This window comes from Zingiber officinale, chromosome 11A (genome assembly GCF_018446385.1).
Source record: "Zingiber officinale cultivar Zhangliang chromosome 11A, Zo_v1.1, whole genome shotgun sequence".
Taxonomy (NCBI): domain Eukaryota; kingdom Viridiplantae; phylum Streptophyta; class Magnoliopsida; order Zingiberales; family Zingiberaceae; genus Zingiber; species Zingiber officinale.
In genome coordinates, this window is record NC_056006.1 from 85,088,546 (window position 1) to 85,232,724 (window position 144,179).

General features: G+C 38.1%; 5 protein-coding genes and 1 pseudogene across 9 annotated transcripts; 2 read left to right on the plus strand and 4 right to left on the minus strand.

The window, feature by feature from the left end:
- Positions 1–9,828: 9,828 nt before the first annotated feature.
- Positions 9,829–20,494, plus strand: LOC122031160 (acyl-CoA-binding domain-containing protein 4-like). 4 transcript variants are annotated; one of them, XM_042590272.1, is made up of 15 exons: positions 9,829–10,048; positions 10,771–10,895; positions 11,160–11,237; positions 11,311–11,430; positions 11,520–11,586; positions 12,447–12,508; positions 12,700–12,839; positions 12,912–13,038; positions 16,783–16,897; positions 17,018–17,106; positions 18,242–18,325; positions 18,646–18,975; positions 19,059–19,118; positions 19,222–19,398; positions 20,382–20,494. In XM_042590272.1, the coding sequence occupies exons 1-14, from the start codon at positions 9,865–9,867 to the stop codon at positions 19,390–19,392; spliced, it is 1,752 nt and encodes a 583-aa protein (XP_042446206.1). In that variant the 5' UTR covers positions 9,829–9,864; the 3' UTR covers positions 19,393–19,398; positions 20,382–20,494. The 4 variants fall into 4 exon arrangements, with proteins under 4 accessions (XP_042446206.1, XP_042446205.1, XP_042446207.1 ...); XM_042590271.1 differs by having other exon boundaries at positions 20,417–20,494; XM_042590273.1 differs by having other exon boundaries at positions 20,420–20,494.
- A 1,043-nt stretch (positions 20,495–21,537) lies between these two features.
- Positions 21,538–26,383, minus strand: LOC122031747 (NAC domain-containing protein 53-like). 2 transcript variants are annotated; one of them, XM_042590868.1, is made up of 6 exons: positions 25,758–26,383; positions 25,466–25,669; positions 24,218–24,226; positions 22,592–23,272; positions 22,363–22,501; positions 21,538–22,104 (listed from the first exon to the last, which is right to left on the minus strand). In XM_042590868.1, exons 1-6 carry the CDS (start codon positions 26,223–26,225, stop codon positions 21,707–21,709), a joined length of 1,899 nt encoding a protein of 632 aa, XP_042446802.1. In that variant the 5' UTR covers positions 26,226–26,383; the 3' UTR covers positions 21,538–21,706. The 2 variants fall into 2 exon arrangements, with proteins under 2 accessions (XP_042446802.1, XP_042446803.1); XM_042590869.1 differs by lacking the exon at positions 24,218–24,226.
- A 1,334-nt stretch (positions 26,384–27,717) lies between these two features.
- On the minus strand, positions 27,718–30,380 carry LOC122032654 (annotated as a pseudogene).
- Positions 30,381–54,398: 24,018 nt separating this feature from the next.
- LOC122031901 (serine/arginine-rich splicing factor SR45a-like) lies at positions 54,399–76,296 on the minus strand. The gene is made up of 8 exons (XM_042591122.1): positions 76,147–76,296; positions 74,557–74,583; positions 74,394–74,480; positions 74,138–74,249; positions 64,919–65,068; positions 64,258–64,321; positions 54,710–54,917; positions 54,399–54,618 (listed from the first exon to the last, which is right to left on the minus strand). Exons 2-7 carry the CDS (start codon positions 74,577–74,579, stop codon positions 54,766–54,768), a joined length of 588 nt encoding a protein of 195 aa, XP_042447056.1. The 5' UTR covers positions 74,580–74,583; positions 76,147–76,296; the 3' UTR covers positions 54,399–54,618; positions 54,710–54,765.
- Positions 76,297–76,542: 246 nt separating this feature from the next.
- LOC122032925 (protein KINESIN LIGHT CHAIN-RELATED 2-like) lies at positions 76,543–78,965 on the plus strand. Its single transcript, XM_042592240.1, has 2 exons — positions 76,543–78,224; positions 78,619–78,965. The coding sequence occupies exons 1-2, from the start codon at positions 76,585–76,587 to the stop codon at positions 78,866–78,868; spliced, it is 1,890 nt and encodes a 629-aa protein (XP_042448174.1). The 5' UTR covers positions 76,543–76,584; the 3' UTR covers positions 78,869–78,965.
- Positions 78,966–79,080: 115 nt separating this feature from the next.
- Positions 79,081–87,329, minus strand: LOC122032924 (ABC transporter G family member 28-like). Its single transcript, XM_042592239.1, has 14 exons — positions 86,846–87,329; positions 86,689–86,765; positions 86,039–86,311; positions 85,047–85,110; positions 84,803–84,949; positions 84,633–84,667; positions 84,150–84,223; positions 82,965–83,830; positions 82,299–82,595; positions 81,629–82,105; positions 81,332–81,480; positions 80,022–80,311; positions 79,780–79,904; positions 79,081–79,421 (listed from the first exon to the last, which is right to left on the minus strand). Exons 1-14 carry the CDS (start codon positions 87,079–87,081, stop codon positions 79,265–79,267), a joined length of 3,267 nt encoding a protein of 1,088 aa, XP_042448173.1. The 5' UTR covers positions 87,082–87,329; the 3' UTR covers positions 79,081–79,264.
- Between the last annotated feature and the right edge of the window lie 56,850 nt (positions 87,330–144,179).

Sequence of the window (144,179 nt, forward strand, 5' to 3'; positions counted from 1 at the left end):
AGCTTTTGAAATCAGAGAAATTTGACTTAGGTTTCTAAAAGAAGACCTAATCTGTACCCTTAAGTCTAGATCACCAATTATTTGATCAATTGGATGATTTGGGTTGACTCTTATAGTTCTAGGCGGTTGATTTTCTAAAGGTTCTTCTTCTCTTCGTGATCATTGGTTCCTTCTTGATTACTATTTTCTTGAATAAATTCAATTGGTTGAGGTTGAGTTTGTTCTAGGTTTTGTTTGGATTCCTCAAATTTTACATTAGTAGTTTCTTTAATTCTTAATGTAATCTTATTATATATTCTGTACCCCCTACTGTTTAAGGAGTATCCTACAAAGATTACATCTTCTACTTTAGAGGTGAATTTTCCTAAGTGTTTTCTTGTGTTTAAGATAAAGGCTGGACACCCAAATACTTTAAAATATTTTATATTGGGTTACTTATTATAATATATTTCGAAAAAAGTTTTGTTATGTGTTTTATTTAGTGTTGTTCTATTTTGCACATAGCAGGCTGTACTGACAGCTTCTGCCCAAAAGTATTTGGGTAGATTATATTCATTCAGCATAGTTCTAGAGGCTGCAAGTAAAGTTCTATTTTTTTTTCTACTATTACATTTTGTTGGGGAGTTTTAGGACACGAAAATTTGTGATGATATCCATTTTCAAGACAAAATTTATTAAAGTTATGATTTTTAAATTCTCTCCCAATGTCACTCCTAATTCTTTTAATTTTAAGGTCTTTTTCATTTTCAACTTGTTTGCAAAAGTTTGTAAAAATTTCAAAAGTTTCATCTTTATTTTTTAAGAATTTTACCCAAGTGAACCTAGAATAGTTGTCTATTATTACTAGGCAATATAAACTGCCATTTATTGATTTGACCCCATGAGAGTCAAATAAGTCTAAGTGTAGAAGTTCTAGTATTGAGTTGGTTTGAGTTTGATTAGTTGGTTTGTGAGTAGATTTTTTTTTTTTACCTTGTTGACAAACATTACATATTGTTGAGTCTAAGTTAGGTAATTTTGATAAACCTCTAACTAATCCATTTAATTTACTTATATTTCTGAAATTTGTGTGTGACATTCTTCTATGTCATAACCAAGTTTCTTCTTTTTGTGTTAAATAACACTTAATTGAAGAAGTGGTTAAGTTAATTGCATAGATGCTATTTTTTCTAAATCCTTTTAGACTTATCTTAGGATTATCTAGGTGTTTGATTATGCATTCTGAAGATAAAAACCTAACCTTATACCTAGTGTCACACAATTGACTTATACTAAGGAGATTATACTTAAAATTTTCAACAAGTAGAACATTTGTAATAATGAAGTCAATTTTAAGCTCAATATTACCTATACCAATTACCTTGAGTTTGCCATTGTTTCCAAAGACAACTGTTTCTAAACTTTTGTAGGTAAGTTGTGTGAATTTGGTGTGATCCCCAGTTATGTGTTTGGAGCAACCACTGTCCAAGATCCACTTTGTTTCCTACAATAAGTAGGGGTTGAAGGTTAGCCTATGTTTTGATTCCAATTTTGTTTAGGTAAGACTAATCATAAAATAATAATAATAATTATTATTATTAATATTATTTTTAAGGTTTTCAAAAGAGTTTTTAAAATAAAATTTAAAGTTTTTAAGATGTTTTAAAATAATTTTTTAAAGATTTTGAAAGAAATTTTAAAATAAATTTTTAAAGTTTTTTAAAAGAATTTTTAAAAGTTTTTAAAAGAATTTTTAAAATAATTTTTTAAAGTTTTTGAAAGAATTTTTAAAATGATTTTTAAAATTTTTGAAAGAATTTTTAAAATGATTTTTAAAAATAATTTAATTTAATTTAATTTAATTTAATGTTTAGTCCTTAGTCATCTCACCCGATCTAGATTTTCAATCAGGGAATCCTATAATTTTGTGAGATAAGTTATGTTCAGTTTTAGGGTTTGGTTTAACTATGTATTAGATTCAGGTTTAGCTTTAGGCTTAACAAATAGGCATTCTTCGGATAAATTTCTGGGCTATAGTGAGTCACTTGGACATCATTAGAGTAACCATGCATTCAAGGTTTTTCAAATAGTCCTATCCATTGAACTTAATACAAAACCTTGGTCTAACTGGTTAGGATCCATAAAGGGTAGTTTCGGTTAGTTTCACTTAGCCAAATGCACCAGGTCGAAGCCATATCTTCCTAGACATGCATAGATTGAGCTTCCCCAATGTACTATCATCCAAAATTTCACCAGTACCATAGGTCAAGTTAAACTTGATCTCTTTCTAACTAGTCCTACTTACCCTGCCGGGTAGGTTAATTTGGGTTACACTGTCGGGTAGGTTAGTTTCAGAGATGCCAGCTATTTTGGAACCTCCCCCTGAATAATTGGCCTTTATTTTTGAATTTTTGTTTTTGGTTTATGTCTGTTACTTTTATAATTATAATTGACTTGATGATATTCTAAATTTTGGTGGGTTTTACAATATTTAGTTTTTGAATTTGTTGGTCTAGGTTTGTATTTTGGTTTTTGATTTGACTTATTTGATTTTATATAATATATTTTTTCTTTGGATATGTAGTATTGGTTAAGTCCTACTTGCGTGGTTAGGCACGCTTTCAGAACCCAAGCTTTACTTGATTGTATGTGTTGGGTTATTAATGATTTAAATGTTTTATTTGAACTTGACTTATAGTCAAGTCCGATTTTGTTGTAAATTACTTTTTGATTATTTAAAATTATATCTAAATTCTTAGATCTTGTTGTAATTTTTTCTAAGAGATCTTTTAATTTATTAATTTCTATTTTTAGTGATAAATTTCCTCCTCAAGTGTTAGGTCTTGAGATGGATTTGGATTTTTGATTTGTTCCTTGGGATTTTGATTCTCTTCAAGGAGCAATTTGTTTTCATTTTATATTGTAATTAATTTCCTATTTAGACATGCAATAATTTTAAAGAATTTTCTATTCAAATTAAAGTTTACCTCTTCAGGACCTTCGGAAACTAGTATGGACTGGTGGCTCGATTCGGGTTCGGACCCGTCTTCTGATTTGTCCTCCGACTCTGCTTCGAGGGCCATAAATGCGAGGTGACTCTGGTGCTTCTGGTCTTCGGCCTCCGATTCTTCCGATGAAGAGTCGTCCCAGGTTGCTTTAAGAGTCTTCTTCTTGGATGTCTTTATCTTGTCGCTCTTCAACCTTGGGCACTCGTTCTTGTAGTGTCCCTTCTTGTTGCATCCGAAGTAGGTCACGTTTCTCGGTTCGTTTGGGTAGTTGATCTTTTGTAGGTCCTTCTTGCTGAAGCCTTTCTTTCTTCTGGTGAACATCTTCCTTACCAGGTTCACTAGGTACCCTTCGTCTTCAGAATCTTGGTCAGACTCATCTTCAACCTCAGGCTTGGTCTTTGTTCTTTCTTTGGAGGAACCTGCAAATAAGACAATACCTTTCTCAGTCCCAACGTTAATTTGCTTATGTAGTTCTAATTCACAAAATGATTCATCTAACTTTAACTTAGATAAATTTTTTGAAATTTTGTAGGCATCTACGATAGATGCTCACAAATTATTACGCGGAAAAATGTTTAACACATACCTGATTAGATCGCGATTCTCTATTTGATGTCCTAACGCGCGGAGTCCGTTGAGGATGTCTTTGATCCTCGCATGAAGCTAACTCGCCGTTTCTCCTTCCTGCATTTTAATATTAAATAATCTGTTTAAAAGAAGGTCGTGTTTCGTTACCTTAGCGTCGCTTGTTCCTTCGTGGAGTTCGATCAGTTTATCCCATAACTCTTTAGCGTTTTGATGCGGTCCTACTCGGTTCAGTTCTTCCTTCGTCAGTCCGCATTGCAGCGTGTCGAGTGCTTTGAAGTCTATTGACGCTTTTTTCTTCATGTCCGGAGTCCACTATTCTGGTTCCAGTGGAATTTTGGAGTTGTTGTTACGCTTTCGTAAGTGCAGGGATTCGTCGTTAGTAATAAAGATTATCGATCCCACGAGAATTGGTTATAAGTACTAGTGATGACACACTTAGAATTAGCTAAACTATCGATGGTTGTAAGTAATCTAAGAAAAGATATTAGAAAGCGAAAACGAGAACTAGCAACGAAAAGAAATCAACCTGGTTAATGAAGAGTTCTAGGAGTTCGGTTTCATTGTGGTGGTATTGATGTATCACATACTATCCTGTACTCATTGTCCATCAGCATGCATTCGCCGGAAGCTAAAACAACTATCCTTAAGCACCAAACAAAGATGATCCTTATGAAATCCTGTTACGGTTAACCCCTGTCACTAGGGTGCCTCGGTAGATCACAAGGACACAACTCTAATTGATGTTATCAAAGATAGAATTAAGGAGCTTAGTTTGGTCTCTTACTTCCTTGTGGAGGAGTCGTCTCTCCTTTCAAGGAAGTACCCTAGATGTCCGTGAACGGGTTACCCCTGTCACTAGATCCCCTCGGGTGTACAATCTAAGGTATTCCCTCTATGAGGTTGGCAATTCCTACACAATCAATTAACACAACATAGAGATCGAGTAGTTGAAACAAAGCAAGCGAAATCATCCAATGAATATAAGCATAATATGAGTCTTACATCAAAATCAATCCACAATTACTCCCTCATCCTAGAACAAGGACTCTACTCCATAGACGCCGGAGAAAAACCCAAAAACATAATGTATTCAAACATGCAAATTCTCAAACACGAAGAGAGAAAGAGGAAGTATGCTTATCCAACGACGATGAGTGATCTTCGAATCCAATTCTTTGCTTTTGGAGTTGATGTGGTGATGAAAGATTGCTGGACCGATGTCCTGGATGGCGTGGAACGGCACCAGAGTGATTCTCCTGTTGACGGCTCGCTTCCCGGCTCTCCCCCTTAGGAAAAAGGGTTAAAACCCCTTTTATAGGTTAGGGTGCGGCGCGGCGGCACAGCCGTGCAAGGATGGCACAGCCGTGCCCTTTCTTGGCTCTGGGTGCGCTGCACGGTCGTGCCAATTGGCACGGCCGTGTGAACCTAGGGCTCGACTCTGGGGACACAGTCGTGCAGGGTTGCACGACCGTGTGCTGCTTGGCTGCTGGCTGTGAGGCACGGCCGTGCAGGGTTGCACGACCATACTCTGATCTGCCTCTGGGTTGGCCGCACAACTATGTAAGGGTTGCACAGCCGTGCACTTCTCCTCTCCTGTTTGGCCACACGACCATGCAAGGTTCTCTGGCTCACTCCGGTGCGTTGACAATCGTTGTTTTCGCTTCGAAAGTTGCCCCTGTCAACACAAAACCAAACAAAGAGCAGATATCCGTGCAAAAGAGTATATATGATGAGTACATGATAAAAAAGGCGATCGTACAAAGAATATGTACGTATGAAGCAAGTGAATGTGCGTAAAAACACGCATAAACTATAATAATATTTACGCACATCAGTTGTCGACCGGCACCTTATAGCCTCTAGTGACACTAAACCATTGGTCGAAATCCATCTTCAGGTAGACCTCCATTCGCTTCTTCCAGTATGGGAAATCATACCCGTTGAATAGGGGAGGACGTACTGTGCTGAACCCCTCAACTTGAGACATTTTTTAACTCGCACACAAGTAAACAAATAGACAAAAAGGTCCCAAGACTAGGTGTTGGATTAGTAGTGCGGAATAAAATGAAAAAAAAAGCTAAAACTGAATTGGTGTTGCACCAATTCAGATTAATTGCGAAAAAAGATTCCAAAAATGTAACGATACCAGTTTGGAAGATGACGCAAAACTAAAATCTGAAAAAAATGAACAAAAAAAAAGAAAATAATTTCACCCATATTTGATTGGTGGTTGCACCAAATTAGAGCGGTACCTGCTCTGATACCACTTGTTGGATCGATGAGTTTCGCTAAGGGGGGTGAATAGCGATAAAAAAATTGAGCGAGTAAGCACGCAACGGAATAAGAAAAGCGAAAAGAGAGAGCAACGCTAACACAAGTATCTTTTACTTGGTTCGGAGCTTTCGACGACTCCTACTACAAGGCTCGCACTCGTTGAGTGCTTTCGTTGGACAATCTACTAGCAATTCGAAATATTGATTACAAATTGAGTTACAGGAATGCTAATAAAAAAGAATAATATCGACAATGTAAATAAGAAAATGAAAAAGTACTCTGTAGGTCGTGGAGTCGCAGGAGCATAGGAGAGCAGATCGTTGGTTGTTGTGTGGTGACTCCAGCCTTTACCCTCCTTATATAGGAGGTTCGGGGCGCCTGAATCCCTTCGGGCGCCATGAATATGACGTAGCCGAGCCAACTAGGGATCTCCACGTGGTGAAGTGACGTTGTGGATAAAAATTACCTCCGGGCACCTGGATCCTTGTTTTCCAGCATTCTCCTTCCTGCAAGAAAATGTTAGTCCGAGGCAATGTAAATTATATTTCCTGCAACACAGAGTGTTAGCATAGTTTATAATAAAACAGGATAGTAATTAGATTTCGTCTTCTCGAGACCAGAATCTAGTCACGATCTCGACTTAGATATCCGAAATGGATCCAAATCGGATCGACGCCTAATGTTCCCTTCCCGGGAACGCGTCCTCACAGTCATTCCCCTCTAGTGACTTACCTTTACTTACCTGCCAAACGTTCAGTCAGCCCTTTGACCCGTCTGGGCTTCGTGCCAACTATCCGGTCAGCCCGTCGACCTAGCTGGACTTCGTGCCAAACGTCCGGTCAACCCATCGACCCGTTTGGACTTCATGCCAGCTATCCGGTCAGCCCGTCGACCTAGCTAGGCTTCATGCCAGACATCAGGTCAGCCCGTCGACCTATATGTGTTTCTCCTGCACACTCGTTCAGAGAGTTAGATAACAATGAAACTAATTTAATCTATTTTATTATTCATCAAAACTTGAGTTAGACCGTTAGTGCTAACCGCACCAACAGAATTGTTTATAAAATAAAATTGACCTTTCTCGATCTTTCAACTCTAATTAAAAGCACAATTATACTAAATTAAATCAACAACTAAAAAGATAAGGTAAAAAAATTACTTGGTTACAACCTAAGTGGTTGTTAATCCAAGATAAAAGAAGCACTAAAAATCTCCTTCTTTGAAGGCAGAGAAGCCTCTTATACTTGTTGAATTCTCAAAAAGTTGCTAGGAAATAAATACAAGAGTTGTTGCCTATTTCCTAGGTTCAGGGGTCTTTTTATAGCCTCTGAAAAAAGTTATCCGTAGGTTGAAGGCGCCTCCAAAGAGGTCCAAGGCACCTTCCATCTGATAGAGTTTATCCATCGAGGATAAAACTTTATCCTTGGCTAACGGCTAGCGAAAGTACCTTCAAAGGTTAGAAAGTGTCTTCGTACTGTTCATCGAAAGTGCCTTCCAGCCTTGGAAGGTGCCTTGCACAAGGCAACTCAGCTCAAAGTTGATCTCTTCGCGTAAGTGATTCTCTGGCTAACCAGAGTTGACCTCACCCGAACCCAACTCCGACCTTCTCCTTGAGTAGGTTTCCTTCCCGACTTCTCGTCCCTCGAACACCACACACGTCCTTCTCGTCCACCGGTGTACTCTTCCACAGCATTTCATCCTTGGATATACCAAATCTGTCGACTCCTTTCTCGTGCCATCATTCTCTCTAGTTGCGTCTTCCTCTTGACTTCTTATGTACCTAAGCTCCTGCACACTTAGACACAAGGATCAAATACAACAGGACCTAACTGAACTTGGTTGACCATATCAAAACTATGTTGGGGTACTTACACTAACTTTAATTCATTTGCTATTTAACAAAACCTGAGTTTGACTATTGATGCTAACTACACCAACACCGACCACCCAACCACTCTTCCAATGTGGGCCCCAGAGTCGGTCAGACCTATGGGGCTCAGCTCCCTACTTTTCATGGGTATGACTCCCAGCATAAACCAAGTCAGCCTCATAGTCGGTCGGATATCCAAGATCAACTTCCCACCTCTCATGGGCATGATTTCAAGTATAAACTCGTTCAACCCAGAGCTGGTCAGACATCCAGGTTTAGTTTCCCACTTCTCATGGGTATGACTCCCAGCATAAGGTCTGGCCCAGAGTTAGTTAGACATTCGAGCTCAGTTCTCCATTTCTCATAGGCATGACTCCCAGCATAAATCCGGTCTGCCCTAGAGTCGATCAACATCCGATGCTCAACTCCCCACTTCTCATGGGCATGACTCCTAGCATAAACCTGATCGACCCCAAAGCCGGTCGGATGTCCAAGCTCAGTTCCTCACTTCTTATGGGCATAACTCCCAATATAAATCCGATCACCCTCAGAGCCAATCGGACATCCGGGCTTAGTTCCCCACTTATTATGGGCATGCATCCTAGCCTTAGTCAATCGACTCTAGATCCGGTTGGACCTCCGGAGCTCAGCTTCCCACTCTTTATGGGCATGACTCCCAGCATACAACCGACCAACCCTAGAGTCGGTCAGACCACCATGGCTCATCTCCCCATCTCACATGGACATGACTCCCAACCTAAATCCGGTCGTCTCCAAGTCGATCAGACTTCTCTAGGAGACAACATTGTCAGAGAATCATAACCACCTATCAAAGAACAACGACTACTCATCAGATAATATTCTACTACTTTGACATATACCCGCAATGGAACTTTCCTTTGCCTAGGAGAAAACTTTTGTTCATCATCTACCACTTGACATATTCTGACACCAGACATTCTCTAACACCTCATTATTGTAGAGGTTATGAAAGACAGTATAAAAAGGGGGGGCCTCTTCATTGGCCAAGTATGCGCGCACACGCAGATACATCAATACTACTATTCATCTTCTTTCCTGTTTTCAATCTATTCTAACTTGAGCATCTGAGTGCCTACGCCAGCCCTGGTACTCGCTCTAATGTTCTTGTTTGCTTTCTTTGTGGTGTGCGCAGACTTGCAGCTTCTGACTCTTGACCCTTCCTCCATCAACATTCTTGCCCCCTCATCTACTTAGCTTTTAGATAGGATCAATTTATTTTTTTAATGATATTTTTTACATTGTTCTTGCTGATTTTGTATATATGAATCGAGTTTCATTCCTATATCTTGATACATGTTTTGGTCTCTAATTTACTTTTATGACAGGGTAGGTACCATGTTAGGGAAGACCCTTGTTGAGTCTGACCTCCTCACGGGCCTCTCATCTACTCAGCTTCCGGATGAGATTAATTTAGTTTTTTAGTGATAATTTTTACTTTGTTCTTGCTGGTTTTGTACATGTGAATCGAGTTTCATACCTATATCTTAATATATATTTTGGTCTATGATTTACTTTTATGACAAGGTATGTACCATGTTAGCGAAGGCTCAACAGAGTCACCTCCATGAGCACAAATCAAAGGAGTGTTTTTGATTCAACTGTACTTACGTAGTTGTACATGTGACAGATAAATGATAAGTTAAAATTAAAATAACAAAGAGAAAATAGTGGTGAGACCTATTGGAGGGTGAAATCGAAATAGTGAGGAGAAAGAATGACAACAATAACAAGAAGACACTATCTTCTTATATTGATGAATAATTGGGGAAGAAACTATGAATGTAAATCTTTAATTGTGATTTCTAAGTCAATACAAATTGGTTGAATAAGTCAACAATAAAAATAACTCATTTAATAGATCATTTTCACAGATTAAACAAGTTTTCCTATCAATTTTAACATAGATTTGAACGGAAAGATTAATTTTAAAAAGCGTTCAACAATTAGAAGACCAAAGGGATGAAAAATAAGGCATGAAATCGGGATGAGTCAAAAACGTAAGGGACTAATTGGGAATTAACCCATGTCTATTCGGTTCGAAAATCTCGGCTCGAACCACTTGATGCGGTTGTTTTGAAACAGGCTTCAAACCAAACCGTGTCGATGGGTTTAAGCCGTGCGATCCATAATGGTGATGCTGGCGTTCGTTTCAAACTGCCGAAGGGGTCGTCGCTCGGGATCGCATACGTTGACGACGACCGGATCTCCCACGGAAGACGAAGGGTAAGAGGAACAGAGAGTTCGGACATCAGATCTCTTTGTTTTCCCACCGGATCGACTGCGACAGGTGCTTCTCTGAGTCCCTTCACTGCCTCCTCATCGCGGATTAAGCCGCAAAATACAGATCTGCTGAAAATTGAAGTAAAGTTCCCTGCCATTCTTCGTGCATCATTAGCCCGATCCTCGTGTCACCGTTACGAATCTTCGCTCCAGGAACTGATAATTTTGGTGCTAAATAAAAGAAATGAACTCGCAGTATATAAGATCTTGGTTTTTGTTTGCCTAACTGATGACCTTGGTTAGGTCGATTAGTTGAAAGGATGATAACTTTATACTCGAATATGAAGCCTGCTCTTTGTTTTCGTATACGGAAACGTTAAACTGAATCAGGAATTCGTGTAGCATTCTCTGTTCGTGCTACTTTTTGACGGTCTAGGCACTGATCAATTGTCTAACTTTGTCTTTAATGGTTCAGCTGATATACCTGTTATGTATGTTAAATTGACAATCCTTGCAGGCTATTTTTTGGGGAAATTACGCCAATTTTCAATTTGGAAAAATTGGTGCCCATACTCCTTTTAACATTTGGCTATGCCATCTTCATTTGTTTTCTTTATGCAAGTTGCTCTTTAAAAACTTATTCATTTTTTTTAAAATTCAAAAATTGGATTAACATTTGGAAACTTGGGTTATTTTTGTTTATAAACAGATACCATCGTATATTCATTATTCTTTAATTGTTGATTCATGTCTTTCCTGAGTACACTTGTAATTCTTCATATTGTTTAGGCATTGGTATGGAAGTCTCAGACTTGAGTGGAACTATGGATGTGACAGCTATTTTAGCATCATCCCCTTATGATAAATGGTTTGCACTTTCAACCTCGGGCTGGTGCCCATCAGCACGATATAAGGTAGATATGCCTCTGCCTTTCACTGTCTGCAGCTAGGGGTACTAATTGCCATGGTATTATGCTTGAATTTGATTGCATATGCATTGTCTGGTTTTAGTTTGTATCTGTTTCTCTCCTACTAAAAACTCCTCTACTCTAAATTGGGGATGCTATGCATTGGGAATAAACTTTGCATATATCATGTGATAAATATTTATTTTTAGGAATGTATTTTTATTGTTGTTACTTCGTTAACTTGTAACCTTTTTCTCCTAATCATTGTAGCATGCAGCAGAATTTGTCAATGAAAGACTCTATGTAGTTGGTGGAAGTCGTAATGGCAGATATTTGTCAGATGTTCAGGTGATAAACATTGATCTTTCTTCAGTGATGCAAACTACAAGATTCAGGCAACTAGTTATGATGGATTTTACAGGTATTTGATTTTAGGACATTGAGATGGTCTACTTTAAGACTTGAGGTAGACAAAGATGGTTCCAGGTTGGACACAGTTGATCAAGAAAAGGGCTTCCCTGCAGTGGCAGGCCACAGCTTGGTAAGTTTTGCAAATTGTGAAACAGAAAAATTCATGTATCTGGTTCTTCTTTCCACTGGTTAAGATTTTGATGTTGTGCATTTTAACAGGTGAACTGGGAAAACAAGCTTCTAGTTGTTGCTGGATTTACAAAGGAATTGTTGGATTATGTGACAAGTAGAGTGCATGACCTACTAACTTCTTTTACAGTTTATGGTTGCTTAAGTTATGAAAACATTTTTTGTTTAACTTGTTGAAAACTTACCAAATACCAGTAACTTGTTTAGTTAATAAATGAACTTCAATTGTTTAAAAATTCAATTGTTAACTTGATTGATCAGATTGAAGGTGGTACACACAAATGAAATGAAATCAGAATGGTTCTTTCCTAATTTGATTCCATTTCCAATGATTGGATGGACTTTGAGGTGGAATGATCCATTCTATACTTCAAGAGAGCAAGGGGAAAAGTTTCATTCCACCACTATAAAATATAATACTTATTAACAAATTATCATTTCAACACTAAAAGTTAAGCTGTGTGGTCCAGTTGAGTTGGGTGATTCATTCAAACTGATTGAGTTAGTCATGCTAATAGAGCTTGTGAACTAGTTGAGCCAAGCAGGTAGAGCGAACTTTTTCAGGCTAGGCAAGCTTGTCATGCTTGGTGAGCTAAGTGGACTAGTTAAAGTTGGGCAGAAAGTCTGCAGTCGACTTCGTCGGGCTGATTAGATCTGATAAACTATGTTACTTGATGACTGAATGTGTTGAGTGCACTACCCAAGTCGAGCATATTATGTAGCTCAACTAAATCAGGTGTGTGAAATAAATGAGGCAGATTTGACACTACAAAATAAAGAAGACAAATCCATTATCAAAACTAACATGTAATATAAGTTTTGCAACATTTTATAACATGTGATTCCATGGTGACAAATTTTAATCTGCAGGTCTATTTATTTCGTTGTATTTTTGTTTGATGACTGATATTCACAGTTTTTTTCCCCTAATGTTAATTTCTAATTCTTGAATTGCAGTTTGGTCCATTGATCTAGAAACTAACATCTGTTCATTCGTTGCGACCTATGGTAAAATTCCGGTAATTGCTAATCTTTGTATCCCGAATCCAATCTCTAATTTACATTTCTGCTAAGATGTCTAAGTTATTCTCTGTTGTTATGTGATGACTAGAGGACCAGATATATGTTCCTAATTCCCAATTTCTTCTCAAAATTAAGAAATTATTTTGGTCGCTGATTCTTGAGAAATATGGCTCTTTTCTCTTAACAGATAGCTAGAGGAGGGCAATCCACAACTTTGGTTGGTTCTAAACTTTTTATGTTTGGTGGAGAAGATAGAAAGAGGAAGCTGTTAAATGACCTTCATACCCTTGATTTGACTACAATGACGTGGGAGGAGATTGGAACCAAGTATGATTTTCCCTATGTCAATCATAACATTATATGCTAATGACTACTTAACTATTTTATTTTCTTATACAGGAATGCATCTCCAGCACCAAGATTTGATCATTCAGCTGCAGTATATGCAGATCAATATCTTCTCATCTTTGGCGGTTCATCTCATTCAATCTGTTTCAATGATTTACATTTACTAGATTTGCGGACTGTAAGTACTTTCTTTGTAGCCTTGGTTCAACTTAGTCATCAGTCACTATGAAAAATCATTTGCTTGCATTGTGTTTGTTAATTATTATGTGAATAATAATTAACTTATGCTCACTTTTTAAACTTGAAACTCTTGAAAAAGAGGGTGAATCGAAGTTATAAACAGTTGCATTGTTGGAAATGGAGCACGAGAATAGCTAGTCATTTCAATATAGTTAGGAAATAAAATACAGGAATATATCACATGTGATAATTTCTTAATGTTTCAAACCTTGACAAAAGAGTATGCTGAATCTTTAAATAAACAAAATTCATGGTAAGGAATAATTATGACTATACAAATGCAGATAAAAGGCTAAATAATCGACTATGCTGAACCAAGGTTATGTTAGCAAAAACCTGAATGAAAATTTTCTTGGACAATACTTACCTACTTTTAGCATGGTATGCCTTGGTAAAGAGTAAGGAAAGCATTAAAATTTATTTTTTTTGGTATTGATATTAGCAATATGCTACAGTTGGTAATACCAAGTACATTTAAAACATTCTAAGTTTCTACACTTGAAGATTTGAGCAATTACTTGAAGAGCATATATGGTGTGACAAAACTGTTCTTCCAATATACACAGCCTTCTCCAACTTGCAAGTATTCTAAGCGCTCTTCCATTCACTTAAAATTACAGTACTAAATGAACCCTTTGCATTCATTACATTCTCCAGTAATTGTGTTAGCTGGGTATAGTTCCATGAAACAACAAGAAATTAATGCTCTGTTTACTCGGAGGTGTGGATTGTGGAAGGAAAGAAAGGAAGGAAATAAATCCCTAGGAGAAGAGAAAGAAAGGACAAAGAAAAGAAAGGATGGGAAAAGAATCCGATGGAAGGCGGAATGAAAGGAAAGGAAGGTCGCATGGGCAGTCGCCGCCTTGCGCTTAGCAGCATGGGCGCCCCTGCACAACTGCCCATGGCTTGCAGCTGTGCGACGAGGTCGTGCAGGCCGTCCATTGCTCGGGGTGAGATTTTCTTCCTGATTCACAAGAATCCTCCTTCGCTTTAAGAACCTTTGCCGATGGTGTTTTCTCCAACTCTTCCTCCTCCGATTCTGCTCTTCCTCCCCCAATTTACCAATCTCTTCGCGTCTTCACCCGTCGGTATCCTACAATTTCGACATCCGGCAAGAGGGCCGCCATTGGATCCATCTCTACTTCCATCCAATTCCAAATTCTGGCCACAATTTAGCCTCTGCTCCTTTGATAGTGGCGACAGATGAGTTTGTCCTCATGAATAACTTCACCTTCAAGAACTCCAATTGCACATACTTGTTCAAGGAGTACACACTGAATCTGACCTCCGATTCCTTGGCCTCACTTGCGTCCCCGCCAATGGCTCCATCTCGTTCGTGAACGAGATTGAAGTTGTCTCGACGGAGAGCCTTGGAGGGTTCATGCCCTATGGTGTGGCCAGGGTGTTCAACTGTGCAGCCATGGTCTACCTCAATTACATTGGCTACGACACTGTGCCTACCATAGTGGAAGAGGTGTGTTGCCCAGAGTGCGACATCCCATTCGACGTCTCTGGCTTTGTCACTGTTGTGACGGTCCTCTACTGCCTCATGGCCGCCTCAATGGCCATGCTCATGCCCTATGACGCCGTAAGTTAACTCCCCCCTCCCTTCTTTGCCATGAGTCTGAGGAAGAAGAATAGGGGAAGCTTCTTCTCTTCTTTCTCGAATCCAAATCTGCCTTGCTCCTTTGCTTTTTTACTTCCATCTGGTTTCCACTTCCTCTCCTCCATATCGATCAAGGGGAGCAACAGAAGCTTTGACAGACCATAGGCCGGAACGACCGAGTGAGGTGTTGTGCGAGGTCGAGTAGGGTGGGCGGCTAAGCAAGGCCGATGCCCGCAAAGTGCAGCCTGCGCCAGTGTTGAGGGCTGCGACGCGTCAAGGAAGGAAGGAAAAGTGTTCCATCTGATTTTGGGAGGATGAAATTATGTCCACAAATGGATCAACGGATGGATTTATAAATCCATATATCCGTTATTTTATAACAAGTAAGCATGGGAAAGGATATAAAATCCTTCCTCTTTCGTGAAATAAACGGAGGAAAGTTTTCCCCGCGGAAAATTTTCCTTGGTTTTTTAATCCATCCAATCAAGTAAACAAAGCATAAGTATTTGTTTTTCTGGCTGAAAGCCATGACCATTTGTCCAGTCTCTATGTTTTGATAGTGGAGTTTTTGTTTTATTTTGTTTTGTGTTTTTGATTAAATCTCTTTCTACCATATGTTCTTGTATTATTCAGGGTATGATAATTATCACATACAATTGTAGCGTTATTGTGAATTAAACATGCAATGATTACTTAATAATTGAAATCTTACAAATTGATGAGATGGTTTAAGTTTCTTCAAGAACTCTAGGAACATGGTATATAGGAACAAAATCATACACCGACCATTTTATCTTATTAGGAACTTTAGAACATTACAAGGGGATTTCTAACTTTAATTCACCCAGAACACCAGTTTTTGAGTTTGATACATGACAAGAGCCATGACTAGTTGTCTTGAAAGTAGTATTTATCTACTACATCTCACATAACTTTCTTCCTCCTTTTCACCTTCTCATCATTCAATCCCATCCCAAGATTGCAAATTATTATACTAATCCAGATTTATTATATATCCGCCAATTCTGAGAACATCTTCCAGCTTTGAAACATGTTTCTATGGCTATCTCTTGAATGAGACAGCAAAATCTTATAATTTGTCTTTCCTAATAGGAATTAGGAATGAAACTGTTCCAGAATTTATTCTGTGTGTGTGTCATTTTGAGCATCTTGGTTGTCCTTAATTCAGTACAGGTAACACTAGTTGTTTCTCACCTTCATATAGTTATGTTAAACTACATTATCCATATAACTCTATTTATATTCTCTATATCTGAGGGAAGATATGATCACGGATTGATATTGTATCACACCATACACCGATAGATACACCAATGCCTCAACTTATGAAAAAAAGGATCTAAATCCGTTTTTATTACAAATTTTATTATATATGATGCCGTATACGAAATCATAACTGTAGGAAAAAGTTGTTTATAGAAGATTAGTCAAAGGCATTATGGTTTATTGACTATTGTAGCATAAAGACAAAGTTTGATAAGATTTTAAAAGTGTTGAATAAGCAGAAGAAATCTTTTCAGAAAATATCAATGATTGTTTCCTTGTTTAGTTGAAAACTTAATTTCTGTCATCTATTAATCAAATACTTTAGTCATCTATTTCATGATTGTTCAATTGGTTATTTCAGAAGCACCATATGCAATATGCAATACATATTGATAGATTGAGGCTTAAGCAATTATCATATGCAATATGCAATACATATTGATAGATTGAGACTTGAGCAATTTGAAATATTCTTGCTTTAAAAAAGGGCAGTTCGGTGCATGAAACTCCCGCCATGCGGGGTTCCGAGGAACGATCCATTGTACGCAGCCTTGCCCTACTTTTTGCAAGAGACTATTTTTAGAATTCGAACCCATGATCGTTAGGTCACAAAGCAACAACTTTACCGTTGCGCCACTTTAAAGGAAGTAGACAAAGAATTTTGACCTTCTCTACAAAGTTTATCAGAAGCAATTAAGATAATAAACTAAGGATTATCTGCAATTTGCATTAACCAATTTAACCATGTTCATGCTTATTCTCCCTTAAACTGGTGAGTTTGAATTGCAGATGGAATGGTCACAGCCACAAACTCAGGGTGCATATGTGACTCCTAGAGGTGGTCATGCTGGCACCTTAGTAAATGAAAACTGGTACATAGTAGGAGGCGGAGATAATATTAGTGGTAAATGAACCTTAAACCTTTAGCTGATCATTATTTACTAATTTCCTGCTAGGATAGGCTTTCTTATTGACTACTTGTTTGGACTTAACAGTATGATCTGAATACATGAATTTATTACAGGAGCCACTGAAACTGTTGCCTTGAATATATCCAAGCTTGTGTGGTTGATCACCACAAATGTAGGGAAACGTGATCCACTTGCTAGTGAGGTCAGTATCTAAAATCTGTTCTTTTATGTGCCTTCTTGATATTGTTAATTTCAGAAGATGAAATGGAGCTATATTATAATTACTGTTTTAAAAAGTGTATCATGAAGTTGCAAATTTAGCAGCATATGTATGTGTTGTCACATTTTCTTATTTTTTAATTGCTGAGCTATATATAGTTCAACCTAGATTGATGTCTCTAAGAATAGAGTAGCCTAAAGGGATTTTATTTAGTTTGCCTTTAATTTAATCAAAACATAAAAGAACATCAAAAACATTAAGAATGAGATCCTTTGACTAAAAAAGATGTGATATGTATAAAGTCTTTTTTAAATTTTGAAAAGAAAATGTTATTGTGTGCTAAGTGTAAACTATTTATGTGGACTTTTTAATTGATCTAAATTCAATTATTGTTATTTCTCCATGATGACCATATATGCAGTTGGATATGCAATTCATAATCCATGAGGGTTATGTGGTGACCAGATAGCAGAGTCGCAGACTGTACTTAAGCAATTTTTAAAACCTGGATTGTAATTATTTTGGAAGGAAGGATAAAAGTACTTTTTGTTTTATTTATTCACATGATTCTCTTTTGGGCATCTCATTGATATTCTTTTTTTTTTTTGCTGATACGATATAAAGTTTTTTTGTCATCATGCCATCTCATCATTGTCAACAGTATTTATCCCAACTAGGATGCCACATGACTCTTATCACTCTATACTCCATTCAATTCTGTCAATGCTACTCTACCTCATCTTTTGGAACTTCGTACTTGCTCCAAATTAGTTACAAGGACCTCTCTATTTATAGAGATGGGGTGGATCTTAATGAACGAATGGGATATAGTCTTTACAAAGGATTGTAGAAAACTGATGAAAATTTGTCAATACTAACCTTTAATATAGGGTCCTTTGGACTAAAATATTTAGATTTAATGCATTTTAAAATGGATTAGTTTATTCCAGTGTAATTTGTCATTCTGTTTTTATGCATCCTGTCTTACTTTCTTTATGGTAGAGCATTTGATATATATAGCGACTTGTTTAAAATGTTTGAATTATTTGTACGATGAATCATTCTATCCTAAAAGCCAAAAAGTGATACTTTTGATTTAGATCTTTGGTCTTGACAGGGTCTTACTCTATGCTCAGCAGTGCTGGATGGTGAAAAGTTCATCATTGCCTTTGGTGGTTACAATGGGAAATATAACAATGAGGTAAGCTAACTGATAGCTATGGCTGGAATAACATAAAAAATATGTAGCTGAGTAACACCAATAGTCCTTTTAAAAGTTTTGTCTTTATAATTTAACAACTCCACTCTTTCTCTAGCATTTTTTGTATCGTAATTCGGGTGAGCAAACTATTGACTTGCAGTGCTGTTTACATACTATCTATATTTCTCCTTGTTTAATGTAACTCCACTCGTTCTCTAGCATTTTTTGTATCATAATTCAGGCGAGCAAACTATTGACTTGCAGTGCTGTTTACATACTATCTCTATTTCTCCTTGTTTAATGTATGGCTTTCTCCATAGATATTTGTTCTAAAAATTAAACCTAAAGAGCCATTGCAACGACGACTTCTTCAATCACCAGCAGCTGCAGCGGCTGCCGCTTCTGTAACTGCTGCATATGCTATAATCACTGCAACTGATGAGAAAAACATAGCTATGAGAAATTCAGTCAATCCAGATGTCAAAAGCAATGAAATTGAGAATGTTCAGAAGCTTAGTGCTATTGATACTGATACTCTTAAAGCAGAAAACAAGTTATTAGAATCGAGGATAATGCAAGCAAGAGATGAGAATTCAAGGCTACAGACCAAGATTGATGAGATGAATACTACCCATACTGAATTATTGAAGGTAAAATTTCAATTGGAATTTAGTAAATTGTATTGGTACTTGTGTTGTTCTAAGTTTTTGTCTTTTTTCGTGTTTTTCTCAAGGAACTTCAATCGGTGCAAAATCAACTTACAGCTGAAAGTGCACGATGTCTAAACTTGGAGGTATTTAGTTTTGTTTTTCTCTCTAATCATCCAGGCCTTTATCTGATGACAGAAGTATGCTTTAAATACATGGTTTTTATGTTAAAATTGTCTGTCATTGTAGACACATATTGCTGAAATGCAGAAAAGCCTGGAGTCATTTAGTTCTTTAGAACATGAGATCGATATGCTACGTCATCAGAAATCTCAAGTAGATCAGGAGATGGTTGTAGTACAGAAACAGAGATCTGGGGGTGTCTGGCAATGGCTTTCTGGCACCGCTGATGATGTTTAGTGAAATGTAAGTTGCTTTTCTTGCTTCTTGTTCTGGATGTATAAAGTCGTGCAAATTAATAGCAAATTGATGCATTTCAAATCTGTCCTTGGCTCTAGTCAAATTAAGCTGGTGCAATCAAAAACATATTGTCTCATTAAAAATTAATCTTCTGAAGTTCATTTGAATTTGTCGATATTACTTAACGCCTTTTCAATGATTTAAACAAATGCAGGGTGAGACGTGTATTCTTGTGATGGAAGCTTTTTTATTGTATAGACAGATGTGATTATCTCCTCTCCAAAGTTTTTTTTTTCTCATTTACGTTTTTTGGTTTAATTTATTTGCTTTTTGGCTATCTGAATTCTAGCCACAGTGGCGCATATATTGGCTGCTATCTATTCCCACCTTTCCCTCACACCTGCATACCATTTGATCTCTTTCATCAGTGTTCTTTGCTCTCTTGTTCCTTTGCGTTCCACATGGGATACTGCTTAGAATATTTGATTGCACACTGGATAAGAGGAGGACAAAGGCCAGTTTAGGGCTATTACGATAATGGTCTTTTCTCTATTTTTTATTCTTCTAGTTGTTACTTGTTTATCATTGGGCTCTTATACACCAAATACTTAACTAACTAGATTTAGGTGGATAGGTCTATTTATGCTGTTTTACAGGTGATATTTGAGGTAATCTTAGAGATGAGAATCTTTGACGGTCAGCATTTCATAAAGTTGAACATTTACTTCCCTTTTGCTTTGTTAATGAAACAATTGCGATAGGCTTTGCATAAAATTTGAGCATCTCTTCTTTACTGTGCATCTATGCCAACTACTTGAGGCTTTGGCACAAGCTGATCATTGAGATAGTAATACTTTCTGAGCTTGGAAGGTAGTGCCTAATAACACATTGGAGTAAATGAATTCCTGTGCAAAATGCCGTACATTAATTTCTGAATGAAAAAGTTTTTCTTTGTTCATCCAGTTTCATATGATTTCTTATTATGGCAGCAATTTCACACTCTTGGTGCTTTTTCTGGAAACAGCAGCATGAACGGAGCCCGTGAAGATATTCAAGATCCTTCAGAAGCCAAATATTTAATTACTAAATCTCAACATTGTCTGAAAATGGAAGGCAGGCCACGTTATCCTCCAGCATTAGTAGTATGTTCTTATGCAGATGTTTGTCGGAAATTCATCGGTGATTGCTGGTGGATTTCATCAAGCAAGAATTACATGCAGCTTCATATGCATCTAAGCTTCTCGGTTGGCAGTACATAGGGCTCGATATTTATGATTACATCGTTACTAAACAAGCTTTTGACATTCGTTCATTGGAATAAATGCATCTGTCGGCCCGTAAATGAACAAATTATCCTTGTAACTGCATGGCGAGTGGATTTCATTGACGGTGGAACACTCGATTGACTTCTGCTGCAGAGATTATTTTTGCCAGGTGTAGCTTCTTTTCCTAAAACAGGTGTCTTAGTATGAACCAATCCTTTAGTATTCAAATTTTATATCAATTATTCAACCAATACCCATGAATCATGAAAGTAGCTCATGAAAAGTTCAACATCAAAGTCGCTTTCATCTTGTTTTTGAGTTTATTTTTCTTGGATCTGGTTCTTGTTGATATGGAGTTGGCATTTTTTTTTTCCTTTGATACTTGGATGTCTAAACGTCTAAGTTACTTATGAATGGTTTTAAAATTTATAAGATGAACTCTTTTGGAAAGCCCGTCCACCAAGTGAAATAGATATGGATTGGAATAAGTTTTCCCAGTAAGTTTAGTATAAAGAACACTATTTTTTCAATTTTATTTGATAAGAAATAGATATAGATAAAGAATAGGGAGGAGCAATTTTTTTTTTATTTAATAAGATGGAATAGATGTAGAGTAGTTATTTTTATAATTGGATTGTCAAAATATTATAAATAATTAATATGTTTGGATTGTCAAAATATTATAAATAATTAATAAGAAATAATTATAAATTCACATCAAGGCACGAGGATAACTTCCCATCTTTACTTAAAAGTAACTACAAAAAATCCTCATTCAAGGCTACGTATTCAATCTGATCAACATAAAATTACAAGAAACAAAAATCTAAAGGGAAAAATGGAAGAACAATTTGAATTAGCAAGCTTTTGATGGATCATATGCACAAAAGAGGGATGATTCATAGCCCAAAATTGCTGATTGCAAAGCCAAAGCAGCAGCATTACTATACAAATGTATGCAAATGTCAACAGCCTAAGATCCGGTTCATATGCCAATTAAGTTAACGGCCGTATCCAAAAACGTGATTTATTTTATCACATATATAGACCTATTTCTTGTCATAAATGAACATCCCCACCCCATAGCTCACAGTGAGAACCAATGCGGACAAGAACAGAGGATAGCAGCCACCTCGAAGCAGCAATGACACAGCCAACTCATGTATTTTTCTGAACGGCCTGAGACCTGAAGTTTTCCGACCAGCATTATTATCCGGAAGGCTGTAAGAAAGGAGCAGGCCAGCATTTCCATTCTCCTGCAAGGTGTTCTGTAGATGGACCATGGCTGGTGAGACGCGGAGCTCGTTAACTTGGTAGGTGCCTGAAATTTGTCGTGCATATTTTCCAAAACTAGTGCGAGCCTCTGCAGCTAATGCTGGGGGGCCGCTTATCGATCCCAGTATGTTGGTTAGACGACTTCTGATCGTTGTGTTACTATCCTTGTTCACTGCAACATTTGCACCATAAATTGACAGAATTTTTACATTCTAGGAAATAATTGATAAATCCCGCGGCAATTCATATTTACACCATATTTGTTTGAATTGAATGTAGGATAACACTTGCAGTTTGAAGTTCACAAGAACATATTAGAGCAGTGTCAACTAGGGCAATTATCATAAGATATTTGGGCAAAAAATGTCTTTTTCACATTTCTCTAAAAATGAAATTTTTTATCCAGGATTGAAAAAAAAGAGTATTATACCTGGTAACACAGGAATAGCTTCATACTTGTTCTTGAAACCATAGTCAGAATCAGGTAAAGCTGATACGGCACCAGCTCCAATATTTGTGTGTGGCAATTCAGTAATTGCTTTATCTGCGAGACTTTTGCAACCTTCAACCTATTTTCATATAATAAAATTAGTCTGTAATCCTACTGCAATTATCTTAAACTTTATCTAAAAATCTGTTAAGAAGAGACCAGTGTCGACCTTAATATTAGAATGGTGTAAACCAGAGGGATTTGTTTGTTCAGAATTTTCTGAAATGCTGATATTATCATATGGTAGATCATTCTCCATCGCATCAAAGTATTTATCTATTACATCGCTTAACTCAAAACTTAATTCAGCTTTGGATGGATAGGAAGCATCATAGAAAATCAAGTCTTGGTCTTGTGGATCAACACCATGTCCATCGGCTAAGATTGGAAGATTAGTTGTTTGCATACTAAGGTCATCCTCTACTTGCACATCTTGTAACAATATATGCTGATCAGAGCAGTGGTAAGCTGAATCAAGTAACTCGGCTTCAATCCTTTTATATAACTGGCTACTCTCACCTTCTCCGGTGACAAAATTTGCATAGCGTTCGTTGGAATTCCAGTTCTTATTTATAGCATTCTCTGAGTCATTAAGCTCAACATATTCATTAGTTTGGCTTGGATCATTATGAGATAAATTTTTCAAGAGAATTTGCTCTCCTGAATCATCCATGAGTGTCGGACCACTCTGCATTTTGGATTGATTGATGTACGCAAACACATCATCCATGAAACTTGGATCTTTAAGAATCTCATCCAGTACAATCGTAGGATCTTCTGGATCATTGTCACTTCCTTGCCTATTAGTATCCAGAACAGCACCGTCTTGTTGGACAAACATTTCCTGTTCCTGAAAGTTATCCATAGATATAAATCAGTAATGATCACAGTTCAGAAAGGTGTAACAAAAACAAAAATACAAGGTCAATTCCAGAACTTAGAACTACCAATAGAAAAGATACTCTTAAAGGCAATGATGTAAACAAGCAGTCAGGGAAGTTATGCCACTGACTAGGCCTGGAGAGTGTTGAGACATTGACTAGGCAGTACAGTTTGTTCAGAAATTTAATCACTTAACAGATACAGCATAAATGTCCTAAGATAAAGAATAAGCAGCATATATTTATTAGAAAAAGTTTATGAACATTACATATTTAACAAACTTGAGCTTCCCAAATAAATGCCTCGGAGAGTAACAACTGGTCAAAGTTAGTAGTCAATGTATGTTACAGCTCCCAAATTTACAGAGACATAATCATGGGAAATTGGTATACCTGCCTTAGAACACGCCAGTCAGCATTTCTATAATGTGGTAACACGATCTAATTTATCCCAATAGAATCTAGAAATCCATTGATGGGGAAAAAAACTACTATCCATTGAATGAAAGTTCAAACAAAAAAAATAATGACACTCTAAATTATCATTACCATCAGAATCAAAGCACTTAAGTAGTTAAGTTATCTACTGAATATCCGTTGACCTAATTAATGAAAGATCAGACTATCAAGTGGCAGAACTTTTGCAATGACCAAAGAGAGAGAACTTACCTCATCCCTGGATATGCCATGGACCAAGGTAGGAGGAATATCTCATTTGTAACTAACATAAATAAGTGTAAAATTCATTGCTATCAACCAGGATAAAGTCAGCCATATTCCACTATCAATACAGTCATTTGGAGAACCATATTCATTAGTCCAAGCACTCCAGTAATTCCATTTTCATTTCAGGTAACTCTCTCAAGACTGGTTTAAGTTTATAAAAGAAATTGAACATAAAAAATCCAACTTACTATTTGATCCTGCAAAATTGAAATGACAAAGATCAAGACACATGACAAATTGGGAATATCTTAAATTCACGAAGTAACTTCTGTTCCTTTATAACGAAAGAAAAGTTTAAAACATAAAGAAAATTGCAGACATTCACATCAGAATCCTTCTCTTTGTTGTGAATGAATTAAGCTAGAGTATAAGCCCTTATGTCATTTGTAGAGAAACTATAGAATCTGATCTTGAGTGTGTGCATATGCACAATTCTGTGACAATATCAATAGGAGATAAAAAAGAATAAATGCAGTTAAATCCATGTACGATGGGAATATTGAACTTATGTCATATTTTCCCATGTGCGAATAAATTGAATAGAAAAAACTACAATAAATTGATTAATAATCACTAGTATATCTAAAAATTCTCTAGTATATTAGTTTGTGTTAAAACATATTTGAAATGAAGACGACCAAGGAAATAATATCCTTTATGAATATGACATGCTCTTACATTGTCACAAAATGCTGAGAATGTATAAATATAGTTGCTACAAGAAACATAAACCAAAAGAATGTTGAATTATCTTGGGAAGTTATGAAAATTAATACAGGCATATAATGGCCAGATGCATGCATATGCATTTTCACTGTCAATTTAATAATCTTCAATAGAGGAGGAAATATATCAATTTACAACATCTAATTAGCAGGCAGAAGATAATCGGCTGCACAAAAATGAATACGCATTTCCCTGCTAACCTGATTATCTTAACAGTGATCATGCAATTCAATAATGAAGGCACATTATATTTTACTCCCCCGATCTTCTTGTTTGGTCAAAACCAATACTATGTTGTGTTAGCTTTCAACATGTAGATAGTCTAATTCTCAACTATTTTGGGTCAGCGCATGGATCTTTCCCATAAGTTGAGCTCTATGGAAGACAACTTGTAACATTCAAATCAATTAGACGTTTTTATTATATTAACTTGAGTTTTCATTGGTCTGACTCTACCTCTTCCACCTTTAATTCTAATTGATTCAACTTGTCCAATTCCATGATTCTTGGTGGTAATTGAATATGTCCATACCATGTCAATCTTTTTATCCCAAAATTGCGAACTGAAGAACTATCAAAGATATTCAAACAGACACATGTTTCAACATATTTCTTTTTTGTTTTAGCAGCATTCATGCACATGGTAACATTTCAAGCATTTTTTTTCCTTTTTATTTCAACCATGCTTAAGAAGACAGCCGAGATGTTACCTGAAGAAGATCATTGAATTCCAAGTATTCCTGATCATGAGCGTCAACAGCATCATCATCATCCTCAGCATCGGGCATCAGGACCACTCCATTAGCAATCTCTTGTTCTTCCCATTCCTCCTCAACGAACGGAGCCCCATATTGAGCCCCATTCTGTGGACCAGCACCGTTCTTTTGGAAGACCCGACACACAACGTACGCATCCTTCCCGATTCCCAACCCAAAAGAAATCAATTTCAACCACTCTCAAACAGGCAAACACAGAAGAGAAAAAACGGCTTAAAAACCGTACCTGCGGAATCCCGGACTTTGCGAGCTGGGAATCCTCGAGGCGGTACTCGTGCATGACCCAGTTTGTCCTGGTGCCGCGAGGGGCGCGGCCGGAGTGGTAAACAAGGGTCTTCTTCATGCCAACGACGCGCGCGCCGCAGGAGACGTCGCGGTCCTTCCCGGTGGTCTTCCAGTACCCTTGAGCGGTGGCCCGGTTGGTTCTGGAACGGCTAGAGTACTTGCGGTCGAGCGGGCTGAAGAAGTACCACTCGAGGTCACGGCTACGGAGGCGGGAGAGGCCAGGGAGCTCCCACGGCTCGCATTTGTAAAGCTCCACTTCGGCGATGGCGTCCACGTGGAGGGCCCGACCGCAGACCCTGCGCCTGAGGTAGTAACTAACGAGCTCCTCGTCGGTGGGGTGGAACCTGAAACCAGGAGCAAGGAGGGCGGCCGCATGTGTCGGCGCCGCAGCGTACGAGGAGGCCGGCATCGATATGGGGGAACAACGGACCGACGATCGGCAGAGAAACCAAAAGGAAGATGAAATCGATCGCGTGATCGGAATTTGAATCCAGCTGCTCTTCGTTACTCGGCGACGATTGAGAGAGCGAGGGTTTGAAGCCGAAGGCGAGGGCGAGAGAAAGCGTGTGAAAGAAGAAAAGAGGCGGAAGCGAACTATAAGGTGGACAAATATCCTATACATTTGAATTGTAAATAAGAATTTCAAATTGTGCATCTCGTCCACTCATTTGTGGTACCAACGGTATTTGGATGCCTAATTTATTGCAATTAGATGCCGCAGGATCGCCAACATCCTAATCGGCGGATTTTGTGGGGTTTGGTTGGTTAATTCTGTGTTAAGACATTAGCAACGTAATTAGGCCAAAAATAAAGATAAATCTATCTAACGCTTTAACAGGATACAGGGAATTATAACGGATGACAGGAACACGTGGAACAGGGAGACCGCGACATTTTCGATTTGGCAGTTGAAATGTGCCAGCTCAGCGCGTATCCTGTTTCCTGAACTAGACGATGTAAAGAATAGTTGAGGCCAATAGAGTAGGTAATTGGGCTGTAAATGTTAGGTTAATAAATTATTATTAAATATGACGCAAACAGTGATGAATTCATTGTTATTTTTATACAATTCGTCCTTTTCCAAAAGATAATTAAAATTACATTAGTAGAATGTCATAGTGATATCTCCTGGTTAAAAAAATCATAATTATGATACTGTTGTAATTAGTTACAATTTTTTTTATGGGCACATTGTCCTTATTAAATTATAGTTTAGATTGGAATAGATGACCGAAGGTCATCCAGAGGCCACCTCCTACTCAGCGTCCGGTAATCTAGACACTTGTCCACTTCCAGCGGTTTCCGGATGACCTCCAACCATCCACTCTGACCCAAACTATAATAGAGTGGGGACGATGAATCCATAAAAAAATTACAACTAATTACAATCAAATTACAATTATAATTCGATCGTAATTAAGAGTGAATCATCCCTGATCCACTTTTGGTTGGATCAGGAGATCTTCTATATGTCATATTATACTTTTATGCATTTTTAAGATTTTTTTTTAATCTGGGCCAATTTACTTTCTATTCACATGTGAAAATATTTATTAAAGGATATCTAATTAATTAATTGGACTATAAAATTCTTGTCTCATTTTCTCTTATAAATAGATTATTTTAGTGAATTAATTCGAGAGTGATACACCGAATGCACATAGCTTCTAAAATACAAGCAGAGTCGTTTGAATTGTATTACAATTGACATGATCAACTAAACACATGTTCATGGGGTGTTTTGTATGCAACTTTGCCTTGTATTTTTTTGCAAGAGATTATTTCTCCGACTTGAATTTGTGACGTTAACATCACATAGCAACAATTTGACCATTGCACTAAAGGGACCTCTTCATCTATCCTTGAATATGAATGACAAGAATTATTGAAAGAGATGTAAATTGTGAAACCAATAAACTAATTCAGGCTCCGCTCTACAAGAAGCATTATTCATTCTTGTTCAACAATGCTCTACAATCAGAAAAGAATAATACATGAACGCCAAAAGGAGAACAATCTTACTCTAACACAAATGCATTATTGTTACCTACAATCTTGGCTGATGGCTTATAATTTCTCATGTCATAAACAGCAACCCAGCAGCTGTAACAATGATTGTCGATGGGAATCCGAATCGCAAATGGGTGAGAAAAGAGAGGTTGTAGCCGAAAGATTGAGACCGGCGAGCCTGTTCGCATACTATCAAATTGGCAGCAGATCCCAGAAGTGACAAGTTTCCTGCAACTGTGCTGACCCAAGCCAACATGAGCCATGCCTTGGTCTCTTCACCAGGAGAAATTTCTGCAGCAGAAGCTGCCACCCGAGCTCCAAGTAACAAGACTGAAGCAAGAATATATATATACAAGTTAGACAACAAGCATGCAAAGAGAGGGATAGTTAAGATTAAGTTTTGCCAAGCAACATTATTCATCTGTCAAAATATGAGAAACAAGGATTCTAAGTACAGAACATTCTAAGTTTTATCAAGCATGATTGTTAGACAGGGACAGTGTATGCATATAAGAAAGAGGCCATGAAAATAAAAATGAATGCAACATCTTTTATTATGTCTCTTGTTTGCTCGACACATCTGAATGAAAATCTCAATGTATAATCCAAGGAATATACAAAGCATCACATGGATGCAACCAACAAATTCAACAGCACCAATATTTGGAAGTCTCATATTGCTGATAAGCACTCAAAACCCAGTTCTTACACCTCTAATCTTCCATTATCTATGAACAATAAGAAGGTCTAAGATATCATACCAGTTGGTACGTTGGAGGCAACATTTGAGAGAAAAAGAATAACAACAGTTAGGACTGAAGCTCCACTAGCAGTGTCGATGCGCGCATAGGGTTCCATATAATCCCACAAAGCGCTTGGTAAGCCAGTCTTGTTAAAGCCATCAACAGTGATGAACATCCCACAAAAGAACAGTAATAATGAATAGGAAACCTGCTTTCACAAGCATTATGATCTAAGTCAACAATCCAAAAAGTAATCAAACAGAAACAGTAGCAATGAACTTCTGACAAATGGAAACAAAGTTGTTCGAGGACAGACGCAACTTTGTTGCTTGTTAAGCAAAAGCTAACAGCAAAAGGTTTACTTTTCATATGAATTTTCAGAGAAAAATGAAATGTTGTTATTACCTTCTCGAGGGAAGGACGGGCATCCTGGAAATCGAGTACAATTAGAGCAAGAGCAGCAGCAATGGCGGACCACGACATCAAGAGGAAAAGTTCACAGTCACAAGATAGACACACCCATTCCAAAGAAAAACCTTCCACCTCTCCGTTGGAACTTCCTTCTCCATGGATGAGTAGAAAAAAGCATCCTTCATCCCGTTCAATGAACTGCCGCTTCTCTCGTATCTGATTGGCGGAGCTCCAGCAACTAGCTCCTTCGATCCATTTAATGGCATTGTCGACTCAGCTTTGCCGATGGATGTACTGGAGAGGAAGTCAGATTCATTGGTACTTATTCTCTTCCTCAAAGTGTCGAGATGCGCAGCATCGCCATTGGTGGATGAACACAGCACGACGGACTCAATTGTGGCATTCCAATCTTGAGGACTTGTGGAAGGGGCGTGAGACATCGTCGCGGGCGTAAACCGGTGGTGAGATGCGACATACTGGTCAGCCGCAACGGCATCAGCAGACGCGGCGGCGACTTTGGTGGGTAGCACTTCGACATCTTTCTCCGTGGACAACGGCTTCCAGTAGTAGATCAGAAGAATGCCGGCATTGATGAGCACTCCCACAAACATGGCGGGGAGGATGCCCAGCAAGAATTTCCCGAAAGAGATGTTGCTTTGGACGGCAATGACCAGGTTCTGGGGATTGCCGATGGGAGTCGTGGAAGAGCCGATGTTGGCGCTGGAAGCTAGGGCTAGAAGGAAGGGCTGCGGGGGCAGGTTGTTCTGCCGCGCGATCTTGAGGATGAACTCGGTGAGGACGACGCAGCAGGTGTCGTTGGTGAAGAGGGCGCTGGAGACAGCCGAGACGACGCAGACTCGGAGCAGCAAGTCCTTGCCGCCTCTGCTCTTCCAGGAGAGCAGATTCCCCAAGTGCTCGAACATGTCGGCCCTTTCGAGGAAGACGCTGACGACCATGGTGCCGAAGAGCAGGCCGAGGATCGGGAGGTCGACGGCGGCGTATGCTTCCTCCGGGGAGATGACCCGGAACGCGACCATAAGCATGGCGCCGAGGAGGGAACCAGCGGTGCGCCCGATGGGCAGGAAGGGGACGGCGGGGAAGACGGCCAAGATCCAGAAGATCCCAAAAGCAAGGGATCCCAACGCTACCTTCGCAGCGGGAGCCAATGCCATGGCTTTTTCGACTTCTTCACAATCTGCTCACCATCTGATTCATTGATCTGAAGCAGCGCAAATCATAATCTTAACATTTAGTTACACAGATCGAGTCAAGGAGGAGATCAATCATTGCCAAAACCGATCCACGAAACAGATGAGGATAAGACCGAAACTGCTCGCCGGGGCATGGCGTCGGCGGCGCCTGTCGCCGCCATGTGCCCCAACAAGCTCTTGTACGGGGACCCTCACAATTATTTGCCAGACAACTGATTTCTATAATAAAATTATAGATTTTTAAAAATAAATTTTTGAACTACTTGGTCAAATACAGAGGGATTAAAAAAAAAAGGCCACCTTAAAAATACTAAAGTGACTTCAAAATAAAAATACATATCATGGCTGAATCAGTATAAAAAAGACCAAATAATTTAGTGAAATAGCTAAAATACGACATTATTTTGTAGTTCTTAGAGCATCAAACTAAATTACTAAACAATTTAATGAAATGTGATTATATTTTTGCTCATTCTGATATTCAAAAGTGGAGAAATTTTTTTTTCCTAAAATTGAATTATATCAATCCACTTTTTTCTTGACAGCTAATTTGATTGTGAAACACTTTCACGAACAATAGTACTTCAATTTCTTTACACAACAAAAAGACAAATGCAAGCCACAACAAAAAGACAAATGCAAGCACGAAAAGGGGTCGAGAAAAAACTAACAAAATAATATTAAGAGTACGTTTGATTGGGAATTATCTTTAATAATTTAAATTTAATCTTGTCAAGAAATTGAGAAGTGTGGACTATCAGTGATGTGGTGTGTGTTGACCATAAGAAGATTTCAAGCTAAAAATTAGGAGGAGTGGGTGAGTTGCCCCGTCGTTGGAAGAATCTACAAATAGAACAAAGTTGTCTTGACCTTGCACTTCGACACTTGAGGCCGGTCTATAAAATGTAATAAGAAGTGGGTTAAATAGGAGATTAAAGAAACGCGTGAGAAATGGACGAGGGGCAAATATCCTAGCTCAGGAGGTGTCCTCGGATAGATCGGTGAGCTCGTCGTAATGTGGGTTATAACTACTCAAGTCTATCTCCGATAATCTCTTGAATAAAGAAGATTAATAGTATAGGAGAATAAATTAAATAAATGTATGCAATAAGGAGTCTCTCTCCTTTTTCTTCTTTTCACTCTCTCTTTTTTTCCTCCTCTTTTTCCTTACATGCGGGGCAAGACTTTTTAAAGGAAGGTCATGTCAAGATAAAAAATATCAGAGGATCATAATACTCTTGTCTAGGTATCAGAGGATCATGTTCAAATAAAAATATCAAAAGTCATGTTACTTCTGTCTAGGTATCAGTAGATGAAACTAAAAGAGGGATGATGTGCCCAACAGTCTAATGGATTTTTAATATATGGATTGACTTAGTTCTGCTCTGCCAAGAAAATTGGCTGGTTGGATGCTTTGCTTGGTCAGGAAGATTGGCTAGTCGGATGCCCTGGCGGCCCTGGTCTGGGTGACCCTGGTCTATTTGGATGGCTCTGTCTAGCGACTCTATCTAGGTGGCCCTAGTCTGTCTAGGCGGCCTTGTTTGTGCAACCCTGTTTAGGCGGTCCTAGTTTGTCTGGGTGGCCCTGTTTGGTTTGGGCGACCCTGTTTGTTTGGCGACTCTGTTTGGGTGGCTTAGATCTATCTGGGTAGCCCTGTCTGTTTGGGCGACCCTATCTGTTTGGGTGGTCCTGTTTGTCTGGGTGGCCCCGTCTATCTGGGCAGCCGTGTTTAGACAACCCTGGTCTGTGTAGGCGTCCTTAGTCTGCCTTGATATGAGAGAGATGATCATTGACCTCTCTTGACTTTGACCCAACTTAGCATGTCATTTTGATCCCCTTTTACATTCGTGGCAACTTTTAATACTCGCCGTATCACAAGCCTCCCCTTCAAGTCTAGTCGAATGAAGTATGAGTTCGACTGACTAGACAATTTCTTGTGAAACCGAATTGCTCCGACTAGCTAGACTAAGCTTGGACAGAACTTAATCGAGTTATCCATCTAAAGTTATTAACGAAAATCTAATTTGATTTAGGTAATCGATGATTCTCAAGTAATGTGAAGGATCGAAAGTTGCGAAGGGGGGGGGGGGTGAATATCGCACGTTAAAATTTTTTTCTTTTTAGACATTGAAACAAGAGTAGTGCAGTGGAAAATAAAGGACTCGTTTTGGATAGGTCGACTCCTATTCCAAGACCCACAATCTCTTGATCGCATAGTTGGCCAATGCACTAAAACTCTTCTTTCCGAAATCTTCAGAAAGAAGCAATGTATACAATATGAAGAATATAAGGTAGTAACACACTACTATCTTTTGAAAATTAAAACAATGCAAGCATAAACAATAAGTATATTGACACTAGATAGAAGATGAGGTTGGATCGGTACTTCTGGATGAAGCAGCTTGTTTGGGAAGGTAAAGCACAGAGTAGCAAAATGAACAGGAGCTTTGCACGATGTTGACATGGAAATCAATGATCTCAATCTCTACTTATATAAGCCTTGATTGATCAATTGATAAACCATTCGGTCGACTAATCAGTTCGGTCGACCGAACCTCCTATCGGTCGACTGAATGCGCACCATTCCTTCTTCGCCAAGATTTGATTTTTGCACATTTATGAGCAGTTAATGATTTAGTCGACTGATCCCCTTATCGATCGACAGATAGGTATAGTTTCCCTATTCACCGAGATACGTTATTAAGTGTTAATTAATACGGTGATCGTTCGGTGACCGATCCCCATGTTCTGTCGATAATCAACTTGGCTTCTTTCTTTGCTTCGGCTTGATCTGATCTGTGCCACATGATCAAGGTTCCGTCGACTGATCTTTTAGTTCGGTCGACCGATCAGGCATTGACCGGTCTCTACTTTGGTCTAATCTAATCTCTGGTCTCGGTCAACCTAGTTTGGTCGACCGATCCTTGTGTTCGGTCGACCGATCAAGCCAGTTCCTACAAAACAGAGTTAAACAGTATATAACAGTACATATCTTTATAAAATAAAGGTTAGCACAGTTATATAATGCATGAGTAATATTTGACAGTAATACTATCTTGATCTCAACTTGGAAACCTTCTCGGTTTCTTCAGTTGGATCAGCGACCTAGAATTTGTTCCTTTCCGGAATACGATCTCACTGTTGATCCTCTTCAATTGCTTACCCCAACCTACCTGCTAAACATTGGTTCTCAAGACTTGTTTGAACTTTGTCGCTTAGCATCGGATCAGTTCACCAGGACTTTTCCTTGATCTTCAGTTCTCCAGACCTATCAAGCTTCCTTGCCAAGTATCAGGTCCTCTCGACCTACTTGGGTTTCCTGCCTAGTTTCCATAATCTGCTAAGACTTTTCCTGTTGAGTAAACAGCCTGTACATTTAGTCAACTTGTTAGATTGTAACAAGACTTAACTGGAACCTTTGACAACATCAAAACTCAGGTTCGATTCTGGTACACCCTGCATCAACAATCTTCCTCTTTTTGATGTTTAGTAACCAAAATTCATAATTAAGTTAATAACATATGAAAAAGATAAATAAACAAACATTTTCTAACTTAACTCTCCCCCTGAGTTTAACAATTTTCTCTGAATTCACTATCTCTCCTCCTTCGACACACATACAAAATAGGGGAAATATAAATAACAAGTTTAAAAATGGAGTTTTAGAGAAAAATATCTGAAATTCTCGAGGAGAAAAATCCAAAAGGCTTAGTGAATTTTAAACTTTTGAAAACAAGTTCGAACCATTGAAGATGTGAGATTTAAGATGATTTTGAAAATGATTGTTAAAAAAGTTTAAGCAAAATCCAAGACAGTGAGATTTAAAAAATACAAATATGATACAGAAAATTATTATAAGGATACTTTCTGAAAATTTGTAGACTTTTGAAAACTATGAAAATTCTTAATAAATTCTGAGAAAATAAATTTTAAAAGTATTTAATAATTTAGAAAAGATAGTTTCTGAAAGGATAAACTTTTGGTATATTTTTAAAGAAAAATTTTAAAAAATTTGTAAAGATAAAGTTTGAAAATAATTTAAAATTTTGGTAAAGAAAATTGAAAATAATTTAGAAAATTTGGTAAATGTAAATTTTGAAAATAATTTTTAAAAAATTAAGTTTGAATTTTCTTAGTCCTGAAATTTTTTAAAAAATGATATTGAAGCTCACCCTAAAATTGATATATACCTAAAAGTCTAATCATTATTTTAAAATCTAGAAAAAAATATCCTTATGATGAAATATCTAACATTCATATCTAGCTGACTATCACAAGATAGCAACTATTGATTCAGGTTGGTCAATTTGAATGTTTATTTCTAACTAATTTATTACTAGCCAGATTACTCAAATTGATCAATGTGTATTATTTAAAGCCCAGATTTATAACGATGCACTGACATAAGCATCTGAAATCTTAGGCTAAATCCTAAACATCTCACACCATTCTATATTTCAAAATACACAAGCAAGGTATCCTACTGTGCTTGTGAGATGCTGGCTGCTAGAACTATAGGAGGATGCAATTCTACGGTAAGACCTAGACTACCCCAAAAAGATAAAATATTTTAAAATTTATTTTGAAAACAAATTTTGAAAGGGAAATTTTGAAAAAATAATTAATAATTTTCAAAAATATGTTAAGAAATAAAGAAACATATTCTATAAAACACATACCTAATTATTTTCTTAAGTTACTAAATTCAGTTTCAGGTAAAGGTTTGGTAAATATATCAGCTAGGTTAGATTTTGAATCAATATAGTTAAGTTTGATATTTCCTTTAGTGACATGATTCCTAATGAAATGATGTTTAACTTCTATGTGTTTAGTTCTAGAGTGATGTACTAGATTTTTAGTTAGATTATAGAGCTTATGTTATCAATATAGGTTTTTAGATTTTTATAATCTAGATTAAAGTCTTTTAAGGTATGGGACATCTATAGCAATTGAGCTATGCATTTGTCCATTGCTATATATTCGGCTTCAGTAGTAGATAAGGTAACACAATATTACTTTCTATTAAATCAGCTAACTAAAGAAGATCCTAGTAGTTGACAATCTCTACTAGTACTTTTTCTATCTAATTTATAGTTGACATAATCTAAATCAAAAATAGCCAACCAATTTAAAATGTGATGTTCTTGGATACCACATTCTTACATTAATGGTACCTTTTAGATATTCAATTATTCTTTTAATATAAGGTCGGTGGGATTCTTTAGCGCATGTTTAATAACGAGCACACATACTTACTACAAATAATATATCAGGTATACTTGCAATTAAGTATAGTAAGCTACCTATCATGCTTTAATAGTGTTTTAAGTCAAATGATTTAACATTTTGGTCACTTTCTAGATTTATGTTACTTGCCATAGGTGTTTTTAGTTCTTTAGAGTGTTCCATACCAAATTTTTCTAATTAGTTCTTTTGTGTATTTAATTTGATGTACTTAGTTTCTTTCTTTAGTTTGTTTAATTTGTAGTCCTAAAAAGTAGTTTAATTCTCCAACTAGACTTATTTCAAATTCATTTTCCATTAAAGTTATAAATTCTTTTAAAAATTTTGAGTTAGTTGACCCAAACACTATGTCATCTACATATACTTGGGCTATGAATATGTTTGAGTCAAAGGTTTTTATAAAAAGTATAGGGTCAATTTGACATTCTTTAAACCCTTTCGAATTTAGAAAACTAGGCAGTCTTTCATACCAGACCCTAGGTGCTTGTTTTAATCCATATAATGCATTTTTTAGTTTAAAAACATGGTTTGGGTATTCTAGATTTTCAAAGCTTGGTCGTTGACCTACATAGACCTCCTCTTTAATTTGGCCATTTAGGAGCTCGGATTTAACATCCATTTGATATAACTTGAATCCTTTGTGTGTTGCATAGACTAACAACATTCTTATGGATTCAAGCCTAGCTACTAGGGCATAAGTCTTATCGTAATCCAGTCCTTCGACTTGACTAAACTCTTTGGCAACTAGACAGACATTGTTTCTCATAATTTCTCCTTTGTCATCTAATTTATTTCTAAAGACCCACTTAGTACTAATAACTAACTTATGTTTAGGTGGAGGGACTAAATCCCATACTTAGTTTTTTTTTCAAATTGACTCAACTCATCTTGCATGGCAATTATCTAATCAGGTTCAGATAAGACATCATCTATTGTTTTAGGTTCAATTTTAGATATTAAGGTTATTTGACTTAAATTTCTAAAAGTTGACCTAGTTTAAACTTTTAAGTCAGGATTTCCTATAATTTGACTTGTTGGATGGTTTGGGTTTAGTTGGATAGTTCTTGAGTTGATTTTTTCTATGGTTCATTTTGTGATAATTAGTCTTCTTCTTCTTGATATATTGAATTAGATTGATTAATTGGTTTTCTCAAGACTAATATGTTTATTTCAATTGGTATTTTCATCAAAAAATTATATTAGTTATTTTTTCAATTTTTTGAGTGGATTTGTTATAAATCCTATAGGCTATACTTGTGGATGAGTATTCAAAAACAAATTCCTTGTTGTGTTTTTACGATAAATTTCCCTAAGTAGTTTTTAAGATTTAAAATATGTACATTACATTCAAATACTTTAATGTATTTAATGTTTAGAATTTTATTAAAATAAATTTCATACGATATTTTATTTAGAAATTTATTTATTATAATTTTATTTTGAATGTAATAAGTCGTATTAATGGCTTTAGCCTAAAAATATCTAGGTAGATCAAATTCATTTAGCATTGTTCTTGCAGCTTCTTGTAAAGTTCTATTTTTACGTTTTACTAATCCATTTTCGTTGTGGGGTTTTATGACATAAAAATTCATGATGGTAACTATTTTCTAAACATAAGTTTGTAAAATTTTGATTTTTAAATTCTCCATTATCACTTCTAATTTTCTTTATTTTAATTTCTTTTTATTTTCTATTTATTTGTAGAAATTACTAAATATTTCAAAATTTTCATATTTATAAGTTAAAAATTTTACATAGATATATTTGGAGTAATCATCTATTATAACTAAGTAGTAAAGACTTCTATTTAGTGATTTAACTCCATGAGAGTCAAATAAGTCTAGGTGTAACAATTCAAGTATTTTATTAGTTTTATTTTGATTAGTTATTAGTTTTATTTTGGTTAGTTAGTTTATGAGTGGATTTAATTTGTTTTCATTGTTGACAGGGATTACATATTTTATTTTCAAGGATTCCTAATTTAGGTAAACCTCTAACTAAACTAATTTTGTTTAATTTAAGTAAATTTCTAATATGGGTGTGAACTAATCTCCTATGCCACAACCATATTTCTTTGTGTTGTGTCAAAAAAATATTTGTGTGAGGTTTTTGGTAAATTTATTGAATAAATATTTTTATCTCTAAATCCTTTCAATAATATATTAGGTGAGTTTGTGTAACTTATTTGGCATTAAGAAGATAAAATTTTTTACTTTAAATCCAGAGTCACATAATTGACTTATACTAAGCAAATAATAATGAAAATGTTCAACAAGTAAATCTTTTTTAATTGATATACTAGATTGTAATTGAATTTCTCCTGTACCAATTACATTTAATTTGTCATTGTTTCCAAAGGCAACTGAACCTAAATTTTTAAACTTGATACTAGTGAATTTGTGATGATCCTCAGTCATATGCTTGGAGTAGTCGTTGTCTAAAATCTATTTATCTAGATCTTTAGATTCCTATATAAAATATAGGAGTTAGACCAAAATTTGCTTAATAGAAATTTTTAATTAAGTTATAAGTTTTTAAAATTTAATTTGGTTTAGTTTACGTTTGACTTAAGTTTAGTTTAAATTTAAAATCAATTTTTTACTTGAGTTAAGTTTTAATTAGTTTTTAATTTTGAGTTAATTAATAATTTCAGTTTAAGTTATAATTAAAGTGTTAATTTTGATTAACTTAGAATTAACATTTTAATTAATTTTAATTTAAGTTTTTAATTAATTTTAATTAAAGTTTTTAAATAATTTTAATTTAGTATTTTTTTAATTAATTTTAATTTGTTTTTTAAATTAATTTTAATTTAGTTTTTTTAATTAATTTAAATTTAAATTTTTAATTAATTTTAATTTAGTTTTTTTAAAAATTAATTTTAATTAAAATTTTAAATTATTTTTTTTAAGTTTTAAATTAATTTTAATTAAGTTTTTTTAATCAATTCTGGATTTAAGTTTGAACTTTAATTTTTTCAATATTGATTCAATTTTAACTAATCCAAAATTAAAGAGTTAATTAATTTAGAATTAATATTTTAATTTGGTTAAGTTAAAATTGATTCAACTTATCGAAAAGGTTGTTTAGCTAATATTAGATTCAAACTTAGTTTTGAGTTAATCAAGCAAGCTTCCTGAAGATAAGTTTTCAGTCAGTGACCAGGCATATGATTTTCTTGTGTATTAACGGTGGATCACTTTCTAAATACTTTCCAAAATAGTCCTGCCCAAACAACTTAATACTAGATTTTGGTTTAACTAGCTCATGTTTGATTGGAGTAGTTTCGGTCAGATCCACTAAGTCTAGTGCACCAGATATATTCACAAGATTCAGCCTAGACATGCCTTTGACAAAACTTTTTTGATGTACTATACCATTCTGATGCTATGTTATTAGAGTTTAGTAAACCTTTTTAACTAACCTTTATAAACTAAGCAGAAATATAAACCTAATCCTAAACATGCATAGTTTATGAATTAAGTTGGTTGAACAATTTTTCTATTTGCTTCCCCTCAGTCATATCTTATATATGGTCTATCTAACTAATGAATTTGACTTTTTGGAATCAAATATTGATTTGATTTGATTTGATTGGTTTAGTTAAGTATTTTTTAGGAACACATGTTTGGACTTGATTTCTAACATTTTGAATGATTAAAGGAAGATATGATTTGTTGGTTTTATTTGCTTTATAGACAAGTCATGATTTTGTAACACCCATAAATTTTCTCTAATTCAAAAGAGCAAAAATAAATAGAAGAAGAGAAAAGAACTAAAAATATATGTATAAATAACCCAAGCTAGGATTAAACCCAAGACCTCTTACATAAGATTAGTTTAAGTTGCCAATAGGGTGGTGGTAAAACATCACATTGGTAATAAGAAACAATTCCTTATAAGCAGATTCTTGGGGGAAGAGATGCTTCAACTTCCACTAACTATAAAAAGTGAGGAATGAGATTAAAACCTAAATCTCTTCATTTTCTCTTCTCCCCATACGTAGCCGAATTCTTCCCTTCTTCTTTGCAAGTTCAGCCAAGAACCCTAGGGTTCCACGTTTTAAAGATTTTCAAGGGGGGAAAAATCTAAGAGAAGGGTTTTCCCAAGGAAATGGTACGCGTGTGAAGGTCCAGTTGGAGGGTGAGGCGCCCAAGAGAGGTTGTTCTCCCTAAACCTTAAGGGTATAAGAGTAAGAAATAGAAAAAGGAAGTAAGTATCTCTCACCTGCAGTATGAGTTGTTACGTTATGCATGTGAAAAGACCCTTTTGTGGTAGTTAATGTAGATTATGCATGTTAAAGGAATTATATGCTATGATATGTTATGCACATGCTATGATATGTAAGATGCCCCCTAAGTTTTGGGACTAAGAGCATATGTAGAGGGTCTTGAATGACTTCCCATCTAGTTTGGGACTAAGAAGCATAAATTCAAGGGCTCTAAAGTGCTTCCCTACAAGTACAGGTTTAAAGTGCACACCAAGTGTTTGACTAAATAACAAATTAGTGCAAGAATAAGAAAGAAGTATTAAAAGAAAGTATTTTACTTTGAAGTGGCATGTACTGGACCAAGGTCCATGGGATGGGCTCCTAGATTGCCCTAGGCATAAGTTCGCCTAGTAGTACCTTAATGGGTTCGGGATTAGTTATCTCGGATCTTATTAAGGATGCGCGCAAAGTGGTACATTGTCGGGTCCAAAGAAGTTGATTATTATTTTCACTAGTATGTATTATACAGTTTCCAAGTTCATTGATTTGTTAAAGTAAAACCATCATTAAGTGGAGAACTTGAGTTGTAAAGTGTAGCGCTGATGAACTCTATGATATGCCAAGATTTCTATTTTCAGTACCTTACTAGCATGGTTGAAGTTGATGTTTGCACTATAAACCTGTTTTAAAAATACATAACATGTGCATATTTACAAAGCATGAGTTTTAGCGTGAACTATACTCAAGTGCATGTTTGGTTGTTTTCTTCCCAAGCAGTTTTAAAAGCATGTTCTCTTAAATGCATGGTTTTGTGAGTAGATGGTATTTACTAAGCGTTTGCTTATAGATTTGCATTTCCTTATACTGCAGATAAAGATAAAGGGAAGCTCGAGTAAGGAGGGGGTAGCAGGAGCAATGTTTGCTGGTGTGTGTGACGGAACAGTGGAAAGTGATCTTGGAATTTGCTAGTACTTGAAATTGCTAGATTTTGGTACTGATGGATCTAGTTTCTCATTTTCGCTTAGCATAAATATACTATTGGAGTATTGTGTATGAAGAATGTTCAGTTGTTAGTAATTAGTTGTCAAAGTCTCCTCATAAAGTAATGAGATAGATTGATAAGCCAAGAAAGGAGTACAAGGGGAGAATCACTTCCTTTTGGGGTGCAGGGGGTGCCCCCACACGGCCTATGACATGGCCGTGTGGAGTCACACGACCCCAACTCTCTCCCTCTTGGCCAAAGTTACACGGCCGTGTGCTACACACGGCCATGTGCTACACACGGCCATGCGAGGCTTAGTCTCTGGAAAAGTTACATGGTCGTGTGCCACACACGACCATGCGAGGCTTAGCCTCTAGAAAAGTTACATGGTCGTGTACCACACACGGCCATGCGAGGCTTAGCTTCGGGAAAAGTTACACGGCCGTGTGCCACACACGGCCATGCGAGGCTTAGCCTCTGGAAAAGTTACACGCCCGTGTTCCACACACGTCCATGCGAGGCTTAGGCTCTGGAAAAGTTACACGCCCGTGTGCCACACACGGCCATGTGAGGCTTAGTTTCGGGAAAAGTTATACGACCGTGTCCACACACGGCCATGCGAGGCTTAGCCTCTGGAAAATTTACACGGTCGTGTGCCACACACGGCCATGTGAGGCTTAGCCTCTGGAAAAGTTACACAGCCGTGTGCCACACACGACCATGTAAGGTTTAGTCTCTGTAAAAATCACATGGCCATGTACCACACACAGTCATGTAAGGTTTAGTCTATGCAAAAGTCCCATGGCCATGTGCCACACACGACCATGTAAGGTTTAGCTTCTAGAAAGGTTACACGACCGTGTGCCACGCAAGTTCAGACTAGATTTCTGAATCAAGCAAATTGCAAATAACAAGGTCAAAAAAAAAACTAAGATAAAGGTAACGTTCGTGCCCTAAGTTAGGGTAAGAGAAAGGCAGTCGTTACAGTATGGTATCAGAGCAAGTTCCACCCTTTCGTCACACACACATCAAGCATTGATCCTACAGCTCCAAGTAAGAAAGTACCTTCTCATAGCTTTTATGCATCTTCTTTTATTCTGTCATGATTAGTAAGAAATGCTTGATGAGATTAGGCCTGCTTATACTTGAAGTATTAATTAATGATAGTAAGAAGGAATATGGATGGGCTGAAGTATGTCTCACTGGTTTGATTATGATATGTAGAATGACCAGAGGATGACCGGCTAGACAGTCAAGGGTTAATTAACCTCAACCAGTGGAAGAGGAGCATGTACCTCAACCCAACTTGTTGGAAGTGGTAGCTCAGTTGCAAAGACAAGTGGCAGAGCAGCAGCAGGTCATTGCCACCCTGATGGCTAACTAGCGAACTCCTTCTGTAGTCCCACCGGAGGCCAATGTAGTGGCACCGAATTCGACCGAGGGTCCATCAGTTACGCCTGTAGCCCCAGCAAAGGTAGTGAGGCAAGAAGCATACCTCATCCAGTGGCAGAAACTGAAACCAGAGAATTTCTCTGGCGCCAATGAACCATGGGATGCTCATGCATGGTTCAAAACCCTAGAGAGCATAATGGAGTTGCTGGACTGGCCGGAAGTGGAAAAGATAAAATGTGCTTCATTCTGTTTTGCTGGTGATGCAAGAATATGGTGGGAACGGGTCAAGGCCAAACGAAAAGTGGATCAAATGGCCTGGTTTGACTTCGAGACTGAATTTTTCGAAGAATTCTTCCATATGCGAGTCACAAATAAGCATTATGATGAGTTCACGGAATTTCGACAAGAAAGTTTATCAGTAGATGAAGTCATGAAGAAATTCGATAGACTAGCTCGCTTATGCCCTGAGCTAGTTAGTACAGAACAAGAAAGGGTGAGGCTAATGTTCAAAATGTTGAGGTCGGAGATAGCTTTAAATGTGACTGGTGGAATTAACCGACCCCAGACTGCAGAAGAGCTGATTAGTAGTGTCCTGATCACGAAGCATTTTCTGAACGGTATCAAGCAGCAGAAGCTAGTACTAACCGAGAATAAAAGTCAAGGGAGTTCTGGCACTCAGAAACCCCAGAGTCATGGGCCAACCTGGAAAGGGAGCTCCAAGAGGAAGCAGTGGGGTGATAAGAAGGGAGGATCCGTAATCAAACAACCTAAGTATGCTACATGTTCCACATGTGGAAGGATGCATTCTGGAATCTGTCGCAAGGGCAAGAGTAGCTGTTATGCATGTGGTCAAGAGGGGCATATGACCAGGAATTGTCCGACCAAGATCAACCTACCTCCCGCACAACTTGTGCAATATAGAGGCAAGCAGGCACAGCTACACCAGATGCAGGCCGCGTTGGAGGGTCCTCATATCAGCCAAGGCAGACTGGAGGTTCCACCAAGTTTTACAAATGCTCGAGTTTTCTCCCTTATCAGAGAGGAGGTAGCAAACGCCTCTACGGTTGTCACAAGTTAGATATGCATTTTTAATCAGTATGCTACTGTGCTATTTGATATTGGGGCAACTCATTCGTTTATCTCCATAACATTTGCTGAAAGAATAGGTATGCCTCCGGAGGTCCTAAGCGGACAATTTTTGACGATGCTACCCTCGGGAGAGATAATGACATCCACGCACTGGCTACGTGCTGTGCCAGTCGAAATTTCAGCCAGAGAACTGTACAGTGATATGGTAATACTGAACATGTCTGATTATGATGTCATTTTCGGGATGGACTTCCTGAGTAAGTATGATGCTTCCATCGAGTGTCGTAAGCGAAGAGTCTTATTTCAACCCGAGGCAGAGTCTAAGTTTGAGTTCATCGGAGAATCAAAGAAGAGAACTTAGAAATTCTTATCGACCATTAAAGCTCAAAAAATATTAGCCGATGGATGTGTTGGGTTTCTAGCTCATGTGGTTAATACCCAGCAAGAAAGCGAGCAAAAGTTAGAGGAAGTTAGGGTTGTATGTGACTACCCGGAAGTATTTCCGGATGAGCTGTCAGGCTTAGCTCCGGATAGGGAAATTGAATTTGAGATTGAACTCATTCCTGGTACCCATCCAATCTCAAAGGCACCCTATCGCATGGCTCCGACAAAATTGAAAGAACTTCAAGGACAGTTACAGGAGCTACTCGATAAGGGCTTCATTCGTCCTAGTCACTCACCATGGGGAGCTTCGGTATTGTTCGTAAAGAAGAAGGACGGGTCGATGCGAATGTGTGTAGACTACCGAGTGCTGAACAAAGTAACGTTCAAGAACCGACATCCCTTGTCGAGAATTGATGATCTATTTGATCAGTTGAAGGGAGCCACCGTCTTTTCCAAGATAGACTTGCGGTCCGGATATCATCAAGTGAAAGTGAAGACAAATGATGTACCAAAGACGACATTCCGGACGAGGTATGAACACTACGAGTTTGTAGTCATGCCTTTTGAAGTGACAAACGCTCCTACTACGTTTATAGATTTGATGAACAGAGTATTCAAAGAGTATTTGGATAAGTTTGTGATCGTCTTTATAGATGATATTCTTATATACTCTGGAACTCAGGAAGAATATGCTGAACATCTGAAAACAGTATTACAAAATCTTCAACAGAGATAGTTGTACGTGAAGTTCTCTAAGTGTGAGTTTTGGCTCGACCAAGTGTCCTTCCTAGGGCACATTATTTTCAAGATGGGGTCGTGGTAGACCCGACAAAAATAGAAGCTGTAAGTAACTGGAATAGACCCAAGAATGTCAGTTAAATCAGAAGCTTCCTTGTACTAGCGGGCTACTATAGGAAATTTGTAGAGAACTTCTCAAGGATCGCCTCTTCATTGACAGTACTTACCAGAAAGAATAGAAAATTTGAGTGGTCAGAGGATTGTGAGAAGAGTTTCATTGAACTGAAAAGGAGACTGACCAGTGCTCCAATCCTGACTCTTCCGGAAAACGGCGAGAGTTTCGATATATACAAGGATGCTTCTAAATTGGGACTCGGAGCTGTACTGATGCAGAATGAAAAGGTCATTGCTTATGCCTCGAGAAAACTCAAAAATTATGAGAAGAACTATCTCACTCATGATCTTGAATTAGCAGCAGTAGTCTTTGCTCTCAAAGTCTGGAGGCTTTACTTATATGGAGCTCAGTGCAAGATTTACACAGATCACCAGAGTCTGAAGTACTTCTTCACTCAGAAAGACCTGAACATGAGACAACGGAGATGACTTGAACTAGTCAAAGACTATGACTGTGAAATACTTTACCATCCAAGGAAGGCGAATAAAGTGGCAGATGCACTAAGTAGGAAATCTTGCGCCACTTTATTATCCTTAGTTGCTATGTCCCAACCCCTACAGAAGGAAGTAGTAAACTTTGGGCTAGAAATTATTACTGGGCAGCTCTCCACCTTGACACTAGTGTCAACTCTGTTTGAAGATATATAGAAAGGACAGGATGAAGATCGTGAGATTAAGAAGATCAAGCAGGGGATACAGAAAGGAGAAAATGGAGAGTTCCGAGTATCAGACCGTGGGATTTTATACCATGGGAATCGTCTCTGTGTACCTAATCAAGAGGAATTGCCAAAGAAAATTCTAGATGAAGCTCATGGCACACCCTATGCAATGAATCCTGGTTCTACCAAGATGTACCAAGATATAAAAGAATGCTTTTGGTGGTCTGGAATGAAAAGAGATGTTGCAAGATATGTCAGTACCTGTCTGACGTGTCAAAGGGTTAAAGCAGAACACCAAAGACCAGGCGGAGTTCTGCAGCCTATACAGATCCCAGAGTGGAAATGGGAGGATATATCTATGGATTTTATAGTAGGATTACCCAGAACTACGAACGGTTATGATGCTATCTGGGTAATAGTGGACAGATTGACTAAGTCTGCTCATTTCCTAGCAATCAGAACATCCTACTCTATTGAGCAGTTAGCACAATTGTATGTAAAAGAGGTCATTAGATTACATGGAGTACCTAAGACTATAATTTCTGATAGAGATGGTCGCTTTACTTCAAACTTCTGGGAGTGTGTTCAGAAAGCTCTTGGCACTAAGCTGCGGTTTAGTATTGCATTTCATCCTTAAACAGACGGGCAAACAGAACCAGTGAATCAAGTGCTAGAGGATATGCTACGGGCTTATGCCTTAGATTTCACAGGGAGCTAGTGTCGATACCTATGCTTAGCAGAATTTGCGTACAATAATAACTATTAAGCTACTATCGGAATGACACCTTATGAAGCTCTATATGGGAGGAGATGTAGATCTCAAATCTGTTGGTATGAAGGTGGTGAAAAGAAGGAAATGAGACTTCAAACAGACCTTATTGAGGACACCACCAAAGCTATTCAGAACATTCGCCAGAGAATTGAAACTGCTCAGAGCCGGCAGAAGAGCTATGCGGATGTGCGCCGTAGACTGCTAGAATTTGAGGTTGGAGATTTAGTGTTCCTCAAAGTAGCTCCTACAAAAGGAGAGATGTGGTTTGGGAAGAAAGGAAAGTTGAGTCCACGATATGTGGGGTCATACCCGATCATTAGAAGAGTTAACAAGGTAGCTTATGAGTTAGGACACTTCAGGAAATGTCAGCTATTCATAATGTATTTCATGTTTCAATGCTGAAGAAGCATGCTCCCGATGCCAACCAAGTGATTGAACCACAGACGGTACAAGTTCAAGAGAATCTCAGCTATGAAAGTCGACCTATTCAGATAATAGATCGAGAAGTTAAGAAGTTGAGGAACAAAGAGATACTTTTAGTAAAAGTACTATGGCAAAATCAACGGTATGAAGAAGCAACATGGGAACGCGAGGACGAGATGAGACAGAAGTATCCACAATTGTTCTAAGTTCGAGGACGAACTTTTTATAAGGTATGGAGGATTGTAACACCCATAAATTTTCTCTAATTCAAAAGAGCAAAAATAAATAGAATAAGAGAAAATAACTAAAAATATATGTATAAATGGCCCAAGCTAAGATTGAACCCAAGACCTCTTACATGAGATTAGTTTAAGTTGCCAATAGGGTGGTGGTAAGCATCACATTGGTAATAGGAAACAATTCCTTATAAGCAGATTCTTGAGGGAAGACATGGTTCAACTTCCACTAAGTATAAAAGGTGAGGGATGAGATTAAAACCTAAATATCTTCATTTTCTCTTCTCCCCATACTTAGCCGAATTCTTCCCTTCTTCTTTGCAAGTTCGGCCAAGAACCCTAGGGTTCCACGTTTTAAAGATTTTCAAGGGGGAAAAATCTAAGAGAAGGGTTTTTCCAAGGAAATGGTACACGTGTGAAGGTCCAGTTGGAGGGTGAGGCGCCCAATAGAGGTTGTTCTCCCTAAACCTTAAGGGTGTAAGAGTAAGAAATAGAAAAAGGAAGTAAGTATCTCTCACCTGCAGTATGAGTTGTTACGTTATGCATGTGAAAAGACCCTTTTGTGGTAGTTAATGTAGATTATGCATATTAAAGGAATTATATGCTATGATATGTTATGCACATGCTATGATATGTAAGATGCCCCCTAAGTTTTGGGACTAAGAGCATATGTAGAGGGTCTTGAATGGCTTCCCATCTAGTTTGGGACTAAGAAGCATAAATTCAAGGGTTCTAAAGTGTTTCCCTACAAGTACGGGGTTAAAGTGCACACTAAGTGTTTGACTAAATAACAAATTAGTGCAAGAATAAGAAAGAAGTATTAAAAGAAATTATTTTACTTTGAAGTGACATATACTGGACCAATGTCTATGGGATGGACTCCTAGATTGCCCTTGGCATAAGTTCGCCTATTAGTACCTTAATGAGTTCGGGATTAGCTACCTCGGATCTTATTAAGGATGCGCGCAAAGTGGTACATTGCCGGGCCCAAAGAAGTTGATTATTATTTTCACTAGTATGTATTATACAGTTTCCAAGTTCATTGGTTTGTTAAAGTAAAATCATCATTAAGTGGAGAACTTGAGTTGTAAAGTGTAGCGCTGATGAACTCTATGATATACTAAGATTTCTGTTTTCAGTACCTTACTAGCATGGTTGAAGTTGATAATTTTCACTATAAACCTGTTTTAAAAATACATAACATGTGCATATTTACAAAGCATGAGTTTTAGTGTGAACTATACTCAAGTGCATGTTTGGTTGTTTTCTTCCCAAGTAGTTTTAAAAGCATGTTCTCTTAAATGCATGGTTTTGTGAGTAGATGGTACTTACTAAGCGTTTGCTTATAGATTTGCATTTCCTTATACTGCAGATAAAGGTAAAGGGAAGCTCGAGTAAGGAGGGGGTAGCAAGAGCAATGTTTGCTAGTGTGTGTGACGGAACAGTGGAAAGTGATCTTGGAATTTGCTAGTACTTGAAATTGCTAGATTTTGGTACTGATGGATCTAGTTTCTCATTTCCGCTTAGGATAAACTTACTATTGGAGTATTGTGTATGAAGAATGTTCAGTTGTTAGTAATTAGTTGTCAAAGTCTCCTCATAAAGTAATGGGATAGATTGATAAGTCAAAAAAGGAGTACAAGGGAAGAATCACTTCCTTTTGGGGTGCAGGGGGTGCCCCCACATGACCTATGACATGCCCGTGTGGAGTCACACGACCCCAACTCTCTCCCTCTCGACCAAAGTTACACGACCGTGTGCTACACATGGCCATGCGAGGCTTAGCCTCTGGAAAAGTTACACGGCCGTGTGCCACAAACGGCCATGCGAGGCTTAGCCTCTGGAAAAGTTACACGGCCGTGTGCCACACACGACCATGCGAGGATTAGTTTCGGGAAAAGTTACACGACCGTGTGCCACACACGACCATGCGAGGCTTAGCTTCGGGAAAAGTTACACGACCGTGTGCCACACACGACCATGCGAGGCTTAGCCTCTGAAAAAGTTATACGGCCGTGTGCCACACACGGCCATGCGAGGCTTCGTCTCTGCAAAAGTCACATGGTCATGTGCCACACACGGCCATGTAAGATTTAGTCTATGTAAAAGTCTCATGGCCATGTGCCACACACGACCATGTAAGGTTTAGTCTCTACAAAAGTCCCATGGCTATGTGCCACACACGGCCATGTAAGGTTTAGCTTCTAGAAAGGTTACACGGTCGTGTGCCACGCAAGTTCAGACTAGATTTCTGAATCGAGCGAAGTGCAAATAACAAGGTCAAAAAAAACTAAGATAAAGGTAACGTTCGTGCCCTAAGTTAGGGTAAGAGAAAGGCGGTCGTTACAGATTTGTTGTACATGTCTCATTGTGACTCAAGCACCATATTTAGACATTTGGATCTTAGTTCGAACTTTTCCAATATTTTCTTCAGTTGCTCGATTTGACCTTTCAAGTTGAAATTTTCTTCCTAAAGTTTTCCAACTTGAGTTGAAGTTTCAACTTGAACTTGATTAGTCGAGTTACTCAAGTTAACTTGCTCTTTAAGGTGGTCAATTTCCTTAAGTAGTAAGTTATTTTATTTTAAAGATTTTATTAATTTTTTAAACAAACATCTAACTACTTTAAGTTTGACTTGGAATGAAAAGTTACCATATCGGGATCTTCGGGAACTGATATGGATCCGTGACTTCTCTCGGACTCGGTGTTGGTCTCGGACTCTTATTCTTCCTCGGACTCGAAATCTTCATTTCTTACCATAAGGGCAAGATGACTCGAGTGCTTCGGTTCTTCCGCATCAGACTCCTCGGAGGATGACTCATCCCACGTCACTTGAAGGGTCTTCTTCCTTCTTCTTTCTTGCTGATTTTGGTTTTTCGTCCTTCCGATTAGTGCATTCATTTTTGAAATGCTCCTTCTTGTTGCATCCATAACAAATCATTTCTGATTTGTTTTGCGTCTGGTTGAATGGTGCCTTCTTAGTGCTCCTTTTGAACTTCTTTCTTGTTAGTAATTTTCGAACCATGCTGATTAGCTCTTCTTCATTGGTTAAGTCTAAGTCAGACTCACTTTTTGGTTCATTTTTTATTCTGGTCTTGGTTTCTTTGTTAAATCCTGCATATAAAAGCAATTCTTTTCTCGACTTGACTCAAGTTAGATTGTTCGTGTAATTCTAATTCACAAAAAAGTTCGTCTAATTTAAGAATTGAAAGATCCCTTGAAACTTTGTATGCATCTACTATTGATGCTTGTAAGGTGTTTCTCGGGAAGACATTTAGTGCGTACCTTATTGTGTCGAAATTCTCTAGGTTGTGTCCGATCAGATGTAGTCCATTGAGAATATCCTTTAGTCGAGCGTGCAGTTGCGTGATCGTTTCTCCGGGAAACATTTTAATATTAAATAAATTATTTAACATTAAGTCTCTTTTATTTACCTTTAATTCATCGGTTCCTTAATGTAGCTTTACTAGATGGTCGCACAGTTCTTTTTCATTTTCATACGGCCTGGCTCAGTTCAACTCTTCCATGGTTAGCCCGTATTGAATGGTGTTGATTGCCTTGTAATTTAGTTGTGCCTTCTTGATCATCGGGGGAGTCCAGTCTTCTGGTTCTTTCTACTTTCTATCAACCATCGGAGGAGTGTAACCTTTGAGTATAGTGAACCAAAGTTTGATGTCAGACTTGAGGTAACATTCCATTCTGTTCTTCCAATAGCTGAAGTTCTTCCCTTTGAATAGTGGAGGGTGGACGGTGCTGTACCCTTCTTGGTAGGAGTTCGACATTCTTGCAATCAAAGAATTAAGAGATAAAAATTTCTAAGACTCTCGTCTTGAGATTAGTAGTGTGGGAAAAAGGAAATAAGAAAAAATTCTATTAGGAAAAAGAAAAAGTTTTTAAAATTTTACTTGGAAATCAGAGTAACCAGACTTGATACCAATTGAAGGATCGAAAGATGCGATGGGGGGAGGGGGAGGGGGTGAATATCACACGTTAAACACTTTTTCTTTTTAGACAATAAAACAAGAGTAGTGTAGTGGAAAATAAAGGACTCGTTTCGGTTACTTGGTTCGGAGCCTAGGTCGACTTCTATTCTAAGACCTGCGATTTTTTGATCTCACCGCTGGGTAATCCACTAAAACTCTTTTTTCCGAAATCTTCGGAAAGAAGCAATGCAAACAATATGAAGAATGTAAGATAGTAACACACTACTATCTTTTGGAAATTAAAATAACACAAGCATAAACAATAAGTATACCGACACTAGATAGCAGATGAAGTTCGGTCGGTACTTCTGGATGTAGCAACTTACTTGTGAAGATGAAGCATAGAATAGTAGAACGAACAGGAGCTTTGCACGACGTTGACTTGGAAATCAATGATCTGTCTCAAACCTCGAGCTCTGCTTATATAAGCCTTGATCGATCGATTGATAAACCATTCGATCGACTGATCAGTTCGATCGACCGAACCTCCTATCGGTCGATTGAACGTGCACCATTCCTTCTTTACCGAGATTTGATTTTCGCACATTTATGAACAATTAATGATTCAGTCGGCTGATCCTTTTATCGGTCGACCGATTGGTGCAATTTCCCTATTTACCGAGATATGCCATTAAGTCTTCATTAATACAATGATAGTTCGATGACCGATCCCCAAGTTCGGTTGACCAATCAGCCTGACTTCCTTCTTTGCTTCTGCTCGATCTGATTTGTGCCACATCATCAAGGTTCAGTCGACTGATCTTCTGGTTCTGTGGCCCGATCAGGCATTGACCGGTCTTTGCTTTGGTCTAGTCTGATCTCTGGTCTCGGTCAACCTAGTTCGGTCGACCGATCAGGTCGATTCCTACAAAACAGAGTTAAACAGTATATAATAGTATATATCTCTGCAAAATAAATGTGAGCACAGTTATATGATGCATGCGTACTATTTGACAGTAATACTGTCTTGATCTCAACTTGAAACCTTCTGGTTTCTTCAGTTGGATCAGTGATAAGCTGTGAATTGACACATTAATTTTGGGTTAATATTTGGTGTTCTTTGTATATTTGCACATGTTTAATTCCAATTTTGATCATATTTCCCCAACACAAGGTTTTTATGAGCTTTATGATGTTTTTCCATCTTATGCATGATTTATTTCTCATTATGTGAATTTGGTCTTGTAGGGTACTAATGAGTTCATGATTCAAGTGGAGGCATGGTTCACTCAATCAAATGGAGTCCAAAACACTAACTGACCCCAATTGAGCTTGGACTCGAGTCAAACCCCAGTTGGACCAAACCCTAGGTATAAAAGCAGGAATTTGGCACGGTGAACAGTGAGCTCGTGCTACTATTCATCGTGCCAGTTTTCGTGACGGCGCGGACGCGACTCCCTTCCTTCTTCCAAATCTTCGATCAAGCTTGTCCTCATCGGCGTGGAGTTCCTCAGCTTCCAGCAACCTGTTTCCGACCTTCGGCGCATCTCCAGCGAGCGTTTTTGCGGGCTAAATACTGTAGCTGCGTGGTGCGATTTTCAGCTCAGACCAGCAGTGTTCTTCTGGTCTGGGTTTCCATTCCTTCACGGGATTATCGGCGGTGGTCCTCCGGTGATTCTGAACCCTTTCCGACAACACCTCAACGTTCCTAGCTTCATTTCTCAGCTCGCGACTCCAATTCAAAAAACGCAGCAGCGTGCAGCAGAGAACCATTTCAGAAATTGTCATCGTTGAATATTTGTGAGCTGGTACAAGGAATCTGAGGTTGTCTTGAAGCTTGAGGACACCAGACCGATCTCTGTTGGAGTGTTCTCTGCAGGTTCTTTGTGTGACGGCAAAGAGAAGACAAACTGATTTCATATTTGAGTTGTAGGGATGTTAGGTTTACTTTGCAGTTTGTTTCTAGCGTAGGTTTTCTTATTCCTGCAGATTTGTTTCTGAATATGATAGTTTATAGCTTGGATTTAGTTGTAGTTTCATTTTCTACATGAATATGATATGCTTAGTTCTGTTTTTGTGTGCTGTCTAGTTCTGTTCGTGCAGCAGAATTGCTGCAATTCTGTCTTCTTTGTTTGATATCAGCATTTCTGTTTTAAACTTCTATCCATTGATACTTTAGTTGGAGTTAAAGAGTAGAGAATTTGTAGTGAGATGAGTTAGATGTGATGTTTAGCTCTTGCATGTTTTGGTTCTGCAGTTAAGGACATTGAATTCTGCAACTTGTTTTCCATTTGGTAAATTCAATGAGTTAAGTGCATTCAGTTCAGATTAATTTCTAATAACTAAAGGTTAGATCTTAAGTTTGTTTAGGAATAATTTCGAATTTGTGGTTTTCATAAATGAAATTTGGTTGAATTCCATTGAATGCAAATGTGGTTTAAGTGTTTCGTTCTTAGCTGGTTTTAAAATTCATTGCTGTAAAATTAACTATTGTCAGCAAGTTCAATTCTGTTCTCTTTTGCATTTTATTACCAAACCCCCATTTTATATCTAGAAAACCCAAAAAGAGTGTTCGAATCTGAAACAAACACAATTCTAGCATAATCCTTGAAAAATTCGACTCGGGCCTTATACTAAAACATTTCCTTGTGTAGTTGTGGGTTTTCGATCATAACATTAATTTGGGAGTTTATTTGTGACATCAATTTTGATAGCTACCAATCAGCGACCTAGGATTTGTTCATTTCCAAAATACGACCTCACTGTCGCTCCTCTCCAGTTGCTTACCTCAACCCACCTTCTAAACATTAGTTCTCCAGATATGTTTGGACTTTACCGCTTAGCATCAGATCAGTTCACCAGGACTTTCCCTTGATCTTCAGTTCTCCAGACCTATCGAGCTTCCCTGCCAAGTATCAATTCCTCTTGATCCACTTGGGCTTCCTACCTGGCTTCCACGATCTGCTAAGACTTTCCCGGTTGATTAAACAACCTGTACACTTAGTCAATTTGTTAGATCACAACAAGACTTAACTGGAACCTTTGACAACATTAAACTCAGCATGTCGTTTTGACCCCCTTTTACATTCATGGCAACTTTTAATACTCACCGTATCACAAATCTCTCTTTCAAGTCTAATCGAAAGAGACGCGAGTCCGACTGACTAGACAATTTCTTGTGCAACCAAATCGTTCCGACTAGCTAGACTAAACTTGGACAAAACTTAATTGAATTATCCATCTAAGATTACTAACAAAAATCTTATTTAATTTAGGTAATCGACGATTCTCAAATAATGATCCATATCCAATACATTAAAAAAAAAGAGTCATACAATTCAAAATTGAAAAACCTCAAAAAAGATTTTTTTTTTTAATTTCAAAATTAACAAAAAAATTTATCCAAAAATACCCCTAAAATTTTTTATAACAACAATTCTATTTTAAATTATAAAAATTAAATAAAAATGATAGTATGTGATTGCTATTAAAAAAAATTAAAGTTATATTTTTAAAAATATTATATATTATATATCTTTATATATTATATAGTGTAAAGTTCAGATAAAAAAATAATTAGCTTTAAAACTAATGATAATATAATAAAATATTAAAATAAATTATATATTAAAATCTTTAAATAAAAAAATTTTCATTGAATTATTTAAATTAAATCAAACAATATTAAATTATATTTTATTTCTCATAATCTTAATAATATGATTATCTGATAATCACATAACTAATGTATAAAATATTATACATGATATCATTTGAACTAAACACACCATAAAAGATATTATTCGAACTTAAGATATCGTTCGAACTTCTCTTATTGTATTACACAGAATTATTCAAAACAAAACAAAAAAAAAAATGGAAATGAAAAAGGCAATCCTCTTTGAAGTCTTAGAAGTCGATTGCATATGCAATTGCCATTCGAAACATGAAAGCTAAATTTTGCATTTGCGAATTCACACATTTATCAGACACATTATGCATGTCATCCACTAAAAAACACACTTAAATTAGTAATTACAATTCATGTTTTTAATGACTAAACAATGCACAACATTTTAACGCAAAGTTGAGAATCAATCGAACATAGCAAAGCAGATGGTTTAACTAGTTCACATTAAGTTATCACAGCAACACGTGAATTCTGAGCATTCTCAAAGTCCAAATAGTAACTTCTGCATACCTATTCAACAAGAAAAGAAGACCGATGACCATCCAACAAATTTAAATGGAAGCATCTGATTCAAAATAACAAGGTGGTGGGAAGGGCTCACAGTGTTCCTAATCAGATTTGTGGTTGTTGTCACTGATATGGGACAAAGATTGCACCTTAGTCCCTGTGCCTTTTTTGAGAGTCCCGTGCATATGGTGAGGAGGATCGATCACGCCCACGCCTTGAACGAGAACGGGAGCGAGAACGAGAGCGATCCCTATGACGTGACAAGTATGGAGAACGGCTGCGGGAGCGCCTCCTATCATGACCTACAGATGCAACAAATTGCCACAATCAAAATAGCTAAGCACTATCTGAGCACAAAACACTACCATAAGTCAACTGTTGACGTGATGTTTTCAGCAAGATGAATACGTATTGTTGAATTGTGTCCACATATTGGCGCATACTTATGAAAATGCATAATTATGTGGAATTTAAATAGATACATGGAGTTGTAAATATACAACAAAAGTTTCACTTGGGTTGGAGACTGCTATTTTAATTTTTAATAAACTCCATTGTGTACCAACCTTTTAGCATTATAACAATCATAGCAGACATGGCCAACTGATAGCGATCCTCCATGGCCATCCTCTCTTTTAATAGGATAAACTCGACTACATATTCATGCATACTCTGCCAGTTCTATTTGATGTGCATGAACTTGTGCCCACATAGATTAACAGAATTGAGCAATTTGTTCAGGGACTTGGATTAATCTCAAGGGAAACCGCTTTTACCTTTAGTTATTCGTTACTTGAGTAGCTTCCTAATTATGGCAACTTTGCTACACCTAACATACTTATTACATCATGTGTCATGATATGTGCTAAAGTTATATCATTTTGAACATGCATAATATCTCTTACTGTGATACCAAAATGTGCGGAAACGTCTTTTAATCTTAACTCACAGATAATGTATACAAGAACTAGAAATAATATACAGGACTGGGACTTAAGATTAAGAACTGAAGTAAGAAACTTACAAGCTTAGGTGCTTCTCAAAGTAGGACTTGTAGCAAGATGTGCTGTGTGTCCTGCATTTGAGAGAGTCATGGGTTTTATAGAGTTTTTATCGGTGAACTAGGTGCACATTGGGCCCCATCATCATTCATCCGATTCTTAACTCTTGTACCCATAATAGATTTGCTACAGACTCTAAAGTAGATGCTCTACCATTATTGCTTGCTTTACAGGACAAACTGACTCAGCACTCTTATCCTTTTGGACAAATGGACGGCTCCCCGGGGCTCAATCCATTAAAGGATAAAGTGTTTTTGGATTTGCGGGCTCACCATGCTTCCTTTAATTATGGTGGTGTGTCTTTGATGTGTTGGAGCGTGCTTTGCATCTTCATAAAAGCCTCCAATAATTCAATTCTGGTGTTGGTTACAACTGGGAGTGCATATTTGAAGTAAAGGTCTCGTTTCTGGGTGCTCCTGGCCTTAAAGTCTCTTTCCTTGACTCTGCAAATGAGTTCCAGCTCCCTGATGCTATTAATGACGTTTCTTGAGGCTGTCCATTCAATATCTTCCATGTGGGTTCTTTTGTCATGTTCCTCTGGATGGAGGATCCGGGTTTCACTGGATTGGGCCAGTTCTTCGTACTACTCCAAGAGATGATAAGGCCCGCTAGGTGCCGGGATGCTGTTGTATTTGGCTTGGAGTGGAGTTGCTTCAAGGTCTCCTCCATTTGGGTCAGCATTAGAAGATCCTTCTCCGTATGCGTCCATGGGCCTGTAAGGACACAAAGTAATCGGGATAGGGCGTCAGCAAGAAGATTGTCTTTACCTTCAATATGTTGAAATTGGACGGGAATGCCTAGGCCAGTAATGAAGTTTGTAAAAGCTATCCATCGTACTCGAGATGGCTTATTTTGCGCAGATTTATTAAAGAAACTAATATGGCTTACAATCAGTCCTGATTAAAAGCTCCTCCTTGTCCAGATAGTAAATTTTGAAATTGCTTAAGCTATTCATAACAGCATGAATTTCGGCGTCTATGGTGGACTTTGGGGGTGAGAACTTGCCACTTGCATAAGCGCAAATTTTTTCCTCTACCCTTGAATCATGTTTCTAGAGTTTCCATTTACAGATGTCACCCCATCCTTCCATACAGCCGTCAGTTTCAATAAGCATATAACACTGGGCCGGTGGTATAGTCAGATCAAGCAGCTCTTTTATCATTGCTTTGACCTTGCGCACTAAAGCCCAATCTTGTGAATTCATCATTTTCACACCATTTGCACTTGTTTTAGAGTATAATGGGCCCAAGATTTTTCCTAGGTTAGGAATATAAGATCTGGCATAATTAAGGAGGCCCAGCCATGAACGAAGCCCTTTGGTTGTCTGCAATTCACGATCACTGAAATCAGCTATTTTTGTAATAATGTGGGCTTGAAGCTTGATCTTTGATCCTCCTATTGTTGCACCAAGAAATTCAATAGTTGGGCTTCCAAGCTTCATTTTTGTTGGGCTCAGTATTAACCCATTCTTCTTACAGATATCTAATAGGATCTTTAAATGACTTCGATGCTCCTGCTCAGATTCGGAAGAAATCAGAATATCATCAATGTAAACTGCGATAAAATCTTCTGTACCTTTAAAGCAGTTGTCCATCTTTCTTTGAAAAACAGCTGGAGCGTTTTTTAATCCAAATGACATGACTAACCATTCATAGAGTCCATCAGGAACCCAAAATGCAGTCAAAGGGATGGATTCAGGATCCATTGATACCGGATGAAAACCACTTTTAAGATCAAACTTTGAGTAAATCTTGCTTCGGCCAACCTTGTTAATGATAGTGTTGATGCCTGGGAGGCTGTATTGGTCTTTGTGAGTATTATCTTTGAGACGCTTGTAGTTGAAGACCATACGCTCTTTCCCCTTTGTCTCCTTTCCAGTTACTGGATCAACTATAGTGCCGGAATGGACAATAATTGCTGTAGTCCGATGCCTGCTTGTACTTGGTCGGATTACCTTTAGCTTTAATAAGGCTCTTATATAGGTACTGAAAGATTTTTGCATCTGAGGAGTTACATGCTTCAGAGGCTTGTCATCAATAATAAGATCTGGATTTTTGATTTCAAGTCTGCATGTAATTTTGTTTTTGGCCCAATATTTGGTGGGGTTATCCCCAATATATCCAGTATCAGTGAGTTCTTTTATGAGGTCTTGCAGTATAGTACCTGATTGTCATGTACAGATTTGTTCTTGAATCTGGTTGTACTCTTCTTCTTCAAGCTCCAACTCCTCGAGGGTGGGTACTGCAGCAACAGTTTGTTGAGTTTTTATAATAGTTATATTTTTGTAGAAAGTTACCTCATCTCCTTCTATCCGAATGCCTCCGTATATAGATTGGATGAAATTACATTCGATTATCATGGTAATATTTCCTCCAATTGTTAGGGGGAAAGCATACGTATAAGGTATTCTGAAAGTGTGTTCTCTAATCTTCATGCTGCCATATTTCAGTTTTTTGTTGGCAGTTGTCTTTGAATTGATCCTGCTGAAATTGACAATAAAGGTATTGTCTTCTATGGCCTCAAGTGGTATGGATGCCTGGTCTATGCAACATGTAGTTGCTCCGGTGTTTAATATTGCATTAACTTTGAAATTTTTCACTCCCGGTATGCTAAGTTCCACCACCAGGTTAAAAAGGTCATTTGTCTTTCTTTTTGGCGAGATTACTTCAGAAGTAGAGAGATCCTTTTCTCGTTCTTCAGTGACAAACATGTATACTTCTTCTTGATGAATTTTTTCATTCTGATTTTTAGATATATGCCTTTTGAAGTCAGTATTTTCTAGTTCAAGAAGGTCTACCTTTAAACGAAGTTCCTCATTTTCAGCATCAACTTCAAGTTTATCTGCAGAAGCGTTCCGTATTAACTCCTCTTCTCTGCCTTGGAACTCCCTTTTTAATTGCTCTATCTGTAAAATGGAAAGCGCCTTGGCCGCTTCAACTTCTTGCTTTAGTCTGGCTATTTCTGCTTCAGCCCAATTAATATATACCTGCTGCTCTTGGACAAGACTACTAGGGTTGTATGGAATAGGTGCTTTCTGCTGAATAGGAATTGTAACATTAAAGTAATGTTTTGAACACATACCGCATGATGTTATCTTGCATGTAGAACAATGCATTCTATATTTTTGCATCGTCATCCTTTTGCAGCAGTAACATATTTCATATGGGTATGAGATTTCATCATTGATCATCCATATGTGGTTGCAGTCGTGTTGGGTTTTGGTGACCCGTACCATGGGTTGCCATCCGCTTTCTTTTCCAATCATATAACAATTTTTCTCCTCTATAAATACAAATAGAGATTCATAAGTACCTGGTGATCTTCTCCTTCAGATATGCTATAGATTGTGTCAGAAGGTTCATCTCCTTCTTGGACAGATACTCAAGGCCTTCAAACATAGCCACCCTTTTTGTGTTTCGATATTCTTTGGGGCAGTCTCTTGCGAAATGGCCTTCTTCTCCACATAGAAAACATTTGCATTTCTTGTTTCTTAGAAGGTGTTTCTTCTTCTCTATTCTGGCATGAGAGTTATGAGGCTTCCCTTTATAAGTGGTGGATCTTCTTGCTCCGAACTTTTCTTTCTTTTGGTAATATCCTAGTATAGGAATCTGATTACAGAAGGATAGGTCTTTTAATGACATATTGAAGGCCGCTTTCTTGCATTCTTCCTCCAGGTATTTATATGCAAAAAGGACCCTTGGGTGAACTCCTATTGTATTTCCTTGGTATTTTTCTTCAAATGCAGCTTTAATTCTTCTACCGAGGTCACCTGGTAATTTTAGCCAGAATTTCTCAGATAATTCTGAACCAGTAAACAATCTTCCAGTTTTTGCAGCTAAATTCATATAATCATTCATAAATGGAAGAATATCTTTAATATGGGAGCATAATATTCTTTCAAGGTCCCTATAAGCATTATCTTGCATATCTGTAGAACCTTGTTTTGCCCTTTATTCAACAGAGGCTGTCTCACAATATAGGCCTCCAATGGACACAACGATGAACCCTGTCGGATATCCCCCAACAAACAGGGCAAAATCAGAACCTGTTAGTATTGTTCCCCCAATTGAACCGGGAAAAGGGAAGCACTTTAAAGGCTGAATGGTGGAATCTACCGTCAACACATTAACAGACTAGCGCCATCTTAACCCTGCCTACGCAGCTTGGTAAAGTGGAGGATGTATTTCTAAGATGGGAAGGCATTAATAAAAATATGTTTGCTTTGCAAAATTTCACAGCAACCAGGACAAGGCCGACTTCATTGAAAATCTTTTAGGAGAAGCAGAAAGGCTGACTTGGATTCAATGGCGGATACCCAGAAGAATATCAAGAATTGATAAATTCGGCTGAAGGAAGAAATGGTACCCAAAACATATTATCTCAAATAAGAAGGGTATTTATTTTAGAAGATCCTTTCAAGGTTCTACAGATAATGCTTATAGGGACCTTGACTATATTAAAGATATTCTTCCATTTATGAATGATTATATGAATTTAGCTGCAAAAACTGGAAGGTTGTTTACTGGTTCAGAATTACCAGGTGACCTCAGTAGAAGAATTAAAGCTGCATTTGAAGAAAAATACCAAGGAAATACAATAGGAGTTCACCCAAGGATCCTTTTTGGATATAAATACCTGGAGGAAGAATGCAAGAAAGCGGCCTTCAATATATCATTAAAAGACCTATCCTTCTGTAATCAGATACCTATACCAGGATATTACCAAAAGAAAGAAAAGTTCGGAGCAAGAAGATCCACCACTTATAAAGGGAAGTCTCATAACTCTCATGCCAGAATAGAGAAGAAGAAACACCTTCTAAGAAATAAGAAATGCAAGTGTTTTCTATGTGGAGAAGAAGGTCATTTCGCAAGAGACTGCCCCAAAGAATATCGAAATACAAAAAGGGTGGCTATGTTTGAAGGCCTTGAGCTTCCAGAAGATTATGAAATAATGTCTGTCCAAGAAGGAGATGAACCTTCTGACGCAATCTATAGCATATCTGAAGGAGAAGATCACCAGGTATTTATGAATCTCTATTTGTATTTATAGAGGAGAAAAATTGTTATATGATTGGAAAAGAAAGCGGATGGCAACCCATGGTACGGGTCACCAAAACCCAACACGACTGCAACCACATATGGATGATCAATGATGAAATCTCATACCCATATGAAAGATGTTACTGCAAAAGGATGACGATGCAAAAACATAGAATGCATTGTTCTACATGCAAGATAACATCATGCGGTATGTATTCAAAACATTACTTTAAAGTTACAATTCCTATTCAGCAGAAAGCACCTATTCCATACAACCCTAGTAGTCTTGTCCAAGAGCAGCAGGTATATATTAATTAGGCTGAAGCAGAAATAGCCAGACTAAAGCAAGAAGTTGAGGCGGCCAAGGCGCTTTCCATTTTACAGATAGAGCAATTAAAAAGGGAGTTCCAAGTCAGAGAAGAGGAGTTAATACGGAACACTTCTGCAGATAAACTTGAAGCTGATGCTGAAAATGAGGAACTTCGTTTAAAGGTAGACCTTCTTGAACTAGAAAATACTGACCTCAAAAGGCAGATATCTAAAAATCAGAATGAAGAAATTCATCAAAAAGAAGAAGAAGTATACATGTTTGTCACTGAAGGACGAGAAAAGGATCTCTCTACTTCTGAAGTAATCTCGCCAAAAAGAAAGACAAATGACCTTTTTAACCTGGTGGTGGAACTTAGCATACCGGGAGTGAAAAATTTCAAAGTTAATGCAATATTAAACACCGGAGCAACTACATGCTGCATAGACCAGGCATCCATACCACTTGAGGCCATAGAAGACAATACCTTTATTGTCAATTTCAGCGGGATCAACTCAAAGACAAATGCCAACAAAAAACTGAAATATGGCAGCATGAAGATTGGAGAACACACTTTCAGAATACCTTATACGTATGCTTTCCCCCTAACAATTGGAGGAAATATTACCATGATAATCGGATGTAATTTCATCCGATCTTTATACGGAGGCATTCGGATAGAAGGAGATGAGGTAACTTTCTACAAAAATATAACTATTATAAAAACTCAACAAACTGTTGCTGCAGTACCCACCCTCGAGGAGTTGGAGCTTGAAGAAGAAGAGTACAACCAGATTCAAGAACAAATCTGTACACGGCAATCAGGTACTATACTGCAAGACCTCATAAAAGAACTCACTGATACTGGATACATTGGGGATAACCCCACCAAATATTGGGCCAAAAACAAAATTACATGCAGGCTTGAAATCAAAAATCCAGATCTTATTATTGAAGACAAGCCTCTGAAGCATGTAACTCCTCAAATGCAAAAATCTTTCAGTACCCATATAAGAGCCTTATTAAAGCTAAAGCTAATCCGACCAAGTACAAGCAGGCATCGGACTACAACAATTATTGTCCATTCCGGCACTATAGTTGATCCAGTAACTGGAAAGGAGACAAAGGGGAAAGAGCGTATGGTCTTCAACTACAAGCGTCTCAACGATAATACTCACAAAGACCAATACAGCCTCCCAGGCATCAACACTATCATTAAAAAGGTTGGCCGAAGCAAGATTTACTCAAAGTTTGATCTTAAAAGTGGTTTTCATCCGGTATCAATGGATCCTGAATCCATCCCTTGGACTGCATTTTGGGTTCCTGATGGACTTTATGAATGGTTAGTCATGTCATTTGGATTAAAAAACGCTCCAGCTATTTTTCAAAGAAAGATGGACAACTGCTTTAAAGGTACAGAAGATTTTATCGCAGTTTACATTGATGATATTCTGATTTCTTCCGAATCTGAGCAGGAGCATCGAAGTCATTTAAAGATCCTATTAGATATCTGTAAGAAGAATGGGTTAATACTGAGCCCAACAAAAATGAAGCTTGGAAGCCCAACTATTGAATTTCTTGGTGCAACAATAGGAGGATCAAAGATCAAGCTTCAAGCCCACATTATTACAAAAATAGCTGATTTCAGTGATCATGAATTGCAGACAATCAAAGGGCTTCGTTCATGGCTGGGCCTACTTAATTATGCCAGATCTTATATTCCTAACCTAGGAAAAATCTTGGGCCCATTATACTCTAAAACAAGTCCAAATGATGAGAAACGGATGAATTCACAAGATTGGGCTTTAGTGCGTAAGGTCAAAGCAATGATAAAAGAGCTGCCTGATCTGACTATACCACCGGCCCAGTGTTATATGCTTATTGAAACTGATGGCTGTATGGAAGGATGGGGTGACATCTGTAAATGGAAACTCCAGAAACATGATTCAAGGGTAGAGGAAAAAATTTGCGCTTATGCAAGTGGCAAGTTCTCACCCCCAAAGTCCACCATAGACGCCGAAATTCATGCTGTTATGAATAGCTTAAACAATTTCAAAATTTACTATCTGGACAAGGAGGAGCTTTTAATCAGGACTGATTGCCAAGCCATTATTAGTTTCTTTAATAAATCTGCGCAAAATAAGCCATCTCGAGTACGATGGATAGCTTTTACAGACTTCATTACTGGCCTAGGCATTCCCGTCCAATTTCAACATATTGAAGGTAAAGACAATCTTCTTGCTGACGCCCTATCCCGATTACTTTGTGTCCTTATAGGCCCATGGACGCATACGGAGAAGGATCTTCTAATGCTGACCCAAATGGAGGAGACCTTGAAGCAACTCGACTCCAAGCCAAATACAACAGCATCTCGGCACCTAGCGGGCCTTATCATCTCTTGGAATAGTACGAAGAACTGGCCCAATCCAGTGAAACTCGGATCCTCCATCCAGAGGAACATGACAAAAGAACCCACATGGAAGATATTGAATGGACAGCCTCAAGAAACGTCATTAATAGCATCAGGGAGCTAGAACTCATTTGTAGAGTCAAGGAAAGAGACTTTAAGGCCAGGAGCACCCAGAAACGAGGCCTTTACTTCAAAGATGCACTCCCAGTTGTAACCGGCACCAGAATTGAATTATTGGAGGCTTTTCTGAAGATGCAAAGCACGCTCCAACACATCAAAGACACACCACCATAATTAAAGGAAGCATGGTGAGCCCGCAAATCCAAAAACACTTTATCCTTTAATGGATTGAGCCCCGGGGAGCCGTCCATTTGTCCAAAAGGATAAGAGTGCTGAGTCAGTTTGTCATGTAAAGCAAGCAATAATGGTAGAGCATCTACTTTAGAGTGTGTAGCAAATATATAATGGGTACAAGAGATAAGAATCGGATGAATGATGATGGGGCCCAATGTGCACCCAGTTCACCGATAAAAACTCTATAAAACCCATGACTCTCTCAAATGCAGGACACACAGCACATCTTGCTACAAGTCCTACTTTGAGAAGCACCTAAGCTTGTAAGTTTCTTACTTCATTTCTTAATCTTAAGTCCCAGTCCTGTATATTATTTCTAGTTCTTGTATACATTATCTGTGAGTTAAGATTAAAAGACGTTTCCGCACATTTTGGTATTAATAAGATCAAAGAAGCTACAAATAGTTTACCTCTTCTTTAATACTGTTCATTGGGATATAAATAAGATCAAATAAACTACAGATAGTGTACCTCTTCTATCTCTAGCACCACGATACTTTCCAGGTGTTGGTGTCCTTCCACGCTTTCTTTTTGCCTGTTATTAAACAACAAAAATAAAACAACCAACAAATTATTGGATAAATCATATGTATTATGCCACTTGAATTGAAAGTATAAAGTAAACTAGCGAAACAGCCAGCAGTATTCTCATTTTCACTTCATGGTTTGAGTTGATGGCATTCTGGATATGCTTGGCAATCGGCAAGGATGATGATGATAATCAACTTGAGAAAAACCAACACCTGCTTTGCATTTCTTGTATGATGAAAGTACAAGTGCTAACCAAGGAACGGATGCAACCAAAGCTAAATTAAATACTATTACAAGGCATAATATTATTGCGCATACCAGAAGATGTTAATAATCAGCGAAAAAAAGGAATACACGGCATGCTATCCTCTATAATATAGTCGGATTTTCATGACTTCAATATGTCGTTGTAGTGCTCAGGTTGGCATGAGGAGGTTAGGATCACATAATGATATTTCGATGAAGCTACACAACACCAACCTGATGCCAAAATTTATCAGGCGAGACAACTAAGTTGAAAAGAACCAATATGCAGATAACATTAAAGTTTAGGTTATTTCACAGAGATGATTCGATAGAGATATGAAAGTAACTAAGCTACCTTCTCCACTGTGATTAAGCGGCCTTCAAGAACAGAATGATGTAGGTACTTAACACAGCGATTAGCATCTTCCAAAGTCTCCATCGTGACAAAGGCAAAACCACGAGATTCCCTGGTGCGAGGGTCCACAATGACATTGCATTCCAGAACCTATTCAAAGGAACATAATATCAGAAATATTAAATGTTAGCATTAAAAAAGTATTTTTTTAAAAGGACAAATATAGAATCATCTAGCATTCTTTTAACTCTATTTAACAATCTTATTTTAACCCAATGATCTCCTTATAATGCATAACTGCAGTAAATTCATTACAAAAACTCTAATGATTAAAGGAGCTCTACTGGTGAGTGAATCTCCTCGCGCAAAGATCCATCTCTTCCAAGGCTCTCTCATCACCTTGCACAGTCTTCAATACCACCAAAGCATTTTATGAGAACTTTCTTGGGCTCACTCTAAAACAGATAATCCATTGAAGCGGTCGGGTGTTAAGATTTGTGAGGCAGATAAGGATTCAAGTTGTCATATAAGGTAATTGGTGTCAAGGCAGATGAGATTGTTTCTAATTAATGGTGCAGCCACCCACATTTTTTAATAGAAAGAGAAGTATGTGCCCTGATAGTTGGCAAATTGAGCTTGAGCGCCTTAATGCCCACTATACACTCTATGCACAAATAGTATGTTGGATATAATCAATACTTTTTACTAAGAAAAGTTTAAAAACAATTCATATTTTGAAGTTACTTTTAAGCTTAATTAACAATTTTATAATTTAATAAATTTCAACTGAATTTTTTTAACCATAAATAGAAATGCTAATTATTTTGAATTATTTTAAATAGACACTGAAAATTAATGCAACTTTATATAACTTTGGTTAGTAATTATTTATGTTTTTGAGACAATTGGAAAACCATTTTAAAATCTATTTATATATATTATTTTTTTTTTGTTAAAGAGCCCCATGGTTTTTTCTCTGTTTTTTTATTTAAAAGAAAAAAGGCACAGGAAACCCACGCCCTCTGATATGTTTTCTTACAATTTAAAATTAGTGTATTATTTAGTAAAAAATAGTGTCCAATATGCCAATTAGAAGACTAAAAGACGCTTACCTGTAAAAAGAAAGACATTAAAAATATACAAATTCTGCAATGTTCAGTATTGGATAATTCATTTGTACTTATACACCATAATCACAATATACAATTCTGAAAAAAACATAGTAATGAAATTGTATAAATAAAAAATTACTAATATTTTGCAACTATAATCCATTGTTATAAACTGTTGAGTGTACTTTTAGATTATATACCTATAATATTACAACCATTACAACAAAATAATATTAAATGTTCAATAAACACATTCCAAAATTAATTGCGTAACATTATTAATGTCAATATTTGTAAGATACGGCAATTAAACAATAAGTGTTATTGGAGAAATAATCTTATTGGATTTTTCGAGAATTTTTAAAATTTTTTCGGGATTTAAACGAAGGTCATATAATATGTTTTAAGGGGATGGATCTATTGAGCTTGGAGAAGCCTGTTTGGAATATCTCTTAAGTGGGATTGATTGATTTAATTAGCATAAGGTTTAATTAAAATAACTCTAAGTATATAAAGAAACCTAAGGTTTTATTTTTCCAAAATCCCTCTCCCGATCCCTCCTCTCATTCCTCATCCGCTGCCCACCCCCTCTCTTGAACCCCCTTTTCTTCGGCCGGTGACGCCCTCACGACCCTGAAGCCGCAGCGCCGCCTCCTTTCTTCCATGCGACGTCGACCGTCGGGCTCTCGCCCGATCTCGTCGACGCTGGTGCTGCTCCACATGAACGCTGCCCCGACCGTAAGATGTCGACACCCCTCTTGCTCGCCGCCGTGGGACTGGCCAGATGCCCCTACTGCGTTCGAGGCCTTGAAACCGACACATAGGCCGAAGCTCTCAATCCATTTCCTCTGCTCAGCTCAGCACCACAGTAGACACCGCCGGTGCTAGAATAAAGGAACAACACAATGGGACTAGGGTTACACTACCCTCTCGCCTATGGATCTGGGCACAGTTGCTGCCATCCAGAAAGGCATCGACACTCCTTGTACCCCTGCTAATCGCTGCACTGTTTCATTCGTCAGAAACCTCTCTTCATTGATCGTCGGGGGTGCCCTGCTTGCTGTCACCCTTAGGGTGCGTTTAGTTAGGGGTTATTCTTAATAACCTTGATTATTCATCCAAGGTTATCAACAAAAATCTTATTTGATTTAGGTAATCGATAATTCCCGAGTAATGTTTCATGGCCGACACGTCAGCAAAAGGGACATGCAACCAGGAATCAAAAAACTGAGGTTTTTCTTGATTCCGGGGTTAACGAATTTTTTTTACCCAAAATACCCTTGGATAAGAGAAAAATATGACAAAAAAGAAAAACGTAAAGAAAAAAACAAAAAAAAACATAATTTTTTTTTTTAAATAAATAAAAAATTGTAAAAAACTTTAAAAAATAAAAAAAACATTAAAAATATAAAAAACATAAAAAAAATGAGAAAAAAAAATTAAAAAGTAAAAAATAATTAAAAAACATTAAAAACATAAAAAATATAAAAATGTAAAAAAAATTTAAAAAAATGTAAAAAAATTAATTAAAATAAAGAAAATAAAAAAATAATAATAAAAAATAAAAAATTAAAAAATTAAACAATTAAAAAAAAATTATTATGTGATTACTAGGTAATTACATGACCAAGGTTATACATGATAACTTAAACCAAACGATTTGAAGGTCAGCTCCATCTAACTCCAGCCCCGATTTTTGGTAGCAAGTTCTTCGGGTGTGGGTCAACTGAGGAGCATTCGGATTTGGATGAGTTTTTAGAGTTGATCTCATTTCTGCATTGAATTTGATTAGTGTGATGATTAATGGTGATTGGTTGTCGAATTAATTGAGATAAATCATTAATTAGGGTTGATGATTTAGTTAAACCTAAATAGATTAATTATCAAATTTGATGATTAGCAATTGATCATGTGGATGAATTATGTATGTTGGGTTTATGATGCTTAGTAGTTGATTCAATAGATTAAAGGATTGGATGATTGTTGAAATGGGTAGTATCGTGATGATGTTGGTTAGAATTTGATTGTCGATTAAGGGTGATTAATAACTATTGAATGAATTAATTCATATGAAGAGTGAATGGGATTGAATACGAGATTAATTGGATTAATTAATGATTGTTCGATTAGGATTTTTCCCTAATTAGTTTGGATTTTGGGTTTAGCTAGTTGTTGCATATGTAATTAGGTAAATTGTACATCATGTGATTTGCAGGACTTTTTGATTTGAGATGAGCGTCTTGACGTGGGATTGTTTAGCACAATCGTCAGATAAAGACGGATATTTCTTTCTTGTCCTCTTTAGTTCATTGAACTTAGTGCATGATTATTTTTTATTGATGGATTAAGTTGCTTTACCTTATACCTGTTCGTTTTTATTCTACTTGATACTTATCTGCTTGACCTTATAAATCGTCTAGTTATTTCATATACAGTCTTGGTTTTGGATATCTATACTCTGTTGTGTATACATATGCAGAATATGTATATCTTGTTGATGAGTTAACATGCTGATTATGCATGAGATTTTGAGGGTACACATGTTTGGTATGTGTTATAGGAGTTACCATATTAACTGCCCATTTGTATGTTGGGTGAGCACACGTGTCTGGTGTGATTATTGGAGGTTTCATATTGATTATACCTATGTTGTAGTGTGCACATGTGTCTGGTGACTATTGGAGATATCATGTTGATTATATCTACGTGGTAGTGTGCATACGTGTCTGGTGTGTACTATTGGTGTTGCTACTTACTGTATGTGTTGTTTAATAGACAGCTATGGGATCTATTTATACTTGTACACTTAGGTGATAGATAAATTATGTATTAGATGTACCTATGTTGATTGGGTTGTTGTATTGATGATGATTGTACCGGCATCATGACTATTTACATCATGTTCATCATTGTACTGCATGCTGCGACCATTGTCTCCCTTGTGATGTGAGAGAGTCGTTAGTCATTTTTAGTTGCTCATTCGGCCACTTAGGGGGAGTGGTAGCTTAGAGTGGAACTTGTTCTATCGTGCCACTCAGTTACTTAGGGGTAATGATATCCGACGTTGTGAGCAGTCAGGGACCCCATTGCTATGTAGTGAAATAGCTACTTAGCGAACTGCCCGCCTCGACCACTCGAAAGTAGTGACATCCAGAGGGTAGCATATGATGCGTGGTGCATTTCTTGGAGATATATTTGCATACATATCTACTAGATACTAACTACATGTGATTGTGATATGTTGTATTTGCTTGAGATATGATTGTTGCATATGGTTGTCATACTTCATATATGTTTATTTATCATACATGTATATACTGCCAGTTATATTGCTCAGGTGTTACGAGCAGATCTGTTACTGATCGCTAGTGAGTTTACTAAGCACTATATCGAGTGTATTAGATCCAGATTGGGTATGTGCATTCATTATGTCAATTATGTTTATGCGCATTGATTATGTCATATATGATCATGTTCTTATTTTCCTACTGAGATTGTATACTTTGATCTTCATATTTTATATTGACCATGCACTATCTTGTTCATTGCCCGCCGTGGACTCAGCACCTCTTTGTATGTTTTATGTTTTTCAAGTAACTTGTAGACGTTGCAGAGTGGCTTGGAGTATTCTATTTGCTGGTCCCATGTCATATCCGAGGACGGTCTTTGCTTTGCTTTTGCTTTCTTGCATTTCTTTGGAGTTTTATGTACTTGGCATTGTAATAATTATGATGTGGGCTTGGTGTTTAACCTTATGACTACTTTTGTCATTTATGATGGTTGCTGTGTAAAGCCTAGCCGGCTAGCAATCTGTTGCTATTGGTTTATGGATTTTCCTTATGTCTTCCACTATATTTTATTTGTTTTCAACCGTGTTGGCTGCTTATTATTTTGTTTTCTATTCCAGCCGTGTGGCCTGCGTATATAATTGCGTGGTTGTTGATCTAGCTGTGTAAGCTCTATATTAAACTGTGGTTGTGTTTTATTCTAGCCGCGTGGGCTGTAGGTTATTATATTTGTACAGCCGTGCGACTATGTATCCAAATTCCATACGTTGTCATAAGGGAGGAGATGCTGCTCGTTTTACGAGCAGGACTCTCTTGAGACGTGACAATATTTATAGCGTGTCAGTAGGATCAACTCATTATCTAAAATTATTACTCAATAACATAATATTATATAGCTATCATATCAAATATATACACAATATCTACTGTCTAACATAGATAATATTGACCGCCAACATTCAAAATCTAGCCAAGCACAAATGTCATACCAGTCCACACTTCATGTTCTTGTGCACACAAATACCACATCAGTTTCTAACCAACCCCTATTCATTGGTGAAGACCACATTAGAGGCCACGTTCTTTTTCTTCATCAATATTCTCCCATTGGTTGAACTGTTGCCATGCACAGTCAATGTAGTAGAATATTCGGTTCCAAACTTGATGAAGCAAAAAAGAAATTGACTCTTCTTTGTCACTAAATTCATAAGTCCACAGAACAACCCATTAATAATCCCATTTGAATTCTCATTGACCTGACTATTGTGGTCATTTCAAAATGATTCCATTAAAGAGTCAATTTCTTGGGGAATATTGTAAAGGCCTCAGCCAATCTGTATCAAGATCAGCTATCCAAACATGAACACATGAAAAACACAACACATAAGTGAATGTAACTAAAACTTGAAGTTAATTGCTAAGAAAATAACAAAATACCAAGGTAAACATACAATTTAACACATTATCATCAATACTTACTAACATAGTTGTTAGTATTAACCCTTAGTACCAATTATGAGATGATTGACATTAACACTTTTTCTTATCATATTTCATTAATTAATAAAAGGCAAAGTTGATTATTATATTTACTTTAGTTCAGTGCCGAATGAATAAGTACAATAGTATCATAGAGTAGTAGGTTCTAGTTTACAATATATCAATTGATTGAATTGATAGTGGGATATTGTAGAGATATATAGAACGCTACTCTTAACTATTCCTAATCAAGCATTAATATACAAGGATAATATTAATACGTCGAGATTAGCATTTAGGTCAACGGATGACTTAGAGGGTGTTTGGCTGAGCTTATAAGCTCTCTAAAACAACTTATAAACTGTTTTGGAGCTTATAAGCTCTTCAAATTTGTTTGGTAAAATTTTTTTCAAACAACTTATAAGCTGTCAAAATAAGCTATTTTGGCGCTTATAAACTGTTTTTAAAAAAGTATGGAAGACCCTACTTTTTAAAAAAAGATCTTATTTTAATAATTTTTTTCTCTAAAATATCCTTATATAATTTCATAAATCCTCATCTTATCCTCCATAAATTTTTATAAGCCTAATATCTTTTTATCTCCGCTGACTTCTCTTCCAGCTCTGTGTCATCTTCTCCGCCAACGCCTCTTTCCAATTTTCTCTCCCCCGGTGCAGAAATTTGTCCAAAATCCTCTATTAATAAAAGCTCAAAATCCTCTATTAATAGCAAGGTTTAAAATTTCGATCCGTGCCGAGGTTTCGATCCTGGATCGGAATGATACGGTTTCGGTACCGTATCGTGCCGTGCCGATATAGTTTCGGTATTTTTTAAATATAAAATATATTAATTAAAAACTAAAATATTTAACATAAATATTTAAAAAATAAACAAGATAAAAAATAATCTTTTAAAAAAGGAAAAGATATGAAAATAGATAGATAAATAAATAAATAAATAAAAATTTTATTATAATTTTTTTAAAAAAATAAATGAAATATAAAATTAATTAGATAATTTTATTAGAATTTAATAAAGTCTTTTTAAATTATCTCCATCATAGCTAGAGTTGATTAAAATAATTAACCTAAGTTTAATTAAAAAAAATTTGAAATCTGACATCACTCGCAAGCCCGCACGACTTTGACGCTGTCGCGGGGCTGCGCGCCCAGCCATGGTCGTGGGGATTGCGTGACTCATTCGGCGCGACCATGTTGGCCGTGCGACCCCTCTGCAGTGATTGCAGGGTCGCACGATGTCTCCGTAGCGGCAACAAAAGGGTTATGCAACCCCTCCGTTACTGTCGCAGGGTCGAGCGACCCCTCCGCTATGACCACGGGGTCGCGCAACACGTTACACCTGTCGTGGGTCTAGTGTCGGGGTCGTGCCAGTGTCGGTCGTCGAGCGGAACGAGACGTTTCGCCCGTTTCGATACGGCACTTTAAACCATGATTAATAGTATTATGCCCTTTTTGGTAATTTTATTAATAAAAAGATCTTATAATACCAAACACATCAATACCTTTAAGTTGATTGTAATAAGTTCACCCAAACACTTTAATAGCTTATTTTTAAAATAAGACCTAACAACTTATAAGCTCCTAAAACAACTTATAAGTTGTACGAGCTTATAAGCTGTTTTTAATAAGTTTAGTCAAACACTCTCTTAATCTCACAAGTCATAGATATGAGATATCAGGTTTATACATGAGTATATATATATATATATATATATATATATATATATATATATATATATATATATATATATATATATATATATATATTAGAGAATATCATGGGTATATATATTAGAGAATGACCTGCCATGAGAATGTTTCATGGATCGTTGTATGAGTGTCATAAATATTCTCATAGTGACTATTAGTATGAATAGTCCTTAAATCTGAAGCCACTATGGTTCCCTACATAAGGAGTAATATACTTTAGTATCAACAAACGTCACATGTAATAGGGTGAACTATAAAGTTGATTACTGAGTATACAATAAGTTATGCAGAGGGATATGAATGATGCAGATGAGATCTATCCCTTCCATTAGTAAGACACAAGAATGTATGGTCATGCTCAAACTAGACAATATGAGATATTGAGCTTATTTAATTGAGTATGTCTACTTAGAGATTAAGAAACACAAACATTGATAAAAGGATGACACGGTCTATGCCTTATTGATCAATCTAGATATCAAGGATAGAAGGATTGAATCATACAAGATAATAGACACGAAAATATTAGGTCGAATCTGGACATTTTCATCACTTGGGTAGCAATGATACTTTACTAGATGCTACTCATTGCTTATGTATCTAAAATAGTTTTAGAGATATTACCAATGTTACGAGAACCTATAGGGTCACACATAAAGAACATGTTAATTTGGATATGAGTTCATATAATAGATCATTAGATTAAGTCTAATCTGAATAGACTCATTGAGTTAGACTCAATTGGATCTAACTATTGGATTGAGTCCAATTCAAATTAGACTCGTTGAGTCAATTCAGATTGATGAGGATCAATGAGTTAAACTCATTGAGTGATTTAGTGAATTCGAATTCACCAAGGAAAAAGAATGGTCAATTTCAAATTGATCATGCATTGGATAAAGACCAAAAGACATATTGGATTAAAAAAATATTTATGTTAATTAAGGCAATTGATTGAATGAATACAAAAGGGGCTTTGATTCATTTTCGTGGAGAGATACTTGTGTTCTTGCTTATCTTCTCCTTCTTCTTCCTCCTTTGCTGAGACCCTTTTGTTGGTTACTAGCACAACCTTAGGTGGTTCTTCTTCTCCAAGTTTGTGAGTTCGTGAGACGGACGAAACGTGTTCGTGTGGATACTGGAAGAGGCGTGAACGCTTAATTGTGCTGAGATCCATCGAGGACAAAGTTGTTGTCGGGAGTTTGTATTTACGCAACAAAAGGTAGAACTCTCAATTCAACTAGTATACAGTTTTCTTCGCATGGATTTTCTGAAAAGGATCTTGATAATATTCCACTACGCTTGTGTTATTTTGAGCTCAAGATACTAACAATAGTAACTCTAACATGACCAAAGATATACTTGAAATAGAAAGCCAACGTACAAGTATTGAAAAAATAATAATAACTGAGAATAAAATTTTGATCCAGTGTTCGCATCCAGTGATCTAAGGAAATTCTGAAAATGTTCTGGAATATGGAATGCAAAAGTTGTAACAAATTCAAGATTAGTATCTAATGAATGCGAGCTTTAAGCTTAGGATCCATATTCAGCATTTCAGCTCCTAAGAATTAGATAAGATAAAAGATGAATATCTGCTGGAAACCATACCTTCCCTTCCTTGTTGAAGTATTTTTCAAGATCACTGTTGTTGACTCGTGTGGATAAGCCCGTTACATATAAGTTATTTCCTGGATTACCAACACCTGCAGAATCTTGGCTCCTGAAAATATGAAAAGACAGCATAATAGAAAGAAAAAAAAGGGAATCGGATAACTAACTGCAAGAACCACTATAAAAAATCAGAAAAAAGTTTGTAGAAAGGAGCTGACAATATTCCTAAATCATCAAGAAGATATAAAAGTACCTGGAGCGACTCCTTGACCTTGATCTAGATGGTGAGATTGATTTGCTGTGTCTATTTCGTGGAGGTGTCACTGATCGGGAGGTATACCTGGAGAAGAAATTGCTTGTTAGCTACCGGGGAATGCAACATCAACTGCTGCTTATGATTTTGGAGGACTACTTACTTCACTTCTTTTGTTTGAGACATCTACCTGAATAACAACAACATTATAGTAAAAAAATCTTTGAATTGCAATTAGAAGGCACTATGCAGGATATTATCAATAACATCATGCAGCAAACAACATAATCAGCATCATGAGTAAATCTTGATAAATAATAATAGAAATAAATCTTCATGAAGCGTGATCTGACTATCAACCTTCAAGAATAATATTGCTGTCATGCAACTTCAGAAAGTAATATCCACTTGCATAAACAGTGGTTCATCAATGAAAAGATGAATAGGATTCCTAGTTAAGAGAACCATACATCATTATACACATTTTATGCTGGAATTATAACTTAAGTTATCATAAATGAATATCATGGTTAATGACTTCAAAACTGGTCTAGGTGGCCGCATATATGACAGAAGACCACATAGAATATATGGCCTATGCAGATGCTAGTGAATATGCAGAAGAAGACCCCTTTGGATATAGCATATGTGATTTTTCATCAGTATATAGGATCAGGTAGTCAATGCAACCACATATGATCATATGAAAAACTTAAAATGTGGTTTGAAAACCTATATATATTACACACACACATTTTTGTGGAATTATAGATTAGATACGCTGATTTGTATAATTTGTTGTCATGTATCTGTCAAGCACTTCAAGCAATATGAATAACTTTTTTTTTTACCATGGACTGCATATCACAAATGTGCAATGAAGTGATTCAATAACATATCACTTAGATATGCTTTCAAAACCTTGATCGTGATATTGGAAAGGTCAAAGTTTTAATGCTGCAATCTGAAGATGATAGATAAAAAACACAGTTTTTCTTCCCAATTTGTAATGGATAGTAAGGCTGAACTACCCAAAAATATTCAATATAAATTGACCATAAACATTAATGATTAAAATCGTGAGTTGATGATAACATATTACAAAAACCAATAGTTCCATTAAAATAAATTGTTTTTTCTAACTCCAACTAACATTCCATCATACAAATGCATTTTTTCACCAAAAGACTAAATAATTTAGCAGCATATAAGTTAAATATTAAATGTGGAGATCAGTTCAACATTTTATATCATCCAGATTTAGCTCTAAATGAAAAATTTACAAAATGACAAGAATTCTAGTCTAAATTAGTGTGCAACAGTTTTGACTAGTCAGTGTGGAAAGTCTATATCCGTTATTACATCTTTCTCCTCTCTTTTCATCTTCTCACGTCCTTTGTTCTCTCTTATCCTTTTCAATTCATTTATTTCCACTTATTTCACTAGTCTCTCTTGTTAACTTTACCGAACTAGGGGCTCGGATGAGCAAAAAAAACCCAAATTATAATCACAACTGACTAGATCCAAGATCTAATTAAAGACTTACTATATATAAACTACAGAACTCAATGTAAATCCTACATAATATCAGCTAGTGCAATGAGATTCGAATAAGAGAATGAAACTGAAACGATTCTAATGTTCAGTTAGTGCATCAAACAAGTAGGAAGAGTTCCTAGAGAAAATCAGGAGAAACAGGGAAAAACCGGGGAGAAGAACAAAGAAGAGCAGGAAAAGGGGGACGAAGGGTTACCCAGCCGGAGTGAGCGAAGTCGGCGATGGTACGGAGGCGATCCAGAAGATGGCTACGGGCGGCTAGGGCAACAAGCAAGTTCATTCAGCCCGGGCCAAGCCTGGCCTAATCTAATTGTGATGCAGGGGCGCGTCGCATCGGACATTGATCCGGTAAAGACGATTAATAAAAATAAAATGCAAAATTTTTAAATCAATAAATAAATAGTCCCGTCAATAATCTTCCTACATTAATAAATTTATAGGAGTACGTTTAAACATCAGTAAATATATTGGGGTAAAATAAAATGTTCTCTAGATTAAAATGTGACTCGAACCCGATTCACCAACTCGCTCAATTGGGTTCGCATCGGCTCGCCCAAGTGGCTCACACCGGAGAGGCGTCAGGGGTTATACTAGGGTTCTGGCGACTTCTGATTCGCATTTCCGCTGCGCGGCCATGAGAAGAGGCGCTTCTCTACTTCTCGCCGCGCTGGCGGCCAAGGCGAAGCCTTCATCATCTCGCAATCTCATCGAAGTTCTCTGCGGAAGCCCCTCCCTACCTCATCTCCCCCGACCGAACGCTCTTCCCAGCTGCCATCGTTTCCGCGCCATCCAGACCGGCAGCGACTCCGCCGCCTCCACTACCGTCCCCTCCCCTCGCCGGCGGAGGAACCAGGATGTTTCTGATCTCGAGGAAGCCTTCGAGTCCGCTACGACGACCGATGACATCCTTTCCGCCTTCCGAGCCCTGGAGGCCGCCCTTGAACCCCGCGACAGCCGACTCGGTCTCGCTTGCCTGAAGGTCGGCCAGCATCTCGACTCCATCGGCTCCAAGGACCACGAAGAAATCCTCCGCTTTGGCCTGCGCGCCCTCGAGAGCCTTGATGTCGACGGAGACCGCTCCATCTCCGTGGCCATGGCCCTCCACCTGGCCGGATCCGCCAGCTACGACCTCAAGCGTTTTAACGACAGTTTAGGGTTCTTAAATCGGGCGAACAGAATTCTAAGCTTGTTGGAGAGTGAGGATTCTGGATGCGAGTTTGATGTCAAGCCAGTGAGCCATGCCGTCCAGCTCCAGCTTGCCAACACCAAGACAGCGATGGGCAGGCGTGAGGAGGCGCTGGTCAATCTTAGGAGATGTCTGGATATTAAAGTTTCTATCTTGGAACCTAATAGTCGAGAGTTGGGTATTGCTCACCGTGATCTAGCAGAGGCATATGCAGCTATTTTGAACTTTAAGGAGGCATTGCCGCTCTGTTTGAAGGCATTGGAGATTCATACTGCCCACCTGGGGCAGAATTCAGTAGAGGTGGCTCATGATCGGAGACTTCTTGGGGTTATCTACACTGGATTGGAGGAGCATCAGAAGGCTCTGGAAGAGAATCAGTTGTCTCAGAAAATTATGAAGAGTTGGGGTATGGGTGGCTCAGATTTGCTTCATGCCGAGATTGATGCAGCCAACATCCACATTGCTTTGGGGAAATATGATGAGGCCATCAACGTTCTCAGAGGGGTGGTTCAACAGACTGACAAGGAGAGTGAGATTAGGGCTTTGGTGTTTATCTCCATGGCAAAAGCCTTATGCAACCAAGAGAAGTTTTCTGATGCAAAGCGCTGCTTGGAGGTCTCACGCGGTATTCTTGAGAAAAAGGAATTCGTCTCACCCGAAAAGGTCGCTGAAGCCTACATGGAGATAGCAACTCTGTATGAATCACTAAACGATCTTGAGACTTCTATATCATTGCTGAAAAGAACTCTTGCCATGGTAGAGAAGATTCCACAGGAGCAGCATATAGAAGGAAATGTCTCAGCAAAGATTGGGTGGTTGCTTCTCTTGGCAGGAAGAGTTGTCCAGGCTATTCCATATTTGGAAAGTGCAGCCGATAGAATGAAGGAGAGCTTTGGGCCAAAGCACTTTGGAGTTGGATACGTATACAATAACTTGGGAGCAGCCTATACTGAGATAGACCGGCCACAATCAGCTGCACAAATGTTTGCCATGGCAAAGGATATCATGGACGTATCGCTGGGTCCACATCATTCTGATTCTATTCAAACAAGCCAGAGCCTTGCTAATGCATATTCTGCAATGGGAAGGTAACAATCCTTTCAGTAGCATATAGCAGACCTCACTGAATTGCAAACTATTCCATTGGATTTTGCATGTACCATTTCATGATACTGAAACATGATTTTGTTTGTAGGTGGAACCCAATAAAGTTGTATAGCACTTCTTTTTTGCAACTTAAGACATTTTTTTTGTAGCCTATCATTGTGTATATTGTGTAGGTCATAGATACGCCAAGTAGTGCATACATTATATGGAAACATGCTCAATCTCAAGCAACAGTGTCTTCCTATATACATGATCGATATGCTTACAACTGACTTTTAAACCTATTTATGTGATTATATTACATCTATCAAGGTTTGATATTCCTTTGTTCTTTTGCAATAACTTACAAAATTTTGCATTGTTTGTTGAATGCAGCTATACCCTTGCTCTGGAATTCCAACAAAGAGTTGTTGATGCATGGGCAAGTCATGGTTCAAGTGCCAAAGATGAACTTAAAGAGGCAATCAGACTTCTTGAAGAGCTGAAGAAAAAGGCTTTTGGACCAATTTCTGAAGCACTTGTCCAGGAGGTATTGTCATCACCTAAAGCTGAAGCTCTTATCCAGGAGGTTTTATCATCGTCTAATAAAACTGATTCTGCTTCTGACAAAGATGCGCAACATTAATCTTAAGATCTGATTTTGTTTGAAATCATGAACTCTTTACTTAAAGTTACACTTCATGTATTCATCTTTAATTACACTTATTTTTTTAGTTTTATGATATCTCTGCATTTCAAGTCTTGAATTTATTTTAACCAAACTCAGGTATAGTAACAATACAACAGTAGGAATTAGAAAGACATTTCAACATAATCACAGTTCAAAACTTATAAACACAACTTTGAAACTTTAAAGCATGTATGACCAAAACTATTCTCTTTGGGCTTTACAAAAACAATCTAATTGCATCCTATTGTTCTCTTTACATAACCTAATTGTAGGAGAGTATCAAAATTACATCAACTCCTACGTAAAAAGGAATCACTACAGAAGCAATATCACATAGTTATATTCTTTGCCTCAATTCCTTTGGAAAGCCACCATACAAAAGAAGGCTATGCAACGGAAAACTAAGCCATAGAGAATGAGAATAATTATACACAGGTTCCACTCTGCAATGTCATAATCATTATTTACAAGTGAACCACATCTTGTTATCAACCATACTCCAGAATACCTGAAATAGGCAGAACAAGTCAGGGAAACATAGATTGGCTAGAGTATCAAAGTTTTCTTTCCAACTGAATTTATCTTTATTATTATGCTTATTATTTAAAAATTTTCAATCTTCACATTATCATCTTTCATTAACATCAGTTAAAAAAAAAACATGCATATGCAAATCCACCCGCAGACAGAAACCACATAGTGATAGGCAAAAGTTAGGATCTTAATGGATATTCTCACTGCTAAACATATTATGATTTTTTAATTTATATTTTAGTATTTAATTTAAAATAAATTCCATGTGATGATGTTGTATAGTGCTAGATTTACTAAGAGTGCAAGTTAAAGTAAGGATTCCTCAGCCATACCTTTCAGCATTTGCAATTACAAATGCTTCCAAAGCCCACTTTGTGTAGCATAAGTCTGCAATGAACTTTGAAGTCTTTTGCTGAGTTGCTATGAGAGTTAAAACAACAGGTAGTAATGCTGACCACTGCAATATCAGATATGAAATCCATAAGGAAGCATGAGACAAAAAACTAGAGCTAGAGAAAATGTTTGACTAGTGTACTATTGAAAATGATGTGAGAAAACTTGATATTGGACGAACCAGTTGTGCAGAGCCTGGTTGAAAGAAGATTGCAAAAGCATATCCTATTCCAGTCACACAATAAACAAGTGAGACCAGAATTATGTAGTTATCTCCGATGGATGACCTGGGGTTGTTGAAGAAATAGAACATAGAAAGATAAAGTATAGGCTTAATTATTGTATTGAAATGATCAATTGAATCTCTTGCTAGAAAATATGCCAAGGAACTCATGCCAGATGCTCTTTCTCTCCAATACTGCAATTTTTCAAGTGAAAAAGATCTCAATGCTCCGATCTGGCACAAAAGAGCTGCAATTTGAAGGAAAAAAAGAAAAATGAAAATAATAGAGAAAGATTCATTAAGAGAAACTATTCCATTATACAATCTTATATGCATCAACACAAAATCTATTATTTCATAATTACACTACATAACCTTGGCATTTTAGTAGGTTGTGACCAATTTATTTAAATCTGCACCAAGTTTAGATGCACATGAGGTGCACACTTGAATTATGCAACAATCACTTCAACAATCATCCAAATTAGTACAATCAAGGGCCGTATATAATGTTATGCTTCTAAGAACAGGGCAGTAAACAATTAAAATAAAGCTGAACATTCACTAAACATATTTTTTTTTTGGAGGAAAATCGAGTTTAGATAAAATATAGTTGAATAAATAATTGAGCAAATAGGTAATGATAGATTATAGTTTCCTATCTAGGAGCCTCCATCCACTGTTCTAGTTTATGAAAATACAGAACACGTGTGGCAACTTTTTATACTTGGGAAACAACTAAAAAGATAAAAAGAATTCATCCATAAGAAAGAGATAAAATGCACGCTATGAAAAACAGAGGAGAATTTTTTCTTTATGGTTTTGGATTTTATACAATTTTAGCTACCTTGATGCTAGAGGTACTTTAAATGCATGTCTATAATCACCACCTCTATAATGACACCCTCTGCTTGGATTATTTTCAGTGTTGTTAATTTTAACAGCTTGCGACAAATAACAAATGTTTAATAATATAATACTTGTAATTAGTAGATCAATAGAATACTGCAATGTTTCCAGGACTGTGAATTGTGCTCTCTGAATTGGTTAGAAATGGTATGTACAACTTCTGCATATTACTTGCAATTCTTTGGATATATCCAACAAGAAAAGGGTTCGCAGGCATTTGAAACTAGAAAATTTCTGCTAATTACAGTTATGAGTCCAACTACATGCATTATGCATATTATGTTTACTAATTGAGTGATTTGGAAAAAAAATATACACGCAAGAAGAAACCATGTAAGTCCTAGTTATCTCCAACTTACAAACAGCAATAATGGTGTATGTGTAACCCAGTGCACCAAATGTCTCATCGCTCATTTTAGCAAGTGTTCCTAAGCACACGCCAGCAAGACATAGAATAAGAAAATCAACCCCTTGGACTCTAGCTTCTCGTAGACGTTGCTTCACAACTCTGAACATCAAAAGATCAAAATCCAAGGTAAAATCCAAAAATATTCAAAGAAAAAGTAAATACAAACCATTTAGAATCTACCAAAACAAGTTGATTGTATCAATATGATAGAGGTGCAGTTTGGAGGTATCTTAGTTAGGAAAATTACCTTCCTAGGAAATATCTATATTGCTTCAAAATTCCAGGAGTTTTGCGGTTGGACAAATCTTGGGATTTGGAGAACTGGTAAGCATACTCATCTTGCTTTTGCCCCACAATATCCTTGACATTACCCCATACTTCTCCAGCAAGTGACTGTGACTCAGAACTGTTGCTGGAAGGATTATCCTGATTTCCCCTTAGAGATGAATCAACATCAGGAGCTTCTTCTAGCATATCTCGAGGCACCTCATAACCATTATGCAGCATCCATCGTAGTGGTAACTCTTTATAATTCACACTTGCACTTGGTTTTACTAGACCCTCTAGAATATCAATGAAGTAATCTGGAGGATTGACACGCTCAGGAACATTGATCCCAAGGCCAGCGAAGTACTCTTCAACTGTCTTCACTGATCCTTGGTATACTATCATGCCTCCTTTTGCTAAAAGTATTAAATCATCAAACATCTTGAACAATGTATAGCTGAATCAAAAGAAAATTACTTAGAATTGTTTGTCCATATCAAGCAATGCAGCATTTTCTTTAACAAGTAAATGGGATCTAGAATTGTTTGGTAACTCAGCATTTTACTATGTCTTTAAATCCTGTCATTACTAAGATAAAAAGACATAAAAAAAATAAAATGAAATTCAAGCGATCATGTACGTCAATCAACCTGGGTTGGTGAACAACCATGCAAATGTTTACACCTTCAAGTGCTTCGCGCCGGAGAGCTCGTAACAACAAGCTAGATGAAGAACTATCTAAACCAGAGGTTGGTTCATCCAGTATCAGAAGAGAGGGTTCCATGACCATTTCCAGACCAACATTCACTCTTTTTCTCTGTCCACCAGAGATGCCACGCTTCTCTACTGTCCCAACCAGTGAGTCTCTTACTGCCTGCAAACCCAAAGAGTCGATGACTCTTTCCACAACTAGAACCTTATCAGGTTTGGACATGTCTGCTGAAAGCCTACAGTAGAAAAATAACGATGAATTTGATGAAAAGCAGAAAAATACAGGCAGAAATTTGCCCCTTAGTAGTAAGTAATGAGGATTAGAAATGAGGATGTTATCTATCACTTTCCAGTATACTAATAAAATCAGATCCATTGTAGATTGGTACATGCAGTTTAACAATGTGTGATAAATCAATCTTTGGTGCAACAATGATGCGAAGCTTCAATTTAGTTGGAAAGGAAGGGACATGATCCTATAAACACCCAACTTCGCTTCACAGATTGTTAATTATTATACCATATAAATCTTAATCAAAGGTGACTATTTTATCGTCCAAAATCATTTCCCGATACTATAAAGATTGAACATAGTATTCTCATACCTGCATCTAGCACTGAACCGAAGATTCTCCTCAACGGTTAAATTCCCATGAACAATATCGTCTTGTGGAACGAAACCAATGATCTTCTTATATGAGCGCAGGTGTTCAGCTTTTCCATTTATTAGAACATGACCAGTCATGTCACACCCAGTTGCTTTCCCAGCCACTGCATTCAGAAATGTTGTCTTCCCAGCTCCAGATGGGCCCATGACTGCAGCCACACGACCAGCCATAATCTTTCCCGTTACTGACCTCAGCAGTTTCCTTTTACTCCCTTTCAAAGTCAGAGAAAGATCCTTAAAAGCTACCTCAATTGGCGGTCTAGTTCTAACCTCAACATTAGTGGCCAGGGAGATCACTCCAGATAAGGTCAAATTTTGGTTATGTTCTTCTATAGCTTTTTCCTTCTCTATCTGTCCATATGCGTACTTAAATATTTGGCTGCGCGTATGCATTTGTTTACCCCTAGGTGCATTTTTCTTTACATTTTTATCTCTTATTTCAATATTGAAGCCGTCATAACTATCTTGATCATTCTCTATAGATTGCACCATCTTGGTAAGGTTATTCTCTTCTTTTTTCTTTGGTTCACCTCCTGCATCACCAAATATGGCTCCAAAACCCTTTGGAGTCTCTGATTGATTTGAAGACTTTTTCCGAGAGAAGGTCCGAGATAACTGTGTCTGTAAACCAGCTGCATGTTTCTTAGCAACATCTTTAGCTGACTTCCACCTTTCACGAGCTTGGACAGTTTCTCTAGCATGTCTCGCAGCAGCTTCTCTAGACTTTGCTTGTCTTCTCTCCCTACTGGTGAGCATTTGGCCAGAAAAATTATGTATAATCAACAACAGAAGGCTCAATGCAACCTGCACAATTTATTGAGAAGTTCAGCACAAATGAAGAATAATTGTTCTTCAAAATCCTCTAAATTATTGTATTAGTCTTAGAATCCAGACAGATAATTTGCTGAGAATGCGATCGTTTAAAGTTCATTCAGTGTCACTGGTGGATGTATAAGCTATGGACATAGTTTAGCAAATGTTAAATGCAGGTTGGAGCTGAACTGGAGGAATATGTCACAGAACTATGAAGATAGGTGATCAAATGTATTATTAGTTAGAAGACTTATAAAACTATGATACTTAATATAAGTATATAATAACCTCGAAACCAAGTAAATCTTACCATTAGCAAGGCACCAAATATAGTAATGTCTTGATTTGTAGAATTTGGCGGGCAAGAGCTTTTCTTATAGCATCCTGCAAAACCAGTATATCGTCAATATAAAAGAAATATAAGCTTCAAACTCATAAAGTATAAATAAAATCAAAAGGCATGTGCTACAATTTAACTTCAGTAAAACTTGGGGGGAAAAACACTGACACTTAAGAAAAAGACCGTGGTTTGCAGAAGTAGCTGCTATATTTTATTTGTTTTAATTGTCTAATTAAACAATTTATGTCAGACTACAATGGAAAAAAGTGAGGAAGTATTTATAAGGTTTGGAAGCAACTCTTGTATCTAATAGCAGAAGCTAAACAGTATGAAGAAATGATGATATAGTTAGTGTTTACGCTTAGTATGTCATAATTTATTAGTTACAATAAACAACATGCAATAATGATATAAAGAATGGCTAGGTGAATTGTTTCCGTGGAATCAACTTACTTGTGGGAGAAACAGATCCCTTCCTGCAATAATATCTGAAAAAGAGACTGGATAAGTTGCAGGGTTGAAACAAATATTGTTTCTACATAAAATGAATGACAAAGAACAGAATAATTTTGCTTTCACTAAGTCCATAAAGAAATTGCATAAGAAGGATTAAGAAACAATACCCACTGCTACAAGAAACTTTCTGTATAGTACTTGGGCAATAGGATCCTGCAGGACAAAACATTTCACCACTAGATTCAACATCCGCCCACATATCAGCACTTCCACATGTATGATTAGGCTGTCCAGGAGGAATCTGGTAATTGTAGCTGAATATATCTCAAACTTTAGTATGTGATCGACAAGATTGCAGAAAATAATCAATATGATTCAGATGGAACTTCTGGAGGATCAAGATCAACTTACGGATCACAGATACCAGTAGTTTTGTTCAATGTTGCAAGTGGGCAGTATGCTCCTAGTGGACAGGCTTCAGATCATTAAAGAAAACAATCATTTGTTTTTGTTCAATATTTCCCAACCTAAATAGCAGTAAATATGTGCATGTATATGCAGAAAGCAGAACCTAGTTCTTTTGTGAACCAAAAAAATCAGAATAAGACACCAGGAAGATATCTTTTTCATATGGTTAATCAACAGAATCAGAACCTCTACATGTTTTTTCACTTATGTTGTAGCAAAGACAATGCTGTTTCACTACTGTAGTATTCAAACTGTCAAAGTAACAAAAGATACCTAAATTTTATGATGGCAACCTTATCTAGGAATATAGTTTTTGAAATCGTAGAGTGATTTTAAATGCTCTTTAAGGGTAAACTCCTACATAAAACAACAAAATTGCAAAGAAATGAGGAGTAACAAAACTGAAAGTTCAGAAACCTGAAAGTACAACTTACAAGGGAACCCAACGGTCCAGTGGTCTAGTTAAACTTTTATGTAGGCATGTTTAAAAACAGCAAAACCAGTCTGGTTGTTGTCCACATACTCTCAAAAAAAAAAAAATCAACATCCAAACACTATTTGGACTATCATATTCGTTGCATTGTCCCGACTGGTCGATTAAACAATCTTCAGGTCGAACATTAAAAATTTGAAGCAAATCTTCCAACACTTGGCTAAACTGAATGCCTAGTGGCTATCAAGTCTGTTAGACGGATAGAAGAGCCACCCGGACCACATGCACATGAAATAGTAGAACATGTGCAGGCATAATCTTTGACATATATTACGTACGTCTAATTTTATTAAAGCAGTATATGATGTGTGTAAGAATGGAGGAATTCCTGCAATGCAATATACTGTTAACATACTTCGACAAAGCATAATTACAAATCATACTGCAAAAAAACATGGAAATCAACACATCAGAGGCTAAGAGAGAAACTCAAGATACTCACGCATCATGCAAGTGATACCCCGAGGACAGAAGAAACCTTGGCAACAAGGGCCGCAATTAACATTTCTAATAGGAATATTTCTATCTTCCTTAAGATCAACTTTTGCATTTTCGCCAACACTGCAAGCCCATCCTGGCTCACATCCAGATAACCATGATGACAGATTGCAATTCTTGTTAAGACTTAGAAAATTCTTTGCCCCATTATTCTCAATGAAGCTACTGAAATAGAACTTCACTTCTGCTGATGTGCATAAGCGGTGAGGAAGATCTCCTGTCAATTCAATTAAGGAAGGATCAGAAGTTTAGTAATGATACGCTATTCTATATCGTTCTATAGAAACAAAAGCAATTAGAAAATAGACAAAGAGAGGATGTAAGTATTATACTGAATTTAACAAAAAGTAGCGAATTTAAAATCTCTTAGTGGCATGGAAAATTTTTGTTTTAAACTGTTAATGAGTTCTTATTCCCTGAGACTCTTCCTCAATTACTCAGCATCTACTTTAGGCTGAATGTCTGGTATACAACGTTGAAAATTATTATCATTATTATTATTTTTTATATGTTCAAATGTAATAAGGCATTGCATCATCGCATCTAGCAGACTGAACTAATTGCTAGGAGGAAAAGAAACAGTAAAACTCATGCCTTTCGTCTCTTTGACGCATTTTGTTAGGAAGGTCAAATCCGACGAGAAGTTGAATGCCTCATTCCACTCCTTATCCCTGGAACCAACAAAACCACAACGGGAATAAATGGCCTGCAACATGATGAGCCAGGAAGACAGGAGCATCAGTAAACATACGTGTCCTTGACGCAGAAATCAAAATGGCGGCCAATGTCGTCGGCGAAGATACTGGTTAGGTTCATCATCCGGGAGTAGACGGCGCTAGCGAACACATTGGACGCACCTTGGCTGCGGTCGTCGTCGTCGTAGTCATCGTCGCCTTGGCATCGCCCTAGGGGAAGGCGAGCAAGGAGGAGCGCAGCGAAGATGATAAAGACGATCGACAGCCTGAGGCGGGGCCGTGCGTCCGCCATGGCTTAGATAGAGAGTTGTGCTTGGGCGGCGAGTCAGAGGAGATCAAACGGGTGGAATCGGGCAGTTTCTTCCATGGGAGTGACGGTGCTAAGGAAGGAAGAGGAGGAGGAAGAAAGGGAGTGGAAAGGGGAGAGGCGAGGCGAGATTGGAGGGATCATTGAGAGGCGGATGGGTTTGCTAGAAATAGAGAAGGGAGACGAGAGGAAGGAGGAGGACATGGGTATTTTGAAGCTTCTTAAGAGTTCAAAACAAGTCAACAAGGTCAAGTGTGGTACTGCTATCTCTTATTAGACGACGATAATGGTACTGCTATCTCTTAATAATAATAATAATAATAATAATAACTTATTTTATAATAATTTTAATCATATCAAAATTATTTTAATTAAATTAATAATAAATTTTTACATATAAAAATGTTTTATATATAGAATATTTAAGTAAATTGAATCCATTTATTTTAACATTTTATAGCAATAAGAAAAATTTAAGATGAAAAATATATTATAGAGGGAGAGTTTTGGATTTAGAGTTATTGGATTTGAGGGGTTTAGTATTTTAGGGTTTAAGGTGTGAGAGTTAAGGATTTTAGCATTTCGAATTTAAGAATGATTTTTTTTATTTTGTCTAAAAATAAAATATATATTATTTTAAAAAAAATTAAAATAATATTTCATTAGTATTTTAATATCCAAAATACCATTCTATATTACACCTTGAACAACATTAACTAAAATTATATCCATTTGAACAAGTTTAATCAAAATTTCATCACCTTAAAAATATATTTTTTTTAAATGATGGGAGTAACTTCGATAAAGATGCATCTCAAGGTAATTTTATTAAAACTACATAAATAAGTGAACGGGTTGATATGTACGTTCTCTAAATATCGTTACAAAAAAAAATACAAAGACCTGAAAAGGATTCTAAAAAGACGATTAGAATGACACAAGAGATGGATCCTAGTAGGTAACTCCGATGCTCAGGTTAGGATTTTCTTGAGGAAGAAAAACTACACAAGGAGAAGTAGGATTTTTGTGTATACGTACCTACACCCACAAGAATGGACAACCTTTTAAAAGTTGTAAATGTGCACGTTCTCCCGGATGTGTGCATCTTTTTATCATATGTTTCAAGATGTGTGCTTCTTACCCATGTGATTTGGGATGCACATTACCATTCTCCACATCTTACGAATCGAAGATGAGATTGACACATGTGGTTGAGTCAAGGAAGAGGTCCACGATTGATCGGAGGTGAGCTCGACGATTGTGGCAGAGTTGGAGATAAGGTCGGCGTTTGTGGCTGAGTCGGACACGAGGTTGGCATTTGAAGCCTAGTTGAGGATGATATCAGTGACTAAGGCTGAGTTGTAATAGATAACTTGTTGCCTGAGCAAACTCAACTTCTTGGGATGAGAGTACTAAGCTTGTTCACTCCGAGTCTTTTTTAAGCTGAGTCTGATATCCTTTGGGTCATGTCTGACCCTCCTTGACTTTTATTGATAGCTCAACACAATTCTTAACCACACGGGACAAGTGGGACTGTAGGCTTTTGTGTCATATCACAAGTCTTCCTAACTAGTTTAGTTGAGAGATGTGTAGTCCGATTGACTGACCGTGTGAAGTTGCCATTTGCCTACCAAGCTTGCTATTCAAAGTGCTGAGTTGAGGTGTCGTCGAAGAGACAAGGCGTCACATTTAATGAACGCGATATGTAAAATCGCGTATCACCCTTATAATTGGAGCGACATATAGTCACATTAATGGTTGACTGTCTTGAGCCACAAAGCACCTTGCCACATTAATCGAGAAGGTGTGTGGAGGTGTCGCTGCTAACATGGCCTTAGATTCGACGATGGTGCCACATTGTCGTATTGTCGCTTATTCGGTCTTTACATCTGGCAACTACATGCCACCTTTTAGTTTGCCACTATTGTGCTTTAATAGGGGAAATTGTGTTGTGGTCACAACAGTTCGGTTGAGCAATTTGATGGTTGCGACAAGATCTTGTCGTTCTTTTCTCGCCATCCAATGACTCGACGAACCGATGTGACAACCCTACTATGCATTCACCAATGTATATTATGTCATCGAAAAGTGGCACTGCTTTCATTGACTTTTGTTTTCTCTAGCATCTTTGTCTTCTTCTTCCTTCAACTTCCAGCGATGTAGTAAGTTTGTTATCATTTCTTCCTTGTTTTTGCCTTTTAATTTGTTCTTCTCTGCTGTCCCTGTGGCTTTTGAGGCCCTTGCATGCCCATGGTACGAGTAACAACACTTGACGTATACCAGGGACAATGGAGACACCATCTAGACGTAGTTCAATATCCTTGTCAATCATCATATTAGGGTTCTGGCTCGGAGCACCAATTGCATGAATCGTCGCTGAGTGACGTGCCTATTTTCTAGATCAAATAGATGGCGGCTTACAATTTCCCATCCCGTCTTTCTTTAGCGCTCTCTCCCGTTACTTTTGCATTCCTCTCTACTAGTTGGCACCGAATTCTTATCGGCTAATCTATACTGCGGCTATCGTCTTTCGACTGTACCAAATCCCCCTCGATCTTGTTGTCTTCCATTACTTCTTCTATCCAAAACGAGCTGAGGTTGAGCTACTCCCTGTGTTTTTTCTCTGATGATTGACTTATTGGTAATACAATCAAAGTCCCACATTAGAAATACATAGAAAAGATCATGAGTTTAAAATATTAAAGATATCTCTATTAGTATGAGGTCTTTGGATAAAATCCAAAAATAAAACCATGAGGGTATAGACCCAAAGTAGACAATATCATTCTATTCTAGAGATATGTGAAATCTTTTAGTCTCAACAAGTGATATCAGAGATATTATATCTAAGAAATGTTCTAAGGTATGTATAATTCATAGCACGAGAAAACTTGTGATTGGATCACAACTAGTGAACATCTCTATATGTGTAATTATGAATGTATTAAAATATTACTTAGTCAACAAATTAATGCATTCAGACATCATCGATTCTGTGAGATTAGCACGGATTATACTCCTTAGTTTATCTAAGCAACTGTTCCTTACTAGTTGGAGACATTGAGATATCAAAAATTAAATGTGGATGCTAGTTATGGTAACTAGTTTATCAGAGTGACCTGCTGTAAGCCTTTATATGGTTCTCTACATATATGGATATGCCAATGAATCTCTTACTGGAGTTTAAGTGTAAGTTTCCTTCGACTTGAGCTATTTATGTCATTTTGGTCATGGAAACTTATATTTTAATATCCTAAATTAGCATCTCCTTAGAGGTATAGACTCAGGATGATTAGATATAAGTCGAAGTACTCAAAGATATTTGGATAATCTACAAAGGATTCATCACTCTTGTGAGTAGACATAAACCCTATGACTTGTCAGGATTATTACTCAAAAGTCTTTAGCCAAAGCATCGCATGTTAAGAGTATGATACTCTTGGACACATGCCTTAGTAATTTGAATCCATAAGATAAGGAAGTATTACTTGGACTAGGTGTGATGTAGTCAGTCTAGTGGGGATGACACATAAATTATATCCTAAACCAAATGAATATAAGACGAGTGAAAGAAACGAGATATAACTCACTGTAACTGCTAAAAGGTTCAGAAGTAGTTCTAGAATCAACTGTGATTTTTTCATTAATTAGGGATCATGATGTACTACTAGGTGTCACGTACTCATGATCGATCCATAATTAATGGTTAATCATGTATAACTAATATAAACTGAGAACCTATAAGGTCACATGCACTATGAGTTTATCCGAAAGATATAAAATGAGTTTGAGAATTGGATTCTCAAATCAAGAGAGATTAAGTCTGGTTGGACCAAACAAAGAAAAAATATAGAAAGAGTTTGGCGCAACGAAAGCATGGATGAGCCACGTCTTTTGAAGACGAGTTGGATCCTCTTTGGTTTAATTATAAATCAAATTGATTTGGTTTTAATTAAAAGAGATTTAGTTATTGAAACAAGGGCTTTTGGTTATTGAATCAAATGTTTGGTTTTGGTTTTTAACAAAAACTTAAAAAATGTTTTAAGTTTTATTTTCTTTTCCTTTTATTCTCTCTCTCTTTTCTCTTTTTCTTCTGTTGCACATAAAGAAAGGGCTTTGCCCTTGTAAAATACAATGTCTAAATAATAATTAAATAATAAAGTTATTTGACAAATAATCTTATTGAAATTTTTAGAAATTTTCTGAGAATTTTTTGAAGCTCGTATGCCGTATTTTAAGAGGATCAATTATTGGACTATAAGAAAGCCTGTTTGGGATACCCAAAGATGGGAGCTGATTAATTTAATTAGCATATAGTTTCCTATATTAATATCCTAGAAAATTACCGTGCCCTAACCTTTTCCCTTCTCCCATCTTCGCTGATTCCCTTCCTCTCGCCTCCGCCGATTCCGCCCAACGCCGCCTCTCCCTCACTTGGCGTGGAGCGCCTATTGCCGCCCTCCCCAACCCTCGATCTCCTCCTCTCATCGTCGGTCGTCCTCTCCTCTTCCCTCGCACGAGCACCCCAGATGCTGACCGACTCCTCTTCCCCGAGCCCTCACGCGAAGCCGCCGAATCTTCCTTTCCTCCTCACACGAGCATGATAGCACCGTCACCCTTGTGCCCTATAGCTGACCGAACAACTCCTGTTTTCCTCGATTCCCCTTTGAGCCTTGCTCTAGCGCTGCCTTGCGACATCGCTCACACCACCGCCTTGCTTCTCCTTCATTGAAGTGGTATCCCGGTCACCAGTGCCAGCACCCAACGGTGGTTAGCCGCGTGACTACCGACAACCTTTCATCGGATCTAAACATCCTTCATCACATTTGGATAACAAATTTATAGGGTTCGTCGCCTCTGTGAACTTTCGCCAAAGAGGAGAAGCATTGGTAATAAAACCTCCTACCTCCTATGCGTTGTTCATTATTTTCCTTATGGAGATGTAGGTTTATAGGTTAACGAAATAGGAGGAAATTAGATAGATTCAACTAGAGTTTTATTTCATCTCATGTTGTATCGATGATGTTGAATCAATTTGGTTAGGGAATTGGCAGATCGATTTAATTTCTACCTTGAGAGGGATCAAATTGTAATATTGGATTAGGTGGATTAATCAAGGTATAAGATTGATTGCAAGTTAATTAGTTGTAATCAATTTCATGTTTAGGTTGTGGTAGTCTAGCTAATTGTTCAGTTGGTTAGAGATAAATGTAGTATTTGCTGTATTTTATGGGTGGGATTAATTGGTGTTACGTAATTAGATTTGGATTTGATTTTCTACTTGATGTATGGTAGAACCTAGTTATGATACGTATCCTATACTGTAGGGTTTTGATTCTGATTTGAAGCGAACTCTAGGGTGTGAAGATATTCCAGCGCGATCTACAATAAAGGCGAGTACTTCTTACTTTGACTCTCTTTAGTTCTTTGGAACTTGGTGCATGAGCTATTATTTTTGGATAAGGACTACTTTACCTTGACTCCACTCGTATTTTTCTTGTGTTTGATACTTCCACTCAAATCTTCAAGTTATTCATTTCTATATCCATACAGTCTCTTGTTGTCATCTATGATATTTAGCAGATATTAGATACCAACCTTGTATGCCTTGATTGTTGTTTATTTATGTACTGTATTGAGCATGCTAGCTTCATGTAACATACCTGATTCCTGTTTACATGTATATGATGACTGTTGTATTTTACACATCATATCATTGCATACATGTTAACGACAAATTCTCCCTTGCGGCTAAGAGAGTCGTTAACCAGGGCCGCACGCTCAGCCACTCGAGAGAGTGGTAGCTGGAATAGATGTCGCTTGTCTTGTCATGCCGCACTCGGCCACTCATGGGTAGTGGTAGCTGGAGTTGCGAGCAGTAGGGACCCCCTTCGCTTTGTAGCTAGTTAGCTACTCAGCACCTGCCCACTCGGTCACTTGAGAGTAGTGGCGACCTTTGAGTGGTACAGTTGTCATCGATCCGACCTCACGACCATACAGGGGTCATGGTGCAGAGAGGTGGGCGGGGTGCCCACCTGTGCATACGCTGTTATTATTATACCGGCTGATGTTTTGCTTACGTATGCTGCTATCGATAGCTTATGCTGCTGTTGCTTACTTATGCTGATATGCTTACATATGTTGAGATATATATCTATTGTGTGTGTTTAGACTAACTTACCTATTGGTAATATGTATATACCTCACATGTTACGCTTGTAGTAGCTCTATAGCAGAATTGTTCTACTACTAATTTTACTAGTCTAGGATATGGTTTCAGGTATGAGCATATATTACGATTTTATTGTAGTATCTGCTATTTCCTTTGTGAGACTGTATATCTTTGGCTCACTCTTTATTTATATAGTATGTTATGTTCATGCACTATCTTTCTTTTACCCGCTGAGTTCCAATACTCACCACCCCACAAACTGATTTTTCTTTCGCCAGGTAGCAGGTAGATGAATCAAGAATGCTTGGAGAGTCCTAGCTGCCATCCCTACTACACTCTCGAGGATGGATTTCTTTTCAGTCTTGTTTCTGGTTGGCGGTATATTGATTTTGTATTTTTTTTTATTTTTTTATAAGTTGATGTGGGTTTGGAGTCTAGTCCGGTGGTTACATGTTTTATGGTTAATGACTTTGTTAGTCGTACATTCGTATTTCTTTATGATTTCCGCTGTGCTTATTTCCAGTCGTGTGGGCTGTTATTAACTGCGTGGTTATTTTCATTTTGTCTAGCCGGGTAGACTGAGTATATTAATTGCGTGGTTGTTTCTATTTTTGTTCCAACCGAGAGGCTGAATATATATAATCGCATGGTTGTGAACCTATTCCAGCCGTATGTGGCTGATGTATTTTGTATGTATGTATGCTTTATATTGTCACTAGTACAGGGGAGATGCTGCCAGATTTTCATCTGGCAGAGACTCCTCTAGGGGCGTGACAACCCTTCTCTTTCGCCACCCACGAAGACCACCACCCAAGGAGAATGGCTCTCCTTGTGCCGCTGGATAGCCAAGGACCTCTAACCACCAACAACTTCGAGTTGGCCAGAAGGTCCCTTCAGCTAGCCTTCCTTTAGTCGGTAAGCAAATGGATAGCAACCACAAGGAGATTTGATCTCTTTGCACCGTCGCCCAAAGAAGATAACAGCTGCCACTACCCTTGCCACCCCGATGACCTTCCTCTGACTTTCCTTTTCATCAGAGATCAGCCACAAGGCTTCTGTATTTCTTGGTTACCGACGAATAGAAGGAAGAGCTTCCCTCTTCCTTGCTGTTGTTGCTCGCTAGTTGCTATCGTCAGCCAACTATTGGTTGCTAGTAGGTCTTCGATCACCAGCTATAGTTGTCGTCCCTTAAGGACCATCCTTTGTTGTCACCTACTGGTTTCCAAGCTATTAGACATCAAGAAATTATTATATCTGAGAGATGCCCTAAGACAATCACCTTATGATATGTATTATTTATTAGATAAATATATATTAAATATTTGAGTGTACATTCTCCATGTGTATGATTGGATCTTAAACTCATTTACTAAATGCCCATAATATAATTTATAAAATGAGAGAACTTATGATTAGATCACAACTAGTGAGCATCTCTATATATGCAATTATGAATGTATTGAAATAATTCCTAGTCATTGAATTAATGAGTTCGGACATCATCGATTTTGTGAGACTAGCACGTATTATACTCTTTGGTCTAACCGAGCAGTTGTTCCTCACTGGCTGGAGACATTGAGATGTCAAGAGTTAAATGCGGATGCTAGTTATGGTAACTAGTTTATTAGAGTGACATACTGTAAGACTTCATATGATTCTCTACATACAAGGATATGTTAATAAAACTCTTACTACAGCTCGAGTACAAGTTTCCTTTAACTTAAGATATTCAAATTATCTTGGTCATAAAAACTTATACTTTGACATCTTAAGTAAGCATTTCCTTGGAGGTGTCGGCCTTGGATGATTGGGTATAAGTCGAAGTGCCCGAAGATGTTTGGATAACCTACAGAGAACTCACTACTCCTTGCAAAATACATATACCCTATGACCACTTGTCAAGATTATTACTTTAAGGTTTTGGTCAAAACATCATATGTTAAGAGTATGATACTCTTAGACACATGTCTGAGTAATTTGAATCACAGGATGAGAAAATATTACTTGGGCTAGGTGTGACATAGTCAGTCTAGTGGAGACTGACATATAGACCATGTCCTGAACCAAGTGGGAATACGATGAGTGAAAGGAACAAATCACAACTAACTATAGATGCTTAAAGGTGTTGGTGCAGGAAGCATCCGACGATCGAACTTGTGTTTTGATTATGTCAAAGGGTTCAAAGTTATGTTGTCTTGTTATCTAACAAGGTTAAATGAGTTTATAGGAAAGTCCTAAGTGCACTTACGCAAAAGTCCTAGCTGTGGTTAGGCAGGTGAAAAATCTTAGGGGTGGTAACCCTAGGTCTTAGGGGGTGGTAACCCTAGGCGGAAAGTCTTGGCGGGTCGAGGGCTTCGGGTAAAAGTCCTAGGAGGTGGTAACCCTAGGTGAAAAGTCCTGGTGTTGCGAACCAGGTGGAAGACTGGACGGGTCGTGGAGCGGACGTCCAACAGAAAGTCCTAGAGCTTTGGGTGCTGAGCAAAAGTCCAGTCGGTCTGGAGGACTGGTCTAGCAACAGGTATACTCTCCTGAGTGGAGTAGGTGAGGACTCGTTCCCTGGTGAGGGAACAGTAGGCGTCGGTTTGACCTAGGGTTTCCGGATGAGAATCTGAAGTCAGAACCGGACAGTCCGAAGACTGTCAAATGGTTTGTTTATCATGTTTGTATAATGTTAACTTTGTTTTGCAGGGTATGGTTGGTTTGTTGGACTAACGTATCTTGCAGGAAGTGAATTAGACATCTTTGCCTCGGATGAACAGTACTCGAGGTGCCCTCCATGGAGCTTGGAGGTGCCTCGGGTCGCATGTAGAGACCTCCTCGCAGCAAGGTGTGAGGGTGCCCTGATGGAGCTTGAGGGCGCCCTGGATGCTGAGCAAAGGGCACCCTCTATGGAGCTAAGGGTGCCCTGGACGTAGGTGGAGGGCGCCCTCCATGCGGTTGGAGGCGCCCTCGGGTGGATAAGAGGCGAAGAAGTCAGAGCTCATCCATGCTGCGGATTCGGTGCAGATGAGGGCACCCTCCATGGTGTTGGAGGCGCCCTCCACGAGCCTTATAAGGCAGTCTTGAGCAGCAGCTTAGGTCAATAACTCAAATCTATGATCTCTTCTGTGTGTTGCTAGAAAAACGTTCTGATAAAGGTGTGACAAGACACCGACAACTCGAAGCTTCAAAGTCTACTGTTTTCATTGTCGGTATAACTTTCGTTATGATTTTACTGTACTTAATCACTGTACTATAAACTGTAATATTTCCGGATTGATAGTGATTGCTCAAAGTAAACGCTCAACAAGCGTGGGCCTTGGAATAGGAGTCACCCCAGGCTCCGAACCAAGTAAAAAACTTGGGTTTGCATGTTTGCAATTATTTTATATTTCCACTGCGGTTTTACTCTTAATCTTTTCCGAAACGAAAATGAAAGCCACGAGTGCTATTCACTCCCTCTAGCGCTTTCGATCTAATAATTGGTATCAGAGCGGAGTCGATCTTAATCAGTACAACTATCGTTCGAGCAATTTTTTGCTTTTTTCGTTCATTTTTTTCTAAAAATAAAACCTTACGCCTTTCACTTTTTCCCTCCAAAACTATTTTTGAAAAATTTATTTTCATCTTTTCACTATTAGTCGATATTAGCGAAATATCGCATTTTCAAAATTTTGTAATAATATATATTTTTAATATCTCTATTAATATTTTATTTTATTATTTTCTTTTAAAAAAATAGTAAATTATTTTTTTTCTCCCGCACTACTAATTCAAGACCAAGTCTTGAGATATTTGGTTATTTTTCTTTTTGTGTGCAAGAGTTTTCTCCTAAATGACCCATAAAAAAGGCTACAACACAGATCACCCGCCGCTCTTCTCCGGAGAAGATTTTGGATACTAGAAAAATCAGATGGAGCACCAACTGGAAACCCAAGTGGAGATATGGACCATAGTTCAAATCGGATTTATACCCCCCCCCCACCCCAATCGAAGGAGGTGTGCCCATCGCCTATGGCAAGTGGGATGCACAAACAAGAAGAAAATTCGAGGCAAATGCAAAAGCAACATGGACTCTCCTATGCGGACTAACAAATTCAGAGTTTGATCGAGTTGGAAAGTTCAACAATGCTAAGGAGCTTTGGGAGAAATTGCTCAAGCTTCATGAGATTCCTTCAAAATCAGAAGATCAAGTCCAACCAGAGTTCGAATCTACAAAGTCAACCTCTGAACCAGACTCAGAAGAATTGGATCAAACTAATTTCATAGCACTGATGGCCAAAGAAGAGATAGTTGAATCTGAATTTGAGATGACAACAATCGAGGGGGAGAATCCTATCATGGATCTAAAAAGTAATATTGTAAATTCAAATAATAAATTTCATATAACATGTTTTAAGTGTAGGGAGAGAGGGCACTATAGAAACAAGTGTCCTACTCATAAGATTCGACCGACACAATCGGAGGAGAAGGAAAAATTAATCCAGAAAGAGAAGAAGCACATTGAATGCTCCAAGTGCAAACGAATGGGTCACTGCAAACGACATTGCCCAGAAAGAAGACTCAAGAATCCAGGGGGAGAAATCAAGGTAAGTAAATTTACATTACATGAAAATTCAATTTTTTGCAACACATGTATGTACCCTAGCTAATTCTGCTTACTCTAGTATAGATTTCTCTAGAAAATTAGATATACATGCTAATAATACAATGAATAAATTTGATTCAAATCTAAATAAGAATAACTCAACATTATTTAATAAGAAATTAACTTTTATAAAATTAAATAAACAAAGTAATATTTTAAAAGATAAAATATATAAGTTAAAAAAGATTATTAATAATTTAACTAATCTAAAAAATCTAAAAAATCTAAACTTGGGTTACAAGTCTAAGGTAAAACTTAAACCCTACAAACCAAGCTATAATCAAGTACCTTTTAATTATTAAATCTAAACTTAAACTAAAGTAAATCTAAACTTAAACTAAAGTAAATCTAACTTAAATCTAAACTTTAAAAAAAATCTAACCTAAACTAAAATCTAATCTAACTTAAATCTAACCTTAAATTCAATTAACTTAGATCTAAACTAAATCAAATTAAAACTCAAAAGTTAACTTAAACTTGTTAACTTAACTAATAAATTGCTTGACTTGGTTGATTCATGCAAATTACAATGATCATGTATATGCTAAATTGATAAATGTCAATCATGATTGTTAATGGTATAATATAGAATGGTTAGATAAGGACCTAGACGTAATTTACACTTGACTAGTTAGCCCTAGGGATTTCAAAAAGAAAATTAAATATCCAATTTCTTTGAAAGGTTTTGTCTAGAAGTGGTGGATGATCCCATACCCAAGAAGACCTAGTGTCTCGTCACAGCCTGGAAGCCAATCATTGAAATGTATATTTAATTGACTAATTGAAAAATCATAGTCTAACTCAAATGTAAATTAATCCTTAGATGATAATCTAAATTAAAGATTAATTTAACCATCTCACAAAACTATTAAGATTCTCTGAGTGATAATTTAGAAAAGGATGAGATGGACCTAGGTTTATAATAGTTAACCAAATCCACATTAATTAATTCAACTTAATTAATTTTGAAAAATTAATTTTAAAAGGTTAATTATTTCAAATTCTAATTATTTTCAAAATTTCAATTAATTTCAAAATGTTAATCTTAATTTCAAAATATTAATTATTTTTAAATCATAATTAAATCATAATTATTTTTAGATCATGATTAATTTCAAAATCCAATTAATTATAAAAAATTTAATTTCAAATCTAATTAATTTCAAAATGTTAATTATTTTGAAATCATAATTAAAATATAATTATTTTTAAATTATGATTAATTTCAAAATCATTATTTTTAAAATTATCATTTCAAAATCATAATTAATTATTTGATTATCAATCTTTATATCATAATTAAATTTTAAATTATTAATTCTTAGATTTTCAAAAACTTAATTATTTCTAAATGATAATTAATTTTTGAATCATATTTAATATGTAAGATTATAATTAACTTTTAATATGTTTTAAAATCTTCTAAATTTTAAATGTTTACTCATATTTTAAAACTTGAAATTCAAACTCATTGAAAATTCAAACTTATATTTTAAATCTAAATTTCAATATTTTTTAAAATAAAGTTAACTCTGTATCACACACACTCATACGCTGAACATGCTTGATAACATAGAATGAGTGAGATGGAAAATTAGAAAAATAAATAATAATTTTTTATTTACATACTTAGACTCTAGGACCCTAAAAATTTATTTTGGCATTAATTAAGGGAGAGTGCAAAGAAATTTAAGACATTAATTTTTCTCTTTATTTTCTTAAAACATTCTTTTTCAAAGTTAAACTTTTCAAAAAGTTCAAAATATTTCTAAAAAAGAAGTTCAATTTTTTTTAAAAAAAAATAAATTATCTTTGACAGAAACTAAGTATTTGCTAAAATATTTTCAAACATTTTTAGAAGAAATTATTTTTAAAGTTAAGGTTTTATCAAAATTTTAAAAAATCTAAGTTTTTATCAAAATCTTTTTTAAAGTTGAGTACTTCTAACTAAGTTTTTTCAAAACCTTTATTTTTTTTAAAAGCTAAGTGTTGAAAGCTAAGTATTAAATTTATTAAAGTCTTTTTAAAAGCTAAGTGTTGAAAGCTAGGTATTAAATTTATCAAAGTTTTTTAATCTAAGTATTTTCAAAAGTTAGCTAAGTTTTTGTTGAAAAAGTTATGATAGTTTCAAAACTTACGTTTATCTAAGTTTTTAAATAGCTGAGTATTTTCAACTTTAGCTAAGTTTTTTAAAAGAAATTATTTTCAAAGCTAAATTTCACTGAGTGCTATCCTTCAGGGGGAGCTTAAAGTTAAAAAGAATAATTTTTTTACAACCTTCTCTCTACTTAGTATGCTTTTTAATTTATGTCAAAAGGAGAGAGAGAAGTCAAAGTTAAGAAAGTTAAGAATTTAAAAAAGAGGAAGTATAAGGGAGAGCACAAAGTTTTTTATTGTTTATGCTCATGATCTTATGCTTAAATTCCTTTACTTTATTGTTATGTTTTACTTAACTTTGAACTGTGTCGCCATAATCAAAAAGGGGGAGATTGTTGGTGCAGGAAGCATCCGACGATTGAACCTGTGTTTTGATTATGTCAAATGGTTCAAAGTTATGTTGTCTTGTTATCTAACAAGGTTAAATGAGTTTATAGGAAAGTCCTAAGTGCACTTAGGCAAAAGTCCTAGCTGTGGTTAGGCAGGTGAAAAATCTTAGGGGTGGTAACCCTAGGTCTTAGGGGGTGGTAACCCTAGGCGGAAAGTCTTGGCGGGTCGAGGGCTTCGGGCAAAAGTTCTAGGAGGTGGTAACCCTAGGTGAAAAGTCCTTGTGTCACGAACCAGGTGGAAGACTGGACAAGTCGTGGAGCGGGCGTCCAGCAGAAAGTCCTAGAGCTTCGGGTGCTGAGCAAAAGTCCAGTCGGTCTGGAAGACCGGTCTAGCAACAGGTATACTCTCCTGAGTGGAGTAGGTGAGGACGCGTTCCCTGGTGAGAGAACAGTAGGCGTTGGTTTGACCTAGGGTTTCCGGATGAGAATCTGAAGTCAGAACCGGATAGTCCGAATACTGTCAAATAGTTTGTTTATCATGTTTGTATAATGTTAACTTTGTTTTGCAGGGTATGATTGGTTTGTTGGACTAACGTATCTTGCAAGAAGTGAATTAGACATCTTTGCCTCAGATGAACAGTACTCGAGGTGCCCTCCATGGAGCTTGGAGGTGCCTCGGGTCGCATGTAGAGACCTCCTCGTAGCAAGGCGTGAGGGCGCCCTGATGGAGCTTGAGGGTGCCCTGGATGCTGAGCAAAGGGCACCCTCTATGGAGCTGAGGGTGCCCTAGACGCAGGTGGAGGGCGCCCTCCATGCTGTTGGAGGCGCCCTCGGGCGGATAAGAGGCGAAGAAGTCAGAGCTCATCCACGCTGTGGATTCGGTGCAAATGAGGGCACCCTCCATGGTGTTGGAGGCGCCCTCCACGAGCCTTATAAGGCAGTCTCGAGGAGCAGCTTAGGTCAATAACTCAAATCTATGATCTTTCTTCCGTGTGTTGCTAGGAAAACGTTCCGATAAAGGTGTGACAAGATACCGACAACTCGAAGCTTCAAAGTCTACTGTTTTCATTGTCGGTATAACTTTCGTTACGATTTTACTGTACTTAATCACTGTACTATAAATTGTAATATTTCCGGATTGATAGTGATTGCCCAAAGTAAACGCTCAACAAGCGTGGGCCTTGGAATAGGAGTCGCCCCAGGCTCCGAACCAAATAAAAAACTTGGGTTTGCATGTTTGCAATTATTTTATATTTCCACTGCGATTTTACTCTTAATCTTTCCGAAATGAAAGTGAAAGCCACGAGTGAATTCAAAAGAGGTCAAGTATTGATGGCGTCGGCTCTCCCATCGCTCCTCTTCACCCGCCATATATGTATGTAATTCTAACTCAAGGCGTTCCGCTTTCTCTTGAAAACTGGTCTTTTCAGTTTTGAGACGTTCTAACTCTTTAGTGAGGAAATCTACTTCTGAGTCTTGAGCTTTTAACTTCTCCTGTAGTTGTAATAGCTCAAAATTCTGAGAAGCCAATTCTTGAGCTGAGTCCGGGGACCTAGGGAGGGAAGTCTGAAAGCGCTCTAATATAGAAGATCTGAGGGCAGCATCTGAGATAGCTTTGTCTTTTTTAGCTTTATATTTGCAGCTCCAGAGTCTTTTTCTCTTCTCCCCTAACCTCTAGCATCTGGTGATGATTCTGTAAGTCCTTCTCCAAGAGAGTCATTTGATGAGCTTGAGAATTTATCTTCTCCTGGAGTTGGGTGACCTCATTGCTCGAGGTAGGGGAGGCTGCCTTTAGGGCCCTTAATTGATTCTTCAACTCCTTATTCTCCCTCGCTAAGTCAGCGGCTAAATTGCCCATGTACAGGCTCAAGGCACAAAACTAAATAGAACAATAATGCAGTTATAAGTTGTAGGTACGAAATAAAAGAACACATTTAAAATACTTACCGCAATGGCTTGATGACTGTGGTTGTCGGCTTGATCAAAGATAGTCTTTCCCTGCATGGAATTCTAACTCTATAACCAAGAAGTAGCCAGAGAATCTTTCAACTGAAGGAGCCCATAAGAAGAAGGAGTCTGACTTTGCCCCATTAAAGAGGGCAAGTCTTGGGCTTGCCTGAAAAGGACTTGAGGAGGAATAGAAACAGGCGTTGGAGGCCTTGCGGAAGAAGAAGGCAATACATTGGGACGGGAAAAAGAAGGGTCGACACTAGAAGTAAGGGGAGGCCTTGCTACAACAATAGGAATAGTGGGGAGTGAAACAGAGGGCACAAACTCAATGGTTGGCTCCATAACAACATCTTGGAAGGCAGAACTAGAGGATCTTTTGCAAGGGGTCCTTCTAGCTCGCACTACTGGAAGAGAGGAAGAGGAAACCTGGGAAGACGGGGAGGACACCGATGCTCCCGGAGTTTCCCCGGAGGCAGGAACGACTGGGAGAATTGTCGGAATCAATAAACCTGGTCACATCATGTTAAGAGCAATGTTGGAATGGATATGAGTATAAGGCATAGGTTCCTTACCCCTCCACGAAACATCTCAGAAGCAACAATGGGAATTTGCTCCAATTCAGAAATAGTGATCGAAGTGAAGCTGTTCTTTGGAACATATATCCTCTCTCGCCGAGCAATGAAGGGACTCTCTTCCTCGGAAGATTCAGGCGTCTCGACAGGGACCTCTTGAGGAGGAAGTAAGCCGAGAGATGAGTAGTGGGATTGAGGCAAATATTCTTCAATAAATCGACTCCCAATTTAGCTAAAGCTGATTTATTCAATCCAGGATTTTTGTACATGAGAGTTGGAAGAACGACATCAACTGGAAAAGATAAAAAGTATAAATTTAAGGAAGAGGCAATTTAAAAATGATGAAAGATTAGTGAGGAAAAGCATATAACTTACCAAAGGGAGCCTCCAATTCTGTGTCTGTAGACCTTATTCAAAGATAAAAAGCAGACATTCGACAATTAGTGCAGGTAAATAAAATTTAGCCCCATTCAGTTTCGACATGAACGCATAAAAGGTCAAGTCGGTAGTATCATCTCGGGGATTTGGGAGAGCGGGAAGAGTCCGTTGCCAAGTGATAGGGTATGGAGGAGGAGAAGGAAGGCGCAAAAAGAAGAATTTTTGTCTCCATTCTGCTTGTGTTGGAATTTTGTTGAATAAGATATCCTTGGGACGACTCTGAAACTTAAAAAGGCTATCTTCTACTTGATAGAGGACAAAAAATTGATGGAATAAACGGGGAGAAGGGGGAAAGTCAAGTAACCGAGAAACAGTGACAAAGGCAGATAATATGGAGAAAAATTGAGGGATGAGTTGATTCAAGGGCACGTTGAAATATTGACTTACAGCAACAAAGAAAGGGTGAAGAGGAAGCCGAAAGCCGGAAATCACTTGTTCCCAAAAGACAGCGATTTCCCTGGAGGAGGGAGATGAGGGCGATCCTCCGGAGTAGGAATGACTAATTAGGAAGGGAACCCATAATCTAAGCTCATTGCATAAACTTCCGACTCACTGGCGCTGGAAGAGTAATGAACGAACCACTCAGAGGAGGAAGAAGAAGACGTCATTGTGGGAAAAAGATAAGGGGAGGAAGGAGAACCTTAAATGGAACAGAGAAGGAACAAATGCATCAAAGGAAGAAGATGACGGGATGAACCCCTTTGGCTCGTCTCTAAAACCCTCGATGCTATTACCGAGAAGGGTAAATAGTAGAACAAGAAAAGGGTAAACTGACAGCAAACCATTAGTTATCTAAGTAAAATATTGGGTATGCAAGAAGGGGTATACTTACCTAGATAACCGTGATGGCAACATTCCTGGGGTACAAGTTCAAATAGGAGAAGTTGCAAGATCCCAAGGGGTGTGACGATCAATCTTTAGATATTCCTTTGTTTTATGATTTGATCTGAACAAGCTCCAGTCATCATTTTAAGATTAATTAAGCACATATAATGTAAAATGAATAAGTATCGTGGGCAAGACAAGCCGGGCTAATAAGCTTGCCCTGTCACTAGGAGTCGATCGAGGAGTAAAAGATTAATCAAGCACATATAACGTAAAATGAATAAGTATCGTAGGCAAGACAGGCCGAGCTAATAAGTTGCCCTGTCACTAGGAGCTGATCGAGGAGTAAAAGATTAATCAAGCACATATAACGTAAAATGAATAAGTATTATGGGCAAGACAAGTCGTGCTAATAAGCTCACCCTATCAGTAGGAGTCGATCGAGGAGTAAAAGGTTCGAGGCCAGATTTTCATAAGTCAGAGCGACAATTTATATAAGAGGAAAGAACACCTATAAATAAAGCCAGTGGGTTGTATTGAACTAAATGAATAATCATAAATAAAAAATGACATATGGTTAGTAAAACAGCATAACAGAAGGGAAAGATATATGTATAAATTAAATGGTCCGGCCAGAAGAGGAGTTAAGAACAAGATCGATCGATCAGTAGGGACCGATTGGAAACCTAATCCACACACGTCTAAACATAATCAATCAATTAGTTAACCTGTGCACAGGCAACTCATCAGCAAAGAAATACTTAGGAGACACAAGTAATATCAGGGAGGGAGTTCATATAAAAACATCCTAAAAAAGAGTTCAAAAGAAGGGGGAAGTTATAATCTTGCCCCAATTACAATAATTGGGAGAAGAAATTGGGAGGGTGATTCTTTACTATCCTCGTGTCAGGAAAGCTGGGGGAGGATCTGCAACCAATAACTTCAACTCCTTCAGTTGCTCTACCCCTTCCTTTGTTACGAACTTGATGGAATTTATGAAAAAGTTTGAGACAGGAACAACAAAATCAGGAGATTTGAGGTAGGCCTTTTTGCGCTCTTCGAATCGGGTGTCTTCGTTAGTCTTATAATCTGCTAGTTCCTACTAGGCAACCTTTAGAGCAGTCTCTTTGAGGTTCAATGCAGATAACTGATTAGTTAATTAAGTGGCATGTGCATCCTTCACTGACTGCAACTGGGAAGACAGTTGAGCAACTTCAGATGTTTGCCCTTCTAACTTGGAGGATAGCTCAACACCACAAGCATTGGTTGATTGTAGTTGAGACTGGAGACTTTCTGTGTCAACTTTGTATTGCTGGGATTGTTCAGTCTCCGTCTTGAGTAATTGGATAGTCTCTTCCACTTGATTAGGAGATAGCTCGGAGACCCGTTTCATCAACGTTGTATTTTCTTGGATTAAGGTATGCAACAAATGAGCTATACTCATGTTGTATATCTAGCGCTGTAAAACAAGGGGCATTAAGAAGATACATAAGAAAATAGGACTATAAAGGAAAATAAAGGTACCTTCGTCTCCTCCAGAGAGAATTTATCAGCCATTTCGGAGTAATCGATACCTTCAAATACTCGGCGTACCTCTTCCCCAACTGTGGTGAAAGACCCTCCCAAGAGTATGAGTAGGGTAGCGGTAAGGGAAGAAGTGGAAGACAAAAAAGTCTGAAGCGAAAGGGGACAGTAAATAATGTATGGTAATTTGTGAGGGGGTAAGGTCATCTGTTCAGGAAAGTTCATAAAAAAGGGAGGCGAACTACTACCACTAGGAAAAGTTGGGGTGACAGACGAAGCAGGAACAAGAGAAGGATAAAGAGCTGAGAGAGAAAGATCAGGAAAAGGAGGGGCAACATCCAAGGGAGGAAGTTCTTCAGAACGAGAAATGGATTTTTGTTTTAGGGACGGAACGAGGGTCACCTTACGCTTTTTATTGGTGGGGGCTGCTTCAGGCGATTGCTTCGAAGCCGACACAGAAGTAGGCTCATCAATGGGAGGAAGATTAGTAGAGGATCCTTTAGAGCTACATTTTGAGAGCCAGAAGCACCCTCTGTGTCAGCAGGAACTGCTGACGAGGAGGGCTGGCCCAATGCGGCAAGAAGTTCTTGCTCCTTAGCTGTAACTAATTCCTCCGCCAAACACAATTGGTCATCGATCGCGGCTTTATACAGAGCGTCCACTACACAAAATGAAAATATCTTAGTTAGTAAAAAAGGATTGGGACAGATGAATAAAGACTTACCAAGAGAGCCATAAAGCCCTATCTTGACAGGACTCAGCCCGAAGAGATAGAGGAGGTCATCACGAATCCATTTGTGAATGAATAAGCGAAAACCTGATAGCTTCTTGGAGTAGGTAGCAAAGGAAGGGTGTCTATGCAATTCTTTTACGTCAGGAAGAGCGAGTAAAGAAGATTTCCAAGAAGAAGACCAAGGGATAGGCTCCGGAAGTTCCACAAAGAAGAAACGAGATTTCCATCCTTTAATGGAAGAATGCATCTCCTCAAGAAAGGTCATCTTAGGTCTTGATTGAAATAGAAAGACACCGAGATCTGATTTCTTTGGGTAGGAAAACATGAATAAATTTTGGGGGGTTGGAGGGATGTCGTGAATACGGAAAAGCATGTATAGATCACAAAGATAGCGAAAAGCATTGGGGGTGAATTGTTGTAGGGGAATGTCGAAATACTGGCTAATTTCTATCAAAAAATGGGGAATAGGGAAATGCAAGCTCGCCACTAATTGGTCTTTGAAAAAGGTGATATGATTCTTAGAGGGAAGGTGAGGGCGAGCATCAAAGTCAGGAATGATAATGCGATAAGTCTTGGGGATATCATATAAAGAACGAAGAGTATACCTATCAGATTTGAGAAAAATAGAACGGATTTGAACATACCAAGTTGAGAAGGACTCTTCAGCCATAGAACAATACGAGAATACAAGAAAAATAACTTACTGAGATTTGAAGAAGAGGGAACAACACGGAGAGACAGGAAAGGAAAGGAGGTTAGCGGAGAATGCGAAAAACCCAGACAGTAATATCGGCAAAGTGCGTAAGGAAGAAGACGAAAAGGTAAAGGGTTTAGGGTTCTTTGAAAATATTAAGGAGCACCGTTGGATGTAAAGAGCACCTAGAAGGTGAACCGTAGATCTCGCAAGGAAAAGATGTGACAGGGCGTTATCACAAGAGCGTGCGGCTTATTATGTCAGGAAAGAGAAATTAGTAAACATGTGTCAAGCAAGCATTTATAAAAGACACAACAGGGCAAATCATACTCATGTCAGCGTCGCCGTATCACACACTACTAATGTTCTCTTACCGTTGAAAGACTAATCGACAAGTAGAAGATGTTGAAAAGGTGTCTGGTTTCCTATGTGTAATAAATAGAAGGGATTAATATTAAATTATAATGTGAGAAATAGTTAGGATATCTGAATAGTTCATAAGCCCGCCCGGTCTAGTAGACAGGACGAACCTCAAAGGTTTATTTAATTGCATACAAGGGATCACCCATTTTTTCATTTTGGATGTGACCAGACACATTACATCACATGTCTTTCTCAAACATCAAACCCTAACATTATTACCAATAATTTTACAAACATAGTTCTGGGGTTGCCATAAATATATCAACCTCATTCGAACTGTTCCTGATCAAGTAGGAGGAAGGGAATATTTTGCCTGGTACTGTGGTAGAGAGAGAGATCTGTCGTCCAACGGAATCTCACTTCTATATATAGACGTCAGATTGTGCTTCCGCACCTAAATGGGAGCGGAAAGTAGAATGGCAGCTTGGGCAAGGAGGAGAAGTTAGCCCTGTCCTCTGGCATTTATGAGGTTCCCCCTCACAAAAAAGTGACTGAAAGGTCCTCTCCGACCTATTCTGAGTCAACTCGACTTGTAGAAGATCCACCTTAGCTTTCTGTAGATCCAGAACTTGTTACTGCCGGGATATTAGTAAACCATCGGCATGGACTTTTCTGTTCAGAGTGATTACCTCTAAGGTATGCTGGAATCTTAGATTATCCAGCTCCTCAGTCTTTTGCTGCAACTCTGAGTAAGCTTCATTCCTTAGAGCCACATCTGACTGAACCTGTGATTGAGCTGAGAGCAGTCGTGCCTCTAGTTCTTGTTGAGGGGAACGATGTGAATCTAGCGCTTGCACGACCTCCCTTAAAAATTTCTCCTTCTCTCACAACACTTGATCCCAGAGGCAAGGGTCTGAGGCCATGAGTCTCAACAAATCTGTAGAGTAAAATGGAGCAAAGAGGAAGGAGGATAGGTGTGGAAGGAAGTAATAGCACAACTCTATTTAACTTGCCAAAAGGAGTCACGAGATCACTGTAGGAGAAGTCACGGGATCACTGTAAAAGGAGTCATGGGATCACTATAAAAAATGTCACAAGATCATTGTAAAAGTTATCACAGAGTTGCCACAAAAGGTATCAAGAGGTCAGAAATAGACTTAGGTCTAGTTAGTCGGCTACACCTCCTTCGACTAGACTTGAAGAGGAGGCTAATGATATGAGTTATAATAAGTGGATCCTTTGCAGGAGAAGGAAAGGGGATAACAAGGACAAGGAAGGCTGAAAAGGGCGAGATGAGAGGCCGCTTGGAAAAGATTTGACCAGGTAAGGGGGTCGCTACACGTATGACAGGCAGAGATCGGTCGAACATAATAGACCGACCGAGCATATAAGTTCGGCAGGCAAAAGACCGACCGAGGGAGGGTCGACTGGGCGAGAAGGTTTATATACGCCCAAATGATTAACTTCGGCCGATAAAGCATGATCGACCAAGCTCCATAGACCGGTCGAGCACAGTGGATCTGCGGAGCATATAAGACCGGCAGACGGAGCCCGACCGAATATAAAAGACCGACTCAGTATGTATGGTCGGTCGGGTATAAAGGATCGACCCAGTGTAAAGAGAGTTTAATCTTAGGCGGTCCAAGGTATGGTAAGGTCACTCGAACATATGAGTTTCATAAGCGAAGACCGATCGAACACGAGTGCTCAGTTGGGCATAAATAACCGACCGAGCATGAAGAGTCAGCTGAGCGTAGAAGCTCTTAACTGTTCGCGCAACAAACAAAGATCGATCGAACGTAATCGACCGACCAAGCATATAAGTTCGATGGGCAAAGGCTGGCCGAGGGTAAGAGACTGATCGAGCGTAGAAGTACTTATCCTCAAGTTGTCCTGAATATTTGTCTACGCCTGACTGATTAATCTTGGTCAATAAGGCATGTTTGGTCAGGCTCCGTAGATCAGCCGAATACAAAGGCATTTAGTCTCGCATATATGCGATCGATCGAAGGAAGGTTTATCAGACGATAACGCTTATATACGCCCTATTGATTAATCTCGGCGATGAGGTATGACCGACCGAGTTCAATAGACCAACCGAGCATGGAAAGCAGGTTGAGCATAAAGGTCTTCAATCTTGCATGGTCCTTGGTATATTTATAATAGTAGAATCCTGATCGAGTATAGAATACCAGCCGAGACTAAGGCAACAGAAGATATTTCTCGTATATACAGAATGAGCTTATGTGACTAACCAAATGTATATAATAGGTGAACCATAAGAATATGTGATCATATGGCAGCTTAATTAATTTGGCGACAATAGCTTCTAGAAGTCTCCACAGGTATGCTAAACAACAAAGAAGGTACATCTGGGGTAAGAAAAAGATTCCTTAAACTATTATTACAGTTTCAGCTTACGCCATCTCTTAACAAACTTTAACAAACCAGGGTCCACCTCATGACTGTGGAGGTTAGATGAGGTGGAATAAAATGAGGAATCCTCTCCACTAGCCAGGTACGTAAACATACGCATTGCATCAGGATCAAACCCTAATTTTCATCTTCTTCCAGATTGTTTTCCTTTCTTCTCGTGAGAGACTAACTTGAGCATCGGAGGGTCTAGCCAGGGATTCCCATCCCGGTCTTAGGTCACTAACGCTTTGTTGGTTGGTCTCATTGTGCGTAGGAAGAGGAGATCACCCATTGGATTGCTGAGTCTTCACCGATCCACGGAGGCACTTCGCCGGAGTTCATTTTTGTGAGGTATTCTTCATAGATCCGTTTTGGTTTTCTCGGGTCTATCTTTTTACATTTAGGCTCTTGTGAGGTCCGCTGTGATTTTCTCGGACCCTCCATTGTTCGTCGGCATCAGGGTCATTATTCGTCACCGCTCATCGTCGCCCAACGCTTCATCTCGCAAGCACTCAGACATGATCATCTATAAAGACAAATATTTTCTAACTAAAAGAAAAATAATTTTCTCATGGATTTTTTTAAGACCAGATTGATTATGTTTTACATTGACAAAAAGTTTCAGTATTTTTTAAAAATTAAAAATAAATTTTAAATTATTTTTAGCTAATCTGATATTTTATTTTTAAAAATTATTTTATTTAAAAAATAATTTGGATAAAAATACAAAACCTTAGATCATCTATGAATAACCCCTAAAAATTTTATCAAATTTTCATTTACTATTTTTTATGTTTCCTATTTTTTTATGTGATCAAAGGCGAAAAAATTATGGGAGTTAAGTTTAGGGGAGATTACAAATTTATTTCTTATACTTAATTGCAATATTTCATGTTTTATTTTTTTAAAAAACATAAATTATTATTTTTTGTTTGTTTACCCTGATCTTAACTCTAGTTGATGGACATAAAAAGCGAAAGATTGTAAGTTCCCTAGATTAGTTTTGATATGATCAACCGAATTAACTTAGATCTTGTGTATTTGATGTCTTGTGTCTGAGTGTACAAGGACTTAGGAACACAAGAAGTCGAGCAGAAGACGCAGCGAGCGAGAAGGATGACACAGGAAGGGAGGCGGCGGGATCGGTGCATTTAAAGGACAAGAAGCTATGCAAGAGTACACCAACGAAAAGAGAAGGATGAGTGCGATGCTTTTGAGGGATAAGAAGCCGAGAAGAAGCCTGCCTGATGAGAAGATCAGAGTTGGATTTGGGTGAGCTGAACTCTGGATGACCGGAGCATCACACAAGAGAGCTTGCAAGTTGACCATGAAGACCTGAGGTACCTCAGTTGACTTGAGGCGCGTTGGATGTCCAACAGATTAACTATCATGGAAGAGACCTAGGCACCTTGGATGAATATTAACCAATGCGCCTCTAATCAACCAAGGCACCTCCGATGAACTTGGAGCCATTGAAGCACGTTTAAGATCGGGAATCCAGCTGAGCCTAACCGAAGCTCCTTCTATAAACCAAGGCGCCTTGGATGCTGCTAGATTAGAAACTGAATGTTGCATGGAGATAAATCTTATCCATCTGGAGGCGCATCCAAGTGATTTGAGGTACCTCCAATGCCATGTCAACCAACGATCACTTGTGACTAAAATGTTATAAACAACACCCTAGAGCTAAGAGCTCAACAACACACTTAAAATCAACTTTTGTACTTCATTTCTGAGCTTCTAATTACTGTAAGGGGCTTCTTCGCCTCTAACTATTGTTGAAGAAGAAGTTTTCTTTTAGTATTTTTAATTGCCTTGGATTAACAATTACGTAGGTTATAACCAAGTAAATTCTTGAGTCCCGTCTTTATTTTTATGTTATTTATTTACTTTTAATTAATTGTGTATCCTTGCTAAATAAAAAAGCAAGAGAAGGTTCTAACTTGTTTTGTAGGTCATCTATTCACTTCCTTCGAGTTGGTCCACTCGATCCAATAACTGATTTCCTGAGCAAGCTGCCAACACTCCTAAGTATCATGAGTGACTGGTGATAAGTACAAAATCAAACTGACTCTTCCTAAGGTGGCTGGCTTGGCCCCTCTGTGAATGTGGGAGTCGAGTCTACGACTCACACTGCCCACTTTTCTCTGCGAGTTGGGACATAGTTATGTTGAGGAGTTATTGGGTGACCTTGTTCTTTGTTTGGGGGGGGGGGGTGCTGAAGAGCCTTCTTATCCGGGCGAGAGGCCGACATGATGTCACCCTTATATACAAGTTGGGCTTCTTGCAAGTGTATGTTCCAGCCTGTTCCAATAATCTTTCGTAATTCATCGGAGATTGCTTTACTTGGATCTAAAAAAATCTCCATCTACTAGATCTTGAGAGAAGATACTGGTTAAGATCTCTGAAGGGATTGCTGGAACATCCAAAATGATTCAATTAAATCATTGGATGTACTCTCAAAAGGTCTCTCGAAGCTTTTGCTTCATGGTGAACATGTTAAAAGATGTCTTGTGATGTCTTTTACCACTAGCGAAATGAGGTAGGAAAGCATCCTTGAAGTCATCAAAGGACTTCATGGAAGAGACTAGGAGCTGACTAAACCACTATTGGGCTGAACCTGACAAAGTAATCAAGAAGACTCGACATTTAACACCATCCATGTATTGATACAATAGGGAAGCATTCTCAAAGCAACACAGATGATCTTCCGGATTTGACGACCCCGTGTATTCTCCCTATTGTGGCTTCCAACCAAAAATGATGATGCAACTGTAGTTAGAGGATTTTTATTTTTTTAAAGAAGGGCATTTCTCGAGCACCTCCCTCATTGGATCCAGACACCTTTCTTTTGCGGTCACGAGGAGGCGTCTCTCCCGTTCGCGACTCATGCGCTTCAATTGGGAGGGTTGTCCCATTGTTGATTGAGACAATAGCCAAGTCTCCCACGAATGACAATGACACCCTACTTGGAAGAGAGGGCACGCTTGCTGAGGGAGGAGGGGCTCCTGTTGGTGTAATCTACGATTGCAGGAGTGGGTGTTGTTGTATTACTTCTTGCACGTCCTTGGAGACCATATGTCATGGCTACTGCTTCATCGTTGCTTTTCTCTCTGATGGTTTCATGATTATTAGTAGTTCTTCCAGTGTTAGTCATTGCTGCAACTTTTGTCTCCGACATCTTAGTTTTCCAGTAGTTCTGGCCAAATATTATAGACAGTCAAGCCACCGATAAGTGAACGGGCTGATGTGCACGCTCTTCGAAGATTGTTGCCAGAAAGGATAAAAAAAAAATCTGAAAAGCACTCCAAAAGAAGATTAAAATGGCATTAGAGATGAATCTCAACAGACCACTCTGATACTCAAGTTAGGATTTTCTTGAAGAAAAAGAACTACGTAACGAGAAGTAGAGTTTTTGTGTGGCCATACCTATGCCTACAAGAGCGAGCGACCTTTTAAAAAGTTGTAAATATGCACGTTCTTCAGGATGCACACATCCATTTATCATGTGTTTTGAGATGTGCAATTCTGTTACCCATGTGCTCCGAGATATGTGCTATCATTCTCCACGTCTTCCGGAGAAATGACCTAATGAATGAAGCGGTCATGTCACTTTCCTATCCACACGGTCGCACGTGTTCGATGGGCCACGTAAGGTGTTGGCTCGAGCCAGGGACGGATGAGGATATGAGGTCGATGTTGAGTGACCCTAAGGATAGACGAAGTTGGGAACTGAGGTTGAATCAGAGATGAGATCAAGGTCTGTGATCGAGTCGGAGAAGAGGTTAGCAATTGAGACCGAGTCAGAGACGAGCTCAGTGATTGTGGCTGAGTCACAGACGAGTTTGACAGCCACAAACGAGATCGGTGTTTAAGGGCGAGTTAAGGATGATATTGACAACTGAGATCGAGTCGTAATAGCAACTTATCCGGAGCAAACTTGACTCATTGGGATGAATATAATGAACAGGTTGGACTAAATTCATGTCCCTTCTAAGGGTCATATCTAATCCTCGTTAATTTTAAGGAGGACAACTCAATACAATTCTTGACCATAAGAAACATGAGAGTTGCAGACTTTCGTCGTATCAGCGAGAAAATAAAGGGGGAACAAACACCATGCACAAGGCTAATACATAACATAAGTCACCGTGTCACGTGTCTGTCACCCGCTAAAATATCTACCTCGTAGTGCACAAAAACTCACACTGCTTTATATCAATGTTATATCTATAAAGACGAGCACTCGATGCTGAGAACTGTGTGAATACTACTGACATATTTCACAAAATATATTTTTTAATTTTGCAGAATCCAATCTAATATGAATTATTTTTAAAAATAATAATAATAATTTTACAGTTGGAAAGCAAAATCTACAACAGCGAGGAGACTCCTCAGAGTCCTTCACATACTAGTCATCCATCGAAGGACAACTTCACTGTGCCATTACATTAATTATGAGATATCCAAGTCACGATAATTAAGCAAAGCATAGACTTTAATACGCTGCTACATGGATCATTAAATAAAAATGCTATTTGTTTCAGAAAAATTCTCTTCGACGATGTAGGAGAAAGTTGACAAGGTTGGCCCCTGAAACAGGTATATAGTGGAACTAATCATGGAGACAGATTCAGAAATCAGTAAATGAATACTGCTCTTGTTCTTTAATATTCTCGCCAATAAGAATTACTTTTTATTTTCAAGAGGAAATTTCCTTGATAGTTTCTTTCAAAAGGTCAAGAAATTAGGAGAGCAAGAAGAATTAAAAAATCTCGACAAAATTTTCTTGATATATAGTTTCTTTCAAAGGACAAAGATAAATTCTCTTTCTTTAAAAAAATAAAAAAATAAAAATAAACATCTCGACACACTTTTAACATAAGAAGTGTGTGTAAAAACATGAGCGTACAAAATCTAGCACATGATTATTTGTACGACTCAGATTGGATCACAGATGATGTCCAAACCCTAATTCCTCAAGTGGGAGAGAGATTAGTGTACTAGGTTTAGAACTTTAGATTAATATGAAACCTGTACCAGTTCCTACTTTAACTGCCTAATAAGCCTTCCTTAGGTATTAACATCTTTCTGTAATTCATGTCCTTTAATTGCTTCAGTAGTCTCTGTTAGGTTTAACTTCAAATCGAAAGTATTATTCTTGCACATGGTTCTGAATTTTGCAAAGTTTGCCAGATGAGATGACCAATAGAGGGTAAGGAAGGGGATAGCTTGCCTCCTCTCTCTCTCTCTCTCTTTCACAGACACAGTTTAATTTCTTGATGAATTAAATGAATTGTGTTCCAGCAGCTGCATGCTGCTGCAGCCTTTTCGCCCTTCTCTAAGCTGAGACAGCCGGTACCTCTCCTGAGTCAGCAAGCCACTATCGCCTGTTCAGGAGGAAGAAGCGGATCTGGATCAGGCCACTCCTTCCAGTGCTACCACCAGCTCCTCTCTTCTCTTGTTTTTCTTCTTTCTATTTATGTTTCTTGATGACGGCGAAAAGACTCCTGGAATGGAGCGGAGTTCGGCCGCTGGCCGATCGGAAACCCTAGTCGGTGTTTGCCGGCGTGGCATCATCAAGATTCACATGAACTGCCAGCGGTGGTTTTGATTAGAGTGATGAGAATCTTGATGATGCTGCATCGGCAGATAAGTGACTTATCGAACTATCTAGCCACTCTCACTGATCTAAACTCATCGATTGAGGTAAGGCTTTCGAGAATTCTTTACATTTAAGCTGTTTTTTTTATGCTTGAGAGAGGTTGCTATTCCCTAATTGATCGGTTCTTTTTCTTGCATGTAGTCAAGAGATGTGAGATCTATACATCAACTTGTTTGGATAATCAATATCTGGTACTTATAATTTTTAAGTATGTTACTGACAGAAATAGCAGATAAAAGTTTCTCTGAGTTAAAACACAGAAACATCACAAGCTGCTTCTACCTGAAATGGTGTGCATATCTACGATTGTAAGTAGTAGCTAGCTAGCTTTCGTCTACACACATACACATGCACTTGTTATTATGATCTCGCAAAAACTTGAGATCATATGTTTTTTTCTTTCATATTCCTGTTAAATCTTTTGCGTCCCTTCAATCTTTGAAGTTATTCAGTACTGCAAGGTTTTGCTCAACATAATAATTATAATAACTTATTCCATAACTTGTATAAATCATGTACTTTCATTAGACGCATGAGCCCTAGTGGGAGGTCAATTGGACTTCCCACGTGACCTCTTCTTTTGGAATTCTTCAGTGTTAGCTTTTACATAGAGCTAAGATCTAGTTATATAGATGGTACATTTTAGGTTTTGGAACTTCAAAAAAGATATATATCTAAGTGGCAAAGCAGTTTTTGAAACATGATAGAAATAACTGATGCTCATTGTGTAGGTACATGCAAGCATGTCCTTGGATGAAAGGAGAAACAGGAATGCATGCAATTGTTGTTGTTTCAGCAAAAGTTACATGCGTTACAAGGACATGATTTGTCTCCATTATTATATATTCTGTACATCCTTATCATGCTTTATGGGTGACCCTTATAAATCTGGGCACTTAGATAATTTTCAGGTGCCCGATTTACTTTTGAGAATTGAAAAGTCCAAACAAATATCCGGATGCCCGGACTTAAGAGAGACGGTCAGGAGTATGCAGGTAAGGATATATATGGAGATAAATCATGTCCCTGTAACACATGTAACTTTTGATATTAGCATAATAGGGTTCATGTACTTGTTGGTGTGCATCTCTTTGTAGAAAATTTTAGTTGGTCTTTTTTTTTTCTAAATGTGTGTTAGTCAATTGAAGTACACACACTGTAGAACGAACTGCAGTTTAACATTCCCCTTAAAGTGAAATAGTGAATTATATATATAAATGGATCAGATATATGGTTAGATATTTAATTATTAGATATCGATTTCGTTCCATGACCCTAGGTTGCCATAAGAAACTAAATCAAATAAATAAGTTAATTGTTTAGAAATTAACTAATGGTATAATTAATTTAATTATATTTTTATTATCAAGTTGATTTTTAAACTCTTCTAACACGATCTAATAACATTCAGCAAATCCGGCTCACATGCAGATCTAACCCAGTTATTCACAGGTACTATATGGGGGCAGGATTCATACACTATACCAGCAATTAAGACTCGACACCCAATAGTTCAGTAGGGTTTAGGAGCATGCATGTCTCTATAAATAGGACAACTAGAGATGGTAAGAGGAGCTATGATATCAAACTCTAACTCTACCTTTCTTCTTCTACTACTTCATCTTTTCCATGATCCATGCTTGATTTAAGCATTGGAAGAGTCTCATTGGGATGACTCCCGACGAGCCCTTTGTTGCATATTGGCATATGCAGGTCTGGCCATGGGAGAAGGCTTGGGTAGCCCAGCATATAGTAGATTCTGCAGTTGCATTATTGGCGTCGTATATGGGAACATGAACGACAAATGTTGAAGTAGGAACCAAATGAAGGCCCCTCCAATTGTCAAGGGAGGTTTTATCGTGTGTAAAACATTATCTCAGTGGAATAATGATTCTGAAACTGCATCAAGACAATGGGTTAAGGACTAAGATGATTTTAGTATGGGAGAAGGTATTTTGGAGAGTTTTGAATTCATCTTTATGCCAAATTGACATTATTGCATTCTTAGGATTCCCTTGAAGTTCTTTCGTGTTCATTTTTTTTCAAAATTTTGAGCTCACAAAAAGTGATCAATTTTTTTGTTTTACCAAAAGTGTTTGATGGCCCTAGAGACATCATCTAAAGGATATTATCATACTTTTGAATGGGTTCATATTTATTTTTCAATTTTCTATAACTATCTGCCTCTTTTGTCAAAAATTACTTGACATCTATAAAGGCTTCTAATTCATGTTAAATCGGTATTATTTTTAGTTGGCTGACGGCTTGGACAGTAGCAGATCCAATGAAGTACTGGGCTGGACATTGAGTTTTTTTTTTTTTTTTACAAAAAAAAATTACAAAACCAAATGTATCATTTGATAAATATAAGCCTTCAACTACTACATGGTGCAAGGGCAAAATGCTTCCATAGTTAACCAGGTGATATGGATGATAAATCCGGAGTTTTCCACGTATGCAGAGGTCAATAGCCCTACTAAGCTGGAAATCAAAGTCAAAGGGGGTCAATTGTAATACACCCACTTGATTCGCTCAAGGTAGGAGGATTCATCATCAAATCGATCCACCCGACTCCAAGAACTCAGCTCTCTCAATTTATCACTCTGCCCAGTCAGCTCTCCTCCGACTCTTCCAGTCGGTCCACCTGACTTGAGAGGCTCAGCACCCCCAACTCATCGCTCTGCTTAGCCAACTCTCCTCTGACTCTTCTAGTCGGTTCATCCGATTCCAGGGGCTCAACTCCCCTGACTTAGCCAACTCTCCTCCGACTCTTCCAGTCAATCCACCTGACGCTCAGGTTTAACTCCCTGATCCAACTCCAGGTGCTCAGTTTCCCCCGGTTTGTTCAAATTAGTGATTCTTCCTCTGCTTAATGGGTCAGACCCTATGCCCAACAGATCCCTATCCAATGAGCTGGAGTCATTAACGCTATAACACGTGGAATTGTTAGAGTACGTGGAGCGGTATGATTATACAAGATACAAAGTATGTGCGATATCATACAACGGAGATACAACGAGGGGGCATTTTCCTTGTTATGACACGAACTGTAATTAATGAGAAGATAATATCATATCAGCGATGTTATAAAAAGGAGTTCATATATGTGGGCCAAAGTACGCATATGTATGAGTGAATTGATACATATATTCTCCTCCACTATTCATATCCTCCATTTCTCCCCTGCAAAGATTGACTTAAGCATCAGAATGGTTGATCCAGAGCACCCCCGTCTTCCGTTCTAACTCACCTTCTCCTAAGCTTTGCAAGTATCTCTTGTGGTTCAGCTCTCCCTCTCTTCATCCTCCTTGGTGCATCGACTCCGTCAACATAGAGGATAGCTCACAAGTGGCTTACCCATTGGCGATCTCAGAAAGAAATAAATTGGCGTTGTCTGTAGGAATGTACATCTAAACTGAGACGTTAAGATGGATGATACTGGAAAACCTACTATCATCATCTTGACCCAAGAAAACTTCAACTAGCTGATCGCAGCCAAGATACAAGAGGCATTGCAGAGGCAACAAATGGTGAACCCTTCACCTTCACAAATACCCTCGACTTCAGGGGAAGTACCTCAAGTTCCTAGTCGGAGGTCGCTGCAACCGACTAAAATTTCTCAAGCTCCAATTTCGACTCCCTCTAGAAGGTCCATGAGCACGAGTAATGTCTCGAGTCTTGCTTCAGCTAAAGCAAAAGACTCCAAAGGAACTCTCTTTTCTAGAAGGGTCCTCAAAGACGAGCTACCACATCATTTCTGACAATCATAGTTTGCTGAATACATTGGAGCAACTGACCCCGAGGATCATTTATGTAAATTTGATAATGTTGTCTTGCTGCATCAATATACTGATGGCATCAAGTGTCAAGTTTTCTTAATAACCCTCTTAGGCCTGGCGCAGAGATGGTTCAATCGGTTTCCTACTTCCTCCATTCGGTCTTTTGAAGATTTCAAGACTGCTTTCTTACATCACTTTGTCAGCAGTCGAATGTACCACAAAACTCCTCTCAATTTATTTGCCCTTAAATAGAAGTCGAAAGAGACTATGAAAGACTGCATTCAACGGTTCAATTGAGTGGCTCTGGATGCCCTATTTGCTACCTCCATTGTGCTAGTGAGTGCTTTCTTACAGAGCTTGATAGAAGGAGACTTCTTATGGTCTTTGGTGAAGAAGCCATGATAGATTTTGATAGTATTTATGGTCGATTGGTTAAGTATGCCAATGTGGAGAAAGCCCAATCGGCGAGGAGAAAAAAGTCCATGCTTTGATCCCTGTGGTCGATCACTCAGAGTGCAAAGCTCCCTCGCCTCCCCTGTAGATTTGGGAGCAACGCCTGAGCCATCATCAGTCAACAGCTCAAAGAGGATAAAGAACCGTGCAAACAATGTTGGTACAGAAAGCACCAGACGATCGAACCTAAGTTTTGATTATGACAAAGGGTTCAAAGTTAAGCTGTCTTGTTCTCTAACAAGTTGAATACAGTGAGCAGGAAAGTTCTAAGTGATCTTAGGCAAAGGAAAGTCCTAACTATGGTTAGACAATGAAGTCCTAGTATGGGGGACTAGGCGAAGTCTTAGCAGGTCGAGAATGTCAAGCGAAATCCTAGGGCCGCGGATTCTAGGTGGAAGCCATGGGGGTTACGGATACTAGATAGAAGACTAGACGGGTCGGGGATCAGTCATCCAACAAAAAGTCCTGAAGTTTCGAATGCTGAGCAAAAGTCTAAACGGTTTAGAGAACTGGTCTAACAAAATGTAAATTCTCCTGAGTTGAGTAGGTGAGAACATGTTCCCCGTTGAGAAAACAGTAGACGTCAGTTCGACTTAAGGTTTTCAAAAAATCTGAAACTTAGAGCCAGCCAATCCGGAGACTGTCAAACATTTCTATAATTCATATTCTATTGTGCTAACTTTGTTTTACAAAGTATGTTTGGTATTTTGGACTAACGTATCTTGTAGGGAGTGAAAAGCACATTTCAACCTCGGATGAACATTGTTCAACGCACCTCTAGGGCGATTGGAGGTGCCTCAGGTGGCTTGGCCAAAGGCCTGCACAAAGAGGTGTGGAAGTGCCTTCAAAGTACTTGAAGGCGCCTTGGATACCAGATGGAAGGAACCTTCCATGAGCTTGAAGGTGCCTTCGAACGGATGAAGTTTGCTGAAAGCGGAGCTTATCGGTGCCTTGAATTTGGGGATAGAAATCTGAGCTGGAGGTGCCTTCAATGGGGTTGAAGGCACTTTCAACAGCCTATAAAAGGTTGGTTCAAGTAGAGGGCTAAAAAGAACTCATTCTCGTAATCCTTCACTGGTGTACTGCTTCAAGGACAATCTTACGACTCTGTGACACAACTCCGACGACTGAAAGCATGACTTTTTGAATCCTTAAGTTGTCGGTATATTTTACTTAATGCGAAGTTGTAATTCAAAATACTTGTAATATTCGAACTAATAGTGAATTTCCCAACAAAAGCGATTGATGATCATGAGCCTTGGAGTAGGAGTTGTCAAAGGCTCCGAACTAAGTAAACCAAAAGTGTCAACATTTGTTTACTTTTTCCTTTCTTTCATTTCCACTGCGTTATTCTCTATTTTCTGAAAAGTGTGAAAAAGTCACGAGCGCTATTCAACCCTCCTCTAGCGCATCTCGATCCTACAATTGGTATCAAAGCAGGGTCACTCTAAATCCGTACAACTACCGTTCAAGTATTTTTTCCGTTACTTTTTCGGCCTTTTTTAAAATAAATTCTTATGCTTTTTTCTATTTTTAAATTTTTTCTATAAGTCAGGATTGATCTAATAACCTCTCCTCACAAATTTATCAATTCGTTGAATTTTTTTTCTCAAAATTGATGCAACATCATTCAAGCCAATTTATTACCTTATTTTCCTACCACACTACTAATCCAATAAAAAGTAACATTGTGTTGCTTTATCTACTACTGAAGTAGAATACATAAGCATGGGAGAATGTGCATCCCAACTATTATAGTTGATGCACACTTTAAAAGATTATCAATTAAAATATAAAAATATCAATTGATAACAAAAGTTCCATCAATTTAATTAAAAATCTAATTCATCACTCAAGGACTAAATACATAAAGGTTAAGCATCATTTTATAAGAGATCATGTCGCTAGAGGTGATATTGTACTTGACTATGTTGAGTCCAAGTCAAACCTAGCTGAAATTTTCATAAAACTCTTACCTGAACTCGAGTTCAGTACACTTAGAAGGCAGTTAGGCATGTGCTTAGTAGAATAGATTTAAAATATTTTTCAAATTCTATTTTTTTCAAAAAGTTATGGTTTTTCAAAAATACTTCTCAAAATCAGCTTGATTTTAAAATTTTAGGATAAAATCTTTTCATTTTCTTTAAAACTCCCAATTTTACTAGTGCTTTCAAAGATTGGACTTAACGTAGATCTTTCCACTAGAAAGCATGTACCCATAGGTTTCAGCCAGAGCATTTCACAAGCACACTAGGAATACCTTGCTTGTGTATGAAAAAAATACTTAGAATGATGTGAGATACATAAGGTATTGTCTGGACTTCAGAATGCTTATGTTTGTGCATCAACATAAGTCTAAGCTATAAATACTAATTCAAATTGATCAAGTTGAGTAATCCTTTAGTCAAAACTAACTGGATCTAATACTTAACTTGACTAACCAAGTGACTGCTACTACCTTCTACCTTATAGTAAATAGCTAGTAACTAAAGGTTAGGTATTTATTCTAAGGAAAGTGGATGTATGTTTTAAAGTTTTCTTTCATAAATTATTTTTACTTTACATGCTTGGACTCTAGGATAAGAAATAGAAAATTCTCCCTCAAACTTAAAAGCATTCACTTAAAATTTTGGCATAAAGGGGGAGATTAAAATTTTTTCGAACTCTAAGATTGTTTTTGATATATGTTAAAGGAGGAGGAATAATAGAAGTTAAGTTAAGTTAACTAAAAAATAAACTAAGTTTTTTCTTTTCAAAGTATTTTTAACTAAGTTTTTTAAATCTAAGTACTTAACTAAGTTTTTTTATCAAAATCTTTTTAAGCTAATTAAGTAATTAAAGTTTTTATAGAAAACTTTTTAAAGCTAGTTAAGTACTTAAAGTTTTTATCAAATCTTTTTAAGATAAGTACTTAACTAAGTTTTTATAAATCCTTTTAAAGCTAATTAAGTACTCAAACTAAGTTTTTGTCAAAATATTTTTAAACTAAGTACTTAAAATGTTTATTATAATATTTTTAAAGACAAGTACTTAAGTATAGTTTTTATCAAAATCTTTTGAAAGCTAAATACTTAACTAAGTTTATATAAGAATTTTTTTTTCAAAAGCTAAGTACTTAAAAAAGGTTCTTAAAATCTAAGAATAGAGCTAAGTTTTTTTATAAAAGAAAAAGCTAAGAAAATGCAATGTTTTAAGGAGTTTTTTTTTTGAACTCTTTAAAGAATTCTTAGTGTCATTTCAAAAAACTTAGAAACTTTGTTTCTGAAAAAGTTCCTCTCTACTTGTAAGAATACTTACTTAGCTTTACTTGTTATTGATCTAGTTTATTTGAATTTAACTTTGAATTGTGTTTCCATAATCAAAAAGGGGGAGATTGTTGGTGCAGAAAGCACTAGACGATCGAACCTAAGTTTCAATTATGGAAAATGGTTCAAAGTTAAGCTATCTTGTTCTCTAACAAGTTGAACTAAGTGAGCAAGAAAGTCCTAAGTGATCTTAAGTAAAGGAAAGTCCTAGCTATAGTTAAGAAATGAAGTCCTGGTCCGGGGGACTAGGTGAAGTCTTAGTAAATCGAGGACGTCAGGCGACATCCTAGGGTTGCAGATTTTAGGTAAAAGTCCTGGGGATCGTGGATACCAGATAGAAGACTGGACGGGTTAAGGATTGGACGTCCAGCAGAAAAGTCTTAAAGTCTCAAATGCTGAGCAAAAGTCTGGATGGTTTGGAGGAACGATCAGGTAAAAGGTAAATTCTCTTGAGAGGAGTAGGTGAGGGTGCGTTCCCCGTTAAGGGAACAGTAGGCATCGATTCGACCTAGGGATTTTAGAAAATCGAAAAGTCAAAATTGGATAGTCCGGAGATTGTCAAACACTTCTATAATTCATATTCTATTGTGCTAATTTTGTTTTATAGGGTATGTTTGGTATTTTAGACTAACATATCTTACAAGGAGTGAAAAGTACATTTCAGCCTTGGATGAATAGTGTTCAAGGCACCTCTGGGGTGGTTGGAGGCGTCTTAGGTGGCTTGGCTAAAGGCCCGCGTGGAGAGGCGCAGAGGCACCTTCAAAGCGCCTAAAGGCACCTTGGATACTAGATTGAAAGCGTCTTTCATGAGCTTGAAGGCGCCTTTGAACGGATGAAGTTCTCAAAAAGTGAAGAATATCGGTACCGCATATTTGGGGATAGAAATCTGAGCTGGAGGCGCCTTCAATGGGGTTGAAGGCACCTTCAATAGCCCATAAAAGCCTGGTTCGAGCAAAGGGCTAAAAAGAACTCATTCACGTAATCCATCACTGGTGCACTGCTTCAAGGACAATCCTACGACTCTGCGACGCAACGCCGATGATCGAAAGCACAACTTTCTGAATCCTTAAGTGGTTGGTATATTTTATTTAATGCAAAGTTGCTATTCAATATATTTGTAATATTTGAACTGATAGTGGATTATCCAACGAAAGTGATCGATGATCACGGGCCTTGGAGTATGAGTCGTTAAAGGCTCCGAATCAAGTAAACTAAAAGTGTCAACATTTGTTTGTTTTTTTCCTTTCTTTCATTTCCGATGCATTATTCTATGTTTTCTGAAAAGTGTGAAAAAGTTACGAGTACTATTCACCCCCCTCTAGTGCATCTCGATCCTACAAACAATACACCTATCATCGATCGATGTGAAAAAGTTACGAGTACTATTGGTTCCAACCCTGGCCTCAGAGTCGGGTCGATGGCTCCCCAAGATGCTAGAACATTTCTACACCTATCATCGATCTAGTGGCCATTCCACTCAGGAATGTGACTAGTATGCTCGGGAGCTACGACGGATAGCCGACAGATGTTCACTTCCCAGAGGATCATCTCTTAGATATTCTCAGCGCTCCCCTCAGCAAGCCAATAAAGGAGACAATTTTGATCGTCAGTCAGATTAGAGGGCCCGTTCACTATCTAACGATCCTCGAGAGTCTTCTCGACCTCATTGGGAAACCATCGAGAGAAGAACAAAGGCAACACACAAGGTTTCCCCCCAGGAACCATCAACATGATCTCTGGAGACCCGACATATGAAGATTCTCATCGAGACAGAAAGGCCCACGACAAGAGTCTAGAGATCTACAGAGTTAGCAGCAACTGAAGGAGAAGAGATGGCCCCTCAATCAACTTTATGCCTACAAATTTGGAATGAGTAGAAGCTCCTCACGAAGATGTCCTAGTGATCCACATTTTCATAGACAATTATAATATGAAGAGGGTGCTTGTAAGCACAGGTAGCTTAGTGAATATCATTTTCAAGAAAGCCCTCGACCAGATACAAATTGATGGAGAGGAACTGCGACCCAAAGCCACATCACTGATCAGATTCATCAAGCATGAAGTGCAACTCTTCATCCAAATTAGCATCTCCTTATCCCTAGGAGAGGATCTTCTGATGAAGACCAGATGTATACTGATCATTATAGTAGACATTGCTTCCGCATATAATGTTATTTTGGGAAAGCCGACAATGAGTGCCTTTCAAGAAGCTGTCTCCACCTTCAACTAAAAAATGAAGTTCCCCATGGAAGACTGAGTTGGCAAAGTTAATGAATATTAGTCAACAGTAAGAAGATGCTATGTTGATATACTCAAGACTGACTCACGCAAAGTCCGTAGAATCAGGGAAGCCAAACTCCAAGTTGTTTAGAAAATACCAATGACACCAGAGTAGTAATAGATCTTCACTTGAGGCTCAAGCAAGAGTTGACACTTGCTTCTCATGGCATCATGATGTCTTTTCTTGGTAAGCTAAAGAGGTCACAAGTATTTCCCTAACGTGATGGTACATCATCTCAACACTCTTCCGGATGCTCGATTGGTCAAACAGAAGAAAGAAACTTTGGGCTCAATCAAAATAAGATAATCCAAGCAGAAATTGACAAGTTACGGGAATTCGAGCACATCTGAGAAGTTCAATTCCTGATATGAATTGCCAAGTGGTCTTGGTATTTAAGTCGGGAGGTAAATGACTAGTATGCATAAACTTTCGGGACCTCAACAAGATATGTCTAAAAGATTGTTACCCTTTGTCACATATAGATCAACTAGTAGATTCTACTTTCGACTGTGAGCTCACTTGTATGCTAGGCATCTACCAAGGCTACATTAAATTCTTCTAGCTATAGAAGACTAAGAAAAAGTCAGTTTTGTCACCTCTAGTAGAACCTTTTGTTTCAATATTATGCTGTTTAGACTAAAAAATACAGGTGCAACTTACTAACGGCTCATGAACTAGTTTTCAAATATCAAGTCAGGAGGAATATTGAAGTATATGTTGCTGATATTTTGATTAAAACAACCTAAGCAGAGAGACTAATTTCATATGTTGAAGAGACTTGTTACATCTAGAGACAATATGGTCTCAAGTTGAATCCTACCAATTGTTTATTTGATGTTGAGAGTGGGAAGTTCCTTAGTTATATAGTAATCAAACAGGGAATTAAAGCTAACTTGAAAAAGATTCAAGCACTTTAAAACATATCTCTTCCTCGCAGTCTCAGAAAAGCACAAAAACTAATTGGTCACATTTGTATTCATTCCTGATTCATCTCCCGATTAGTCGATCAGAGCTTGCCCTTCTTCAAGATCCTACGGAAAGGCTTCAAGTTCGAATGAGATGAGAAGTACAACCAAGTTTTTGCTGATCAGAAGGAATATTTGTCTCATTTTCCACTCCTTTCTAAGATGAAGGCAGGAGAAATACTGTGGGTATACCTATCGACAGTCAAGGGTAGTCAACTCAGTCCTGCTACGCTAAAAGGGTACATACACTATCCTAGAGAAACTAACTTTGGGATTGGTCTGCATAGCTCACTGATCGAGGTCATATTTCCTGTCTCATCCAATTATTGTCCTCATCAACAACACTATGGATCGGGTATTAATAAATCTAAAAGCCTCGGGAAGGTAAATCAAGTTGACTATTGAACTGAGCGAATATGACATTCAGTACTAGTCCTGAACATCCGACAAAACTCAAGCCTTGATGGATTTCTTGACTGGAACTTTTGGTCAAGAATTAGAAAAAACATGGAAGATTTTTGTGGATGGATCATCTACACGATAAGACAGCGATGTTGGGATCTTGTTAATATCTCTCCAAGAGGACATGCTCTAGCTCTGCATTCAACTGAGCTTTCAAGTATCTAATAATGAAGCCTAGTATAAAGCCTTACTTATGAACCACACAACAAAGTGGGTGGGGACCTTTGTAGTCATTATTCACTCAGATTCTCAACTGGTCTTTGAATAATTGGAGGGAAACTTCGAGATCAAGAATAACTGGTAGCGGTGATATGCTAAGGTTTTTGAGAAGTTGAAGGTTGAAGTTCCCCAAATCGAGAATCAAAGGGAGGACAAATTGGTCAAGATGGCAAGCGCACTGTCAACATGGAATTTAGATGATTTGGTGACCCAAAATCTATTGGTGGCTTAGGTGGATCAGGAACTGAATCCAAGTGAACATACTTATTGGAGAACTCCACTCATTGCTTTCCTTTAGCATGAAACTTTTCCCACTGATTCAGAGCAAGCCTAACCCCTCAAGAGAAGAGTCACTCGATTCACATTGATCGGTGACAATTTATATCGACAAGCTTTCTCTTGACCTTTTCTCAAATGCCTTGGCCTCGAAGGCACAAACTATTTTATATGGGAATTTCATGAAGGTATTTGTGGAAACCACATTGGGGGTCGGATGCTCGCTCAGAAGGTATTATTGGCCCAGTTATTTTTGCCAACTCTGCAAGCTGACATCGCTCAACTCGTCGTCACTTGCATTCATGGGCATAATCATTAGCATCCTTCCTATCATTCGACCGAGCTCCTAAAGACTTCCACCATTTTCTACCTCTTTGATCAATGGGGAATAGATATTGTGTGTCCTTTCCTAATAGTGCTCAGTTAGAAGAAATTTCTCTTGGTGACAATTGATTATTTCTCAAAAAGGTAGAAGTAGAGGCCTTAGCTTGGATAATAGAAGATGTTGTCAAAAAAAGTTTATAGACAAGTATTGTCTGTTGATACGATTTACCTCATAAGCAAGTCTCTAATAATTGCCGATAGTTTTGGGGCCATCGACTCAGAGAGTGGTGCAAAAGTGTTGGCATTCAACAGACATTCACTTTAGTTACTTATCCCCAAAGTAACGGTCAAGCTAAAGTTGTCAATCGAGAGATAGTTTTGGGTCTTATGATTAAATTTGATCATGTAAAGGGTAGTTGGGTCAAATAATTATCAAGCATTCTATGCTCTTACCGAACCACATCTCAGAAAGCATTGGTATAACCCCCTTCCAACTTGTTTACAACACAGAAGCTATTGTCCCTATTGAAGTCGATGAAGAGTCTACTCGAAAAGTACACTAAAACAATTCTGATCAAAGACTCCTTGATTTGGATTTGATAACTAAAACTAGAGAAAGAGCAGTCGCCTGACTTATGACCTACTAATAGTAGATGTGCCAAACTTACAACAAGAAAGTCATCCCCTATGTTTTCCAAGTAGGAAACTTGGTCTGGAGGAAGGTTAAGCATGTTGGAGAGGTAAACAAGCTGTAGCCCCAATGGGGAGGGCCTTATCAGGTCATTTACAAGAAGAGCATAGGAGCTTACTATTAGTCCGAATAAGCAGGCTAGAGGAGGGGGGGGTTGAAAAATCCTAAAATCAGAATTAGAAAATATCTCTTGCTTTTTCTTTAGCAAGGATGCATAAGTAATTAAGCACAAAAAATTAAAATAAACAACAACATAAAAGGAAAGGGACTAAAGAATTTATTTGGTTATAACCTAAATGGTTGTTAATCCAAGACAAGTGAAAAGCTCTAAAAATATTCCTCGTTGAAGTAAGAGAAGTCTCTTACACTCTTTGATAGCTCAGAAATTAACTAGGAATTGATTATAGAAGTTATTGATTAATTCTTAACTCCAGGGAACTTTTTATAGCCTCATGAGATTAGTTATCATTGCTTGGAGGCGCTTCCAAAACACTCCAGGCACCTCCAAGTGGATAAAACTTAATTCACTCTTCAATAGTCAGCCAACAGCTAACCAATGACTTTCTGAGTTTGAGGGATCCTTTAGCCTCCTTGAGTGTGCCTCCATTAAGAGGTACGAGGGCACCTCTAGCTTTATCATGGGTGCCTCCAACAGGAGGTGCGAGAGCACCTTCGTGCTCCTCCAAGGCACCTCCAAAACCCGTGTACAACACTCCAAGTATAAAATACCAGAAAATGGCGAATAATGATAAGGGAATTTTCCGGAATTTTTGAAAAATTTCGGAAATTTTTCGATGCTCGTATGGACGAGTTAGCGGGGGTAAAAACGGGGCCCGGAAAAGCCTGCTTAGGTTACCTAATTTAAGCGAGGAAAAGTTTCATTTTTCCCTTTTGTTTTCTTTTTCTTTATTTTTCTTTTTCTCCTCCTCTCCCATTGCCGTGCCCAAACCTCCCGCGCGCCTTCTCTTCTCCTCCCGATCTCCTGCCCTAACCACTCATCTCCTCCAAACCATCGCGACGCCTCGCCTTTGCCCCTGCGTACAAGACCTCTCGGAGTCGGAGAATGGAAGCTTCAAGCCGATTTCTCCTCTTCTCCTCTGTGCGGCAGCGAAGCTTCTTCCCTTCCTCTCGGCGTCGAACACCTCTTCGGCTCTTCCACCCGACGACGCTAGGGAACAGAGATCGGGCGACTGAGCATCTCCTCTTTCCCCATCGCGATCTTCTTCTTTCCCCTATTGCACTGATCAGGGGCGACTGGCATCGCCCCGACGCTGTGAGAGCCATCGCCGGCCGATTTTCACCTCTCCTTCTTGCTTTACCGGTTGCCACAGCCGACCGCCATCGTGCGCCTCCGATTGTTGTCGCCGGCCACTAGGTCTGACCCACCACAGACTGCTCCTCCTCAGCCCTAGCACCGGTTGGCAGTGAGCCCTAACTGTGGTCGCAGGATTCTGCCGAGCCGAGGTTCTCCCTTTTTCTCTCTTCGCCAGCGCTGACCTAGGGCTTCTGTGTGGTGTGAAACTTCAGTGTGGCTCTTCATTGGTCCTGGCTGCCAGAAAATTATGTTTGCTAAGGGCCATCAGTAGACACTTAGGGGTAAGCTTGGATTCGATCTCTTGTTGTATGATCATTGTAGCTCCACTAGAATTCTTATGCTGGCTGGAATACTTGCAGGTGTTGGTGATACGGACAGAACTTAGAGAGCAGTGAGAGGTAAGGTGCTCAGGTTGTTCTAGAAATTTGGTTGTTGTTTGGATGTCGATTTCTTGAGTTTCATTTTGATCCAGATAGTGCATTGCGGGGCGTTTCTTGATTTCCAACAGCTACTTCTGTCCCGACAGCAAGTTGTCTTTGCTATGGATTTTGTTAGGCTATGGATTAAGGTAAGAAGTAGGGAAATTGGTTTGTATTGTTGATGAATTATGTATGTGTTGAATTGGAGATGATATGGATTACTAGATGGTTAGTATATCACTAGTTGGTACATGATTAGTGTGATTGATTAGTTAAATGTAGGTTTTGATCTTATATGTAGATCATGGTTGGATTTGATTATTTTAGATGGATTATGCTTATTGCAAGTTCTAATTCGAATGGATTAGAAACGATTGAGGAGTTAAATGATTTAATTAGGGTCTATAATTGGATCTGGATTTATATTAGCTTCTCGAGGATTTGATTTAGCTAATTTATTTATATGTAATTAGCTAAATTTGGATACCATGTACTACAGGACTTTGATGCGAGACGAGTATCTCGACGTCGGATTTGGACCGGATTGGACATTTCTATTTGAGGCGGGTATCTCTTGACTTATCTTTTTATGATATTGTCAATTGGATATGCATAGTATTTTATAGCCGCAAGCAATGATCATGTTTGTCTTTGGTATGTCACGGTTTGATACCCATAGCATGTTCTGTTTGGTCGTTTGTTATGTATCCATGTTTATACTTCATGATTATTACCATGAGTACCTTAGTTTCTAGAGTAAGTGACATACCATGCTTTACTGTGTTTAGGACTAGATTCTGGATTTTTATTATCTAGCATGTGTACCTATATTTTTATATCATATCTGATCTGTGTACCTAGACCTCTTTTGCTTTGATCCATGAATATTATTGGTACATATTTTATGGAGGTGGATATGTTCAGGACCTAGGTTGTTATACCATAGAGGACTTGTATACCCTAGATCTATGGATTTGACTTACTTGTACTAGGGTACATATATATATATATATATATATATATATATATATATATATATATATATATATATATATATATATATATATATATATATATATATATATATATATATGGATTTGGTTCAGGATATTGTCATGCTTAGTTTCATGCACCATTCGCATGATTGCATGCTACGTGATAGGCTGCTCCATTATTGTAGAGCATATCGCCAGTTTCATCAATGTTCGGTGCTCCGTTGGTCCGCTCATGGGTAGTGTGATGCAGCGTGGTAGCACGTCAGTTTTGCTCTGTTCGGTGCTCCGTTGGTCCGTTCATGGGTAGTGCGATGCAGCGTGGTAGCACGTCAGGGATCCCTTCCCGTCATGGTGTACCGAGAGATGAGAGCATTGCGCTCCCCCATTTATGATTTGGAGTAGGAGTATGTGTGTACTCCGACAGCATCCCGTCCATTCGGTCACTCATCAGGAGCAGTGACGTCAGAGTGCACAGTTGTCTCAACCCTACCCACTCAGTCTCACCATTGTGTGTGAGATGACTGTCTGGCGTTAGGGGTGACCATGTCATTGGCATCATATGCATTTATTGCATTTATTTGCTTGTCTTTGCTGCACTTATATGCTGCATTTTGGTGGATGCATTTGTTTCACATGCATACAGGAGGCATATTGTGTATCTGGTTTGACGACCCTTTTGTTCTGGATAGGATTTCTTGGTGAGTACAACTTTCTCAGTTACCTTTCAATTTTACATATTTCCTATATATGATTAGGAAGCTGTATTCCATGTTTATTGATGTTAGATATATCTTACTAGGCATGTCTATTGGTATTCGCTGAGTTGTTGAACTCACCCCCGTGGACACTATCTTTTTCAGGTACCAGGTTGTTTATGATGTCGCTTGGAGTATCCTGTCTGCTGGTCCCCACGTCACCTCAGAAGATCTATCGGTTTCATTTATGTTTTATTTGTTTTATGTGTCAGTGTGTTTAGTTTGTGCTCCGGTTTTGTTTCTAGAGTTTTGAAGTTGTTATGTGGTATTTTGTATTATTGTTGGTTGTGTAAGCCTAGTTGGCTAGCAGTTTTGTGTTTGGTTTGTATTTGATTTCTGTCATTTTCCATTGTGTTTTGGTTTTGGTACAGCCGAGTGGGCTGCTTTACATATAACTGCGTGGTTGTGTTTTTTTATTATATCAGCCGAGTAGGCTGTATCATATAACTGCGTGGTTGTGTGTATATTCCAGCCGCCTGTGGCTGATGTATATTGTGCATGTAGAAATGATTCAGATTGTCAGCCGTACAGGGGAGGTGTTGCCGAAATTTCTTCGAACAGGGACTCCCTCGGTGTGTGACAATTTAGTGGTATCAGAGCCAGGTTTACGATACTTGCTATGTGTTCTGGATTTTCGAGATTTATCTGATACCAATTTATTTGGTATCAGAGATCGGCTTACGAGTCTTATTTTTCCATTGTTTCAGATTTCTTGTTTTGGTCTTCTCGATGTGACTTTTCGAGTTTTGGGATCTGGCAGCAGCAGGACATCTCCAAGCTATAGGAGGTATGTGAGTATACCGCTATCCTACTATTTTGTTAGTGTATGCATTGTTGACTGTGATAGTTATGACATGTAATAGCACTTTGTATCTGGTATCTGTCTGATGTTGTAGCCATATTACATGTGATGGGTTAGCCACTGATGATGATCGACTGTAATAGAGATTAAGGGTTACAGTTTATGGTGATTTTTCATATCATGCACCAGTAGTTTTTAGCTTCTAATACTACTAGTAGAAGATGGAAGCACATACCTGCCTCTGCTATTATTAGCTGTGTAGTGGATAGTATCTACCTATTTATGTTGACCTAGCCAGTAGTATACCATGTTATCTTAGTTAATTTCATCAGTAAATATTGGTTCACTCTTGTTAGATCGGTCAGTAGGAGTCTGATTTACACTTGTTGATTTGGGTAGTCGTATATTGATATACCTTAATTGCTTGTGGAGGATTAAGGTATTCTTGATTAGTTAGCAGATGACTGATTTAGTTTTGTTGGTTTGATCAGTAGAGGACATTCATACTCTATTTTTAGAGGTTCGAATCTTTTGATTATTTGTGCTTAGTTAGGTATCTAGAGTACATTTGAGTACATGACACGTACTGACGTGGAAATGACTGAATTAGCCGTATACCATTGTTGGCTTGGTCAGTCTATTGAGGATCGATGTATCCTATTCCATGTGGATTTTAATTTTAGACTGTATGTACCTAGTTGGATTGTCTATGATTGCATTTTCCTGTATGATCTTTATGTTTGATTTTATTTAGTTATACCCCTAAACCATGAGAGTAGGTAGCATAGGGTTTGTGTGGTAGATTGGATTAAATATGCTGATTATACATACCTGTGTAGTTTATACACTTGATTATTATGTGTTGTAGGAGTTCTATGATAGACGGTCAAAATTGCATGTAGTGAGAGTATATTTATCCAGATGATGATTATTGTGGGTTTCTAGTAGATTATACCCGAGTGGTCTGATTGGTTTATTGGAGGTATTTTGTCGATTAAATCTATGTTGTGAAATGTACACATGTGTTTGAGTGTTTTATTGGAGGTATCTTATCAACTTAATCTGAGTTGTGATATGTGCAGATGTGTTCGATGTAATATTTGAGGTATCTTGTTTATTATATGATTGTTCTGAGTGTATACTCATGTCGATTATGATTTGTTGGAAGTATTACGTTGATTATACTCTTGGCATAGGTGTATATATGTCATGTGAGTGTTGTTTGAGGTGTATTGTTGATTATACCTATGTTGATATATGCACACGGGTTCGGTATGTATTGTTGGAGGTATCACGATGATTTATACCTATGTTGTGAGTATGTTTGGTGTGTACTAATTGGAAGATTATGTCGATCATACATATGTTGTGAGAGCAAGTGTGCCAGGTGTATTGTTGGTAGCAGCATGATGATTCTACTTATGTTGAATGCAGGATGTGGAGTGTCAGCATTATGTCATTTGTTGGATTACCCTGTCAACCCATTTTCTTATCAGTGGGTGACTCACTACGATGTTGATAGATTTGACGATGAGTTTGATTTGATTGCTGGATTGTTATACCTTTGGCTGCCCACAGTGATATGTGGTTGAGTGATCTTGTGCAGCCTCTAGATGGATAGTTAGGTGCCTTGGACACTTATGGATCGTTCGTGGTGGAGCGAAGCTCCCACATATTATTGTTGGTTTGTGATAGAGCGTTGCTCCCACATATGTGGTATTTCTTGTGATGGAGCGTTGCTCTCACACTGGAGGATTTATACTTTGGTGATTTATGTTGTTGGTGATCAGATTTCCGACTTATTATCGGAGATCTTATGGTTAGGAATGTCTGTGATACGAACATTATGTATTTTGATTTTACCATTAGTGCTTGCAGAGCCTTAGATGTTTTCAGGGGCTCGATGATTCTGGTATTTCGAGGATGTTTGGATCGGTTTCCATTGTCCTTGTTGACGATGTTGTGATCTATTTCGGATCCGCGGTGAGTCACGCACATCATCTTTGAATAGTTCTAGAGATGTTTCGATGGGAACCTCTATATGCAAAGATCAGTAGTGCGTATTTTGGTTGTCTTCTGTGAGATGTTTGAGACACACGGTCACCAGTAGGGTATACCGTGGTTTCACAGGAGATCGAGGTTGTTACCATTGGGAGTAGACGGAGTTTATAGAAGAGGTTCGCAACTTCCTTTGTTTGGCTCGATATTTCCGGAGATACGTTGAGGGTTTCTCACGGATTGCTATGCTACTTACACGCTTGACCAGGAAAGGCGTGAAGTTCACTTGGACTGAGGATTGCAAGACCAGCTTCCAGGAGCTGAAGCGGAGACTGGTGTCAGCTCCGATTGTTGGTTATACCTTCTGGAGATGACAGATTCGTGCTCTACACCGACGCGTCTCTTCAGGGTTTGGGTGCTGTTCTGATGTAGCACGTCAGAGTAGTCTCCTATGCTTCTTGTCAGTTGAAGGAGCATGAGAAGAACTACCCTGTACATGATCTGGAGTTACCCGCCATCATCTTTGCTTTGAAGATTTGGCGACATCATTTATACAGCATAACATTTGAGATTCTCACTGACCATAAGAGTCTCAAATATATGCTCACTCAGAAGGAACTTAATCTCTGACAGAGGAGATGGATGAAATTCCTGAAGGATTGTGTCTGTACCTTTAGCTATCATCCGGGAAAAGTTAATGTGGTTGCCGATGCACTCAGCAGGAAGTCCAGAGAGACTTTAACTTGCCACCGAGTTGTGGTCACGGACTTGATTTAGGGTTTCTCTGAGTTAGACCTTGAGGAGCAGGGATAGACAGAGTAGGGTATTCTTGTTACCATAGTTGCTCAGTCGTCGATCAGGACGAGAATCCAAGAGGCCCAGTTGTTGGGACCTCATAGAGCTCAGGGTGAGGCAGAATTGGTCCATACTATCAGACGGAGGATGTCGGAGGCATAAGATTGCCAGAAGAGTTATGCTGACCAGAGTCAGAGACTCTTAGAGTTCTCCATTTGCGACCATGTATTTCTACGAGTTTCACCCACGAAAGAGGTGAATGGATTTGGCCTCAGAGGTAAGCTAGTTCCGTGATACATTGGACCTTTTCAGATCTTGGAGAGGATTGGAGCGGTAGCTTATCGTTTGGCGTTACCACCAGCTTTGGCAGGTGTTCACGACGTATTCCACGTATCTATGCTGAGGAGATACAAATCCGACCCGACACATGTGCTGACAGATATCTCAGTTCCAATTTAGCCTGACGTTACCTATGAGGAGGTTTCGGTACGGATTTTGGACCGGAAGGAGCATCAGTTGCGGAACAAAACTATCCGGCTGGTTAAAGTCGGATGTCAGCATCATACAGATGAGGAGGTTACTTGGGATCTCGAGGATACGATCCGAGTTCGATACTCCAATCTTTTCACTTGAAGTGTGTAAGCTATGGTTTCGTTCAGCATTTATATATTTTTTTTTACCTATTGTTAGTACTTGCTGATGGTAGATAACGAAATTTGGGGACCAAATTTTTTATTAGTGGGGAAGAATATAAAATACCAAAAAATGGGGAATAATGATAAGGGAATTTTCTAGAATTTTTGAAAAAATTTCGAGAATTTTTCGGAGCTCGTATGGACGAGTTAGCGGGGGTAAAAATGGGGTCCGGAAAAGCCTGTTTAGGTTACCTAATTTAAGCGAGGAAAAGTTTCATTTTTCCCTTTTGTTTTCTTTTTCTTTATTTTTCTTTTTCTCCTCCTCTCCCGTTGTCGTGCCCCAAACCTCCCGCGCGCCTTCTCTTCTCCTCCCGATCTCCTACCCTAACCACTCATCTCCTCCAAACCGTCGCGACGCCTCGCCTTTGCCCCTGCGTACAAGACCTCTCGGAGTCGGAGAATTGAAGCCTCGAGCCGATTTCTCCTCTTCTCCTCTGTGCGGCGCCGAAGCTTCTTCCCTTCCTCTCGGCGTCGAACACCTCTTCGGCTCTTCCACCCGACGACGCTGGGGAACAGAGATCGGGCGACTGAGCATCTCCTCTTTCCCAATCGCGATCTTCTTCTTTCCCCTATTCCACTGATCAGGGGCGACTGGCATCGCCCCGACGCTGTGAGAGCCATCGCCGGCCGGTTTTCACCTCTCCTTCTTGCTTTACCGGTTGCCACAGCCGACCGCCATCGTGCGCCTCCGATTGTTGTCGCCGGCCACTAGGTCTGACCCACCACAGACCGCTCCTCCTCAGCCCTAGCACCGGTTGGCAGTGAGCCCTAACTGTGGTCGCAGGATTCTGCCGAGCCGAGGTTCTCCCTTTTTCTCTCTTCGCCAGCGCTGACCTAGGGCTTCTGTGTGGTGTGAAACTTCAGTGTGGCTCTTCATTGGTCCTGGCTGCCAGAAAATTATGTTTGCTAAGGGCCATCAGTAGACACTTAGGGGTAAGCTTGGATTCGATCTCTTGTTGTATGATCATTGTAGCTCCACTAGAATTCTTATGCTGGCTGGAATACTTGCAGGTGTTGGTGATACGGACAGAACTTAGAGAGCAGTGAGAGGTAAGGTGCTCAGGTTGTTCTAGAAATTTGGTTGTTGTTTGGATGTCGATTTCTTGAGTTTCATTTTGATCCAGATAGTGCATTGCGGGGCGTTTCTTGATTTCCAACAGCTACTTCTGTCCTGACAGCAAGTTGTCTTTGCTATGGATTTTGTTAGGCTATGGATTAAGGTAAGAAGTAGGGAAATTGGTTTGTATTGTTGATGAATTATGTATGTGTTGAATTGGAGATGATATGGATTACTAGATGGTTAGTATATCACTAGTTGGTACATGATTAGTGTGATTGATTAGTTAAATGTAGGTTTTGATCTTATATGTAGATCATGGTTGGATTTGATTATTTTAGATGGATTATGCTTATTGCAAGTTCTAATTCGAATGGATTAGAAACGATTGAGGAGTTAAATGATTTAATTAGGGTCTATAATTGGATCTGGATTTATATTAGCTTCTCGAGGATTTGATTTAGCTAATTTATTTATATGTAATTAGCTAAATTTGGATACCATGTACTCAGGACTTTGACGCGAGACGAGTATCTCGACGTCGGATTTGGACCGGATTGGACATTTCTATTTGAGGCGGGTATCTCTTGACTTATCTTTTTATGATATTGTCAATTGGATATGCATAGTATTTTATAGCTGCAAGCAATGATCATGTTTGCCTTTGGTATGTCACGGTTTGATACTCATAGCATGATCTGTTTGGTCGCTTGTTATGTATCCATGTTTATAATTCATGATTATTACCATGAGTACCTTAGTTTCTAGAGTAAGTGACATATCATGCTTTACTGTGTTTAGGACTAGATTCTGGATTTTTATTATCTAGCATGTGTACCTATATTTTTATATCACATCTGATCTGTGTACCTAGACCTCTTTTGCTTTGATCCATGAATATTGTTGGTACATATTTTATGGAGATGGATATGTTCAGGACCTAGGTTGTTATACCATAGAGGACCTGTATACCCTAGATCTGTGGATTTAACTTACTTGTACTAGGGTACACATTTATATATATATATATATATATATATATATATATATATAGATTTGGTTCAGGATATTGTCATGCTTAGTTTCATGCACCATTCGCATGATTACATGCTGCGTGATAGGCTGCTCCATTATTGTAGAGCATATCGCCAGTTTCATCACTGTTCGGTGCTCCATTGGTCCGCTCATGGGTAGCGTGACGCAGCGTGGTAGCACGTCAATTTTTCTTTGTTCGGTGCTCCGTTGGTCCGCTCATGGGTAGTGCGATGCAGCGTGGTAGCACGTCAGGGATCCCTCCCCGTCATGGTGTACCGGGAGATGAGAGCATTGCGCTCCCCCATTTATGATTTGGGGTAGGAGTATGTGTGTACTCCGACAGCATCCCGTCCATTCGGTCACTCATCAGGAGCAGTGACGTCAGAATGCACGGTTGTCACAACCCTACCCACTCAGTCTCACCATTGTGTGTGAGATGACTGTCTGACGTCAGGGGTGACCATGTCATTGGCATCATATGCATTTATTGCATTTATTTGCTTGTCTTTGCTGCACTTATATGCTGCATTTTGGTGGATGCATTTGTTTGACATGCATACAGGAGGCATATTGTGTATCTGGTTTTACGACCCTTTTGTTCTGGATAGGAGTTCCTAGTGAGTACAACTTTCTCAGTTACCTTTCAGTTTTGCATATTTCCTATATATGATTAGGAGGTTGTATTTCATATTTATTGCTGTTAGATATATCTTACTAGGCATGTCTATTGGTATTCGCTGAGTTTTTGAACTCACCCCCATGGACACTATCTTTTTCAGGTACCAGGTTGTTTATGATGTCGCTTGGAGTATCCTGTCTGCTGATCCCCACGTCACCTCAGAAGAGCTATCAGTTTCATTTATGTTTTGTTTGTTTTATGTGTCAGTGTGTTTAGTTTGTGCTCCGGTTTTGTTTCTGGAGTTTTGAAGTTGTTATGTGGTATTTTGTATTATTGTTGGTTGTGTAATCCTAGCCGTCTAGCAATTTTGTATTTGGTTTGTATTTGGTTTCTGTCATTTTCCGTTGTGTTTTGATTTTGGTACAGCCGAGTGGGCTGCTTTACATATAACTGCGTGGTTGTGTTTTTTTATTGTATCAGCCGAGTAGGCTGTATCATATAACTGCGTGGTTGTGTGTATATTCTAGCCGCCTGTGGCTGATGTATATTGTGCATGTAGAAATGATTCAGATTGTCAGCCGTACAGGGGAGGTGCTACCGAAATTTCTTCGGACAGGGACTCCCCCGGGGCATGACACCAAGGGTTGGTCTTCACATGGGTGATGCTCCGGTCGTCGAAGTTGAGCTCACCCAAACCCAATGCCTAGCTTCTCCTCGAGCAGGCTTTATCCCTGGCTTCTCGCCCCTCGAAGGTCGTGCAAGTCCTTTTTATCCACCGGTGTACTCTTCGACAACTTCTTGTCCCTCAGATGCACCGAGTTCGTCAACTTGCTTCCCGTGCTATCTTTCTCGTCCACTACGTCTTCCGCTCAACTTCTTGTGTTTCTAAACCCCTACACACTTAAACACAAAGCATCAAACACAAAAGGACCTAACTTAACCAGGTTGACTACATTAAAACTAACCCAGGATACTTACAATCTCCCCCTTTTTAATGTACATCAATATAAGTTAAATTAGGATAAACAAACAATAAACCTATTTAAGAACATAAATTTGTAATTTATTACAAGTAACAATTTGTAATAAGTACAAGAAATTTTACAATACGTAAAATCAGAATTTTACAAAAATTATGTAATCATGCAATTACCTCCCCTCAACTTATTCCTTCTCCCCCTTTGATCACATCAAAAAATTAGGGGTAATTAGTGAAATTTTTTTTAAAAAATATTAAGGTTGAATGAATCAATGAACAAGTTTGAATATTTTTTTGAGAATTATTTTTCAAATAACCAAATTTTGGGGATTAAAAATCCAATTTTGACAAAAAATAATTTGAAATTTATTTTTAAGTTTCTAATAAAAATACTAAAAAATTTTCTCAAGGTCGAATAGAAAAATTGGATCAAAGAAAAAAAATTCATAAAAAATATATTTTTATTTTGACCAAAATAAATATTTTAATCATAAATGATAATTTTTTAATTTAAATGCTTAAAAATATATTTTTAATTTAAAAAATATTGTTAATTTTTCTCAAAATTAACGTTCCTTAGATTAAAAATCAAGTTTTTTTAAAATTTATCTCCAAAATAATTTAAAATTTTGAAATTACATTTTTTGATAAAAAAATTCACAAAAAATATATATATTTACCAAAAAATCTCAAAAAAAATCTAATAGAAAATGAATTTCATTATCACAAAAAAAATATTTAATAGAAAACATGAATAGTTGGTACATGAAATAATTAATTTTACTAACAATAATAAGATTAAATTAACTTTTTATTTTAGCATGCATAAAAATTAATTAAATCAAACTAAACATAATTTGGGTGCCCAATATAAGTTTCTACCTACTAAATTAATAAGATAAATTTTTAGAATAAATTTTTAAGTTACTTTTCTAATTTAACCCTTGTGAAATCTAAAGTACCAATTTAGCCCTCTAAAATTTTTAAAATTATTTTATAGGGCATACAAGTTTGAACATGCAAAATCTTTTTTTGATTTTAACTTTTGTATTTGTTCAGTTAATTTTGTATTTTCATTTTTAATTCTATCAAAATCTTCTACTAATAATAGACATGTTTTAGCTAAAATAATTTCCAAATTTACATTTTTCTTTTTCAATTTGATATTCTTAGTTTTAAGCTTATATAATGATTTAGACATTAATGTTATACCTGAATATAGCTGATCAAATTGTAGAAGGCATATCTCACTTACCAGATCTAATCTGAAGTTGGATTTGTTGGTGCAACCTTAGGTCAAGGTTGACCTGGTTGACCTGACTCGAGTTGACCTGACTCGAGGTGTATTTTGATGTTTGACGAGAATAGAAAAGTTGTATCTTGATGTTTGACAAGAATACAAACTTGGGAGATTGTGGGTGCAACCTTTGGTCAAGGTTGACCTGGTTGACCCAACTTGAGTTGACCTGATTCGGGTAAAGTCCAAGTATGGAGACTTGGCACGGAGAAGTCTAAGTATGGAGACTTGGCACGGAAAAGTCCAAGTATGGAGACTTGGCACGGAAAAGTCCAAGTATGGAGACTTGGCACGGAAAATTCCAAGTATGGAGACTTGGCACGGGAGAAGTCCAAGCAGGGAGCTTGGCACGGGAGAAGTCCAAGTATGGAAGCTTGGCATGTGAAGTCGGAGAGGGCTCGGCAGCTCGTTCTCCGGACTAGGTCAGAGAGGGCTCGGGAGCTCGTTCTCTGGACCGGACGTGGAAGTCAGAGAGGGCTCAGTAGCTCGTTCTCTGGACTGGATGAAGTCAGAGAGGGCTCGGTAGCTTGTTCTCTGGACTGGATGGAGTCAGAGAGGGCTCGGGAGCTCGTTCTCTAGACCGGACGAAGTCAGAGAGGGCTCGGTAGCTCGTTCTCCGGACTAGGTCAGAGAGGGCTCGGTAGCTCGTTCTCAAGACCAGGAAGGCCTTAGGATTTAGGGATGAGAAGCTCTAAATCCACATGGGCATTGGATCGGTCAACAGACTGATCCAGTGATACTCAGGTTTATCTGATCGGTCTGGTGACCGATCAGTAACCAAACAGAGGTTACTATGAGTTATCTGATCGGTTTATAGACCGATCAGGAAGCAATGTTATCTGAGGAAGCGAGGGGATTCAGAGAAGGGGGGATCGGTCTGTGGACCGATCCACCTGTTTCCTGATCGGTCCATAGACCGATCAGGGATATAGGACCGATGCCTGATCGGTCTGTGGACCGATCAGGGTCCTCCTGGACCGATCAGGATGGAGCCTGATCGGTCCAGGCTTAGCCGTTGTGACTCAACGGCTAGATTTCTGGATTCTTCTTTGTCTTCTTCGCAGGTGCAGGATATAAGGCCGCTACAGTAGAAGAAGGAAGAATAACGCTTGCTGACTACGGTTCTTGCTCCTGCGATCTGAGCTTTGTTGAGCTCTCCACTGCTGAAGCTTCGTGTGAGCTTCCATCGGCTGGTTTTCTAGATGCTGTTGTTGGATCCGTGAAGTTTCTGCTTCATCAACGGACTCCAGTAGACAACGAGAAGACAAGCAAACTTAGTAGGGTGTTTTTACATTCATATTGTCCATTGTTTCTTGCTCTATTCTTTGTACTCCATTATTGCTGTTGCAAAAGGAATTGTGGTGAGGTTTCTCCACCCAGAAGGAGTTCTTATTAGCCGGTTTTCCGGGGTCTCATCCACCGACGGATTGATAGGCTTCGTCCACCTTACGGACACGCCGAGGAGTAGGAGTATCATCTCCGAACCTCGTTACATCATCGTGTTTGAGGTTTGATCTTCTCCACTTTCGTTTCTACATTGTATTTCCGCTGCGCTAACCTAAATTGTAGGAAGAAACTATAATTTGAGGTCAGCTATTCACCCCCCCCCCCTCTCTAGCCGCTATCCGAAGGTCCTAACAGGATTCACCCTCTTCATTGCTGCTTTTTTCATATGTAGCTTCCCCTTCATCAATGTTCCCCTCTTGGTGACTCGTTATTATTACTAGTCGGGCATACTCCTCTAGTTCATACTCTGATGATTACTAATTATCTCACGTTGTCTTCAGATTCTTGTGCTTCAATTTTTTTGGCCCTTTATTTTTCTCCTTATTTTTTAGTCTCGGACAGTCATCCTTGATGTGACCTTTTTCTTGACAGTTATAACATTTGACTTTCCTCTTTCGCGGAAGAAACTTCTTAGCCTATGACTTATTAAATTTGTTAAATTTAAAAAACTTTGAAATTTTTCTTACCATTAAAGCTACTTCATCTTCGTCTAATGATGTGTCGGGCTCCGGTTCATCCTTTCTAGCTTTCAGTGCTAGATTCTAACTTGACACTTTTTCTTTTGTCATACCTACACATTTAGCTTTGTGTAATTCCAAAGTTGAAAATAGTTCTTCTAAATTACTTATCTCTAAATTCTTTGATATATAGTAGGCATCTACTATTGATGTCCACTATTGAGTTCTAGGGAAGGCGTTGAGAGTATATTGGATTGACTCTTGATTCATTACCAGTTCTCCGAGGTTGGCTAGTCCAGTGATCAACTCGTTAAGCTTCGAATGCAATTGAACGACTTACTCTCCATTTTCCAGTAAGAGATTGTTGAGTTTGTTGTGGAGAACATCTCTTTTCGCCAACTTGGTTTTCAAAGTTCCTTCGTGCAACTCAAGGAATTTTTTCCAGAGTTCTTTTGCTAAGTTGTAAGCGTCGATTCGGTTCACATCTTGATGTGGTAGTATGTTCAGGAGGTGGAATTTGACCTTACCATTTTCCATGAACTCGATCTGCTACTTTTTGTTCCAGCAATGCTATTCCTTTTTCCTCTCCATTCTCATCTATAGACACTTCAAAACTATACTTCATAGTTAGTAAAATATCAAAATTAGTTTTAAAGTATACATCCATTTTGTGCTTCCATAGCATGAACTCCCCCTCAAATTTTGGCTGGTAGATACTAGATCCAGCCATCGTCCTCTTGCTTTAGTAGACGGTTAGTCCTTCTAAAGCAGTTGGGCTCTGATACCAATTGTTGATCTGCATAGACCATCTATAGGGGGGTAAATAGCCTTGAAATCAGAGTTAGAAAATTATCTCTTGCTTTTGCTTTAGCAAGAATGCACAATTAATTAAGCATAAATAATTAAAATAAACAACAACATAAAAGGAAAGAGGCTAAAGTATTTATTTGTTTACTACCTAGGTGATTGTTAATCTAAAACAAATGAAAAGTTCTAAAAATCTCCTCCATTGAAGGCAAAGATGCTTCTTACACTCTTTTATAGCTCATAAATTAATTAGGAATTGATTACAGAAGTTATTAATTAATTTCTAGCTCCAGGGGGTTTTATAACCTCTTGGGATCAGTTACCGTTGC

Bases quoted from the DNA above. Each gene is read 5' to 3' on its own strand.
- LOC122031160 (XM_042590272.1), top strand. From the start codon at position 9,865: ATGGGTTTAAGCCGTGCGATCCATAATGGTGATGCTGGCGTTCGTTTC. The intron at 12,509-12,699 runs GTAATTGCTAAT...TTCTCTTAACAG, and splicing joins CGACCTATGGTAAAATTCCG to ATAGCTAGAGGAGGGCAATC. The intron at 19,119-19,221 runs GTATTTAGTTTT...CTGTCATTGTAG, and splicing joins CACGATGTCTAAACTTGGAG to ACACATATTGCTGAAATGCA.
- LOC122031747 (XM_042590868.1), bottom strand. From the start codon at position 26,225: ATGCCGGCCTCCTCGTACGCTGCGGCGCCGACACATGCGGCCGCCCTC. The intron at 22,502-22,591 runs GTCGACACTGGT...ATATGAAAATAG, and splicing joins TACACCATTCTAATATTAAG to GTTGAAGGTTGCAAAAGTCT. The intron at 22,105-22,362 runs GTATAATACTCT...CAAATGTTGCAG, and splicing joins AGCTATTCCTGTGTTACCAG to TGAACAAGGATAGTAACACA.
- LOC122031901 (XM_042591122.1), bottom strand. From the start codon at position 74,579: ATGTCTCAAACAAAAGAAGTGAA. The intron at 74,481-74,556 runs GTAAGTAGTCCT...TTTCTTCTCCAG, and splicing joins TCTCAAACAAAAGAAGTGAA to GTATACCTCCCGATCAGTGA. The intron at 54,918-64,257 runs GTACACTATCTG...TTGCATCTGTAG, and splicing joins TGGTGCTAGAGATAGAAGAG to GTCATGATAGGAGGCGCTCC.
- LOC122032925 (XM_042592240.1), top strand. From the start codon at position 76,585: ATGAGAAGAGGCGCTTCTCTACTTCTCGCCGCGCTGGCGGCCAAGGCG. The intron at 78,225-78,618 runs GTAACAATCCTT...TGTTGAATGCAG, and splicing joins GCATATTCTGCAATGGGAAG to CTATACCCTTGCTCTGGAAT.
- LOC122032924 (XM_042592239.1), bottom strand. From the start codon at position 87,081: ATGGCGGACGCACGGCCCCGCCTCAGGCTGTCGATCGTCTTTATCATC. The intron at 85,111-86,038 runs GTGAGTATCTTG...AATGATCTGAAG, and splicing joins GGGTATCACTTGCATGATGC to CCTGTCCACTAGGAGCATAC. The intron at 79,905-80,021 runs GTTCGTCCAATA...CTGATATTGCAG, and splicing joins AACCAGGCTCTGCACAACTG to TGGTCAGCATTACTACCTGT.